The sequence below is a fragment of the Ranitomeya imitator genome, chromosome 4 (genome assembly GCF_032444005.1).
Source record: "Ranitomeya imitator isolate aRanImi1 chromosome 4, aRanImi1.pri, whole genome shotgun sequence".
NCBI lineage: Eukaryota > Metazoa > Chordata > Amphibia > Anura > Dendrobatidae > Ranitomeya > Ranitomeya imitator.
In genome coordinates, this window is record NC_091285.1 from 187,902,895 (window position 1) to 188,047,073 (window position 144,179).

Here is a 144,179-nt window from a genome sequence, read left to right on the forward strand (position 1 = left end):
CAGAAGCAGAGGATAGATCTAATCTATAATGCTTATAGAAGGTATTAGGTGAAGACCAAGTTGCAGCCTTACATATAAGGTCTATTGGCACATTCGCCCTTTCTGCCCAGGAAGTCGACAAGGCTCTTGTAGAGTGTGCTCCTATATGCATTGGAGGATCTCTTCCTCCCGCTTTATACGCCAAGATTATGGCCTCTCTGATCCAGCGAGATAATGTGTTCTTTGTGACTCTGGCACCCTTGGTTTTACCCTGGAAAGACACAAAGAGAGCCCTACTCTTCCTCCAGTCCCTAGTTCTCTTTAAATAGGTCAAGACAGTCCTTTTTTTTTTTTACTCACAAGTCCGGCGTCAGGGCAATGGAACCGCATAGAGGAATCCAATATGGCGGTTCCCCCGGAAATGGTACTCCAACCCCGCGACCCCGGAAGTTCAAGCCTCCCTTTCCAGGACGCCGACGCTACTGCGCATGCGCCCGCGTCTCTGCTGCTCACCGGAAGATGCCGCTGTAAGTGCTGCACCCACCACCATGCCGCCTCTTACCTTGGAGGGACAGGAGGGAAAACCAGACCGGAGAGTCGTCACACCGCCGCTCAGCTCCATTCAGGAGGGCACCACAGGTCCGGCCGGATAAGGTACTTGCCGCACTGTCAGCGCTTACCCAACGGTGTCCCAGCAGTGAGACCGTTGGTAACCTTCAGACTTCATGTCAGCTGCACCAGATGAGGGGGGAGCCTGCAGGATCATTCCCCCGACACTGTCTACCCGCTCTGGGGCCCCTCTCGCTCAGCAGAGTCGGTACAGGCGGTAGCCCAGGCAGGTCTTCCTCTTCTTAATACCATAGAGTCTTCTCTGTGGGTTCCCATCTAGGAACAGGAAACCAACTGAGGAGCGAGGGGGGGCCGCCCCTTTTATCTCTCTGTAGGTTTCCTGTTCCTAGGGGCGGATCCCCTCTCTCTAGTGGGTGCTGTCGTGGCGAATAGAAAAATATTTTTTTTTCCTCAAAAATGATTTTTTAGTCCGCAATTTTTTATTTTCTCAAGGGTAACAGGAGGAATTGGACCCCAATAGTTATTGTCCAGTTTGTCCTGAGTACGCTGGTACCCCATATGTGGGGGTAAACCACTATTTGGGCACACATCGGGGCTTGTAAGAGAAGTATTGACGTTTTGAAATACAGACTTTGATGGAATGGTCTGCGGGCGTCATGTTGCATTTGCAGAGCCCCTGATGTGCCTAAACAGTAGAAACCCCCCCACAAGTGACCCCATTTTGGAAACTAGACCACCCAAGTAACTAATCTAGATGTGTGGTAAGCACTTTGAACCCCCAAGTGCTTCACAGAAGTTTATAACACAGAGCCGTGAAAATCAAAAATCATTTTTTTTCACAACGGGTAACAGGAGAAATTAGACCCCCAGATTTGTTGCGCAAATATTTACTGAGTACGCTGATACCCCATATATTTGGATAAACCACTGTTTGGGCACACGTCGGGGCTCGGAAGGGAGGGAGCACCATCTGACTTTTTGAACGCAAGATTGGCTGGAATCAATGGTGGCGCCATGTCGTTTGGGACCCCCTGATATGCCTGAACAGTGGAAACCCCTCAATTCTAACTCAAACACTAACCCCAACACATCCCTAACCCTAATCCCAACCCTAACCATAACCCTAACCACAAGCCTAACCCTAACACACCGCTAACCCTAATCTTATCCCTAATTCCAACCCCAACCCTAATCCCAACCCTAACTCTAAGGGTAAGTTCACACATGACTTTTTTGCTGCTTATTTTTGCTGCGTTTTTTATGCTAATTTAGGTGCGTTTTTTGGTGCGTATTTGGTGCATTTTTTGGGTAAGTTCACACAGGACTTTTTGGCTGCGTATTTTTGCTGCGTTTCTTAATGCTAATTTTCAGCTGCTTGCTCATCCTCCTATACCAAGACATAGCTTATCTCACTACCAGAAACTCCCTCACAATAGATCACAAACAGAGGACACCTCACAATGGCTCTTCACACCTCTTTACCAGAAACTCCCTCACAGTAGATCACAATCAGGACACCTCACAATGGCTCACAATGGCTCTTCACACCTCTTTATCAGAAACTCCCTCACAGTAGATCACAATCAGGACACCTCACAATGGCTCACAATAGCTTTTCACACCTCACTACCAGAAACTGCCTCACAATACATCACTATCAGGACACCTCACAATAGCTCACTGTCACTATGGACACCTCACCAACCACACCCTAAACTCTTGGCTGTGAGATCACTTCCTGCTGGCCATGATATTCTGCACCAAAAACGCAGCAAATAATGCTACATGCGTTTTTGTTGCGTTTTTGCAGCGTTTTTTCCATCACCCATTCAAGTCAATGGGTGAAAATACGCAGCAAAAACGCAGCAAAAACGCTGAAAGAAGTGACATGCCATATGTCCAAAAAACGCAGCAAAGCAGAAAATACTGATCAAACAAAAACCCAATGTGTGTGCATGAGATATCTGAAATCTCATAGGCTTTGCTGCTACTGTAAAAAGCAGCTGAAAATTTGCATAAAAAACGCAGCAAAAAAGTCCTGTGTGAACTTACCCTAATTCCAACCCCAACCCTAAGGCTATGTGCCCACGTTGCGGATTCGTGTGCGGATTTTTCAGCACCGTTTTTGAAAAATCCGCAGGTAAAACGCACTAACCCTAACCCTAATTCTAACCCTAGTTCTAGCCCTAGTTCTAACCCTAACCCTAATTCTAACCCTAGTTCTAACCCTAACCCTAGTGGAAAAATAAAAATAAATATATTTTCTTTATTTTATAATGTTTCCTACCTATGGGGGTGATAAAGGGGAGGGCTATTTACTATTGTTTTTCATTTTGATCACTGTGGTAGAACTGTGATCACTGTGGTGATCAAAATGAATGAACGAATCTGCCTGCCGGCAGATTCAGCGGGCGCACTACGCATGCCCCTGCCATTTTGGAAGATGGCAGCACCCATCCTTGATGCTGGATGGACACTGGGAGGGACCCCGGAGGTACGGGGGGGGGTGTGTTATTGGACAGCGGGGGGCACCAGACAGGACAAAGGGGAGGAGGGCGTGGAGGACTGGACGGAGGGGTAGGAAACACTGATGGTGGCTGCAGCTCGCCGCTATCAGTCGGTGGTCAGATCGGGGTCTCCAGCCACGGCCGATAATATTGCAGCATCAGCCATGGCTGGGTTGTAATATTTCACCAAGTTTCATTGGTGAAATATTACAAATTGCTCTGATTGGCTGTTTCACTTTCAACAGCCAATCAGAGCGATTGTAGCCACGTGGGGGCAAAGTCACCCCCACAAATATGAACCCTACTTGCCACGACTACAGGGCAAGTGGGAAGAGCGAGGCTAAGTGCCAGATTTGGCACATCTTATAGATGCGCCTTTTCTGGGGTGACTGAGAGCTGATGTTTTTAGTCTGGGAGGGGCCAATATCCATGGCCCCTTCCTAGGCTATTAATATCAGCCCGCAGCTGTCTGCCTAGCCTTTGTTGGTTAATTTTATAGGGGGGCATTACGTCAATTTTTTTCTGGGGTTCCCCTGTAAACTAGCCAGTAAAGTCTAAGCAAACAGCTATGAGCTGATAATAATAGCCTGGGAACCTTTATGGCTATTGGCTCCTTCCCAGAATATAACATCACCCCACAGCCGTCGGCTTTCCCTCTACAGGGTACTAAAATGACGTTGGAGCCCACACAATTTCTTTTTTCTTTAAAATTAACAGTTGCTGTACGGTTACAGCCTATGTATGATCGTTCTGTTAACGCTCCTAGGTTGGCTGGTGACAATGTGTGTGTAGGTTTGTGTTTACCTATCAGCTTAGTAATAAGGGTGTGGGGCTGACACATTTTCATTACTAAGCCTAGAGCTAGGTGTTAATGACAGCTGCAGACACCAAGCCCTACTACTGCATCAGCAAAAAGTGGTGTTGAACCAAGAAATATCGCAAAATCTTTTTTGAAAATATTTTTATTTAGCTCAAAAAAGAATTCATTGCTATACAAAAACGCATGCTGCAAAAACGCTGCAAAAATGCACTCAAAATGTGGCAAAAACGCGAGTTTTTTCAGCAGCGTCTATCCTGCCGAGAGATGCAGAAACTTTGCAGAAATTTCTGCAAGCAAATACCATGCGCACATAGCCTAATAGTGACATTAAAAATATCCAAGATAAAAAAAGTTAAAACTAAAACAAAAACGGGGGGGAGGAGGTCTTTGCATTTAAGGCTCACCTTAGTCCTGGACTGAGGATTTGTGAGACTGAACTGCGTAGACCTGTGTCCTCCCTTTGTCCCTCCCCACCCGTTATTTTATTCTTGATCTTAGATATTTTTAATGTTGCTAATAAAAGTCATATTTTAATATCTTTACCTTTAGTGGATGCTGGAATTTCTTTCCTCGTGCTGTTCTGTCCAGAAATCAGTCTGAAGTCCATGAACTGCTTCATTTATAGAAGTAACATTTTTTTTCCCGCTCTTGGTGAGCCGATCTCCCTTTCACCTCCCCTCACATGATTATTTTGGAGCCCATGTTTTGCAAATTGTCAATTCTACGTTGCTTGATCTTGGATAGGTAACCCCCCAAAAATTTCATATATGCATCTGAAGGTAAAACGAAAGACATTTACCAAAAAGCAAAACAACAGACAGCTGTGTATCTATAAATCAATCTTACGCCTTTGACCGTTAGCCACCGTTGCACTATACTACCCCCTCTTAATTTGTTGTTGTGAAAGAAGAGTAAATTTTAATATTATTTTTTTTTCTTTTAAAAAGCAGTTGTGCGCCTCAGTGTTACGACAAATTTGTAAAAATAAACTGTTAACCCCTTAAGCCCGAGGGTGGTTTGCACGTTAATGACCGGGCCTATTTTTACAATTCTGACCACTGTCCCTTTATGAGGTTATAACTCTGGAACGCTTCAAAGGATCTCGGCGATTCTGACATTGTTTTCTCGTGACATATTGTACTTCATGTTAGTGGTAAAATTTATTCGATATAACTTGCGTTTATTTGAGAAGAAAACAGAAATTTGGCGAAAATTTTGAAAATTTTGCAATTTTCCAACTTTGAATTTTTATACCCTTAAATCACAGAGATGTCATGCAAAATACTTAATAAGTAACATTTCCCACATGTCTACTTTACATCAGCACAATTTTGGAACTAACATTTTTTTTGTTAGGGAGTTATAAGGGTTAAAAGTTGACCAGCAATTTCTCATTTTTACAACACCACTTTTTTTTAGGGACTACATCTCATTTGAAGTCATTTTGAGGGGTCTATATGATAGAAAATACCCAAGTGTGACACCATTCTAAAAACTGCACCCCTCAAGGTGCTCAAAACCACATTCAAGAAGTATATTAACCCTTCAGGTGTTTTACAGGAATTTTTGGAATGTTTAAATAAAAATGAACATTTAACTTTTTTTCACACAAAATTTATTTCAGCTCCAATTTGTTTTATTTTACCAAGGGTAACAGGAGAAAATGGACCCCAAAAGTTGTTGTACAATTTGTCCTGAGTACGTTGATACCCCATATGTGGGGATAAACCACTGTTTGGGCGCATGGCAGAGCTCGGAAGGAAAGGAGCGCCATTTGACTTTTCAATGCAAAATTGACTGGAATTGAGATGGGACGCCATGTTTCGTTTGGAGAGCCCCTGATGTGCCTAAACATTGAAACCCCCCCACAAGTGACACCATTTTGGAAAGTAGACCCCTTGAGGAACTTATCTAGATGTGTGGGGAGCACTTTGACCCAACAAGTGCTTCATAGAAGTTTATAATGCAGAGCCGTAAAAATAAAAAATCACATTTTTTCACAAAAATGATATTTTTGCCCCCAATTTTTTATTTTCCCAAGGGTAAGAGAAGAAATTAGACCACAAAAGTTGTTGTGCAATTTGTCCTGAGTACGCTGATACCCCATATGTGGGTGTAAACCATTGTTTGGGCGCATGGCAGAGCTCGGAAGGGAAGGAGCGCCATTTGACTTTTCAATGCAAAATTGACTGGAATTGAGATGGGACGCCATGTTGCGTTTGGAGAGCCCCTGATGTGCCTAAACATTGAAACCACCCGCAAGTGACACCATTTTGGAAAGTAGACCCCCTAAGGAACTTATCTAGATGTGTTTTGAGAGCTTTGAGCCCCCAAGTGTTTCACTACAGTTTATAACGCAGAGCCGTGAAAATAAAAATTCTTTTTTTTTTCACAAAAATGATTTTTTAGTCCCCAGTTTTGTATTTTCACAAGGGTAACAGGATAAATTGGATCCCAAAAGTTGTTGTCCAGTTTGGCCTGAGTACGCTGATACCCCATATGTGGTGGGAACCACTGTTTGGGCGCATGGCAGAGCTCGGAAGGGAAGGAGCGCCATTTGGAATACAGACTTAGATGGATTGGTCTGCAGGCGTCACGTTGCATTTGCAGAGCCCCTGATGTACCCAAACAGTACAAACCCCCCACAAGTGACCCCATATTGGAAACTAGACCTCCCAAGGAACTTATCTAGATGTGTTGTGAGAACTTTGAACCCCCAAGTGTTTCACTGCAGTTTACAACGCAGAGCCGCGAAAATAAAAAAAATCTTATTTTTCCCACAAAAATGATTTTTAGCCCCCCACATTTTTATTTTCCCAAGGATAACAAGAGAACTTGGACCCCAAAAGTTGTTGTCCAATTTGTCCTGAGTACGCTGATACCCCATATGTTGGGGTAAACCCTTGTTTGGGCGCACCGGAGAGCTCGGAAGGGAAGGAGCACTGTTTTACTTTTTCAACGCAGAATTGGCTGGAATTGAGATAGGACGCCATGTCGCGTTTGGAGAGCCCCTGATGTGCCTGAACAGTGGAAACTCCCCAATTCTACCTGAAACCCTAATCCAACAACACCCCTAACCCTAATCCCAATGGTAACCCTAACCACACCCGTAACCCTGACACACCCCTAATTCTAATCCCAACCCTAATCCCAACCGTAAATATAATCCAAACCCTAACCCTAACTTTAGCCCCAACCCTAACCCTAACTTTAGCCCCAACCCTAACTTTAGCCCCAACCCTAACCCTAACTTTAGCTCCAACCCTAACCCCAACCCTAACCCTAGCCCCAACCCTAGCCCCAACCCTAACCCCAGCCCCAACCCTAGCCCCCACCCTAGCCCTAACCCTAGCCCTGATGGGAAAATGGAAATAAATACATTTTTTTAATTTTATTATTTTTCCCTAACTAAGGGGGTGATGAAGGGGGGTTTGATTTACTTTTATAGCGTTTTTTATATATCGGATTTTTATGATTGGCAGCTGTCACACACTAAAAGACGCTTTTTTTTATAGCAAAAAAGTTTTTGCGTCTCCACATTTTGAGACCTATAATTTTTCCATATTTTGGTCCACAGAGTCATCTGAGGTCTTGTTTTTTGCGGGACGAGATGACGTTTTTATTGGTAACATTTTTGGACATGTGACAGTTTTTGATCACTTTTTATTCCGATTTTTGTGAGGCAGAATGACCAAAAACCAGCTATTCATGAATTTCATTTGGGAGAGGCGTTTATACCGTTCCGCGTTTGGTAAAATTGATAAAGCAGTTTTATTCTTCGGGTCAGTACGATTACAGCAATATCTCATTTATATCATTTTTTTATGTTTTGGCGCTTTTATACGATAAAAGCTATTTTATAGAAAAAATAATTATTTTGGCATCGCTTTATTCTCAGGACTATAACTTTTTTATTTTTTTGCATATTATGCTTTGTGGCAGCTCGTTTTTTGCGGGACAAGATGACGTTTTCAGTGGTACCATGGTTATTTACATCTGTCTTTTTGATCGCGTGTTATTCCACTTTTTGTTCGGCGGTATGATAATAAAGCGTTGTTTTTTGGCTCGTTTTTTTTTTCTTACGGTGTTCACTGAAGGGGTTAACTAGTGGGACAGTTTTATAGGTTGGGTCGTTACGGACGCGGCGATACTAAGTATGTGTACTTTTATTGTTTGTTTTTTTTAGATAAAGAAATGTATTTCTGGGAATAATATTTTTTTTTATTTATTTATTTAGTAAATTTTTTTTTTTTTTTTACACATGTGGAATTTTTTTTTTTTACTTTGTCCCACGGGGGACATCACAGATCGCCGATCTTACAGTTTGCATAGTACTCTGTAAGATCGGCGATCTTACTCACATCGCTGCAGGCTTACCAGCACCTGCAGTCGACCCGGAAGTACTCCCTGCAGGACCCGGATGCAGCCCCGTGGCCATTTTGGATCCAGGGCCTGCAGGGAGAAGACGATCGGTACAAGGTGAGCACATCACCTTGTACCGATCGTCTCAGGGAAGCACGCAGGGAGCCCCCTCCCTGTGCGATGCTTCCCTGTACCGCCGGCACACCGCGATCATGTTTGATCGCGGTGTGCCGGGGTTAATGTGCCGGGAGCGGTCCGTGACCGCTCCCGGCACATAGTGCCGGATGTCAGCTGCGATAGTCAGCTGACACCCGGCCGCGATCAACCGCGCTCCCCCCGTGAGCGCGGCCGATCGCTATGACGTACTATCCCGTCGGTGGGAATTAAGGCCCACCTCGACGGGATAGTACGTCATATGGGATTAAGGGGTTAAAGCCAAATGAAAAAGAACAGTTTAAAAAAATATTACTCTGAAGTTGTCAACTTCAGGGTAAAACTGAAAATGTAACCTTAGCCAGCGTAGCCAACAATTTAACATACAGTAGGCAAAATAAGTATTTGATACACTGACAGTTTTCTATTGCACAAATCAGGGCACAAATAAGGCCTTCATGAAAGAGTCATCAGATGGAAACCTTTCCTGCGTCCTCATCATAAAATTCAGCATCAATATGCAAAAGAACATCTAAACAAGCCTGATACATTTTGGAAATTTGGAAATTTTTTTGTTCAGAAAAGAATCGCCAAACACAAATTTGGCACGAATATGGCACATTACGATTTGTGATCATAAACCCGAGCAAAAAAAAGTGCAGGAAAATATTTACATTGCCACAAAAAGTATTTTCAGCACTTTAGCAATGATAATGGTGGTGTATCATGAGTGTTTGGCACATGTTTGATGAGGGGAGGGGGTTTGCAAAGCTCAGAGGTGCGGTGTTCTTGTAAACAGTCATTTTTTCCCTGACTTTCTGTGTTCACATTGTTGCTAGCCAATCAGTGTGCATGACATACCTGCAATGTCCTGACACAACGGCTTGTCATTGGCTGCTGAAATCACATGTCCCTCTCCATATAAATAGCAGACATCTTGTTTTAGCGCCATTTTGACACTAACAGCGCAGAGAGGCTGCTCCTGACAATGACACTGTTAGCAGCAAGATTTTAGCTAGTTAGCAAGGCAGTTGTATATCAGTCAGATATTGTAGCTAGCTAGTGGCCAGTGTGGCTGTTAAACATACAGTACAGGCCAAAAGTTTGGACACACCTTCTCATTTAAAGATTTTTCTGTATTTTCATGACTATGAAAATTGTACATTCACACTGAAGGCATCAAAACTATGAATTAACACATGTGGAATTATATACTTAACAAAAAAAGTGTGAAACAACTGAAATTATGTCTTATATTCTAGGTTCTTCAAAGTAGCCACCTTTTGCTTTGATGACTGCTTTGCACACTCTTAGCATTCTCTTGATGAGCTTCAAGAGGTAGTCACCGGGAATGGTTTTCAATTCACAGGTGTGCCCCTATCAGGTTTAATAAGTGGGATTTCTTGCCTTATAAATGGGGTTGTGCAGAAGTCTGGTGGATACACAGCTGATAGTCCTACTGAATAGACTGTTAGAATTTGTATTATGGCAAGAAAAAAGCAGCTAAGTGACCAAGCAGAAGAGACTTGTTTGGGCCACAGAACACAAGGAATGGACATTAGACCAGTGGAAATCTGTGCTTTGGTCTGATGAGTCCAAATTTCAGATCTTTGGTTCCAACCACCGTGTCTTTGTGCGACGCAGAAAAGGTGAACGGATGGACTCTACATGCCTGGCTCCCACTGTGAAGCATGGATGAGGAGGTGTGATGGTGTGGGGGTGCTTTGCTTGTGACACTGTTGGGGAGTTATTCAAAATTGAAGGCATACTGAACCAGCATGACTACCACAGCATCTTGCAGCGGCATGCTATTCCATCTGGTTTGCGTTTAGTTGGACCATCATTTATTTTTCAACAGGACAATGACCCCAAACACACCTCCAGGCTGTGTAAGGGCTATTTGACCAACAAGGAGAGTGATGGGGTGCTACGCCAGATGACCTGGCCTCCACTGTCACCAGACCTTGACCCAATCGAGATGATTTGGGGTGAGCTGGACTGCAGAGTGAAGGCAAAAGGGCCAACAAGTGCTAAGCATCTCTGGGAACTCCTTCAAGATTGTTGAAAGACCATTCCTGGTGACTACCTCTTGAAGCTCATCAAGAGAATGCTAAGAGTGTGCAAAGCAGACATCAAAGCAAAAGGTGGCTACTTTGAAGAACCTAGAATATAAGACATAATTTCAGTTGTTTCACACTTTTTTTTGTTAAGTATATAATTCCACATGTGTTAATTCACAGTTTTGATGCCTTCAGTGTGAGTGTACAATTTTCATAGTCATGAAAATACAGAAAAATCTTTAAATGAGGTTTGTAAAACTTTTGGTCTGTACTTTACTTTCCAGCATTTTTTTTTGCCATTACTGAGGTCCACAGAAAGCCATCAGGGCACATTTCACACAAGTGTGTTGTGCTATGCTTCTATTGTGCTCCTTGCATGAGTATAGCAAACTGTCTGCAGATCTAAGGCACATTAAAAAAATATATATAATTTTTCAGTTGAAAAAAGATAGACAGCCTTCTGTATCCCACTTTGCCATTTTGTTGGGTTGAAATTAAGCTGTAGAGGCCTGATCCAGAGGCCACCCAAAAATTCTTGTGTTCCTAATGTCATACAGTAGGGGACATCTGACTTTCAAATTGTTTGTAGCATATCTTTGTCATACAGGCCTCATCCACATTCAAACAATTCTTTCTTCTGTGACTAACACAATGCAGTACGCCAATTTCACCTTGGAATTCTCTGACGCTGAAATTCAGGTGTTTGCAGAGGTGGTGCAGAGTTTAAAATCTATTTCTTTGTTTCTAATACTGTGCTCCTACCACACTATCTGAGCAACATGACAGGGAAAAAGCGAGGCCGTGGCGGAACGGGAATTAGGCTTGGTGTTCAAGGTGTACATGGGGTAGGTGGTAATATTTGTGAAAGAACTAGTGAACCAACGTCACATTCTATGCAAAGACAACTGACAACTACTTTTACAGGATGAGCTACTCCACTACCTTTCTTTGTCAGACGCACAGCGGTACGCCTTGTTGATGAGGTCCAGAAAGAATATGTGCTCGAGTGGATGGCACGTGCAGCTTCAAGTGGCCTCTCCTCCTATTCCTTCACCTCAACATCACACCCAGTACAGTCCAGAGGTGTCACCAAAATTCCCCTTGCTCCCCAACCGTACAACTGACTGTGCGGAACCACAGATGAGTGAGTCTGAAGAGACTGAAACATTTGAGGCTCACATAGACTGTACTGTGCTGTCAGGACAGGAAGAGGAGGGTGACTCCAAGGGCAAGGAATGTGATAACACAGAGGATGATGTGTTAGATCCCATTTCGCGTGAACATAGAGGCAAATCTTGTCCTTTATTAGTGCATCATATAAACAAGCTGACGCGTTTCAGGCAGTACTGCCCTTAGACATGCTATGACTAAGGGCAGTACTGCCTGAAACGCGTCAGCTTGTTTTTATGATGCACTAATAAAAGGACAAGATTTAAATCTATTTTCACCTCCTCCATTCAATATTTGCATGAGCTGGACAAGTGAGCGATTTGCATTTTCACCTGGGAGTCGGCCGGCAGGAACTTTGTGGTATTCCGTGCTCTGCACATGTCTATTGACAATTGGACTCTAATACGTCTGGTTGGGTGAGCTGATGAAATCCTAGTATTTGCAAGTGAACACAGAGGCACACAGTTGGGTAGGTCATCTGAGGAGGAAGACGAGGAGATTATGTTGCGCCGTACGTTGCAGATACAGTGATGCAGCCACAATGAGCAATGCATCCTCAGCCACAACTGTGGCTGTGACCAGCAGCATCCGTGGGTCTGCAGCTCGGAGGGGTGGCAAGGGTTGCCTAGCCTGGGCCTTTTTAGATACTGCAAAGGAGGAGCCATCTCGCAAAATCTGCTAGTTTTGAAAAAAAAAAAAATGAGTTGAGGTAAAAAGTGCAATAATTTGACTACTATATGTATGGACCGTCACATGGGCAATCAACATGCTTTACTGTGGGAATCTCACTGTGCTAAAATGCGCACCAGTGGACCTCAACAACCATCAGCCGCCCCATGAATCGCATCTGCCGCTTCTTCATCCTCCTCTGTTACCGTGGAAACTATTGAGACGCAGGTCTTTGACTGCAGAACCTTGGATTCTATACCCGCTCAAGTCATTCTGACAGAGCCCACCATCAGCTGTAAAGGATGTGGACAAGACTACTGTTTTTGACAGATCTCAGAGAACGAGCACACAACTTTCTCAACCTCCCGTAACATCTCTGCCTGCACCTCTCTCACGGTCCAACAGTTTATCCAGTTCACCATACTCCATCCTCTCTCAGCACTGCAGCCAGCCCACAGTTACGCAGTTGTGGTCACGTAAAAGATTGTTTCCTCCTACGCATAACAAAGCTAAGAGGTTGAACTCCACCATCTCTAATCTGTTGGCCACGGAAATGCTGCATTTCCACCTAGTAGACAGAGTTTCCAAAAGCTGATGGCCTTCGCAGTCCCCCAATACCAACTGCCCAGTCACCATTAGTTTTCTAAGATGTGCCTGCGCTACACCAGCATGTCGCAGACATCACCCGTTCCTTGACTAAATATCTGTCTGCCAGGGTGCATTTCACCACAGACACTAGGACAAGTAAGCATGGCCAAGGGAGTTACATCTCAATGAATGGGGACTGGGTGACTCATGTGGTTGTGGGGGCAGGCACTGCTCCCTAAGTCTTGGAATCCCCAAGGCTTGCAGGACCATCCTCTACGTTTAACACTTCCACCACTGCTTCTGCCTTCTCCATCTCCTTTAGGGCCTCCACCTGCACCCTAAACCTCTGCCTTAATGAGAATTATGTTCTAACAGTGCAGAGAGAATCCCAATTACCTCCATACTGCGCAGCCAGGGCTCACAGCAATCAGGCAGTGTTAAAATTGATATACCTTAGAGATCGCAGTCATACAGCTGAAGAGTTGTGGACAGCTCTCCAGGCTGAGTTTGAGCAATGGCTGTCTCTGCTGAACCTGCATCCAGGGAAGGCCGTGTCTGATAATGACATGAACCTGGCTGCCCTGCGGCTAGGCAAGCTCACACACGTGCCCTTAATAGCTCATGTACTCAACCTGGTGGTACAGCATTTTTTCCACTATTATCCTGGCTTGGGTGAGCTGCTCCAGAAAACACGTAAGCTGTGTGCTCATTTCCGCTATTCACACCCCTCAGGTCATCGAGTTGCATCGATACAGAGGTCTTTGTCCATGCCAGTTAACAGGTTGATATGCGATGTGTTGACACGGTGGAATTCCACTCTGCACATGTTGCAGCAACTGTGGCAACAGCAAAGAGACCTGACGCAGTATGTGATGTCGCATAGCCTGGGACAATGCAGTACGGATTGTGGCGCATATCACCTTTACAGAGTGGGCACAGATTAAGGACCTCTGCACTCTTCTGTACAGTTTCAAAATGGCTACTAAAATGGTTAGACGCAGTCATCAGAATCACTATTCTGGTCATCTACAGTATATGCTGGAGCAGACTTTGAATAGCCTGTGGGAGGAGATGGTGGTCCAAGAAGGAGAGGATGAAGCAGAGGAGGATGCAGAAGGTCCAAGAAACCTCTTCTTGTATTCACGTTGTGGCTCCGGCGCAGGTGTACTTTGTCTGCCCTGTTGAGGGCAGAGCAAAGTACCGCAATGTGCAGGCGTTTGGAAAGGTCAGAGAGACCCGGCGCCTGTGCACTGCAGTACATTGCTCTACCCTCAACAGGGCAGACAAAGTACACCTGCGCCAGAACCACAGTGTGAATACAAGAAGAGGACGTCATCGTAAGAAGATGGGAAGCCCCGGACCGGACTGCGACGCCCATCGGACCAGAACCGGAACGAGACCGCCCCTGGGTGAGTATAATCTAACCTCTTTTTCTCATCTTTCAGGATACATCGGGGGCTTATCTACAGCATTGAAGAATGCTGTAGATAAGACCCTGATGCTGGTGGGCTTAGCTCACCTTCAATTTTGGGGTTGACAGGTTCCCTTTAAGAGAGCTTTTCCCCAAGACAGCAGTGAAGCACACAGTTTGCGTTGCAGCTCTAGACTTTCAACCTCCGACACGTCTATTCGTGAATGTCAAAACATTAGCAATAGCAGGGGGGTGTAAGTGGAAGAAGCAATTTCTGTGAGACCTTTGACACTTTTTTTTTAGACGAGCTCGTGTACCAGCACAACAGAGTCCAAGTCTTACATGTGGTGAACAAATGGTGAGGATGTTGTAGGAGTATCTAGAACTGAATATCAATACAATCAGGCAGGGTTTGGACCCTTTCACATTTTGGTCTTCCAAAATGGATGAGTGGTCTGAGCTCGCCTCACACGCTTGGGAGGTTTTATCATGCCCGGCAGCCAGAGTTCTCTCAGAACGTGTCTTCAGTGCTGCTGGTGGTGTACTGATGGACAAGCGCAGCTGGCTGTCCCCTGAAAGTGTAGACCGCCTAACTTTCATTAAGATGAACAAGTCATGGATCTCCAAGGACTTTTGCACCCCAATCGCAGACTGTACAGACTAAGTGATGTTGCATTTTTTTGTGTGATGCATTAATATCACGTAACGGCAACTGCACTCTGATATCTTTAGTGTGGCTTCTGTGCTTCCTGCTGCTGCTGCTGCTAACACAAATTTGTGCAAATATGAACAGTCATGGTTGGTCTACATCTGCTGGGTCAGCTGTAGTGGAAGACGTGTCAGTACCAATTATACTATTTCTATTCTCATGACAGTTATTTCACTTCGGTGGTGTCAAGCCCTCATTTTTTTGAATGTGAAAACTCCAGGTTGGGTGTCCATCTGCTGGATTGGGCGTAGTGAAAAACCTGTTGGTCCCTATTATACTATTTCTACTGTGGTGAAATTGATGCCACTTTTGTGGTGTCTGCCAGTAATTTTTTGGAAATGTGAACACTCCTGGTTGGGTGTCCATCTGCTGGATTGGGTGTAGTAGAAGACCCGTCGGTCCCTATTATACTATCTATACTGTGGTGAAATTGATGCCACTTTGGTATTCTCTTCCAATAATTTTGGAAATGTGAACACTCCTGGTTGGGTCTCCTTCCTGCGTGTTGCCTGTAGCAGTAGGCCTCCGAGACAATCATCTGGCCTCCACTTCTTTGGACTAAACTACCCGTTACTATCCTTGAATTTTCCTGACAATGGTAGTCTACAAAACTGATGTTTGTGGCACCTGAGTGTGGCTCAGCATGAAAGAAGGTAGAGGTGTTGCATGTGGTATCAGGGCTCCCAGCAAAGGAGGCCTACACCGATCCCTCACCCACCTCGTCTTATTATAACGTTCAATTGAAAGGTGTTAATACTGTCTCAGACCCAGATACCTCATGCCTGGCTGATTGCTGCAGTGTCATACTACCATTTGTAATGTGGGTAAATTGAGGACACGTTCCTGGTGTCCCTCATTTGATGGGTTTTGGCAGCATTTGGGGCCATTATAATGTGTTGTGCATGTGTTTAGTTTTGCCTCCGATTGGCCTGAATGGCATTTAATTATGTTTGGCGAATATTCAACAAATTAATCGGCGTATATTGCAAATTCAGTGATCGTAATCCGAAACGAACAGTGAAATATTCGCTCATCTCTAACAAGGATCAAAGGTATGTGTGGAGAAAAAAGTGCACAGAATTTCAGGAAAAGAACATCTTATCAACCATTAAGATTCTTGGCTGGCTACAAAAAAAATTTAAAAGCTGTGATACTTTCGAATAGGGGTGATACTAGATACTAACCATGCAGGGTTCACAAACTTTCGTATCAGACTATTTTCTTTTTTGTTATTTTTAAAATGTAAAAAATGAATATATATATTTGGGGGGGGGGGGGGGAGAGGGGGCTAAAATAAAAAAAGGAAATTTGCCATCTTTAACTTTAAGCCTTTAAAAAATTATTTCATCTTCTACTTGATTAACTGCTCACAATAACAGTAATTTTGATCAGGGGTGCCCAAACTTTTAAATGCCACTGTATGTACAGCAGCGGCTGTAACCGCTCCCCTGGAACTGACTAACAGCGGTTCCTAATGCTGAGCTGCTGTCAGTCAGTGCTGAGGTGTGTTTACATCTGTAGTTCTCTATACACAGAAGGATGACTGAACACATGCTAGCGCCACCCCCGTGAATGAAATCCAAGCGCTGCCGGGAGGAACAAAGGTTAATATTCTCCCGGCAGAGGGGCTCTAAGTGTAGGGGCCGGGCAGGTTCAGAATGTCATTAACCTGCAGATTAACACAATATTTGCAGGCTAAGGCTAGGTTCAGATTGCGTTAGTGCAATCCGTTTAGCGCCTAGCGCTTTGCTCTAACGCAATGTGATATAAAGGGGTCGCGTTAAACGTCCCCGCTCTCGCAGATCTCCGATCTGTGAGAGCGGGGAACGGACCGCAGGCGCGCCTCGGACGCTGCAAGCAGCGTCCGCGGCACGCCACAAAACACCGGCACATCGCTGGCACGTCCCGAAAATGGCACGCGCTAGTGATGCGCGTCCCCATTGCTGTTAATGGGCGCGCTAACGGACGCGTTGCACGGCGTTAATTTCACCGTGCAACGCTGTCCGTTAGCGCGGTCCCATTAACGCAATGGGAACCTAGCCTAATCGTGTACTTTCATGTGACAGGTTTCTTTTAAAGTAACCATGAAAATACACTCTGACCTGCAGGCACCAAGTTATAGTGCAGGTTGTGCTGAGCAGATTGATATACAGTTTTGTGACAAATCTATTAGTACAATTTGTGTTTTTATAATTTAAAAGTCTTTCTGGGATTTTTGATCCGGTGCGCGGTCCTATAAGTGACTGATAGGTATTTCTGTATGCACACTTATTATTATTATTTATTATTATAGCGCCATTTATTCCATGGCGCTTTACATGTGAGGAGGGGTATACATAATAAAAACAAGTACAATAATCTTAAACAATACAAGTCATAACTGGTACAGGAGGAGAGAGGACCCTGCCTACGAAGGCTCACTTATACGAAGAATGATGTCAGTCACTGATAGGCCTGCCCACTAGACCAAAAATCCCAGAAAGAACAAGAGATTAAATGATAAAACAAAGGTTACGTTTAATTATTTTCACAAAACTATATAACAATTTGCTCAGCTCCCTCTGCTCTAAAACATGATGCCTACAGATTGAACTGCATTTTCATGGTGACAGGTTCCCTTTAAGAAAGGTTCTCTGAATATTTTATAGCTATATGGTCCTTTAAAACAAACTACTCTTGAAACAAAAAAAGGAAATACACAATTTGAAAGAAAAATGTCTTTTAATTTACAACCACAAGGGGTATTTAACAAGGTGGAATGCACAAGAAGACATTGCACATTTCAGCATAGCGTATGTTATCCCATCCTTTAACAATGGCTTCACAGCTTATTGTTCGCAAGAAAAAAAATAAAACAGGTGATCCCTTACAGAACATGAACCTTGACAGGAAAGATGCATGTAACTAGGTCTCCTCTAGGCATCCATGAATGTGTGCATCTATTAGGCATTAACAGGAGGTAGCATAACTACATGGAACAACGTTGTACCAACAAATATAACTTATGGAAACATAAATTAAGTAAGTGTAGACTGTGGACTAGACTGGATGTATACTCTGAACGATGACCTCCAGATTCATCCACCCTCTCACAGAACCTTCACAGCTGCTCCTGCAACAGGTGTCAGCAGGGTAGACAACAGGCACCAGTAGCCTCCTGGTTAACGGGAGAAGGATTCCAATCTGATGCAGTCACCACTTTACTCCAGGGATATTCAGGCAAGAAGCAACCATGGGAAGATATCCAGGGATAGAAGAACTCCAAATGAAACCCAGTCATCAAACCCTTTGCTGCCACAACAACAGCTATCAGTGACGGAGATTTGCATTAATCAATTTATCCAGATTTGCACCTCAAAATGATGAATCGGCAGCTGCAAAACCAACAACTAAAACCCTTACTGGAGAATTAACAAATAAAGCCATTTATGAACAAGCTGGAATTGTATTACAGTATTTCAGTGGTCAAAGATACAACTTAAAGGGGTTCACCAGAATTAGAAAAAAAAAAGTTTTCTCCCAGAAGCCAGTCGAAATAGCCGTTGACTGAACTGAATGAATGTTTGGCTGATACTTGTCACAATTTGTGACATCTGGCTATCGGTTTACTAAAAAGAGGCAAGCAACAGTGTGGAAAATAATCTCACTTTTGCAAATAAAAAACAAAACACAAAACAGTCTAAAACATAAGTAAATGTAATAAAACTAAAGCCAAGTGTTACCTATAGTTCTGATTTACCACATGCAGTTAACTCTTGGTCTTCCTATTCTAAAATCAATGCCTATAAAGGTAATGGAGCTACCAGATCAGGGTAAATACAAGTCAGAGCTTTTCATTTTTAGGGTATGTGTCCACGTTCAGGATTGCATCAGGATTTGGTCAGGATTTTATGAGGGTAAAATCCTGAACAAATCTACACCTGAGGTCACTGGCAGGTCACCTGCGGTGTCCTTGCCTTGTTTCTGCATTGTAAGGACATGCTGCATTCTTAAAAGACGCGCCGCATGTGTTTTCACGGGTCTGCCGCATGCGTCTTTTACTGCATAGTGGAGACAGGATTTCATTAAATCCCCTCCACTATGCTGTAACATCTGGACGCTGCGTTTTTGATGCTGCGGCTCAACGCTGCGTCAAAAACACAGCGTTTCCTGAACGTGGAAACATACCCTTAGTGTACTTTGTCCACAAGGATTGACAGAGCTGAAAGAGTATTATCACTTTATATATATACTGTACATGTCCAATACTCCTCTGGTCAGTTCAACCATTTACAAATATCTCCTGTAAAAACCATAGTTTACCAAATAAAAAACACATAAAAAAAAAAAAAAAAACGCAATAGCCATTCCATAGGAAAACAGTGAAATTTCTTGAGATCAGAAATCTGAATCTAGAAAATGCAGTAAAAAAAAAAAAACTTTTTTTTTTTTTTACGTTTTCAAGACTGGAAGCAGAATGAAGCAACTAGGAACACGCTCTGCAAATTCTACTACTACAGGTCAGTGTTATTTTATTCTAGGCTCTTTTTGAAAAGTTTTACCAGATCCCGTTGATAGCAGATTAAAGAAACTGAAAATTAAAAAAAAAAAAAAAAAAAGAAAATGTTGGAAAAAAACACAGTTCTACATAGGCATCTTCCAATGATGCTGTTGCTTAATCTTAAAAAAAAAAATTATTAAATCCATCTTCCAGGTAAAACAAGCCTTAGCGTACATACACACAGCAAAGTCGCAAGTCCGAGTACGGACTGTAATGCACACTTAAAAACAAAACAAAAACAAAAAGTGATGGAAAACGGAAATTGATTGCAAACAGCATATTCTGATCTCTTCTGGAAAGTTACTTGTGAATAAAGAAACTGTAATTTTGGATTTTTTTGCAATGGTCACAAAGGTTGAATTTCATATAGTAACCGTATTTACATTACTTGCGGCGCTACTGTGCAATCTAAATGTGAAGCTTATGGCTAGGTAGACACCAGCATTTTGAGTGCATGCCATCAAATCTATAACTTCTGTTTTTTGGTTATGTTCACACGAGACAGACGAGGGAATAAAACAAATTATGTGACGCAAAATGAGTTGTAGTTATTTTTGACTCTCTAATCTATGTGGGACAATTTGTCATTGCTTTGTATATAGTAGCATGACCACACAATCATTAATTACAACATGATAATGCAATCAATAAAAAGTGACCGGGTAGGTCTAGCCTAAATCACACAAGTGTCAGCAGGTTTGTATAGCCAATCCACCTTTCAGAAAAATATTAGCTCTGAAGACATAAAGAACCCATTTTTTGGATTGTCTCTGCCACCTAGTGACCGATTACAAAAAACGCACCACTGCAATGACACTGGTAAAGAGGATTACACATTAGGCACTTCTACAAAATGTGGAAGAAAAGCCAAGTAATTTGGTATTCAGGTCCCATTTACTTCACCAATGATAGCCATCATATTTTTCCTATTTTCGAATCCATGAGATTATAATATATCGGTGCAGAAATTGCTGTGACTGCCCCTTGTATATCAATCGGATTTTAAAACATACCGTACACGTTGCTTGTAGTCAAAGCAGCCGCATTTAGATAAATGGAATGGATTTTAGGACGCAAATCAGCAGCTTGCTTGCGGATCATCGGTCATTTAATAGCCTGTTTACACAATAGATCAGTCAGTGTGGATAGGCAGACTTTATCTCAGCAGTGCAAGTCCTATATTCACACAGGATGATGAGCTGCAAAGAACCAGGATTTTTTTTTTTTGGAGAACAAAAGATCATTTCACCTGAGGAACGAGCATATTTACACGTTCCTCAGGTGATTGTCAGCCTGTTTGTACTAAAAAAATTATCATGAAATGTGTGTACCTAGGAATGTTTGTTTATAATATTGCGGCATAAATGGCCCTTTACAGTGGTTTTATTTAAGGCTACTTTCACACTAGCTTCGGCACGGGTCCGTCGCTATGCATCAGGCCGATGTAACGACGCACGTTGTGAAATTTGTGTACGACGTGGGAAGCGGAGGCAGTTTTTCAACGCATCCGCTGCCCAGTCTAAAGTCAGGGTATGAGGGGGGCGGAGTTTCGGCCACGCATGCGCGGTAGAAAATGGCGGACGCGACGGACAAAAAAACGTAGTAGGTAGTATGTAGTAATATGTAGTGGGTGTAATATTATTAGCAGATATCTACAATTAGAAATGTAGTATAGTTCTTCTGATAAGCTGTGTTGCTTACCCCAAAGCAAGTGACAAAGTGAATCAGAAGAACTATACTAAGTTTCTAATTGGAAGTATTTGCTATTATTATTACACCTGGTACATGTTGGGATAGGATATTGGAGATGGGAATACCCCTTGTAATGCAGAGGGTTTGGTTCAGTGTGACAGACAGTGACCACAGGAAAAGCTCACAGCAAATGTGTTTTTAATGTCCACACACACAGTGTACAGCACACGGTATCCTCCAGATCGCAGCCAGGAAACAAAACAGTCTGTGGGAGTCCGGTTGGCAAGGGCGACGGCGCTACCGTATCACGCTGCGGGGTGCCAGGAGTTCGTTCTGCTGGATCTGTGTTAACTCACGCAGGCTGAGCTTCTGCAGAGCCTTCTGCTCCGCAAGTTGCACATTCTGAATGGACATACCCAAACCCTTTCTGCAGAGTTTTTTCTAAACTAGAAAGTGTGGCCATGGGCCGCTTGTAAGTGTAACAATGAACAGTATCGGAATCTAACCCCTTTTTAAAGCACGTCTAGGTACAATGTAAAAATGGTTTGTTAGAATTGTATAATTCTCTATGTCTAGTGCTGTATATATATATATATATATATATATATATATATATATTATTTTAGCTTTTGCGGCACAATGTTTAATGTGCGATTTTAGGGACAGTGCAGTGCTAAATTTAGCCACTAGATGGGGGCACAGAGATCATTGAACTGTATACATTATAGTAGGAATAAGGGAATTAGCTTGTGAATAGTTAAGTTAGGAGGGGCCAATGTGGGATAAGACAGAGAGCTTCCTGTTTTTTAGCTCAGTGTAGCCTGGGAGCTGAACAGCTCAGGAGGGGGGACCAGAGTGCCCTGACAGTCCAGATGGGCTTAATGCCAAGGACAACACAGTGGCCATGTAACGTTGCCAAGGGAGAAGCCCAGCCATCCAGGACCAGCAGCAGTGATAGCATTAAGTGAGAATTGGAGCTGCAGGAAAAGTCCACAGCAGCAGGCTACAGCAGTGTTGGAACAGAGGCTGAAAGAAAGGCCAGGACAGTACAGGGACGCAGGTGGCTCCATTATGTGGCAACTTATCGCATGGGCTGATGCCCTTAGTTCCGGGTCATAACGGTTGAGGGACCCCCTTAGCGCAGTGAGTTTCAACAGGGAGAGCGCTGTGTTACCGCTAAAGGCAGTATGGTCCCGTAGTGTACTGAAGGCCGTAGGAAGAACAGGAGGAGAAGTTACACCAGCACAGAAGGACAGGACGCTCATCATTTTGCAGCTGACTTCGAGGGCTTTAGTTCTTGTGTCTGGTGCGAAACAGACTGCAGGATGCCTGACCGTGACAGAGCTGAAAATGGAGGACACTGTAGAACCGTATGAGACTGTCTGACCCAGATACGTGCTGTGTGACAGAAAGAATAGAACAGGGAAAGAGGAAGGAATGTGCATTTTCACACTGTAAAGAATATGGATGTGCTGCGTACAGAACCAAGTAAAGCTGTTGTTAAAGTTGAGCTTTGTGCGGTACCATCTGTAAGGAGCCTTAGGCAGCCCAGAGTGGACCCTGACAGCGCAGAGACCCAGGTACACAGAAGGATAGACATTATTGTATTGTGAGGAGAGGCCAGGGTGTGATACTGGGATTGCTCTCAGCCATCACTGCCACCTTGGCACACCCTCATAAGATCTGGCCTTTAGGAAACAGACCGGCCCCACTACCTTCTTGCAGTCCATTTAAAAAATAAAAGCCCATAATGGGTTTTCCTGAACAATGCCTTGGCCAAATAGCTTGACCAGGTTCATGCTTACTTTTATTTTGCCTTGTGACTCACAAGGGTCCTGCTGTGACCACAAGGCACTCCAGCAGATCTAATAGGCTTCTGAGCGCATCCTGGGGGACACACAGCAACCCTTGCAAATAAAGGTACAGTCACACTGAACGATATCGCTAGCGATCCGTGACGTTGCAGCGTCCTGGCTAGCGATATCGTTGAGTTTGACAGGCAACAGCGATCAGGATCCTGCTGTGCCATCGTTGGTCGGAGCAGAAAGTCCAGAACTTTATTTCCTCGCTGAACTCCCGCAGACATCGCTGAATCGGCGTGTGTGATGCCGATTCAGCGATGTCTTCACTGGTAACCAGGGTAAATATCGGGTTACTAAGCGCAGGGCCGCGCTTAGTAACCCGATGCTTACCCTGGTTACCAGCGTAAACGTAAAAAAAACAAACACTACATACTTACATTCCGGTGTCAGTCCCCCGGCGCTGTGCTTCTCTGCACTGACTGTGAGCGCCAGCCGGAAAACAGAGCACAGCGGTGACGTCACCGCTGTGCTTTCCGGCTGGCGCTCACAGTCAGTGCAGAGAAGCACAGCGCCGGGGGACAGACACTGGAATGTAAGTATGTAGTGTTTGTTTTTTTTACGTTTACGCTGGTAACCAGGGTAAACATCGGGTTAGTAAGCGTGGCCCTGCGCTTAGTAACCCGATGTTTACCCTGGTTACCAGGGGACTTCGCAGAGTTGGTCGCTGGAGAGCTGTCTGTGTGACAGCTCTCCAGCGACCACACAGCGACGCTGCAGCGATCGGGATCGCTGCAGCGTCGCTAAATGTGACGGTACCTTAACACTAGTTGCGGCCTCACACCCTTTATTATCCGTTTACACAAACCGACTGCACTAAATGATGCACACTGAACAATTGGTAAAAGATCATTCAATGTGCGTAGGCTACCACTGTTTTCGGCAACACAAAGGCCACTTACACAAAAAGAAGTGATGCCAAGAACGACTATTCTTAAGGAAACAAAAATCATTTCACCTCAAGAACAAGCGATTGGCAGCCTGATTACACTGCACGCTCATTCACAATGATTCAGTGTAGATGCATCTTTAGTCTGTGACTTGTAAGTATTATAGAGAAATAAAAATAAAAACCAGATTAACTTTTAAAACCAAAAGTATAATTTGGATGGAAAGCCAAAGTTTACCAATATAAAGTTGCATTACATAAGTAGATTTTATGAAATGGGCTAATAGGGTTATGTGATAAGTAAACATCCTGCAGGTTCAATAATGGCTTACAGTAACTGGAAACTATTCAGTGTCACAGTTAGTTTATCTTCAAATATTGCAGCTTTGCATGAAACAAATCTGCTAAGAATATGAGATTAAAGAAGCTGCCCACTGCAACATGTAGTGGGAAGATCAATATACGGTAATCCTTGCAAATAAGGCTTTTTTTCAAATATCTTAACTATCCAAATGTGAATGTGTGAAGCACAATCGCTGTGCACTCATCCCCATCACGAGACCCCCAACTGCAGCTGTCTCTGATGTCACGTCAACTTCCGGAATAGGAAGATGACTCGGAATCACTGAGGCAGGACCCAGTCTCCGAGTCCCTGTGGGCAGAGCTTCAGCACGTCACCGGTGGCCAACATGATGTGCGCTTGCACTTGTGCTTCCACTCTGCTAATCAAAGCAGTGCAGGACAGAACTTGCGTGATGCCGGGCTTTGACGTTTTGCGAAGATTCCAGTTTTGGAAGTATGACATCACCAGATATCAGAGGCAGCTGCAGCCGGGGATCACGTAATTGGGATAAGCGGACAGCGACAATGCCGCTCACAGGCACATTTGGGAACGCAAGGTATTTGAAGAAAGGTTTAAATCGATCTGCCCACTTACACATTGTAGTGCACAACCTCTTTAACAAAAATTCTCATCTACACGTTGCTTGGGATTTCGGCACAAAAATCTGCACTGCAGGTGTACAGTATGTTTGTTATGGTGCAGAATTATTTGTGGATTTTCCATCTTGCAATGAAATTCGTAAAATCTACAGTAAATTTACAACAGAATCCACAGCAAATACAAATGTAACACAATTGGATTTTACAGCCAATACTCTGTAGAAATGCTGCAAAAAACCTGCAGCAAATCTGCTACATTTGTGCATATCCTAAAAAATAAACATATAAATGCATCTTCACAAAACATCCAAAGAACTCCAAACAAATAACATTAGATGGATGATATATTTCAGGTTCTCCCATTTGAAAGTCTCTGTTATCACTACGTACGCTGTAATCCATGTGTAATGTTGCCAAGTGTTGAAAAGGACAGGAGTAAAAAAAACAAAGCAAAACCAATTAAAATAAAAAACAAAAGAACACCATTATTAATATTTGTGGCTCCCTAACGTTGATTCACAAAACTGTTTCAAAATGTCCACAACTCAAAATCTGTTCCATTCATCTCCGTGTCGTTTGGTGGTAAGCACATGGATCTCTGTAAGCTCCATTGAGGTGTATGGAACAGTCGCAGTAATTACTGTAAGGCCGGGGTCACACTTGTTAGAGCAATGCGAGTCTCTTGCACCAATACCCGGCACTGTCGCCGGCACTCGTACCAGAGCGTGTGGCTGCATAAAAATACATGGAGCCACACACTCCAGTCCCGAGTGCCGGCGGCAGTGCAGAGTTTCTTGAAAGTGTGACCCCCGGCCTTACAGTGTGAATTCACTCAAGCAACCAAGACATACATAGTAGCATTATCTAGTAATTTTGATGGAAATAATTGTAGTCATCAGATCCCATCATACTCTTCATAAATGGTTGCTGGGTCTGTGGAGCATAAGGGGGTAGTGAAAGTAAACCCTCGTTAGGAGCTGTACGTCCTGTATTTGACAGACCATATGATGAGGAGAAGTTTCCAGTGAAAGATGAGTAATTCGAAAGTCCACCTGCAGATGATGAGAAACCAGTAGCTGTGGAGGGAGGGGATTTGGAAAATTTATTACCGCCATATGATTTACGCTTGAGACCAGGCGAAAAGTTGTCCAAGTGTGGCGTTTTCATGGCTTTTAAGCTGGAGAAAGAAATGTGAAATGATTGTGAACAAGACGTCCACCAAGAATACACAGTATAATTACTAATGCCCATATACAGTGGGGCAAAAAAGTATTTAGTCAGTCAGCAATAGTGCAAGTTCCACCACTTAAAAAGATGAGAGGCGTCTGTAATTTACATCATAGGTAGACCTCAACTATGGGAGACAAACTGAGAAAAAAAAATCCAGAAAATCACATTGTCTGTTTTTTTAACATTTTATTTGCATATTATGGTGGAAAATAAGTATTTGGTCAGAAACAAAATTTCATCTCAATACTTTGTAATATATCCTTTGTTGGCAATGACAGAGGTCAAACGTTTTCTGTAAGTCTTCACAAGGTTGCCACACACTGTTGTTGGTATGTTGGCCCATTCCTCCATGCAGATCTCCTCTAGAGCAGCGATGTTTTTGGCTTTTCGCTTGGCAACACGGACTTTCAACTCCCTCCAAAGGTTTTCTATAGGGTTGAGATCTGGAGACTGGCTAGGCCACTCCAGGACCTTGAAATGCTTCTTACGAAGCCACTCCTTCGTTGCCCTGGCGGTGTGCTTTGGATCATTGTCATGTTGAAAGACCCAGCCACGTTTCATCTCCAATGCCCTTGCTGATGGAAGGAGGTTTGCACTCAAAATCTCACGATACATGGCCCCATTCATTCTTTCATGTACCCGGATCAGTCGTCCTGGCCCCTTTGCAGAGAAACAGCCCCAAAGCATGATGTTTCCACCACCATGCTTTACAGTAGGCATGGTGTTTGATGGATGCAACTCAGTATTCTTTTTCCTCCAAACAAGACAAGTTGTGTTTCTACCAAACCGTTCCAGTTTGGTTTCATCAGACCATAGGACATTCTCCCAAAACTCCTCTGGATCATCCAAATGCTCTCTAGCAAACTTCAGACGGGCCCGGACATGTACTGGCTTAAGCAGTGGGACACGTCTGGCACTGCAGGATCTGAGTCCATGGTGGCGTAGTGTGTTACTTATGGTAGGCCTTGTTACATTGGTCCCAGCTCTCTACAGTTCATTCACTAGGTCCCCCCGCGTGGTTCTGGGATTTTTGCTCACCGTTCTTGTGATCATTCTGACCCCACGGGGTGGGATTTTGCGTGGAGCCCCAGATCGAGGGAGATTATTAGTGGTCTTGTATGTCTTCTATTTTCTAATTATTGCTCCCACTGTTGATTTCTTCACTCCAAGCTGGTTGGCTATTGCAGATTCAGTCTTCCCAGCCTGGTGCAGGGCTACAATTTTGTTTCTGGTGTCCTTTGACAGCTCTTTGGTCTTCACCATAGTGGAGTTTGGAGTCAGACTGTTTGAGGGTGTGCACAGGTGTCTTTTTATACTGATAACAAGTTCAAACAGGTGCCATTACTACAGGTAATGAGTGGAGGAAAGAGGAGACTCTTAAAGAAGAAGTTACAGGTCTGTGAGAGCCAGAAATCTTGATTGTTTGTTTCTGACCAAATACTTATTTTCCACCATAATATGCAAATAAAATGTTAAAAAAACAGACAATGTGATTTTCTGGATTTTTTTTTCTCAGTTTGTCTCCCATAGTTGAGGTCTACCTATGATGTAAATTACAGACGCCTCTCATCTTTTTAAGTGGTGGAACTTGCACTATTGCTGACTGACTAAATACTTTTTTGCCCTACTGTATGTATACATGGAACATTTTTGCAAAGTAGCACTTCATTGATATCATACATTATTACAAGCTACATACTTTTGTATTTAGTTTCAATAACTTTTTATTTTCAACAACATAGCAATTGAACAACAGATTCCCTTACAAGGGAGTTCAATAAGCTTAAATCTAAACAAAGAGGAAAAACCATACATATATTAACTCAAATTCGAAAATACAGATATGACGAGACAAGAACATGGGGGGACATAAAAGAGGGAAAATGGGGAAGGAAATGAGATTCTGCACTTTACTTTATGGTAAGCTGCAGTACATTTACAAGTCAGGATTATACTTTGCTCCGTTTTTTGAGTTCCGCCTCCCCGCACCCCACCCAACGTAGGCTCAACCCCAGTGTCATCAGAATCTCTCACAGGATAATGAAGTCTCAAATAGATAAAGTCAAGGTTTGTTCAAGATTCAAGTTCATGTTAAGATCCATCCACGGTTTCCAAATTTGGTAGAAGGCCTCCCACAAATCTTCCCTAGTCGCATGTATACGTTCATATAAGAGGATTGTATTCATTTTATCTCTAACTGATTGGACAGAGAGAAATGGCGACCTCCAGTTGGTAGCTATATGTAGCTTAGCGGCCATAAGCAGCTGGCCTATCAACCTGTGGAATTTGTTAGAAAAGCCTGGGTACTTGGCTCCCAAAAGGAATGTAGCCGGATCAAGTTGTATTGCCCCGCCATACATTTTTTCAATTATTAATCCTACTTCCCGCCACATAGTCGAGGCTATCAGACATTCCCACCAAATATGCTTCATATCTCCCACTGCGCCACATCCTCTAAAGCATTTATCTGGAATGTTGGGGTATATAGTGTGGAGTGGACTTGGTATGTTCTGTGTAGGACTTTAATGGATGTCTCTGCCAGGGAGGCTTGATGACTACCCCTGGAAACTGTGTCACAGCATCGCCTCCAATTTTCCAAAGTTAATTGAATACCCAGGTCTTCCTCCCACTGTTTCATATAATGTAATTTTTCGACTCCATGTGCCGCATTGAGAGATTTGTATAGCAGAGAAATAGTTCCCCTTCCCAGTGGGTCGTCCATACACCTCTGTTCAAAGCCAGTCGCGTGAAAAGGGATTTTATGTTGTAGAAACTGTTCCGCAAAATGGAAAACCTTATAGACACGAAAGGTTTCGTTAATGGATGGATTGTATTTATGGAGGAATTCTTGTCTAGATAAAATTATATTAAAGGGTGAGCAGAGGTGATTTAGAGTGGTAATTCCATTAACTTTCCACCAAGCAAAAGAACGTGGGTCAAGTCCTAGTGGGAACATGGGGTTGCAGAAGAGGGGGGTCAGTGGGGAGGACTTAAATTGGAGATCAAATTTGAACCTTTCCTTCCTCCAAAGCATCATGGAATGTGCTGTGAAAGGTGCTGTAGTGTGTAAGCTTTTTGGTAGTTTTTGTGTGGACCACATAAGGCCAGGCAAGGAAAACGGAAGTAAGAAGGACGATTCCGGGCCAACCCATCTCGGAGCATGGTTGGCAGCGCAGGCATTAGTCAATTGGGCCAACTGAGCCGACTTGTAATACAGTGTGAAGTTGGGCATGGAAAGCCCCCCTAACCTTCTGTGTATGAGCATTGTTTTTTGACGGATTCTGGGTTTTTTTCCCTGCCAAATAAATTTTGAAATCATAGAGTGAATCTCGTGTAAAGTCTTATGGAGCAACGGAATGGGGAGAGAGCGGAATAAGTACAGAAATCTGGGCAGGGAGACCATTTTAATTGCATGCAATCTGCCCAACCAGGTCAACTTCATGGCAGACCATCTAGTTATGTCAGCTCGGAGGTTTTTTATTAACGGGAGATAGTTCCACTTGAATAAGGTCGACTTATGAGAGGCGAGATTGACTCCGAGGTAAGTTATATAATGTTCATTTTTTGTAAATTTAAACTGGGAAATAATATTTGTTTGCATGTCCTTAGTGGTGTTAAGAAATAGAGCTTCGGATTTGTCAACATTAATTTTGAGTCCTGAGATCGACTCAAATCTACGTAGGACTGAAAACAAATTTGGGAGAGTGGTAAGTGGACTGGACAAAGTCAGCAATAAATCATCCGCAAATAAGCTTGTTTTATATAGTGCGCCAAGTCCATATACTTTTGTTTTTAGTGCACTTACTTCCCAGTGGTCCAGTCTCTTCTTTGCAGCTGTTTAAACTCCATCTTGATTCCCAAATTTTACCTTGCTTTTTATTTCTCTGTATTGAACATCACATGGGCAGTAGAGCCCATACCATCCCTGTCTGAGGTGGTAACACTGATTAACTTTCCCTCTATAGTCTCTTAAATTCGCTAATTAACTACATGTGGACAAGCACGGAGGCTGAACTAACAAACTTCATAATACATGTGTGACAGGAACTGCATAATCATCATTAGTAACTGTGATATAAATTTCTACCATGCTGTAAATATATGGTGTAATCATCATACAAAAACGTCTTATGTTCGTTCCTTCAGAAAACATACAGGCATGCAATTCCCAGATGGATCGTCATCTGATTGCTTTACCCATCTAAAGGTAAAAAGTTTCAAATTATTAGCTGAATAATATATGTAGGGCATGAGCTATACAATGAAATCAGTAGCCCAGTTTATGCTCCTCATCAGTCGGTTTGCAGGTAGAACAAGAGCTGAAGTGACAAACTGCTTAAAAGAAGATGTGTCGCCTAAATTTTATTTTACTAGACATTAGAACGTCATTTTTTTAACTGTTCTTGTACATAACTATGGTAGAAACAACTTTGTATTTACAGTATTTAGCGATATAACAGCTACATGGATCACAGGAAACTTTAGTTTGGAGATGGTTGTTAACCCCTTCAAGATGCAGCCCTTTTTCGTTTTTCGCTCCCCTGCTTCCCAGAGCCATAACTTTATTTTTCCGTCAATATAGCTATGTGAGGGCTTGTTTTTTGCAGGACAAGTTGTACTTTTGAACAACATCATTGGTTTTAGCATGTCGTGTACTAGAAACAGGGAAAAAAAATTCCAAGTGCGGTGAAACTGCAAAAAAGTGCAATCCCACACTTCCTTTGATTTTTTGCTAGGTTCACTAAATGCTAAGGCCATGTTCACACCATCCTTTTTTTCATGCGGAATCGCCGCGATTTTCCCGCTGCGGGTCCACAGCTGTTTTCCATGCAGGGTACATTACAATGTACCCTATGGAAAACAGGAACTGCTGTGCCCACATTGCGGAAAAAGCCGCGGTAAAAAAGAAGTACCATGTCACTTCTTTTTGCGGAACTGCAGCGGTTCTGCACCCATTGACCTCCATTGTGAGGTCAAACCCGTAGTAAAACCCGCAGATGAAAAATATATCTGCGGTTTTTACTGCGGTTTGTGGTGCAGAACCGCTGCAGTGTTGCTGCCCCCCGTGCCCCAATCCCACCCCCCCATGCTCCGATGCCACCCCCCCGTGCTCCGACGCCCCCCCCGTGCCCTCATCTCCCCCCCTTATACTTACCCGGCCTCCCGGTGTCCGTCCGGCCGTCTTCTCCCTGGGCGCCGCCATCTTGCAAAATGGCGGGCGCATTCGCAGTGCGCCCGCCGAATCTGCCGGCCGGCAGATTCGTTCCAAAGTGCATTTTGATCACTGAGATATAACCTATCTCAGTGATCAAAATAAAAAAAATAGTAAATGACCTCCCCCCCCCTTTGTCACCCCCATAGGTAGGGACAATAAAAAAAATTAAGAATTTTTTTTTTTCCACACTAAGGTTAGAATAGGGGTAGGGTTAGGGGTAGGGTTAGGGTTATTGGTAGGGTATTTTCAGCCATTTTAACCCTAAAAAACTTCCTAGAAAACACACAGACTCTGCATAGAAAACTGCATAAAAAAAGCATCAAAAAACGCATCAAAAAACGCACCAAAAAAAGGACCTGCGTTTTCTGCCAAGAGCTGCGGTTTTTAGTCCTGAAAAAAAAAGGAGGGAAATCAGGAACGTGTGAACATCGCCTTAAACTGACCTGCCATTATGATTCTCCAGGAAATTACGAGTGCATAGACACCAAACATGAACAATAATCAGATAACAGATGCTGCGCTTGGGCTTTGGCTTTTGGCCAAAGATGCCAAATTTACAGTAATCAACACAAAATGAAAGTATTTCCACCAAATACCAAATGCATGTACAAACAAGCGTGAATATGGTATGACTGAAAGGTGCAACCACAGAAGTCCTTACAAAACTGTCACGGCACCCTAGCTGCAGGAATCCTATGGCCGCATAAACGTGAGTGATATAGCACTTACCCTAGTGAATGTGTGTCTACGACCTGGTTATAGGACTGCTGCGTCCGGCTGTGCAGCTTGGAGCGCGATGGTATAGTGGCGGGGAACACAAGCAGCTGTGCCTCACCAGAGGAGCCCCGGCCGGTGGCGTCCCTGGATACAGCTGAAAAATAAATGGCCGCCAGCACCTGCTCGCATGTGCTCGTGTGTGACGTCACAGAGCTACGGAGCAGTGTTAGCGTTTTTGTTCCTAAAATACTAGATGGAGGCCCGATGCTATCGCATCGGGAGGGTGGTGACGTCCAGATGGGGATAGGCTTTGCAGCACTCAAGATTCTCTCGTCCCCAAGCCCCATATAATGCTGCATAAAGGTTGATTATGGCCCCATAAGATGCTGCATAGAAAATGTGCCCCATACAATCCTGCATAATGGTTGATTATGGCCGAATAAGATGCTCCATAGAAACATGTACCCCATATGCTGTGATAAAAAAAAAAAAAAATGACATACTCCCCTCTTGTGCTGAGCAGGCCCCCGACACTTACGATATTCACCTGTCCCCGTTCCACCGCCGTCTTCCGCGTCCTCTGCAGTTACTGTTCAGGCAGAGGGTGGCGCACACTAAACACGTAATCGCGCCCTCTGACCTGAATGTTATAGCCAGAGGACGCGGAAGACGGAGCGGTGCGCTGCGGTGGAACGGGGACAGGTGAATATCGGAATGCTCACCCTCCCCGTTATGCTCACCTGTGCCGTCCCTGGCAGCTTCTTCCCATGTTCAGCGGTCACATCATACCAGGCAGGCACATATGAAGATGGGCAGAGGCTCTCCATCCCCCAGCAATGGAGGATGCATCTCTGCTCGGTGGCGGTGAGTAGTTTCCTTCCTCACACTGCCTGCGTGGGAAGGTGCGGTCCTGGTCCCTGGGGAGAAGTGCTGCTGGCTGGACGCCAGCGGAAATCATTCAGCGCTATGTCGCAGCCCGTCGATGCGCTCCACCGGCAGGCCCCATAAATTTAGTCCCCGGCTTTTTCAGCCGGACTAGGCTGCAGTTGAAATCCCCGCCAACCACGGGAGCCCCGCCCAGCTCACTTCAGGGACGACTGTTCCTTCACGGTCCCTATCTCCCCACACCAGCAGCAGGTGACCACATGGAGTGTTGCCTCCATGTATCCTCTCCTGGAGCCAGGCCTAATGCCGGACATCTAGCCCTGTCCACCCGGGGACTGAACTCCGTGGATGCACAGAGGCCCCTCTCTATGGCGTCCGAGCAGCCCCCCACCTTCCCACTACTGTGAAAGCGGATGGTTCCTCTCCACCTCCCGAACAAAGGGATGATAGATTGAGGTTTATTTCTCTATCCCTGCACCGTCCACGCTGCAATACCCGACATCCGCGGCGGCTCCATGCCGGGACGCGCACCGATGGTGAGTGGATCCTGCCAGCGATGGGCCCCTGCAGCGGGATATTCACAGGCAGTCTCAGGCTTCCCTGTGGTCCACCTCCTTGAGGTAACGCTCCGGCCGGCTGCAAAAATTTAGCCCCCGGCCGAGGTGTAGGCTGCATCCCGGAAGCGCACTATGGCGCCCTAAGGCGGCTCTGCCCGCTTTTCTGGCGTTTTTCGCCTGGCACGTAAGTGCTCAATTTTCTCGGCCACTGCAACGCCCTCACTTCTACGCTGGCACCGGCTGCAGAAATTTAGGCCCCGACTTGGGCCTATTCATGGAAGTCTCGAGGCTCCACCCACGTCATGTCTGTGGCTCCGCCCCCGAATTGGCGCTTCTCACTCTCTGCGAGATTTTATCTAAAAGGCACACAACCAGTATTCCCTGGTCTTAAAGGCACATGACCAATCCAAAGCTGGTCATAAATAAGGAGCCCTCCGCCGCTGATCCCAATTTATCCCAGTGTAACTAGTTCCCTCAGTGGACTTAGTCACTAACCGCAATCCATGGTTTCTGTGACCAAGAGATTGAATCCTTCAGTGATCCCTCCGTGGCTCTGAGTGCTCGCAGGACCGATATACATGGTCCCTCTCCTACATGGGACCCGTCGGCTAGCAGGGGCCGCGAGTATTCTAGAAACGTACAGGCATCTAGAAAATGGAAGTTTTCATTTCATGATCTCTCTCCAAGGATTTGCTGAGAACAAGACTCTGAACACGGATCGGATATTGCCTTGGACCTGGACTTGCCAGAGCTTCAGTAAAGGATGAACTCGCCTATTTATATCATCAACTAATCTCTGTACATTGACGAGGATGTCGGTCCTGCTCTAGACTACGCAGTGTCCCTCATAAGGAGACTAAACTCCCTCGTAGAGCATTTGCCATCCAGCCCGGATATGCAATTCACTGGACAGAAGCCTCTACGTGGGATGCCATGCCTTGTCTGATTTTAAAGGGCACCGATCTCCCCACACCATCAACAGTCGGGCACACGGGGTGTCGCCTCCATGTCTCCTCTTCTGCATCCAGGCCTAACACCAGACAACCTGTCCTGTCCACCTGGAGACCTGAACTCTGTGGATGTACAGAGGCACCCTTTTCGGGCTTCTGAGCACCCCCCTCTGCATCACCACTATTTAAAAGATGATGCAAGAAGGCGGATGATCCCTCTCCACTTCCCTGTTAAGAGGATGGTGGATCGAGGGTTCCTTATTTTTAACTCTGCACTATGACCTGCTGGATGCTGCCGCGCATTCTGCCACTTGGCAGATTAACCGGGTAGAATGTCCTGTGGTATACCTACCAGTATCCCTGCCCGATGTATCATCAATTGAAAATGCCACGGTCTGTCAGATCGCAAATCTGATTCGTTCCGCTTTGCGGCTCCGGGTCCAGCGCTCTACCCTCCCTAGCCGCCGCATGGATTGCTAGAGCAATGGTCTCCTGGCTGGAGACCTTAACTACTTTGATTCACACGAGTAACCCTTTCCTAAAGACAGTATGACTGGTCAATCAAATCTTTTGAGTGGGAGACTAACAAAGGATTGTACGCTCCCACAGCCCTGACCAGCAGTGGAAGGGTTGTCCAGGACAGTTTAGCTCTAAGGGATCTTGGTTCCAAAAAGAGGAACGAGAAGTAGGACCGATCCTAGACCTCAAACTTCTAACAACCTTTCACAAGGTTCTCCTTCTTCGAATGGAGTTCCTCCGCTCAGCCATTACTTCAACAGAAAAAGGTGGAGTTTCTGGCATTCATCGACATTCGGGATGCTTACCCTCTTCAAAACTTCCTTCACTTCTCCACTGGTGAGCAGCATTTTCAAGTCACGACCTTGTCTTCGGCCGTGCTACCGCACCCAGAGTGTTCGCAAGGCTCATAGTGTTTGTCATGTTCCTCTTGCATCCTAGAGGCGTGGTCGTCCTGCCCTGTTTGGCCGACTGTCTAGCCGCACTTCCAGGATGACGCTAAGTAGTCTTTATCACTTGCGATACCCTCTCACCTGGGCTGGCAGCTAGACTTAGACAAGACAAGTTCTCATTTCCAGCCCAGCAGATATCCTTTTTGAGGATGATCCGCTACACTTCCAGATGGATGGTTATTCTCCCTCCAGACAAGGTCATGGTCCTTCAACAGGGAGCTCGCGCACTTGATCATTCATCCCCTCATTTCATTCGATTTGCTGGGAGGGTTCTGAGGAAAAATGGTGACGATAATGGAAGCAGATTCCTTCGCTCCGCTTGTTTTCAGCAAGTCAAAGACTTTCAGACGATAGTCTCTGAGCTCCTTCTTCATCCAGGGCCTTTATCCCGGTTCAATGGTTACTAGTAACTACCAATGCCAGTCCTCTTCTCCCGATCATTGTTCTGGAGATCCGAACGGTAGTCCTATAGTAGGTCCACCGCCTTCTAGCGGGTCAACCCATCTGAATTCAATTGGACAATGCCACGGTGGTGCCATACGTCAATCATCTAGCAGGTACCCACGTTCAGGCGCCATGGCAGAGGTACCTCACATTCTTTGATGGGCCGAGATCTATCATTCGGTGATCTCGGCAGTACATATATCCCAGGAGTATAACTCTGGGCGGCGAACATATTCAGCCATCAGGGTTTCGCCTCAAGTGAGTGGGAACTTCACCCGGAAGTCTTCCATCAGACCTGCCTTCACTGGAGCTCTCCTGTTGTGGTTCGGATGGCGTCCAGACTGATCGCCTATGTACTCGAGTTCGTGATGCGGCCTCGAGATCCAAGAACCATCGCACTGCATGCTCTGGTTCTTCCGTGGCACCAGTTTCCATAACTCCCCTTCCACTTCTTCCGAAAGCTTTTCAGAAGCAGAAAGGGCCCCCAGTGATCCTCGGAAATCAGCACTGACCACGTCAGTTTTTTTTGCTTGCGGAGCTGGTAGCATTCCGCCTTTCTGCATCATCCTGACGAGTCTTCGGTGCTAACTGCTCAGTCCTTTCAGACTTTTTCCCCTTATTTCCTTCAAGGTAAAGTTGTCCTCAGGCCATCCCTGTCCCTTGTTACTAAGGTGGTATTGTATTACCACTGTTATGAAGGCATAGTTCTTCCCTCACATCTTTCAGCACCAGTCCACAAAATGGAATGAGTTCCCCATATTCCGGACGAAGTGAAGGCTCTGAGTAGGTACGTCTCGGGGATGGCGTCCTTCTGAAGGTTGGACACTGTATCTTGGGCTTCCTGACGGTAAGAGGAAGGCTTCCTGACGTTTACAGTAAGTTTAGCCGTTTCATCGGCCATGTTAGCATGGTGGATTCCTTTCACCATCCAGGACTCCTTCCGTGTTAGATGTCAGCCTATCTCCCTGTGAATCGTGGGTTCTAGGCACCAGGCGTCGACAAGACACGCCTGCGGATTCATCCAGTCCGCATGCATTCTTGAAGCACTATAATTACCACACTTCCACAGATGGGAGTCTGGGCAGGCGGACTTTGCAGGCCGCGATGGCGCACTTGTAAGTAGCGATTACATAGGGCCTGATCTGATGTTGTCCCTACCCAGGGACTGCTTTGGGATGTCCCACGGTCTGTGTCCCCCAATGAGGCGAAGAAAAAGGGATTTTTGTGTACTCACCGTAAAATCCTTTTCTCCGAGCCATTCATTGGGGGACACAGCTCCCACCCTGGTATTAGCTTATGCTTGTTTTATAATCTGTTATGCTATATAATATGACATGCTGTAAGCTCAAATGTTGTAATTGATCTCCTACTGCTTTTACACCGAACTGGTTAGCTGAGAGCCAGCAGGGGGGTGTATACTGCAGGGGAGGAGCCAACTTTCTTTGTATCACTTAGTGTCAGCAGCATACACCCACGGTCTGAGTCCCCCACTGAATGGCTCAGAGAAAAGGATTGCACTGTGAGTACACAAAAATCCCTTTTTTGCAATTTTGCTTTTTCCTCCTCGTCCTCAGAGAATGATAACTTCTACCAAGAAAAACAAAAAATACAAAAAATAAAAAAAAAAAACAATTTCCCAACTGATTAGAATTGTAGATAATGTTTTCTACGCCAGCAGTGGGGAACCTTATTTCTGTCAAGGGCCATTTGGATATTTATAACATCCTTTGGGGCTGTGCAAATCATGCGCTAACTCCGCTCACAAAGTATGTCTTCATGCTAAACACTGGCGTCAGTATGTAATCTTTCATTGCATGCAGCTCAGCATTCAGTAGTGAACACTGCGTGTGCGAGTCGGAAAGCAAGAAATTAATGGGCCCAAGGATGTCAAAACACAACTGCCAGCCAAATCATCGCGGTCTCTTGGAACCTGCCCAAGGGCCGGATAAAAGGTTATCGAGGGCCGTGAATGGCCTGTGGGCCTGAGGTTCCCCACCCCTGGTCTGCACTGAAGTGATTTTGAAATATCTTAAACAAAACTATGCACAATCCTCAACAGAACGGATATGCTGTGGATCCAAAAATCCTTGCTATATGTAAATTTCTGGTCGGAAAATGGTCTGCATGTGTATAATATTAGTAACAATTATTCTCATGATTGGCGGGGAAGCAGTGAACTCCTGAAGACCTAACGACTTTCTGCTTGCTGGGTGTATAATGGGTGCGCACCAGATGATTGACAGTTTGGACCATTGGCATGGCTTAATAGTTGGCCCAAGCTGCGCTCTCCCAGATGCTGCAGAGAAAGCTTCCCTCTGGAGCATCAAAAAAAGCGCAGGGGAACTGAAACTGTTTAAATTCCTAACAGTGAACAGAAGCTCTACCGGAGAAATCTTTACGCGCTGCGCTCCTTGCCTAGGAAGCTGGCCACCTCTGAGACTGGACAGAGAATGATGACCTAGGCAGCAAGCTGTCCTCAAAATGGAGGGATTTGTAATTTTATTGCATACAAAGAGGATTTTTAGCAAGTAGTAAATTATTATTTTGCTTGTTTTTTTCAAGCATGTTACAATTTTGCCCATTCATGAGGAGAAAACCCTTAAAGGGGTTGAGCCATGAACAAAATTAATTTTAATTAATAGATCATGTGTTAAATGTTCCTGTCTCGAGATAGTTCTCTAAATGTACCCTTCTGTGGATGTGTCCGACCAATAGGTAACATGGTCAAATATACCACAGCTCCTAGGCAGGGGAGGATGCAAAAGATTATACAGACATTACAGCATATACTGTAATTGCAGCGGATTCTTTCTGTGAGGTCAAACAAGTTTTTAAGAAGGCAGGGAAAGGTTTTACTTCACAGAAAGAATCAGCTGTGATAAAGTGGTGTAATGTCTATAAACTCTTTTTCTACTTCCTGCCAGTAGATGTGGTAAGATCAGACCATGTTTCCGCACGGTCAGACAGCCATTACACAGTACACAGCAGGGGCACATTTATAAGATTATCTCAGCACAGGAACATTTTATTTTAAACATCCAATTGTGGAAGCTAATTTTTATTCCAAAATCTATTGATCAAAGTGTACTTTGTTCGTGGGGAAAACCCCTTTGATTTACAGAACAGTAACAGAGCCAGCTTCATTAGCAGTTAAAATGGGTTATCCACAGAATAGGTGATAAAATACTCCATTCTGACAGTGGATGAGTTACCCTTTATGCCAAAATGTGGGGGCCTAATGGTCTGACACTCACTAATCAATAAGTTGCCACCTATCATGGGATCACTTGTTTCATCGGCAAACATATTTATGCATATATAGCCTTGATTTGGTCCAAAAGTCTAACACTTTGAGCAGAGAAAAATTGTCTATATGAATGACTTTCTTTTATTGATCAATTATTTTATGCTTGAAAAATTAAATCTGTGATGAAATTGGCTGCTATTTTAGCCATGTCTGGGTCAAGTTGAGTTTAAGGTAGACCACAAGCGAAAATTTGATTGTGGGTGTATAGTACACGATTTTAAATTCCAAAAGCAACCTGCTGTATATAGAGATACAGTGCCCCCCACAAATCATAGTAGTGACATACTTTATTTAACATGGCCATAAATTGTTTACACAACATCTTCTGGGACAAAGTTTTGAGGAGTCAAAAATACTGTCCTTACTGATCAGGATTCTCCCACTGCACTTTAGATTTAATACTTAAGTCTCTTCCGTGAAGATAAACGGAATCTGACAAAAGTCTATAGGTAATGTGATAGGAAGAGTAATGCGATACTGAAATAATACTTACTTGTTCCTGTGTTTAGATCCACTGACGTGAGCCTCATACTGCTCTATAGAATTCAGAACAACATTGCATGTATCACAGCTGTACCAGTTTCCGGCTGAAAGACACAGGAATAGCAAGTATTTATTATGACCTGCTACCCAAAGTTTATGGATAAAAGACAGGATGATACACAAGAGGATGAATCATAACAGCAAGTCTGTCTGCAATGCTGGACTACTGCTGCAGGCTCTGGAAACAATTCTAGGTGCGGTTCCACGATGGCCTATTAACGGGTCTCTTTTTTTTTTTTTTAGACTGGTTGGAAAAGGTAATTTAGTACAAAACCATTTACCACCTAATATATAGGGGACTTCTGTTTCTTTAGCCACAGAATTGCACATAGGAGTTTGAAGGAAGCAATGGTGAAGCATATGCCCTGCCACTTCAGTGCTCAGATGTTTCACGGCTTCCATCTCAGAGTAAAAAGAAACCAAGAGGCTTTATGTCAGCAACTTTGTGCCGTCTAACATTACCAGCAAAATCTATATGACAAAAACAATTTTCAGAAAGAAAAAAACAAAACAAAAACAAAACTTTAAACCAAAGCAGTTTTCATCCAACCTGTTGGCGGTAAATGTTGCACCAACCCTTAATGTATGATCACTAGCTGTTTGTGATGGCACGCTACTTGTGAATATTCTGAAATGCAAGCAGGTACTCACGAGTTACCTCATTTTCAGGTGCAAACCCAAAGCTTGTTCGTTTTCATACTGGGAATTGAAATGCCACATGTTGCAGCCAGGTTAGATTTTTTTTGGTTGCTTTAATTTTCAAAAACTGTGGCAAAAAACTCCGGTTTTGTGTCATTTGTGGGAAAACACAGTAAAAACTGCACCCCAATAGATAAACATTAGAAGGTGGCAAATTTACTAAAATTGAATGAAAGGGGCTGGTGGTTTAAGAGCCTTAAATCGACATCAGAAAAATGTTAGGGTAAAGGTGGTGGCCAAACACCAAGTGGACAGTCACTTCTTACCCCAAATCCCCATACACACATGCACGTTCCGCTGAGCTAAGCATCAAGGCTTCTCAAAGGGAAAAGGATGGAAGCCGCTGACAGACACTAACATGCCCAATCCTTCTTTCTTCTGATATCTGCCTTTAGGAGGGACTCGGAACACTGGCTAGGTTGTCGGCTGGCCCTGCCTAAACTATATTATGACCACCTCAAAGTCTGACACTTTGCTTAGTAAACTTACAAGACACACAATTTGAAAGGTGTCGAAAAAGTAACCTGAGGGTAAACATGTTACCTGTATTTTTGTTGCACTTGCTTGGTCTACTGCAAAACTTTAAATACAAACACTGAAAAACTTTAATTTGGCTGACATTTGTGCCATTACATGCGTTGCTACAGCATATGTAGTATCCAGATGTATTAACGCAGTTTACAACAGTATCTTAATGGGAGCTTCCCATGCCTTACAAGTGGTACCACGTCATATGCAAGAGCATAACAATCGAGTCTCCTTTGTGACCAACAGAAAAAAAAAAGAAAAGAAGTAGAAGAGGAAAGGCAATATTCCCTACATACATCAGCATTGAGCAAAGGCTGGAAATCCTGCTTGCATTACACACCAAGGGTCGGATTAGTCAAGACCAGCTTTTTTCATGCCAGTCTTTATGAAGGGGTGTGCCGGAGTCAGACGATTGTTATTAATGTGGAGGGCACTTCTGTGTGCGCTCGCCACAAATCCCAATCTTTTTCTGCTAGAGTAAGATTTGTGTAGTAGCAAACGCTGCCACCTGTCATGAGTTTGACGAGTAGTAGTCACCACGTCCCATTCACTTTGCCTAAGTTGGGAAATACTGGCGTAAAGATGCCAAAAGTTAGAAAATGTAGGCGCCACTCCAAATTGAGCCTAAATTTTGCAAGTTTTTAAAGCTTCTATGTCAGAATTCTTAAACCCCTCCAACATCTGCCATCAGGTGAAAGCTCCCAACCATGATAGCAGAAATGAGCTGTTTTGTCAGACAGTCATCGAAAGTGTATGCCAACCTTTAGCCTTAATAAGCCTGTATTGTGGAGAACAAAGACTACGAGCTTTGCGGTGAGAGTTCATTCCTTAAACAGGCAGCTTGTAATTGGTCTAAAGTGTTAATAATAGGTCGAAATCTAAAGGTACCTTCACACTGAGCAACTTTAGAACGATAACGATCTGTTCCAGCGTCCTGGATAGCGATATCGTTGTGTTTGACACGCAGCAGCGACCAGGATCCTGCTGTGACATCGTTGGTCGGAGCAGAAAGGCCAGAACTTTATTTCGTCACTGGATCACCCGCTGACATTGCTGAATCGGCGTGTGTGACGCCGATCCAGCGATGTGTTCACTAGTAACCAGGGTAAACATCGGGTTACTAAGCGCAGGGCCGCGCTTAGTAACCCGATATTTAGCCTGGTTACCATTGTAAATGTATAAAAAAAAAAAAAAAATAAAAAAAAAAAAAACACTACATACTTACATTCTGGTGTCTGTTGCGTCCCCCGGCGTCAGCTTCCCTGCACTGTGTCAGCTCCGGCCGGCCGTAAAGCAGAGCACAGCGGTGACGTCACCGCTCTGCTTTACGGCCGGCGCTGACACAGTGCAGGGAAGCTGATGCCGGGGGACGCGACAGACACCAGAATGTAAGTATGTAGTGTTTTTTTTTTTGTTTTTTTTTTACATTTACAATGGTAACCAGGGTAAACATCGGGTTACTAAGCGTGGCCCTGCGCTTAGTAACCCGATGTTTACCCTGGTTACCCGGGGACTTCAGCATCGTTGGTCGCTGGAGAGCTGTCTGTGTGACAGCTCTCCAGCGACCACACAATGACTGAACAGCGACGCTGCAGCGATCGGCATCGTTGTCTATATCGCTGCAGTGTCGCTTAGTGTGACGGTACCTTAAGGAACCAAGCATGCATTTAAAATCTGATACTCCAATATTTACCAAGTGAGAAACACATTTAACATCCCACAAGAACTTTATTATTTAAAGTGCTTAAATTTACATTTTGTTGCTGAGAAGCTAGAGATTACTTCTTTTTACTATATTACCAGTATATTAAAAATAATTTAAAAAAAATAATAGACAAAATGTGCATTTAAAAACATTAACACTTTTTATTTCTTGACGAATTCAGGAAACAATGTTTTATTTTTGAGGAAACAATCACATCTTCCAAGTGATTCAAACCTACATTAACTATTCAGTACAACAACACATTTACATGTACCGGTTACTGACTGGCATTAAAGAAGAAATCAGAGTAAGAACATAAATGTTAGCCCCAAAGAGCATTCCCAAGCTGCCCAACTGTCCGAAATCTGAGTGGGAACCATTACGCCACGTTTGTTCAAAGAAATCCCTTCAAATGCAGAGAAACATAAAATGTACTTGTGGTTTCAGAAAAAGAATAAAAATAGCTAACAGGAGTCATAGGATTTAAAAGATTAGGGATTATCCTAGGTGCAGGGGGCACTCTCTCAATCATTGCCCTCAGTAGTCACATGCCTGTAAGATCACTGAGGACAGTAACTGGCCGCAGCCGTTACCAGCAGGACAGTGGGGTACCACTGAACAATGGCACTGGAACAGGGGTGCTAAGAATATAATTTTTTTTTTGTATTGTTTTATACATTTTCTGACCTGAGCCCAATTTTGAAAAACCCTGAACAACCCATTTAAATAGCCTTTGTAAATATCTTAAAATTATATAAAAAGGAAAATTTATTAAAATTGATGCAAGTTAACAGGCAAGGCAGCAAAAGTAAACCACCTAAAATAACGGCCCGACAACAAATGAATGAAAGCTAAACAAATGTGTGAGTATTCAGGCTACAAGAACAAAAATCAGTAAATGTAACTAAAAGATAAAAACCTAAAATTGGAATTTGTGAGCTGGATGGCGCCATACTTGACTATGCAATTCAATCTCAGACCCCACCGGTCATATAATAGCTTCCCCAGGATAAAATGAACATTGATGTTTTTGCAGCTAATACAATCTCAGGCCATAGTTATATTTTCATATCCTCATAAGCCACAAACAAGAGGAATTATTTCCTTTTGCGCTTGTGTTAATGAATCTTATCCTCATAGTAATACGTCAAAACTAAGAAAAACACCTCAACATCACTGAATTCCTAGTTCCAAGATGGATAATCATCTATTTAGAATAGAGTAGATTGTAACAGTATGAACAGTTTTAGGATTAGTACGCCAACACAAAAAGGTATAACTTACAGGCACACTAGCAGAATCAGGTTGCCATCTGCCAATATATGGTAAAGTGTAGAAGAGACTAGCTGTTCATGCAGTACATTAATGTAGAGGTACTGAGGAGGAGCCAGAAAAAAAAAAAAAGCAGATTTCCATTTATTTTAAGCCCTAATATAAAGCTGGACTAAGCGAAGAAATAAAATTCTTATTGAAACAAAAATCTTTTCTACTACAAAACTGTTAATCATCCAAGAAAAAGACAGTGGGTTTTTCAGAATCAGGCTCAGCATAGGACTCACTTGCTCCAGAGCCTGGCGTTACTGGATTGAGGGGTGCATTTTTCGGAAGCGTATTCCCAGAGCTGCTGTAAACAGTCATGAGCTTGTTTTTAGTCTCCTGCTTCAGGTGTCTCCTGCCCTTGTAATGCTGCTCTGCCATGTGAGGATTATTGAAGGTAGCACTGCAGAGCTGGCAAAACTTTTCAGGGTCAGATTTATCTGTATTTTCTGGAATTACACGTGGCGCAGCAGGCTTGGGAACCCGTGGTACACCTAAACAAACATACAGAAGTAAGAAGAAGAATTATTCAAACAGCTCAAATTTGCATCTTATAAAAGTCACCAAAACTATACCAATACAATATACAGGAAATTGTGGATATAATTGGGAAAGTTCACAGTTCAGCCACGGTAATCATTTCTATCATGGCTAAGATTGGAATACCCCTTCACATTCTTGTTCACAAAGATTTACCGTACTCTAGATTGCCAAAACCAGGGCAAAAAAACTGCAGCGCATGAACAAACTTTAACTCCTTAACGACCAACGATGCGCATTAAAACGGCGGTCGTTAAGGGTACTTATTCCCCTTATTGCCGTTTTAAAATTGCGATGGGGAATACAGGAATAGCGCGATACCCGTGGGTGTCAGTTGTCAATGACAGCTGACACCCTCCATTTTCTGGCCCCAGAAGGTTTTGCGACTGATCGGGGCCAGCTAACCACTTAACGACTTTCTGCCATCGGACGGAATAGTACGTCCGATTGCAGATCCCCTGCTTTGATGCGGGCTCCGGCAGTGAGCCGGCATCAAAGCTGGGACATGTCAGCTGTTTTGTACAGCTGACATGTGCCCGCAACAGCGGCGGGTGGAATCGCAATCCACCTGCTGCTATTACCTAGTTAAATGCCGCTGTCAAACGCTGATAGGCACTCATAGCAATGCAGTAAATCTGCTACATACGATCTGCGCATCGCTCCTATGTAGCAGAGCCAATCAGGCTATGCCAGCTTCTAGCCTCCCATTGAGGAATTGTTTTTCAACACTTAGATAAAAAATAACCTAGACATGTTTGGCGTCTATGAACTCATAATGATCTGGAAAATCATAATGGCAGGTCAGTTTTTGCATTTACTGAACCTAGCAAAAAAAAAACCAAACCAAAGTGTGGGATTGCACTTTTTTTTTTTTACAATTTCACAGCACTTGGAATTTTGTCCCCATTTTCTAGTACATGACATGGTAAAACCAATGTCGTTCAAAAGTACAACTCGTCCTGCAAAAAAGCCCTCACATGGCCTTTTTGACGGAAAAATAAAAGTTATGGCTTTGGGTAGGAGGGGAGCAAAAAGCGAAAACGCAAAACTGAAAATAGCTCCAGAGGTTAAATACCACTGCCAACTGCAACAGGTATTTAAGTTGTTGCATGGGGTCACAAGACCCCCTTAGTAACCATCGGACCCCCACGATGAGAATTGTGGGTCCCAATGGTTACCATGGTACCCTGGAGTTATGTGATGACCCCAGACTACGGTGGCCTGTGAGATCCACCAATAAGCAGAGTCTCAAACGCAGTTTATGATCAAACAAAAATAAAAAAAAACACGCACATATTAGTAGTCTTTATTTTTATATAGCGCTAACATATTTTGCAGCGCTTTACACACATTATCGTCGCTGTCCCATTTAGGGCTCACAATCATTGTTATTGTCGCATCCAGAATGACCCGCTCTATAAAACTAGCACATTATTTACCTGGTTTTACAAACATCTTTTAAAAAAAAAAAATAATAATACGCCAAAAAAGTTGAATTCTTATCATACCGACTCACAAAAAAGTGAATAAAAAGCAAATCAAAAAGTCTTATGTAAAAAAAAAAAAAAAGTATAAATAAAAACGCCAAACAGTCTTGGCAAGAAAAATTATGTTACAGCTCTCAAAATATGACGATGCAAAAACAAATTCATTTTGGTAAAACATTGCTTTTTGTCTGTAAAAAGAGCAAAAGCATAAAAAAATATAAATCTGGTTTCGCTGAAATTGCAATTGCACCGATCCAATGAACAAATGGTTCTTATCACTTTTACTGCATGGTGAACGGAGCAAAATAAAAACAGTAACTGAATTGCTGGTTTTAGGTCATTCTGTAAAATCTGAGTAAAAAGTGGTCGAAAAATATTTTGTACCACCAGATGGTACCTAAAAAAAATTCTGCAACTCGTCCCGAAAAAATGCAGCTCTGCTTGCCAAAAAGTAAAAAAGTTACAGCGCTCAGAATATGGCGACAAAAAAAAATATATATTTTTTTTAAATAAAGCATTTTCAGTGTGTGATCAAAGCAAAACCTAACAACAAAAAAGCTGTAATCACACCGGCCCGAAAAATACAACCGCCTGTTCACTTATACCCCTCAGTGAACTGCGCAAAAATAAAAATAAGAACTATTCTTGTACTGCTGTCTATTTGTTCATTCTACCTCCCAAAAATCGGAATAAGGCTTGGCTCACATGTATCCTGCCTCTCAGCTGATCTGTGCATGCTTAAAAAAAAAAATGGATACCACAGAAGCAGATGCCAAACGGAGAACAATGTGTCTCCATTTGTCTCATGGTGGGTAGTTCTGTTGGGGGATTTCATCTAAATCGCAATTTGTGGGATTTACATGGAAACCCAGACGTACGTTTTCAGCGTAGAAAACAAGAACGTCATCCAGTCTTTTTCTGGAAGCAATTGAAAAATATTATGTACCTGAAATGTTACCAATAAAACCCCTAATTTATTCCCACACAAAACTAGCCCCCACTCAGGTACGTCGTCTGTCACTGAAACTATATGGGGTTCCCACGCTACTGTTAGAACAAAGACTCTGGAAATTGACATGACTCACACACCATCAAATAAAATCCAATGAAATCTGTGCTCCCAAATCCAAATGCCCCCCCCCTCCTTCTGAGCCCCACTATGCCTAAACCACAATGGATTCTTCCCCTCTTCAGCGGTCACGTGGGACCGCTCATTAGAGAAATGAATAAGCGGCTCCACCTCCCATTGGGGTGGAGCAGCCTATTCATTTCTCTAATCAGCGGTAACGGTGACCGCTGATAGAGGAAGAGGCTGCGGCACAGAAGACCGTGGGTCGGCAGGGGGAGCCAGACGTCAGGACCAGGTAAGTATGTAATATTCACCTGTCCGCGTTCCAGCCGCAGGGCGCCGCTCCATCTTCCCGGCGTCTATCTGCGCTCTGACTGTTCAGGTCAGAGGGCGCGATGACGCATATAGTGTGCGCGCCGCCCTCTGCCTGATCAGTCAGAGCGGGGAGACGCCGGGACCGGACGCTGGGAGCTGCAATCAAGAAAGGTGAGTATGGCTTTTTTTTTTTTATTGCAGCAGCAGCAGCGGCACAGATTTATACCGAGCATCTATGGGGCAGTATGAACGGTGCAGAGCACTATATGGGGCAGATATGGAGCAATATGAACAGTGCAGAGCACTATATGGGGCAGATATGGGGCAATATGAACAGTGCAGAGCACTATATGGGGCAGATATGGGGCAATATGAACAGTGCAGAGCACTATATGGGGCAGATATGGGGCAATATGAACGGTGCAGAGCACTATATGGGGCAGATATGGGGCAATATGAACGGTGCAGAGCACTATATGGGGCAGATATGGGGCAATAATGATCTATTTTTATTTTTGAAATTCACCGGTAAATGCTGCATTTCCACCCTAGGCTTATACTCGAGTCAATAAGTTTTCCCAGTTTTTTGTGGCAAAATTAGGGGGGTCGGCTTATACTCGAGTATATACGGTATACAGGTCCATTTTCTCCTATTATTTATTGTGAAAATTACAAATTTGGGGCGAAAACATTTCCGTCAAAAAAAAAAAAAAAGCTGAAACTTTTCAATTTGATGACCTAATATCAAATTCTTTGTAGTACCTGTGGGTTCAAAATGCTCACTATTATCCTGGATGATATCCTTTAGGGGTCTAGTTTCCGAAACTGGGTAACTTGTGGTTTGTTTGTTTTTTTTCACTGTTTAGCCACATCAGAGGCTCTCCAAAAGTGACCTAATGCCCGCAGACCATTCCATTAAAGTCTGCGTTCCAAAACGTCACTCCTGACTTTAAAAAAAAAAACAAACAAACAAAAAAAAACCATTACACTTATCTTCCTGCGTTCCCTCAGTGTCTTGTTCCCATGCCACCTGCTGCTTTATGCTTGTAAGCAGCGCATGGCAGGGACGTCATGTGCTGCTTACAAGCCTAGGACAGCTGCTTGAATACTCACTATTCCCCACGCCGGGACTATGTGCATGGAGGGCAGTGAGCATTCATTGCTCTTTAGTGTCAGCTGCAGGTTTCCTGCACCTGCCGGGCTTTCACGTGTCCCCACTACTTAAGGCAATGAATATTCACTTCTTTCCACTCGCATAGGGGTGGAATGCAGTGAATATTCATTGCATTAAGTATCGGGGACATGTGAAGACCCGGTAGCTGCAGGAAGCTGGCTGCTACAGCTGACACTGTACTCGCTATTAAAGAGCAATGAATACTCACTGCCCTCCATGCACATAGTCCCGGCGTGGGGAGCAGCGAGTATTCTGGCAGCTGTTCTTCAGCTTGTAAGCAGCGCATGATGTCCCTGCCATACGCTGCTTACAAGCATAAAGCATCTGCTGGATTGGAACAAGACGCTGCGAGGGAGCGCGGGAAGGCAAGTGTATTTTTTTTAGGCTGTGCACACGTTGCGTTTTTCCCCCGATAAAAACGCTATAAAACCGCAAATAAAAAATGCATACAATAAGCATCCCATCATTTAGAATGAATTCAGCATGTTTTGTGCACATGATGCATTTTTTCCGCGAAAAAAACGCATCGCGGTAAAAAACGCAGCATGTTCATTAATTTTGCGTTTTTTTTTTTGCGGATTTCCCACTACAAAGTGCATTGGGAAGTGTCCGGAAAAAAACGCGGCAAAAACGCATGCGGTTCTCTTGCAGAAAATGTCCGGTTTTTCTCAGGAATTTTCTGCGAGAAATCCTGAACGTGTGCACATAGCCTTAATGTTTTTCAGATGGGGCCACACATACCATGATGGGGTCAATCATACCAGGATAGGGATGAGGGGTGACCACTCCTACCATGATGGGGATGAGGGGTGACCACTCCTACCAGGATAGGGATGAGGGGTGACCACTCCTACCAGGATAGGGATGAGGGACCATTCCTACCAGAAAAGGGATGAGGGGGTGACCATTCCTACCAGGATAGGGATGAAGGGTGACCACTCCTACCAGGATAGGGATGAGAGGGACCATTCTTACCAGGATAGGGATGAGGGGAACCATTCCTACCAGGTTAGGGATGAGGGGAACCATTCCTATGGGGATAGCGATAAGGGTGCCATATCTACCAGGATAGAGGTAAGGCAGACATGCCCACCAGAATAGAGATGAGGAGGCCATGCACACCAGGATGGGGATGACAGGGGCCATGCATACCAAGATGAGGAGACCCATTCACACCAGGGTAGGGATGAGGGTGCCATGCATACCAGGGTAGGGATGAGGGTGCCATGCATACCAGGGTAGGGATGAGGGTGCCATGCATACCAGGGTAGGGATGAGGGTGCCATGCATACCAGGGTAGGGATGAGGGTGCCATGCATACCAGGGTAGGGATGAGGGTGCCATGCATACCAGGGTAGGGATGAGGGTGCCATGCATACCAGGGTAGGGATGAGGGTGCCATGCATACCAGGGTAGGGATGAGGGTGCCATGCATACCAGGGTAGGGATGAGGGTGCCATGCATACCAGGGTAGGGATGAGGGTGCCATGCATACCAGGGTAGGGATGAGGGTGCCATGCATACCAGGGTAGGGATGAGGAGGTCATGCATACCAGGATAGGGATGAGGGGGCCATGCACACCAGGATGGGGGTGAGAGGGGCCATGCATACCAAGATGAGGGGACCCATTCACACGAGGATTGGGTAGGGATGAGTGTGCCATGCATACCAGGATAGGGGATATTAAGTACAGAATTGACCACATTTTTTGCTTCAATTTTTTTTTCTAATTTCCTCCTCTAAAACCTAGGTGCATCTTATGATCCGGTACATTCCTTGAGGGGTCGTGTTTCCAAAATGGGGTCATTTGTATGGGGTTTCCACTGTTTAGGCACATCAGGGGCTCTCATGTGACATGGCACCTGCTTTCGATTCAAGTCATCTTTGCGTTCAAAAAGTTAAACAGTCGACCTGCCGTGCGCCCAAATAGTATTCCCCCACATATGGGGAATCTGCACAACAAATTTTGTGGTTCATTTACTCCTGTTACCCTTGTAAAAATAAATTTGGAGCCAACCTAAAAAAATATGTTGTGAAAAAAAAAGTTAAACGTTCATTTTTTTTATTTCCACATTTCCACAAGATGTTTATTAATCTTTCCGGTGGCTCACAGAATCTAAATCCTGTGAACCACCGAAAAGATTAATAAACATCTTGAATGTGGTTTTGAGTGCTTTGAGAGGTGCAGTTCGTAGAAAGGTGTCACTTTTGGGTATTTTCTGTCAAATAGACCCATCAAAGTTAATTCAAATGTTATGTGGTCACTAATAAAATGGTTTTGTAAATTTTGATGGAAAAATTAGAAATTACTGATCAACTTTTCACCCTTCTAATTTCCTACCAAAAAAAGTTTAAAAAAATGATACAGATGTAAAGTGGACATGTGGGAAATGTTATTTATTAACTATTTTGTGTAACATAACTGTGATTTAAGGGAATAAGAATTAAAAGTTTGAAAATTGGAAAATTTTCACCAAATTTCAGATAATTTCACATACAGTACAGATCAAAAGTTTGGACACACCTTCCCATTTAAAGATTTTTCTGTATTTTCATGAGTACGAAAATTGTAAATTCACAGTGAAGGCATCAAAAGTATGAATTAAGACATGTGGAATTATATACTTAACAAAAAAGTGTGAAACAACTAAAATTATGTCTAATATTCTAGGTTCTTCAAAGTAGCCACCTTTTGCTTTCATGACTGCTTGGCACTCTCTAGGCTACGTCCACAAACGTAAGGTGGGCCTAGCCTTAATTACAATTGCTTCCTATGAATTCCTACCTTGGGAAACCCCACCCTGTTCCAACATTTTCAAATTCTTCGAATGCGTTTTTCCAATATAGTGAGACATAGCAACCACTGGAGATGAGAAGGTCATGTTGCAGACTGGGCAGCACTTGTTCCTGTCTGTGCTATCGCTGGCGTTTTGCTGATGAGAAAGAAGAAAAAACTAGCTGTAAAGTAATATAAACAGAACTACAGTATTTTTAATATAAAAAAAACTACTAAAATCTAATAAGTAAACGGAAGAAAAACCACAAGTGGTCTGTGGACCCATACACTGAATGGCTCGTTTAATAGTGACACCCGCCCCCTTTCAGGATTGGCGTGTTCCTCAGTAGAACAAGACCCATGACTCAAAGAGTGCAGCATGAAATCAAGTCAGCAGCTTTTCTGCAGATCAATTTTAGGATGATTTCTCATTAAAATGGGAAAATTGAGCGATCTGAAAGTCTGTAAATAAAGCATGGTCATCGGTGCGCAGTGTGGCTCCATACACAATTCATTGCTACTTGGCTCAGCAGAAGCCCAGATTCATCACAATTAGGCTATGTGCCCAAGTTGTAGAAATGCCTCGGAAATGTCCACAGCATTTCCGCAACTCCCTGAAGCGGGTAAAACGCATGCGGAATTCGCATGCGTTTTCCCGCAAAACACAAGCGTTTTTAGCTTGCGTTTTCCAAGCGATTTGAAGCATCGCTTGGAAAAGTGATTGACAGGTTGGTCACACTTGTCAAGCATAGTGCCTGACAAGTGTGACCAACTTTTTACTATTGATGCTGCCTATGCATCAATACCGCGACGTCATCCCAGGTGATTCGCACAATGCATCCCTGGGAACGGAAGCCGCCGCGTGCACCGCTGAGAGCCAGAGGACTCTGGGGGCCATCGGAAGGTAAGTATATCCACATTTTTTAATTCTTTTTTTTTTTTCCTTAAATATGGATCCCAGGGCCTGGAGGAGAGTCTCCTCTCATCCAGATCCTGGGTACCATCCACACATGAAGCTCACACATGCATAAAGTGAGTGTTTCAATGCAATCATATGGCGGCGGAATCGCCGAGATTCCTCAGAAATAATGAGCATGCTGCGGATTTTAACGCTATGCAATTCCGCAGCGGGAAATTCCACAGCATGGGCACAGCAACTGTGGAATCCCATAGGACTGCATGGGAATGAGTTTTTTAGCGTTTCTGCCGCAGCAGAAAACGCAACAGGCTTACTGTCTAAAAGCCTATAGTGGACCGAAGAACACAAAAAAAATTGGATCACTGAGCAGTGGAATAAAAAAACAGTTGCCAGCTCAGATGAACCCAAATTTCTGTTGCACCATGGTGATGGAAGGGTCACATTTGGTAAAACAACATTGATTGATAAGGCTGCGTTCACACATTGTAACCGCATGGTGTTTTTTGCCACAATCTTGGTAAAATATCATTATTTATAAAACTGTGGCAACGGGGGGAAAATAAAAAATGCATAATGGTCGCAGTGTATGAACGCAACCTAAGCTCTCCTTCTCAGGTGTAAACAGTTCAGGTTGGTGAAGGAAGAGTAACAATATGGGGAATACCCTGCTTTCTATGATACCTGTAAATTGATATTTGAATATTAGGGCTTTCCTAAGCATTGTGGTCGACTAAGTTTATTGCTTCATGGTAGAGGTTTATGTTATGGAATTCAGAGAAGGTGCACTCAGCAAGGTAGGTTGCTGCTAGCTGAACAGGAATAAGGCCAACTAAATAGTAGGAGAAACAGCCGCACTCATAGGTGAATGCAACATGTGCAACATTTTTATTACAGTGGTCACCACACGAGAACCTCTACCCAATTCCGTACCTTAATCTCTGTTCAACCCCTTGTTACATACAATTTTTTCTGTATCTTTACTCACAATATCCAGATCCTCTATGCAGACTTCAGATGAGCTGTATGTACGTATGTATGCATGTATGTATGTATGTACAGTGGGGCAAAAAAGTATTTAGTCAGTCAGCAATAGTGCAAGTTCCACCACTTAAAAAGATGAGAGGCGTCTGTAATTTACATCATAGGTAGACCTCAACTATGGGAGCAAACTGAGAAAAAAAAAAATCCAGAAAATCACTGTCTGTTTTTTTAACATTTTATTTGCATATTATGGTGGAAAATAAGTATTTGGTCAGAAACAAACAATCAAGATTTCTGGCTCTCACAGACCTGTAACTTCTTCTTTAAGAGTCTCCTCTTTCCTCCAGTCATTACCTGTAGTAATGGCACCTGTTTAAACTTGTTATCAGTATAAAAAGACACCTGTGCACACCCTCAAACAGTCTGACTCCAAACTCCACTATGGTGAAGACCAAAGAGCTGTCAAAGGACACCAGAAACAAAATTGTAGCCCTGCACCAGGCTGGGAAGACTGAATCTGCAATAGCCAACCAGCTTGGAGTGAAGAAATCAACAGTGGGAGCAATAATTAGAAAATGGAAGACATACAAGACCACTGATAATCTCCCTCGATCTGGGGCTCCACGTAAAATCCTACCCCGTGGGGTCAGAATGATCACAAGAACGGTGAGCAAAAATCCCAGAACCACACGGGGGGACCTAGGGAATGAACTGCAGAGAGCTGGGACCAATGTAACAAGGCCTACCATAAGTAACACACTACGCCACCATGGACTCAGATCCTGCAGTGCCAGACGTGTCCCACTGCTTAAGCCAGTACATGTCCGGGCCCGTCTGAAGTTTGCTAGAGAGCATTTGGATGATCCAGAGGAGCTTTGGGAGAATGTCCTATGGTCTGATGAAACCAAACTGGTACTGTTTGGTAGAAACACAACTTGTCGCGTTTGGAGGAAAAAGAATACTGAGTTGCATCCATCAAACACCATACCTACTGTAAAGCATGGTGGTGGAAACATCATGCTTTGGGGCTGTTTCTCTGCAAAGGGGCCAGGACGACTGATCCGGGTACATGAAAGAATGAATGGGGCCATGTATCGTGAGATTTTGAGTGCAAACCTCCTTCCATCAGCAAGGGCATTGGAGATGAAACGTGGCTGGGTCTTTCAACATGACAATGATCCAAAGCACACCGCCAGGGCAACGAAGGAGTGGCTTCGTAAGAAGCATTTCAAGGTCCTGGAGTGGCCTAGCCAGTCTCCAGATCTCAACCCTATAGAAAACCTTTCGAGGGAGTTGAAAGTCCGTGTTGCCAAGCGAAAAGCCAAAAACATCACTGCTCTAGAGGAGATCTGCATGGAGGAATGGGCCAACATACCAACAACAGTGTGTGGCAACCTTGTGAAGACTTACAGAAAACGTTTGACCTCTGTCATTGCCAACAAAGGATATATTACAAAGTATTGAGATGAAATTTTGTTTCTGACCAAATACTTATTTTCCACCATAATATGCAAATAAAATGTTAAAAAAACAGACAATGTGATTTTCTGGATTTTTTTTTCCTCAGTTTGTCTCCCATAGTTGAGGTCTACCTATGATGTAAATTACAGACGCCTCTCATCTTTTTAAGTGGTGGAACTTGCACTATTGCTGACTGACTAAATACTTTTTTGCCCCACTGTATCTAATGTATTTTATTTCTTAACATGTAATGTAGATTTATTTGCCTATTGTTTTGTCTTCATAACACATTAATTACTGTGTACCTTTTCTTGTAGAATTGCTTGAAAAAGACCCAGGATTGGGTCGAAACATTGCTTGCTTTCTGCTATCTTCAGAATCCTCTATTTTTATTACATTTCTAATGTGGTGACCACTGTAAATAAAATTTAGCAATCATCTACGAGTGCGGAGGTATACGTTATGGCAGAAATAGACTTTTCAGCAGGCCAAATATTCATGCTCCACGGGTCATTTACTCATGGATTGGCTCCAGAAACATAACAGCTAAGGCTTCTTTCACACTAGCGTCGGAATCTCCCCGTCGCAATGCGTCGGGGAGAGATTCCGACGCTAGCGTTTACCGCATTGCACAATGGAGGCAGCGGATGCATTTCTCCGGCGCATCCGCTGCCCCATTGTAAGGTGCGGGAGGTGGGGGCGGAGTTCCATGTAGCGTTTTTTTCTCCCGACGGTCCGCCAAAGCACGACGCATCCGTCGCTCGACGGATGCGACGTGTGGCAATCCGTCGCAAATGCGTCGTCAATACAAGTCTATGGGGAAAAAACGCATCCTGCAAGCACTTTTGCAGGATGCGTATTTTCTGCAAAACGACGCATTGTGACGGATTGCAGAAAACGCTAGTGTGAAATTAGCCTTATTTTCCTTGTGTACCTGCATAATCACCAGATCTAGACCCTAAAGCGGCATGTCTGATCGTGGCATTCATTGAGTACCCTGTTCTACCTCCACCTAATTTGTGGGAAGTTATCCTGTCCACATTTGTCATTTCCTATACAATTTTGTTTTTTGCATGGTTAGAAAATCCTATCTGAGCCTATAAAAAGAAAAATGTCTTTATATGGCCCCATACTTCCTAGAGGTTGTACAGGAGTACAGTCAACGCCGACCTCCTCTTGAACCACCAAGTGTTTACTGGAAGTTTATTAAACTAGACCCTTCAATCTCAAGGATTGTCTTCATGAGGCAATCACTTTGAAGAGATCCCAACCCATTATCCACAGAATAGGTGATGAATATAAATTAGAGGTCCGATATGTAAATAGGTCATTCGTTTTGCATCTGATCTCAGGACAATCCTATTAAAGGGCCACTGTCGCCCCTTCCAGCCGTTATAAACTAAAAGAGCCACCTTGTGCAGCAGTAATGCTGCATTCTAACAAGGTGGCTCTTTTAGTTTTTGGTTCATGTATTCCAAAAATAAAGCGTTTCCAAAGTTATCCAAAATACCTATCTTTGTCCATGGAGGCGGGTCCTCACTCCCCAGCTTGAACCGGTACTCTGCCGTCACTCCAATCTTCAGGGGCTTTCTGCCCCGCCCCCTCCGCGCTGTTTTCGCTTCAAAACCGGCGCCTGCGCTGTCTACTACTGTGTTGTGCAGGCGCAGTAAGCTCTGGCCGTCTGACGTCCCAGCCAGGCTTGCAGTCTGCGCGTGTGCGGCCGCCCTGCCTATGAACCCCTGCCACGCACTGTGCATAATGCATAACAGTGCGGGGCAGGGATTCCCAAGGTGGGTGGCCGCAATGCCCGCACAGGCGCAGTCTGCAAGCCTGGCTGGGACGTCAGACGGCCAGAGCTTACTGCGCCTGCACAACACAGTAGTAGACAGCGCAGGCGCCAGTTTTGAAGCGAAAACAGCGCGGAGGGGGCGGGGCAGAAAGCCCCTGAAGATTGGAGTGACGGCAGAGTACCGCTGGGGAGTGAGGACACGCCTCCATGGACAAAGACAGGTATTTTGGATAAGTTTCAAAACGCTTTATTTTTGGAATACATGAACCAAAAACTAAAAGAGCCACCTTGTTAGAATGCAGCATTACTGCTGCACAAGGTGGCTCTTTTAGTTTATAACGGCTGGAGGGGGTGACAGTGGCCCTTAAAGGATATTGAAGAGACATGGAGGAGGATTCCAATTGCTCTCTTTAACCAATTAAATACCAATTAAAAATGTGATGTCCAAAGGATCTTTTACACATATAGAATTGGTCAGATTTACAATCTAGATAGTTACAGTGCACAATGCGCTTTATAAATGAATTAGTAAAATTTGTCCTTCAAAGCTCAGAGCTATAACCCTGTAACCTACAAATCTTCATCCCTGTTAATAACAGACATTTTACCTCGGTATCGGTATCATCAGCTTTCATCTTTTTTGCTGGGGTAAAATCTTCTCCTTGGTGAATAGACGTATAGCGTCGGTATTTATTTGCATGTTTCTTGCTCTTTTCAGGAATGGAAAAAAAATGGAAAAATTACATTTGCGTAAGCCAACAGCACATATTTTTAACAGGGGGAATGTGAACAGAATGTGTCACCTGGTAATGTGCAAGCTTCTGGGACTCTGATATTAAGACAGCGCTGCATACTTTACAATGCGAGTCAGAGAAAATGTGACTGTTCTGCTGGATAAGGCGATTTACTAGAAAACAAAATCGTGAGAATACATCAGATGTGTCAAGCATGAAAACTGAAGTAGATACACAAAAGGAAAAAAAAAAAAAAAAAAGATTAAGACTTCCCAGACCTGGCAATGAAGTAAAGGAGTTTTCTAGGCAATAAGGCGACTTAGGCTATGTTCACACCTTGCGTCGGGTCCCTGCGGGTTCTCCCGCAGCGGATTTGATAAATCTGCAGGGCAAAACAACTGCGGTTCTCCCTGCAGATTTATCGCGGTTTGTTTCGCGTTTTCCGCTGCGGGTTTCCGCCTATACTATTGATGCTGCATATGCAGCAATATGCAGCATCAATAGTAATGTTAAAAATAATAAAAATTGGTTATACTCACCCTCTGATGTCCGGATCTCCTGGGCGCTGCACCCGGCGGTCCGGTCCCTAAGATGCTGTGGGAGAAGGACCCTTCGTGACGTCACGGTCATGTGACCGCGACGTCACCGCAGGTCCTGGTCGCACAGCAACTCTGACCGGACGGCCGCGTGCAGCGCCCAGGAGCTCCGGACATCAGAGGGTGAGTATAACCAGATTTTTTTTTTTTTAACCCCAAATATGGTTCCCAGGGCCTGGAGGAGAGTCTCCTCTCCTCCACCCCGGGTACCACCCGCACATTATCCGCTTACTTCCCGCAACGTGGGCACAGCCCCATGCGGGAAGTAAGCGGTTCAATGTATTCCTATGGGTGCAGAATCGCAGCGATTCTGCACAAAGAAGTGACATGCTGCGGGTTGTAAACCGCTGCGTTCCCGCGCGGTTTTTCCCGCAGCATGTGCACAGCGGTTTGCGGTTTCCATAGGGTTTACATGTTACTGTAAACGCTATGGAAACTGCTGCGGACCCGCAGCATCAAAATCGCGGCGGTTCCGCGGTAAAAACCGCTAAGTGTGAATATAACCTTAAAGCGCACCTGCCACCAGGTTTTCCCTATATAAAGAAGGGACAGCACCTGTAGTCCCTCACATAACGACATTCTAGAATGCTGTCCCCAGTGCGCTCTGCAGAGCACAAAAAATAGCTTTTATTATACTCACCTATGGAGTGGTGCAGTCTGATAGGAGTTGGTGGTCTTGACTACACCTCATTTCTTCTTATGAGATTGCTGTCCTCCTTTGTCTGGATGACTAATCCTATGCCATCCGCACAGTGTCCCCCATCTCGCTCCTGCCGCAGGTGTACTTTGCTTTGCCCTGCTGAGGGCAGTGCAAAATACTGTAGTAGGCATGGCGGGAGGGGGGGTGTGTGTGGAAAGATCAAAGAGCACCGATGCATGCCGACTACGATACTTTGCACTGCCCTTGGCAAGGCAGAAAGAAGTGCGACTGAACAGGAGCGCGATGGAGGATACTGTGTGGATGACATAGGACGCGTCATCCACATGAAGCAAGAAGGAGGACGGTGACCGCAAGAAGAGAGGAGGCACGAGTCAAGTGCAGTGGCGTCCATTGGATCGAACTGCAGGTGTGCATAACAAACAAGGCTGTGGAGCCGGTAAGCAAACCGTCTAACTCAGACGCCTCAACTTCCCCGACTTAGATTCCACAGCACTACCTCACTACTCAGCATGCACATAAAGTGCAGCACAGATTCATCTCAACTAAAAGCCCAGATCCTTAGGCTCGACGGGTCCGCCAGAAAGACGGGCCCAGTGGACATGTTTTCCACAATCTGCACAGGATCCGTCATTTCAACTTCTTGACGGATCCTGTGCAGATTTGGAAGACGGAAGTGTGAAAGAAGCCTTACTGTACGCTGCTTCTCAGGCGCAGGTACATGTCACATGGATGACATCCAAGTGTAAGGCTCGATATTTTTTCACGCCCGTAAATACAGCCCAAACGGCGTACCGGCTAATTTTTGGGCCCCATAAAAATCTATTGGGGCCCCAAAAACGAGACAAGTATAAAAGAAGCCTTAGGGTTAGGTGTACATTAGGGTTAGGTTTGTGGTTAGAGTTTTGGTTAGGTTTGGGACTAGGTTTGTGGTTAGGGTTGGAGTTAGAATTGGGGTTTCCACTGTTTAGGTACATCAGGGGGTCTCCAAACGCGACATGGCGCTACCATTGATTCCAGCCAATTTTGGGTTCAAAAAGTCAAAACTGTGCACCCTCCCTTCTGAGCCCTGCCATGCGCCCAAACAGTGGCATTCCCTCATGTATAGGGTATCAGCGTACTCAAGAAAAATTGCTCAACAAATTTTGTTGTCCATTTTCTCCTGATACCCTTGTGAAAATTTAAAAAAAAAAATCGTTCGAAAGTAAACTTTTTGTGAAAAAAAATTAAATGTTAATTTTTTCCTTCCACATTGCTTTAGTTCTTGCGAAGCACCTGAAGGGTTAATAAACTTCTTGAATGTGGTTTTGCGCACCTTGAGGGGTGCAATTTTTAGAATGGCATCACTTTTGGGTATTTTCTGTTATATTAACCCCCAAACTCACTTCAAATGTGAGGTGGTCCCTAAAAAAAAAAAGTTGGTTTTGTACATTTTGTTGGAAAAATGAGAAATCGCTGATCACCTTTTAACCCTTTTAACATCCTAGCAAAAAAAAAATAGAATTAGACTTACTGGTAATTCGGTTTCTAGGAACCTTCCACGACAGCATAGGAGGTTGTCTCCACACCCTAATGGGGGAAAGGAAGCACAAGAGGTTAAAAACCCCCTCCCACCTCCAGTGTCTTATAACGAAACCCATAACACTGGTTACCTTAAGGTCCCCGGAATACTCCAAGGAATATCAGAAGGGAATTAGTGCTGTCGTGGAAGGTTCCTAGAAACCGAATTACCAGTAAGTCCAATTCTATTTTCTCTAGTCACCTTCCATGACAGCATAGGAGGAATACCAACTAATATAGCACTAAAGGGAGGGGGGGGGGGGGGAGAACAGACTACGGCCTAGAGTACTTTCTGGCCAAAGACTGGATCCCTATTGGACAATAAGTCCAACCTATAATGCTTTGTAAAGGTATGAAGTGAAGATCATGTTGCAGCTCTTCAGATCTGCTTAGTCGAAGCACCTGCTCTTTCTGCCCAGGAGACCGATGTGGATCTTGTAGAGTGGGCCCTGACTCCAGTCGGGGGGTGTCATGTCCTGGGCCAGATATGTTTCTGATATGGCCCTTTTGATCCAATTTAAGATGGTGCTTTTTGACACCTTCTTTCCTTTAGTGAGACCCAATGGATGTACAAACAGGTTCTGGTCAATTCTCCAAGGACTGTTTTTTTCTAGGTAAAAAAAGGATGGTACATCGAACATCGAGGGTATGGAAATCTTCCTCCTTTGCAATGTTTGGATACTGGCAAAAGGATGGAAGAACGATCTCCTGAGATCTGTGAAAGTCAGACACAACCTTAGGGAGGAAGGATGGGTCGAGGTGAAGTACTATTGAGTCATCACTTATTATTAGGTAAGGTTCTCTTACTGAAAGATTGTAATTCCCCTACACATCTTGCCGTGGTAATGGCGACAAGAAAGGCAGCCTTGTATGCTAAATTTTGAGGGGTGCAGGAAGATAGGGGTTCAAACGGAGAACGTGTAAGGCCTTTGAGGACGATATTTAAGTCCCAAGGAGGGACAATAGTTTTTTTTTCTAGGATGTGATCTGAGAGCTGAAGATATGAATCTTTTTATCCAACGATGGTTGGCCAGATCTTGATCGAACATACAGCTTAGAGAGGAAACCTGAACCATCAGAGTACTAGGCCTCGGGCCAATGTCCAGTCCTTTTTGTAAAAAAATCCAATACCCGTGGGATATCAGGATGTAACAGATCAGGTAAATCTGGGAGACAAAAGGATGTAAACTTTTTCCATACCTTACTATATACAGGTCCTTCTCAAAAAATTAGCATATAGTGTTAAATTTCATTATTTACCATAATGTAATGATTACAATTAAACTTTCATATATTATAGATTCATTATCCACCAACTGAAATTTGTCAGGTCTTTTATTGTTTTAATACTGATGATTTTGGCATACAACTCCTGATAACCCAAAAAACCTGTCTCAATAAATTAGCATATCAAGAAAAGGTTCTCTAAACGACCTATTACCCTAATCTTCTGAATCAACTAATTAACTCTAAACACATGCAAAAGATACCTGAGGCTTTTATAAACTCCCTGCCTGGTTCATTACTCAAAACCCCCATCATGGGTAAAGGTACCGTCATACATAGCGACGCTGCAGCGATACCGACAACGATCCGGATCGCTGCAGCGTCGCTGTTTGGTCGCTGGAGAGCTGTCACACAGACAGCTCTCCAGCGACCAACGATCCCGAGGTCCCCGGTAACCAGGGTAAACATCGGGTAACTAAGCGCAGGGCCGCGCTTAGTAACCCGATGTTTACCCTGGTTACCATCCTAAAAAGTAAAAAAACAAACGCTACATACTTACCTTCCGCTGTCTGTCCTCGGCGCTCTGCTTCTCTGGTATGGCTGTGAGCGCCGGGCAGCCAGAAAGCAGAGCGGTGACGTCACCGCTCTGCTTTCCGGCTGACCGACGCTCACAGCCAGAGCAGGAGGAGTGCAGAGCACAGCGCTGGAGGACAGAGAGCGGTAGGTAAGTATGTAGTGTTTGTTTTTTTACTTTTAGGATGGTAACCAGGGTAAACATCGGGTTACTAAGCGCGGCCCTGCGCTTCGTTACCTGATGTTTACCCTGGTTACCAGCAAAGACATCGCTAAATCGGTGTCACACACGCCGATTCAGCGATGTCTACGGGGAGTCCAGCGACTAAATAAAGTTCTGGACTTTCTTCCCCGACCAGCGATCTCCCAGCAGGGGCCTGATCGCTGCTGCCTGTCACACTGGACGATATCACTAGCGAGGACGCTGCAACGTCACGGATCGCTAGCGATATCGTCTAGTGTGACAGTACCTTAAGACTAGCGACCTGACAGATGTCAAGAAGGCCATCATTGACACCCTCAAGCAAGAGGGTAAGACCCAAAAAGAAATTTCTCAACAAATAGGCTGTTCCCAGAGTGCTGTATCAAGGCACCTCAATGGTAAGTCTGTTGGAAGGAAACAATGTGGCAGAAAACGCTGTACAACGAGAAGAGGAGACCGGACCCTGAGGAAGATTGTGGAGAAGGACCGATTCCAGACCTTGGGAAACCTGAGGAAGCAGTGGACTGAGTCTGGTGTGGAAACATCCAGAGCCACCGTGCACAGGCGTGTGCAGGAAATGGGCTACAGGTGCCGCATTCCCCAGGTAAAGCCAATTTTGAACCATAAACGGCGGCAGAGGCGCCTGACCTGGGCTACAGAGAAGCAGCACTGGACTGTTGCTAAGTGGTCCCAAGTACTTTTTTCTGATGAAAGCAAATTTTGCATGTCATTCGGAAATCAAGGTGCCAGAGTCTGGAGGAAGACTGGGGAGAAGGAAATGCCAAAATGCCTGAAGTCCAGTGTCAAGTACCCACAGTCAGTGATGGTGTGGGGTGCCATGTCAGCTGCTGGTGTTGGTCCACTGTGTTTCATGAAGGGCAGGGTCAATGCAGCTAGCTATCAGGAGATTTTGGAGCACTTCATGCTTCCATCGGCTGAAATGCTTTATGGAGATGAAGATTTCATTTTTCAGCACGACCTGGCACCTGCTCACAGTGCCAAAACCACTGGTAAATGGTTTACTGACCATGGTATTACTGTGCTCAATTGGCCTGCCAACTCTCCTGACCTGAACCCCATAGAGAATCTGTGGGATATTGTGAAGAGAAAGTTGAGAGACGCAAGACCCAACACTCTGGATGAGCTTAAGGCCGCTATTGAAGCATCCTGGGCCTCCATAACATCTCAGCAGTGTCACAGGCTGATTGCCTCCATGCCATGCCGCATTGAAGCAGTCATTTCTGCAAAAGGATTCCCGACCAAGTATTGAGTGCATAACTGAACATTATTATTTGATGGTTTTTTTTGTTTGTTATTAAAAAACACTTTTATTTGATTGGATGGGTGAAATATGCTAATTTATTGAGACAGGTTTTTTGGGTTATCAGGAGTTGTATGCCAAAATCATCAGTATTAAAACAATAAAAGACCTGACAAATTTCAGTTGGTGGATAATGAATCTATAATATATGAAAGTTTGATTGTAATCATTACATTATGGTAAATAATGAAATTTAACACTATATGCTAATTTTTTGAGAAGGACCTGTATAGCATTTGTTACTGGCTTTCCAGATCTCTGTAGGGTAGCAATTACAGTGTCTGAAAGCCCTTTAGCACTTAGCACCTGGGCCTCCGTAACCATGTATCTAGATTCAATTTTTGAGGTTCGGGATGCAAAAAGGGTCCCTGAACAAAAAGGTTGGTCTCCTGAGGTAAGAGAGCTGGACCGTCTATATGTAGCTCCGCAATGAGGTTGAACCAACTTCTCTTTGGCCACACCGGTGCCACCAGGATGGTTGGTACCCGATCTTCCCAGATTTTTTGAAGGGTTTTTGCCAACAACGGTATTGGCGGAAAGGCGTAGGCCAACTGGATGTTCCATTTTTGAGCAAAAACATCTACTGCCATGGCGTTGTCCCTGGGATTCAGGGAAAAAAAAAAAAAAAAGTTCTCGACCTGGGTGTTCAGACATGAAGCAAAAAGGTCGATTTCGGGTAGGCCCCATCTGTCTACTAACAACTTGAAAAACTTCCTGTTCAGACTCCACTGTCCTGGCTGTATGTCCTGATGGCTCAGGAGATCTGCTTGGCAATTGGAGGATCCTTTTAGGCGAACTGCTGACAGGGAAAGAAGGTGTTGTTTGGCCCAATAAAATAATCTCCTTGAAATGCTCCTTAAGTTGTTGAACTTTGAGCTTCCTTGATGTTTGAGGTGGGATACCGTAGTCCTGTTGTCTGAATAAATTCGGACATGACATCCGGACACTAGGCTGGATGCGGCCAGGAGAGCTTCCTCCACTGCTTTCAGCTCCCTGAAGTTGGAGGATCTGCTGCTTGTTCTCTGATCCCAGAGACCCTGTAAAGGAAACAGAAACTATGGCACCCCAGCCCCGTTTGAGGGCATCGGATGTTACAGTAACTAGGGGAATTTGAGTCCAATTCACCCCTCTGTAAAGGTTCCTGGGGTTCAACCACCATGCTAGAGAAGCCTTTACATGACCTGGAGTGTGTACTCTCTTGTTTAGAGATCTGTGATTCCTGTTCCACATCTTGAGGGTGTGGGCTTGGAGAATTCTGGAGTGGGCTTGAGCCCAGGCCACAGACTGGATGGAGGCTGTAATGGAGCCTAGCACTGACATAGCGACTCAAAGAGTAGGGGATTTCTGCTTTCTGAAATCCGTGATCTTAAACATCAGAGTACGGTGATGGTCCTCCGGAAGACATATGTCTCTCTGAATCTAACAGAACCCTCAGAAACTTCCTTGTTCTGGAGGGCTGAAGATGGGATTTCTTCAGATTGGGAAGCCATCCCAATGATTGCAGAATGTCGAGAGTTTTTGACACATGCTTCCTGAGAATATGAGCGGAGGAACCAAACACCAGCAAATCGTCCAGATAAGGAACTATGCAGATTCCTTGATTCCGGATATAAGATACTGCTTCTGCTATTATTTTGGAAATGACTCTTGGCGCTGAAGAGATTCCAAAGGGGAGCACGTTGAATTGAAAGTGATCCACCTGTTGATTTTGCCGCACCGCAAACCTCAGGTACTTTCTGTGCCGTGGATGGATTGGCACATGGAAATAGGCATCTTTGAGATCTATGGTCGCCATGTAGAAGCCCGGGCCTATCAAGGGAATGGCTGATTTTACTGACTCCATCTTGATTCTGCGATAAACAATGTGCAGATTGAGATTTTTTAGTTTTAGATTTATAATTATTCGCGCCTCCCCTGAAGGTTTTTTTTTTTTTAACTAAGAAAAGACGGAAACAGTGGCCTATTCCCCATTGTTCTGGGGGTACTGGGGAGATAGCTTTTGACCTTAGAAGATCCTGAAGGCCTGACATAAGAATTAGTTGAGCCCCAGGAGATGGAAGGGAGGTGACCCTCAGACCCTGAGGGGGAGAGGACACAAACTATCAGGAGACCTTTCCTTGATGATATTGGAGACCCACCGAGAGTTGTAAATGGCCTGCCAATGAAGAAAAAACTTGGCGAGCCTCCCCCCCACAGGGCCGGAGTCATTGCTTATCCTGCTGGGGCTGTTGCTGGGGGAACAGGATGTTTTTACCCTTCCCTTACGCATAACTCCTTTACCTTTCCCCCTAGTTTGGGGGTCCTGAGACTGAGGCTCGAAAAAAATGTCGAGAGGCTTTTGTTCAGGTAGGGCTTTTTATCTTGTCAGTGTCCCTCTCTAATATTTCATCTAGAGCGGGGCCAAAAACGTATTCTCCTTTAAAGGGGATTGAACACAACAACTTTTTAAGTGACATCCCAGTTCCACATTTTGAGCCATAAAGCTCTTCTGGCTGATTGTAACTGAACTAGGGACCTGGAGGCAATCCTAATTGACTCCATAGATGCATCCGCTAGAAACCCAGAAGCCCATTGGAGAATAGGAAGGGAATCCCCCTAGAAGTACCCTGGGATATATGGTTCTCCAGCTCCTCAATCCATCTCTAGAGGGCTTTGGATACACAGGTGGAGGCAATATTGGATTTTAAAGCAAAGGTGGTCGTCACCCAGGATTTTTTCAGGAGACTATTTTGCTATCCATAGGATCCCTCAATTGTGAGGAATCCTCAAAGGGGAGAGCAGTCTTTTAGCCACCCTAGCCACCTGAATATCCACCTTGGGAACCTCCCAGGTAGATTTATCATCTAGTGGAAATCTGTGTTTTAATTCTGAGGGGATGGAAAGGCGCTTTTCCGAAGCTTCCCATTCCTGAGCTATAAGGTCCAGAATGTTTTTATGAACTGGGAAGCCCATGCGTTTCCATGTTTTCAGACCCCCAAACATCTCATCCTGAATGGACTGTGGGACAGACTCCTCCTCCAGCCCCATAGTAGCACGCACCGTGCTTACTAACTCTTCTATATATTCTGAGGAGAACAAATATTTTCTAGCCTCCGAGATTTTGGAGGATGAAGATTCTTCCCATTTCTCGGATGATGAGGGATAAGAATGTTTGGACTCTGAATCAGAGTCCACTAATTCAATTTTCCGTTTTTTTGAGACGGATGGCCCTAGAAGAGACGGAGGTGGTGGAGGAGGGGGTGAAGGCGGCTAAGGAGGACTGCACCTCCTGCTTGACCAATGAACGGATCTCCTCAATAAGAGAGGGCTGTTCTGCCCTGACTATTTTGTCTGTGCATACTTTGCAGAGCTTCTTCTCCCATAACACAGGAAGCTTCTTAAAAGGAACCTGTCACCCCCAAAATCGAGGGTGAGGTAAGCCCACCAGCATCAGGGGCTTATGTACAGCATTCTATAATGCTGTAGATAAGCCCCCGATGTATCCTGAAAGATGAGAAAATAGGTATTAAGCTTACCGTTAATGATGTTTCCAGGAGTCCATCCTGACAGCACCCTGGAGGACGTCCTCCTCCCCTTGCTGGGACAGGAAACACACGAGTTTAAAAGGTCAAGTCCCACCCACAGACCTCAGTGTTGTAACAAGAACCGCCTCAAGGAAATGCAGAAAAAAAAATTGTTTAATGGTAACAAACATATTACATTATAACCAGGAACATATTACATCATATGCTAGGAATAGGTTACAAACATGCTAGAATACCATGCATAATATAATAATACAGGGAGGGAACTACCCGTGCTGTCAGGATGGACTCCTGGAAACATCATTAACGGTAAGCTTAATACCTATTTTCCAGGACGTCCTCCTGACAGCACCCTGGAGAGTACCAAAGCACCTCCTCAGGGTGGGATTACCACTTGGAGAACCTTTCTCCCAAATGCAGTATGCTGACCAGACAAAACATCAAGTTTATAGTGTTTGCAGAAGGTATTGGCACTAGCCCATGTCGCGGCCTTACAAATCTGTTCTAGAGAGGAGCCTGCCCTCTCTGCCCAAGAAGTAGCTATCCCTCTAGTCGAATGTACATGGAGACCCTCCGGAGGAGAGAGTCCTTCAGATTGGTAGGCCTCAGAGATTACCGACGTGATCCACCGTGCAATAGAGGCCTTAGAGGCTTTTTTACCCCTATTCTTGCCCCCAAACAAAATGAATAGGTTTGGGTCAATGCGCCAAGCGTTGGTGGCTGCCAGGTAGTCTAGAACTGCCTGCCTGACATCCAGCGAATGAAGGGCCTTTTCTTTAGCATTAGCAGGGTTATTGCAGAAAGATGGTAACACGATCTCTTGATTTCTATTTTTAGTTGTTCCTACTTTTGGAATAAAAGAGGGGTCGAGTTTAAGAATTATACAATCCTCTCTAATTTGGAGGTATGGGTCCCTAGTACACAGGGCCTGAATTTCCCCCACCCTTTTAGCCGTAGTCACTGCCACAAGAAATGCCGTTCTACGTGTAAGAATGGAAATGGGCATATTATCCACTGACGCATAGAGGTCTTTGCAGAGAAATCTGAGGACCAGGTTAAGGTCCCAAGAAGGTGACATCTGTCTGATAGTGGGGCGCAACCTCTGGGTGGCTCTGATGAATCTAACTATCCACGGGTGTGACGCTAGGGGATAATCAAGGAAAGAACTAAGTGCCGAGATCTGCACCTTTAATGTGCTTGGTTTAAGACCTTTGTCAAACCCAGCCTGCAAGAAATCTAAAATTCTGGGTAAGTCGGGAGTGCCTGCCGTAACCTCAGACCTGCCACCCTCCAGACAGAACCGTCTCCAAATTTTCAAGTAAATTGCTGACGTAAGAGGCTTCCTACTAGACTTCATAGTAGATATTACTTGGCTCGATAGACCCTTTGCCTTCAAGATGGACCCTTCAGGATCCATGCCGAGAGATGGAGCTTCTCTGGGTTTGGGTGGAATACCAGACCATGGTGGATTACGTCCGCTCTGAGAGGGAGCTCTACTGGATTCTCAATTCCTAGTAGAAGGGAAAACCAACTCCTTCTTGGCCAGTATGGAACGATCAATATGACGAGAGCTCGATCCTCCTTGATCTTTCTGAGAACAGCCGGAACTATCGCCAGAGGGGGAAATGCATATGAGAGAGGTTACGTCCAGTCCTGGCTCAGAGCGTCTATCCCTTCCGGAAGATCCCGCGGGTTCAGAGAGAAGAATTTTGAGACCTTTGAATTTCTCCTGCTTGCGAATAGGTCTATACAGGGGGTTCCCCAGCGAAGACCTAAGTCCTGGAAGATGTCCTGGTTGAGTTCCCACTCTGTTGCAGACACCTTTCTTCTGCTGAGATAGTCCGCTATAACATTCTGGGAGCCCTCCAGGTGGACTGCTGAGATAGAAAGGACCGATCTTTCTGCCCAACGAAATATCTTCTCTGTCAGTTCCTGAAGTGCATGGTGTTTCGCACCTCCCTGATGTTTCAGGAAAGAGACTGTCGTCACATTGTCGGACATTATCCTGACATGACGATTCTCCAGGATGTGTCGGTTCCTTCTCAAGGCCTCCCAGACCGCGTATAGTTCCTTGAAGTTGGAGGAGCTGTGGATGACGTCTTCCGGCCATCTCCCCTGAAGGATCCTGTCTTCTAGGTGAGCTCCCCAGCCCCAAGCGCTGGCGTCTGTAGTAACTACTACGTAGGGATCTGCGGACCATAACACTCCTTTTCTTAACTTCTCTGGCTCTGTCCACCAGAGGAGAGACCTTCATACACGATGTGATAGTTCTAAAGTACTGTCCAGAGAAGACCGACTCCTGTCCCATCTGGAAAGAATCAATTTCTGCAGTGGTCTTGAATGGAACTGAGCCCATCTTACGCACGGAATACAGGCCGTCATTAGGCCGAGGACTCGCATGGCCATCCTTGTTGTCACTCTGTCTCCAGCAGGAGCCGAATCTGAGACTGTATTGCAATCAGCTTGCACTCGGGTAAGAGGGATATTCTGTTTATTGAATCCAGACATACTCCCAGAAAAGTCTTCCTGCACTCTGGAGTTAAATCGGATTTTCGCCAATTTATGACCCAACCAAGTTCTTCCATCACCGAAATAGTTCGGTTCCTGTGGTCTGATAGAATTTCTGGCGTTCTTGCCACCAGAAGAAAGTCGTCTAGATAACGGATTATTCTGATCCCCTGATTTCTTAGGAAAGCGACAATCTCCGACACCAGCTTTGTGAAGATACGAGGTGCTGAGGCAAGACCAAATGGAAGGCACTGAAACTGGAAGTGACAGGTCCCGGACGGCAGAACTACCGCAAACCTCAGAAGCCTCTGAGAAGAAAGGTGGACGGGAACCTGATAATAGGCACTCTTTAGATCTAGAGTGCACATCACAGCATTCTGATCTATTAGGAGTATTGCCGAACGGATGGATTCCATACGAAACCTCTTGTACCTGACCCAGGCATTCAGAGGTTTCAGATTTATTATAGTGCGAGATTCGCCGGACGGTTTCATTATGGAAAAAAGGGAGGAGTAATGCCCCAGGCCTATTTCCAGGGATGGTACCGGAATTATGACCTCTGAGGAGAGCATCTCCATTAGGTCTATCAACATGGGAGAGTCTCGCGATACTACCGTAGGACTGATGAATCTGTCTGGTGGGGGGGGGGGGGGGGGGGGGGGAGTAGAGCTCGATATTGTAGCCTTCTGAGATGGTCCGAAGGACCCACTTATTTTGGGTGATCCGGGCCCAATTGTGCGAAAATTGGCGGAGCCGACCCCCTATAAGACTGGCGTCATTGCGATTTAGATTTTGAGGAAGGGCTGAAGAAGAAACCTCTGTTTCTATAGCCCTGGCTACGGGAGCCCCTATAAGATCCTCTATTGGATCTGCCTCCTCTAAACTCAGACTGCCTTCTGAAGGGGAATCCTCTCCGAAAGGACTGGGGCTTCTTAGATTTCTCCTCTGGAAACCCCTTCTTTTTGTCGGAGGCTGACTCCAGAATAGTATCCAGAGAGGGTCCAAAAACCCTTTCACCTGAGAAGGGAATTGAACATAATTTTGATTTAGAGGCATTATCCCCTAACCAGGACCTTAGCCAGACCGCCCTCCTAGCCGCGTTAGATAAGGAACTGCATCTGGCCGAAAATCTGACTCGATATTGAGCTCGATATTGTAGCCTTCTGAGATGGTCCGAAGGACCCACTTATTTTGGGTGATCCGGGCCCAATTGTGCGAAAATTGGCGGAGCCGACCCCCTATAAGACTGGCGTCATTGCGATTTAGATTTTGAGGAAGGGCTGAAGAAGAAACCTCTGTTTCTATAGCCCTGGCTACGGGAGCCCCTATAAGATCCTCTATTGGATCTGCCTCCTCTAAACTCAGACTGCCTTCTGAAGGGGAATCCTCTCCGAAAGGACTGGGGCTTCTTAGATTTCTCCTCTGGAAACCCCTTCTTTTTGTCGGAGGCTGACTCCAGAATAGTATCCAGAGAGGGTCCAAAAACCCTTTCACCTGAGAAGGGAATTGAACATAATTTTGATTTAGAGGCATTATCCCCTAACCAGGACCTTAGCCAGACCGCCCTCCTAGCCGCGTTAGATAAGGAACTGCATCTGGCCGAAAATCTGACTGACTCAGCAGTCATATCAGACAGATAAGCCGTGGCAGATTTCATTATAGGAAGAGAATTTATGATTTCGGATCTCGGGGTCTTATTGGATAGGTGCTCCTCCAATTGACCCATCCATAGGTACATAGACCGAGCTACCGAAGTAGCAGCTATATTAGTTTTTATTAGAGCCGCAGAAGATTCCCAGGCTCTTTTTAACAATATGTCAGCCTTCCTATCCATAGGATCGCGCAGGTTTGATGAGTCCTCAAAAGGTATGGCCGTTTTCTTAGCCACCTTTGCCACAGGAACGTCTATTTTAGGAACTTCGTCCCATAATTTTATGTCTTCAGGCTCATAAAGTAGACGAGCTTTAAAGTCCTTGGATAACACCAGCCGGCGTTCTGCCTCTTTCCATTCTTCCAGAATCATGGCCTTAATGTGCTCGCTAACCGGAAATACTGTCTGCTGACATGACATAAGTCCCCCAAACATCAAGTCCTGCCTGGTCTGTGGTTTAGATGTCTCCTCTATTTGCATGGTGCATCGCACCGCCTGCACCAGATCATTTGTGTCTTCTGCCTGGAAGAGGTATTTTCTTTGATAATCTTGGCTTCCTGACGGAAGCTCTCCCTCTTCCTCTGAGACAAAGTCCTCTGAGTTAGACTGGTCCTCAGAAGTAACCTCCTGTTCTCTTAAATCCTGCTCCCGTCTGGCCCGCTTACGGCTGGGGATAGGACTGGATTTCTGCACCATGGTGGATAAAGAAGCTTGTACTTCTTCACGTATAAGGGATCTCATTTCAGCCAGCAGTGTGGGTTGCTCGTCCCTTACGACCTTAGCTGTGCAGTCCCCGCATAAGGATTTCCCATGGGAGTCCGGGAGCTTCATATTACAAAGGGGACATCTAAAGGATTTCCCAGATGCCTTGCCGGATTTCTTAATCTGAACAGGAGGACCCGCGGGGTTTCCCTTATCCTTAAATAACATAAGAAGGGATAAGCACTGGGTTGAGCCTGCTTCTGCATATAGATAGGGGAACTTGCGCCATGCGCACTTACCCCCTCCTCGGTTGGAGTGCTTGCTTCCATGATAAGGGTAGCAGGTCCCCGCAGCTCTCGGCGCCAGATCAGGAGCGCTTCTGCCGCTGTGCGATTCACTGCACGCTTTCCCCGCACATACAGCGTTACCGGAAGTAGCGGTAACAAAATGCCGACGGACCGGAAGTGACGCGTTCTGACGACTTCCTGCCTGGAGACGTCGTTCTGGATACCATGCTGCCCAGGATGGCCGCACACCGCGTGGATAGCGTCCGCAGCCGAGAGCCTCCCACCGGGAGGAGCGGCTGCCACCAGGAGCCTCGTCCCACTCCTGGTCTTTGGAGCAGAGGGACCCCCCACCGGAGAGTTTCTGCCCTGAACCTCTTGACAGGGGGAAGGGTATTGGCAAGCCGCACGATCCCCCTGAGCTCCGGTAAGTCCTGCGCAGCTTCTCACTCGTGCGTCCTTTCCTTGGAGGGACAGGAAAAACACTGAGGTCTGTGGGTGGGACTTGACCTTTTAAACTCGTGCGTTTCCTGTCCCAGCAAGGGGAGGAGGACGTCCTCCAGGGTGCTGTCAGGAGGACGTCCTGGAAAAAGAAGTTATATTATACTCACCCAGGGGCGGTCCCGGTCTGGTCCGATGGGTGTCGCGGTCCGGCGCCTCCCATCTTCATCAGATGACGTCCTCTTCTGGTCTTCATGCTGCGGCTCCGATGCAGGCGTACTTTGTCTGCCCTGTTAAGGGAAGAGCAAAGTACTGCAGTGCGCAGGCGCCGGGCCTCTCTGACCTTTCCTGGCGCCTGCGCACTGCAGTACTTTGCTCTGCCCTCAACAGGGCAGACAAAGTACGCCTGCGCCGGAGCCACAGAGTGAAGACCAGAAGAGGACGTCATCCTATGAAGATGGGAGGCCCCGGACCGAGATGCCCATCGGATCGGACCGCCCAGGTGAGTATAATATAACCTCTTTTTCTCATCTTTTAGGTTACATCGGGGGCTTCTCTACAGCATTCCAGAATGCTGCAGATAAGCCCCCGATGCCGGTGGGCTTAGCTCACCGTCAATTTTGGAGGTAACAGGTTCCCTTTAATGCAGATAGCAAATTTTGGAGTCTTTTTGGCCGGGGTACTACGGGCAGACTTGACTCCCTACAAAGAGGGAGAGAAGTGTAAGAAGGGACCCTGAATTAGAAAAAAAAATCCCTAGCCAAGGACCCCCACCCCCTTATATCCTACTTACAGGAGCAGGGGCAGCGCTGGGATCTGCAGTTGCAGGACAGGAAGCACCCTCCATACCGGGATCAGTCTTACCTGGAAGGTGTCTTCAGACAGGTATAGATAGGTTTAAACCCTGCCCCCAGCGCGTTTAAAGTTTTTTCCCCCTCTTCCTCCCAGGGTCAGGAGCAGGCTCAGATGATCTTCACATGCTCAGCACGCCGTTCGACCCGATCCCGGAAGTGCCTGTGCTCCACTGGAACGCAGGGCCCGGAAGTGAGGCGCGACTCCCAGCAACGTCGCTTCCGGGACGCCGAACAGCATGAGAAGGAGGAAGAGAGACCGGAGAGCTACAGGAGGCCTCAGGTTGGGGATCACCGGCGTGCTTTACCCCCAATGGGGATGCAGGTGGGCCGGGAAGGTCCCGAGGCGGCTGGCAACGGGAGCAGAACGGAGGAGGGACGAACCCACGATCACTACTGACCGGTTAGAAAAAGCAAAATTAAAAAAGGTATGCCACAGCCACCCCAGCATACGGTAACCTCTCCATGCCCCATGGGGGACAGGAAAGACACTGGAGAACTGGAGGTGGGAGGGATTTTTAACCTCTTGTGCTTCCTGTCCCCTATTAGGGTGTGGAGACAACCTCCTATGCTGTTGTGGAAGGTGACTAGAGAAAAATTTGTTTCCAAAATTGTACTGATGTAAAGTAGACATGTGGGAAATGTTATTTAATAAGCATTTTGTGTGACAACTCTCTGATTTAAGGACATAAAAATTCAAACTTTGAAAATTGCTACATTTTCGTTATATTTCCGTTTTTTCATAAATAAACGCAAGTCATATCGGAGAAATTTTACCACTAACATGAAGTAAAATAGGTCACAAAAAAAACTCTCTCAGAATCAGTGGGATTCATTGAAGCTTCACTTTTCTGCACCCATTCTGTTATAGAAATCAGCAGGGATAAAAAAAAAAAATAAAAAAAAAGCATGAAATCCACACAGGATCAGCAGTAAAACAGCATCAAATCCGCACCTGCGTTTTCTGCCAAGAGATGCAGAATCTGCACAGAAAATTCCAGAGGCTAATACGCAACGTGGAATTTTCTGCTTCAAATCCGTAAACCCTTGACAGGAAAAACACATGCGGAATTAGACGCGGAATTAGACGTGTTTTGCAAGCGATTTTAAGCGGATTTCTAATGCACGTCTATGGGTGCGGAAATGTTGTGATTCCGCAAAAATAATGAACATGCTGCGTTTTTTACCGCGATGAGTTTCCGCCGAGGGAAAAAAAAAAATGCATCATGGGCACAATTGTGGAATGCATTAGAATTGAATGGGATGCTGTTTGTAAGAGTTTTTTATGCGACTCCGCCGCAGAAAATGGTGGCAAAAACACTGAAAAAACGCAAAAAGTGGGCAGATAGCCCTACCTAACGTTCATGCTGTAGTGCTTGTCCCATTACTGCATTACACACAGCTAGGAGAAAGCCCTTGGCCGTAGTAACATGGGGTGTGGAAAGCCTATGGAACCGCAGACATACAGAGGCCAGCGGAGTGTGTGTATCCACAGCACGGGAGCATCCGGCCGCTCCCCTCACAGCCCATAGCTGCGGGTACAGGCCGCACAAGCGCTGGCCGATGATGCCGGGACACTGCGCCTGGCACCCCTCGGCCTACCGCGGTTACACCCACCTTCAAGCAAACAGAGCTAACGTATACGTCACATTCATCTACCTGCATCCTTCCCCACCGGCAGATTCATATCGCCACCGTTCCCGAAGTCCTGTGCCATTTTCCCGCTGGTAGCAAGTGTGATAACCGCGCACCGCACCACACGCAACGTCAAGAAAGAGAACACGCGTTGAGAAGCAAAAAAAAAAAATCTCGCGAAATTTACGCAGACCCACCAAAATCTCGCGAGATTCGAACACCCTCAGCTTGTACTTTGTATGAAAACAAAACTTTATTGACAAGACAGCATTGCTCGTGTTCTGTGGTAGCGCAAGGCTCCCATTAGGAGTGGTAACTGGTAAGAGGTTCTGTCACTGCAGCAATATCTACTGTTAGCACATCTATCCTACATAGCAAAGCGTAATTTATATATTGAGGATGTAAAAATACGCATGTTCTACCTCAGGTACCTGCACTCGTGTTCTATGTTGTGGATTACCTCAGGTACCTGCACTCGTGTTCTATGTTGTGGATTACCTCAGGTTATCTGCACTCGTGTTCTATGTTGTAGATTACCTCAGGTACCTGCACTCGTGTTCTATGCTATAGATTACCTCAGGTTACCTGCACTCGTGTTCTATGCTGTAGATTACCTCAGGTACCTGCACTCGTGTTCTATGTTGTAGATTACCTCAGGTACCTGCACTCGTGTTCTATGTTGTAGATTACCTCAGGTACCTGCACTCGTGTTCTATGCTATAGATTACCTCAGGTACCTGCACTCGTGTTCTATGCTGCGGATTACCTCAGGTACCTGCACTCGTGTTCTATGTTGTAGATTACCTCAGGTACCTGCACTCGTGTTCTATGCTATAGATTACCTCAGGTACCTGCACTCGTGTTCTATGCTGCGGATTACCTCAGGTACCTGCACTCGTGTTCTATGTTGTAGATTACCTCAGGTACCTGCACTCGTGTTCTATGCTATAGATTACCTCAGGTACCTGCACTCGTGTTCTATGTTGTAGATCATAGATCCCCAACTCCAGTCCTCAAGGCCCACCAACAGGTCATGTTTTCAGGATTTCCTTTGCATTGCACAGGTGATGCAATTATTACCTGGGCAAGACTAAGGAAATCCTGAAAACATGACATGTTGGTGGGCCTTGAGGACTGGAGTTGGGGACCTCTGTTGTAGATTACCTCAGGTACCTGCACTCGTGTTATATGCTGCAGATTACCTCAGGTACCTGCACTCGTGTTCTATGTTGTGGATTACCTCAGGTACCTGCACTCGTGTTCTATGCTGCAGATTACCTCAGGTACCTGCACTCGTGTTCTATGTTGTAGATTACCTCAGGTTACCTGCACTCGTGTTATATGCTGCAGATTACCTCAGGTACCTGCACCCGTGTTCTATGCTGTAGATTACCTCAGGTACCTGCACTCGTGTTCTATGCTATAGATTACCTCAGGTACCTGCACTCGTGTTCTATGTTGTAGATTACCTCAGGTACCTGCACTCGTGTTCTATGTTGTAGATTACCTCAGGTTACCTGCACTCGTGTTATATGCTGCAGATTACCTCAGGTACCTGCACCCGTGTTCTATGCTGTAGATTACCTCAGGTACCTGCACTCGTGTTCTATGCTGTAGATTACCTCAGGTGCCTGCACTCGTGTTCTATGTTGTGGATTACCTCAGGTACCTGCACTCGTGTTCTATGCTGTAGATTACCTCAGGTACCTGCACTCGTGTTCTATGTTGTAGATTACCTCAGGTACCTGCACTCGTGTTCTATGTTGTAGATTACCTCAGGTTATCTGCACTCGTGTTCTATGTTGTGGATTACCTCAGGTACCTGCACTCGTGTTCTATGTTGTGGATTACCTCAGGTACCTGCACTCGTGTTCTATGTTGTAGATTACCTCAGGTTATCTGCACTCGTGTTATATGCTGCAGATTACCTCAGGTTATCTGCACTCGTGTTAAACATCCGGGGGCGAACTGCTGGGGGCAAAACATCCGGGGGCAAAACATCCGGGGCGAACTGCTGGGGACGAAATGTGCAGGGGCGAACTGCTGGGTGCAAAACATCCGGGGGCGAACGTTTTAAAAATGTAAATTTTTTTTTTTACAGGAAAGCTATATATCTTGGTACCGTGTTAGCCAGTAGATAGAAAAATATTTTGAATTGTGAGTCCTCAGTGGTTGATACCATCTTTTCAGTTAGCCATTAAAAGGTAACAAATTGCAAGCTTTCGAGACTACACAGGTCTCTTCATCAGGCAAAGACTAAAAGCAATTCTGAAGAATCACATATTTAGGCACAACATAGCACAGAAAAAAAAAGGAAAAAACCATGGATAAGACAGGTGACATGAAGCAGAATTACCATGAGTGATAAACAGTTATGTCCATAAATATTGGACCAGTTCTTAGATAAGGATTGTTCCTTAGTTGATGTAAAAAGACATAAACCCTTGCGACACATTCCATTCCATAAACTGATGACGACCTTTGACCTTAAATGTGTCGCACGGATTTATGTCTTTTTACATCAACTAAGGAACTTGCCCCTCAGACTATGAGGGGTCATCACAACAGAACCAGACCCCAATCAGAGGACAGTAAAACAATCCTTCTCTAAGAACTGGTCCAATATTTATGGACATAACTGTTTATCACTCATGGTAATTCTGCTTCATGTCACCTGTCTTATCCATGGTTTTTCCTTTTTTTTTTCTGTGCTGTGTTGTGCATAAATATGTGATTCTTAGAATTGCTTTTAGTCTTAAGGTACCGTCACACTAGACGATATCGCTAGCGATCCGTGACGTTGCAGCGTCCTCCCTAGCGATATCGTCCAGTGTGACAGGCAGCAGCGATCAGGCCCCTGCTGTGCTGTCGCTGGTCGGGGAAGAAAGTCCAGAACTTTATTTGGTCGCTGGACTCCCCGCAGACATCGCTGAATCGGCGTGTGTGACACCGATTCAGCGATGTCTTCACTGGTAACCAGGGTAAACATCGGGTATCTAAGCGCAGGGCCGCGCTTAGTAACCCTATGTTTACCCTGGTTACCATCCTAAAAGTAAAAAAAACAAACACTACATACTTACCTACAGCCGTCTGTCCTCCAGCGCTGTGCTCTGCACTCCTCCTGTACTGGCTGTGAGCGTCGGTCAGCCGGAAAGCAGAGCGGTGACGTCACCGCTCTGCTTTCCGGCCGCTGTGCTCACACAGACAGTACAGGAGGAGTGCAGAGCACAGCGCTGGAGGACAGACGGCTGTAGGTAAGTATGTACTGTTTGTTTTTTTTACTTTTAGGATGGTAACCAGGGTAAACATCGGGTTACTAAGCGCGGCCCTGCGCTTAGTTACCCGATGTTTACCCTGGTTACCGGCATCGTTGGTCACTGGAGAGCTGTCTGTGTGACAGCTCTCCAGCGACCAAACAGCGACACTGCAGCGATCCGGATCGTTGTCGGTATCGCTGCAGCGGCGCTAAGTGTGACGGTACCTTAGCCTGATGAAGGGACCTGTGTAGTCTCGAAAGCTTGCAATTTGTCACCATCTTTTCAGTTAGCCATTAAAAGGTATCAACCACTGAGGACTCTCAATTCTAAATATTTTTCTAATTTTTTTTATTACCGTATATATTCTAGTATAAGCCGAGATTTTCAGCCCAAATTTTTGGGCTGAAAGTGCCCCTCTCGGCTTATACTCGAGTCAAGGTGGGTGGCAGGGTCTGCGGGGGAGAGGGCGCTGAGGCATACTTACCTGCTTCCAGCGATCCTGACGCTCCCCGCCTGTCCCACGGTCTTCGATGCTGCAGTTCTTCCACTGTTCAGCGGTCACGTGGGACCGCTGATTAGAGAAATGAATATGCGGCTCCACCTCCCATAGGGGTGGAGCCACATAGTCATTTCTCTAATCAGCGGTAACGGTGACCGCTGATAGAGGAAGAAGCTGCGGCACCGAAGACAGCTGTCCGGGAGAAGGAGCCGGACGCCGGGAGCAGGTAAGTATCGCATATTCACCTATCCCCGTTCCACACGCCGGGTGTCGCTCCATCTTCCCGGCGTCGCTCCATCTTCCCGGCGTCTCTTCGCTCTGACTGTGCAGGTCAGAGGGCGCGATGACGCATATAGTGTGCGCGGCGCCCTTTGCCTGATCTGTCAGAGCGGAGAGATGCCGAGACCGGACACCGGGAGCTGCAAGCAAGAAAGGTGAGTATGGCTTTTTTTTTTTTTTTACTGCAGCAGCAGCAGCGGCACAGATTTATGTGGAGCATCTATGGGGAAATATGAACGGTGCAGAGCACTATATGGGGCACAGCTATGGGGAAATATGAACGGTGCAGAGCACTATATGTCAGAGCTATGGGGAAATATGAACGGTGCAGAGCACTATATGGGGCACAGCTATGGGGAAATATGAACGGTGCAGAGCCCTATATGGGGCACAGCTATGGGGAAATATGAACGGTGCAGAGCACTATATGGGGCACAGCTATGGGGAAATATGAACGGTGCAGAGCACTATATGGCACAGCTATGGGGCAATAATGAATGGTGCAGAGCACTATATGGCACAGCTATGGGGAAATATGAACGGTGCAGAGCACTATATGGCACAGCTATGGGGCAATAATGAACGGTGCAGAGCACTATATGGCACAGCTATGGGGAAATATGAACGGTGCAGAGCACTATATGGCACAGCTATGGGGCAATAATGAACAGTGCAGAGCACTATATGGGGCACAGCTATGGGGAAATAATGAACATGCAGAGCACTATATGGCACAGCTATGGGGAAATAATGAACGGTGCAGAGCACTATATGGCACAGCTATGGGGAAATAATGATCTATTTTTATTTTTGAAAGTCACCGGTAAATGCTGCATTTCCACCCTAGGCTTATACTCGAGCCAATAAGTTTTCCCAGTTTTTTGTGGCAAAATTAGGGGGGTCGGCTTATACTCGGGTCGGCTTATACTCGAGTATATACAGTAATTTTATTTTGTTCAAGGTTGCCAGTTTCTGAGATCTACCTTTTTTCCCTTGATAGAACTGTGTGAGAGCCTTTTTTCAGTAATTTTTGAAAAGATTGTCCACTACTTGGACTCCCCCTTCTGATTCCTATTGCCTCACGTGCTGGCACCATTCCAGTGGTGTTGGTACTTGCTTTCCTGGGACTCAAATGAGGTTGCCTGGTGCCCAATCCGCACCGGCGTCACTGTTCCCGCCTTCAAATGCATTGAACATCAATAAGAAGTCAGGGTTACAGGTGCTCTCTGACTTCCTCTTGATATTTGATTTGTCCGAAGGCTGGGACAGCGACGCTAGCGCTGATTGGGCACCAGGATCACATGTCATAACAATCTCACATTAGCCAAGGGAATGCGAATGCCACCACCTCTAGAACGGCACTGCCACGGGAGGTGACTATAGGTGTTTTTATTTTAACGTGGCCAAACATGAAGGATGAGAAGGGGTTGTCGAAGTAGTGCACATAACCGGCCACCTGCAGTCCAGATCTTTCACCAATGGAAACATGAAATCAAAATTCCAGCTAAAGAAGACCTAGGACTGTTGAGCAACTAGAATCCTACATCAGGCAAGAGTGGGACAAAACATTTCTCTCAAACCTCCACTGATTGGTCTCCTCAATTCCCAGACATTTACTGTACATACTATTTTAAACTTTGGTAGACATGGCGATATCCCAACTTTTTTGAGATGTTGCTGCCATCAATTTCTAAAAGTTAATTTGTTCAAATAAAATGGAAAAATGTCTATCTTTTCACCTTATGATCTGTGTTCAGTTCATTAAGTATGCCTAAGAGATTAAGGCCATGTTCACACAGTGCGTTTTTTACTGCGGAACCGCAGCGGTTTTGCCGCTGCGGTTCCGCAGCTGTTTTCCATGCAGGGTACATAACAATGTAACCCTATGGAAAACAGTCACTGCTGTGCACATGATCCGTAATTTCGTTTAAAAAGCCGCGCAGAATAGCTGCGGCAAAAAAGAAGGAGCATGTCACTTCTTTTTCCTGAACCGCAGCGGTTCTGCACCCATAGACCTCCATTGTGAGGTCAAAATCGCAGTAAAACCCGCAGATCAAAAATATATCTGCGGGTTTTACTGCGATTTGATGTGCAGAACCGCTGCAGCAGGAAGTGCGGGGGAGCGGGCGGAAGTGCGTGGGCGGAGTGTGGCTGCCCCCCCGTGCTCTGATGCCCCCCCCCGTGCTCCGATGCCCCCCCCAGTGCTCCGATGCCCCCCACGTGCCCTAATCTCCCCCCCTTATACTTACCCGGCGTCCCGGTGTCCGTCTTCTCCCTGGGCGCCGCCATCTTGCAAAATGGCGGGCGCATGCGCAGTGCGCCCGCCGAATCTGCCGGCCGGCAGATTCGCTCCAAAGTGCATTTTGATCACTGAGATATAACCTATCTCAGTGATCAAAATAAAAAAATAGTAAATGACACCCCCCCCACTTTGTCACCCCCATTGGTAGGGACAATAAAAAAATTAAGAATTTTTTTTTTTTTTTTTCACTAAGGTTAGAATAGGGTTAGGGGTAGGGTTAGGGTATTTTCAGCCATTTTAGCCCTAAAAAGCTTCCTAGGAAACACACAGTCTCTGCATAGAAAACTGCATAAAAAAAGGATAAAAAAACGCATCAAAAAACGCATCAAAAAAGGACAAAAAAAGGACCTGCGTTTTCTGCCAAGAGCTGCAGTTTTTTTTAAAAAAACTGTCCTGAAAAAAAAAAGGATGGAAATCCTGAACGTGTGAACATACCCTTACAAATCATTGCATTCTTGTTTTCTTTACATTTTACACAGGATCACAACTTATCTTGGAACTTGGGTTGTATATAGAAAAGTATAAAGTGGGTATAACACAATCACCATAACGATGGACTGGACCATACCATTGAGGATATGGGACAGTAACATGATCAGGGATGCCACTAGGAACTTCAGGCCCTACACTGGCAAAGTTTTTGGACCTCCTTAAGACTCCACCCCAGCTCCGCCTTCATACCTCGAACCTTCTACAGTTCCACCGCCCCTTTTGGAAAAACTCGACTTTTGCACCACATCCTCAACAAACCGATATTAACAGTTCCCAGCAAACACCTTATCACATACATAGCCAGCAGCTTTTGTTTTGGCCAAAAGATTTTTTAACCCCCATTCTGACATGAGACGTAATAATCCATCCCCTGCCCAGGGCTTATTTGACCAGGAACGTATTATTACATCTGAGAGATCTCCTGCGCACTCGGGGTTGTGCGGGCGATTGCCGTCGGATGTCAGCTGATTCTGAAAGCCAACACCCGACACTAAGTGCCAGGAGCGGTCACTGACTGCTCCCGGCACTTTAACCCCTGAAATGCTGATCACAGTATTCCAAAAGGCGGCAGAGGGCTGACAGCCCCTTTTCCTTTGCATTGGAGACCCCTCGGCGTGACGCGGGATCCCGTTCGTTGCCATGGTGACCCGATGTCATCATGACAACATTCGGGTCACCAGACCTAGAAAACTTGCTGATCATGCCCTGTGCATGATGTGCTACTTTGTCAGTGCAGAGCTGACAGTTTCTATGGTACTAGATGGTCCGATGCCATCTCATCGGGAGGGTGATGACATTCCGATGGGGAAGGCTTTGCAGCACTGAGAATCTCTTGTCCCCAACCCCCATATAATGCTGCTTAAAGGTTGATTATGGCCCCATAAGATGTTCCATAGAAAATGTGCCCTATATAATGTTACATAATGGTTGATTATGGCCCCATAAGATGCTCCATACAAAATATGTCCCATATAATGCTGCATAATGGTTGATTATGGCCCCACAAGATGCTCCATAGAAAATGTGCACCATTTAACACTAGAAGTCCCGGGAATTTCAAGATCCCCCCCTGAAGTCCTGAGAGAGGGTCAAATGACCCTCAGTCCATATTGACACCTTAATTAGCATCCTTTCATTTGTAAATGTGCTTTTGCCTGAGGAATCTGCAGGGGGGATTATCTAAGATAAGAGTGTGTAAACAGAAGAATGCAAGCTATTCCTGAGTGTGGGGGTTGCTGCTCACAAGAAAGAAAGAATATGAGCTGCTCCTGAGTGTCTGCCTCCCCCCCCCCCCCCCCCCCAGCTGCATTGCATTAGCAAATTTGCATGCAGCTTTATGTGCTCTGGGGGAGAAACCTATTTTGTTCACAGGAAAGAAAATGGAGAGAAGGCACACCATTGAAGAGGCATTGGAACTGATTCTGAGCAACACAAAAGGTACCTTCACACATAACGATATTGTTAACGATATCGTTGCTATTTGTGACGTAGCAACGATATCGTTAATGAAATCGTTATGTGTGACAGCGACCAACGATCAGGCCCCTGCTGGGAGATCGTTGGTCGCTGAATAAAGTCCAGAACTTTATTTCGTCGCTGGACTCCCTGGAGACATCGCTGGATCGGCGTGTGTGACACCGATCCAGCGATGTCTTCACTGGTAACCAGGGTAAACATCGGGTAACTAAGCGCAGGGCCGCGCTTAGTAACCCGATGTTTACCCTGGTTACCATGCTAAAAGTAAAAAAAAACAAACACTAGATACTTACCTACAGCCGTCTGTCCTCCAGCGCTGCGCTCTGCACTCCTCCTGTACTGGCTGTGAGCCGGAAAGCAGAGCGGTGACGTCACCGCTCTGCTTTCCGGCTCCCAGACAGTACAGGAGGAGAGCAGAGAAGCAGAGCGCAGCGCTGGAGGACAGACAGCGGTAGGTAAGTATGTAGTGGTTTTTTTTTTTTACTTTTAGCATGGTAACCAGGGTAAACATCGGGTTACTAAGCGCGGCCCTGCGCTTAGTTACCCGATGTTTACCCTGGTTACCGGCATCGTTGGTCGCTGGAGAGCTGTCTGTGTGACAGCGTTCCAGCGACCAAACAGCGACGCTGCAGCGATCCGGATCGTTGTCGGTATCGCTGCAGCGTCGCTTAATGTGAAGGGGCCTAAACTCTTCAGACTCAGATGGAGAAGACATAGTCCTTCAGCCGGCACATGTGGGGTCTGTGCTGACACATGCCATATGCACGGACATACGGGACACATGTTCCCCTATGGCCCCATTCCGCATGAACTGTGTCTGTGTGGAGCACATGCGTGTCCGTCTGCTCTACCCAGAGACATGTCCGTTGTTTTGCGGAAGCACGGACCGCTTTTTGGAGGAAAGTGAAAAGCCTAAAAATAAAGAATTTCATATTCACCTCAGTCCAGCGCTGACAGTTCCTCTCACTTTCGGTGCCGCTCATTAGGCTATGAATATTCACTTCACTGAGCCCAAGAGTGAACCGGAAGTGAGAGGAGAAGAGGCGCTGGAGGGAGGTGAGTATGTGGTGACAGCAGACAGCGCTATCTGTGGATTCACGGATAGCACACGGACATCACCTACGGTGCATGGGGGCCAAAAAGGATCCTGTTCTGCTTGTTTCAAAAACAGACAGAACAGGATGCTAAAAAAGGCAGTGTGAGGTACCTATTTTATTTCCTGACTATCTTTTTTATTTTGAACCAAAACAAAATGCTTATTTGAAATTATTTATCTTGCAGATGAGGAGACTCCGCCTCTACCAAAAAAGAGAGCTCGGTTGGCGAGTGAGCCGACAGAGACCGCAAAAGATGGCACAGTGTGGCATGAAGTACAAGTGGGGAAACATCTCCATTTGACCCCAATAGAACCGTACCCTACAGATGGAAAGCCAAGTGCTAAGGCCAGACGAAGTGTCCAGAGTCGCCTTCAGAGCTTCCTCTGTTTTATCAGTCTTGACATGCTTCGTAGCATTGAAGAATGGACTACTCAACATGCACCTCACACGGAGCAGGTGGATTGGTTCATGGGTCTCCCGGAACTAATGGCATTTATTTCAGTCATTATCTTGCGGGGGGTGACCAAGGTTCCATCACTACGTGACAGCTGGTCAGCAAACCTGGGAAACCCAAGGATCATTGCCACTATGACCCGAAACCGCTTTCAAGACATCATGCAACACCTACGCTTTGATGACATGTTCACGCGCAGTGAGCGAGTGGAGACCGATAAGTTTGCTGCAATCTCCGATGTGTGGAGATCATTTGTCACCAACTGCATCGCATCCTACAACCCTGGTCGACACATCACTATTGATGAACAGCTTTTCCCTTCAAAGACTCGCTGCTGTTTTCTGCAATACATTGCAACAAAAGCAGACAAGTTTGGCATCAAGTTTTGGGTGGCTTGCGACTTGAAATCAAAGTACATCTGTAATGTCCTCCCATATCTTGGCAAGGACCCCAGTCGTCCCAGCGAGGAGAGACTGTCCGAAACTGTAGTGATGAGGCTGATGGAACCATTCATGGACAAGGGCAGAACTGTAACCACGGACAATTTCTTTACATCATTGTCACTTGCACAACCACTGCTTAGTCGGGAAACCACTATCCTCGGCATAGTCAACAAGAGTCGCCGGGAAATTCCTCAATCCGCTAGACAGATGGACCGCACTGAATTCACCACTCAGGTATTTTCAACCACTGGTGCCACACTGACAGTGTATGCACCCAAACGAAAGAAGGCCGTCTACATTCTCAGCAGCATGCACAGCGTGGTTGAGACTGAGGCTACCAACAAAAGGAAGCCAAACACGGTCACACAATACAACCACACAAAGTGCGGTGTGGATGTAATGGACCAAATGGTGCAGGAACACGGAGATGGCCAGTCGCCGTGTTCTACAACATGATTGACATGGCAGCACTCAATGCTCATGTTCTTTATCAGGCATGCACTGGGGTGCAGGAGAGACGGGTGGACTTCCTGGTTGAGCTTGCAAAAGAGTTAGGTGGCCGTCATGTGACTGAAAAGAAGGCACGCAAGGAGAAACTCCTTTGGCAACTTCCTTCCACACCCAGCCCTGGCAAAAGGGTGAAGTGTCAGGTCAACCATCGATGTACGAACAATTGTGCAACTGAGAGATGTGTTGATTGCTACAAATACACGTGTGGCAAATGTACCAGGGACATACCCAGGCAGTGCCAGGTATGTTCCGACATGTTCAGACAGACTGCTGAGTCAGTGCTGAAATGCTAGTCACACAAGGACATGCCACTCACACACACACAGCCACCCACTGCAGCCTATGGAAAATATGTGTGGAATTGTTTTATTCCTTGTATTTTTTTTAACATTTTTATAACAAAAATAAAAAGCATCCTTTGATGCGTGCTCCTTTACTCCCCTACCCCCATGTATTTGTCTTTACCCTTTCCCCCCTCCCCTCTTCCCACTCCTCCACCAACATCCCTCCCTGTTGTATAATTTGATTATATTGTTTTCTTGTTCACTGTTTTATCACATTTGTTTGGCCATGCCGCTTATACACTGCTCATCTTGAAAATGTGACTATTTGTTTGATGTTGGTGTGAAATAACCCTTTAGTGAAAAAAAAATCTTATTGGTTTTTTAAAAAAAATAAAAAGCATCAAAACAAATAACAGTTGTTCTTTTGTATATTTTTCACACTAAAATTTCAGTCCTCTTGTGCGAATTTTTTTCGCGCCAAATTTGCACAAGAATGAACATGCTACGATTTTTTTTTCGCTAGTGTGATTGAGGCCTAAAGGTACAGTTACACGTTACGATCTCGTTGACGATATCGTTTGAAAACGTCACGTGATCACGTCGTTCATGCAATGTCGTTTTCACATCGTTGCGTGTAACGTGAAGATATCGGACGAACACATCGTTGGATCGCTGATCGCAGATTTGAGGTCAGGATCTCAAATCTGACGATCGTCGTCCAATTATGTGTCAGAAGATGTGCAGCATCGTTCAGTGTAACGCTGAGATGAACGATTTTGGTCTAAATTCTATTCCTGCCATTGTGAAAAATCGTTCTGCAAACGTTTGCAATGAGGCTAACGCTATGCCAAAATTTACATCGTTAACAAGATAGTTGCATGTGACGCCTCTTGGACGATGTGAAACTGATTGCACGAACGATGTGATCACGTGACATTTCTAACTATATCGTCGACGAGATCGTAACATGTAATGGTACCTTTGACCGCTGCGGATCCGCAGCAGTTTCCCCTGAGTTTACAGTACAATATAAACTCATGGGAAACAAAAAACGCTGTGCACATGCTGCGGAAAAATCCGCGCGGAAACGCTGCGGATTACATTCCGCAGCGTGTCACTTCTTTTCTGCGGATTTTCACCTGCTCCAATAGGAAACTGCAGATGAAAATCCGCAGAAGAAACCGCAGTAAAAAACGCGATAAATCCGCAGTAAAAACCGCAACGGGTTTTCACATTGGATTTTGGAATTCCGTTGCGGAAAAATCCGCAGTGGAATCCGCAAAGTGTGCACATAGCCTTAAGGTACTGTCACACTAGACGATATCGCTAGCGATCCGTGACGTTGCAGCGTCCTCGCTAGCGATATCGTCCAGTGTGACAGCGACCAACGATCAGGCCCCTGCTGGGAGATCGCTGGTCGGGGAAGAAAGTCCAGAACTTTATTTCGTCGCTGGACTCCCCGTAGACATCGCTGAATCGGCGTGTGTGACACCGATTCAGCGATGTCTTCGCTGGTAACCAGGGTAAACATCGGGTAACTAAGCGCAGGGCCGCGCTTAGTAACCCGATGTTTACCCTGGTTACCATCCTAAAAGTAAAAAAACAAACACTACATACTTACCTACAGCCGTCCGTCCTCCAGCGCTGTGCTCTGCACTCCTCCTGCTCTGGCTGTGAGCGTCGGTCAGCCGGAAAGCAGAGCGGTGACGTCACCGCTCTGCTTTCTGGCTGCCCGGCACTCACAGCCAGACCAGAGAAGCAGAGCGCCGAGGACAGACAGCAGAAGGTAAGTATGTAGCGTTTGTTTTTTTACTTTTTAGCATGGTAACCAGGGTAAACATCGGGTTACTAAGCGCGGCCCTGCGCTTAGTTACCCGATGTTTACCCTGGTTACCGGGGACCTCGGGATCGTTGGTCGCTGGAGAGCGGTCTGTGTGACAGCTCTCCAGCGACCAAACAGCGACGCTGCAGCGATCCGGATCGTTGTCGGTATCGCTGCAGCGTCGCTATGTGTGACGGTACCTTTAGATACAAATGCTTCTGGTCATTACTCACAGCTGTACCTTGCTCTAAAATCTCTATTTAAAATATATAAAAAATGATTAATTGTTTCAGCGCTTTTTTGCACAAATAATAACTAAATACAATATGTATAGTCTTTATATTATCAAATACAATAAACTGAACAGAACTAACTTGAAACTACATGGGTAAACTCGATGGAAAACAGCAAACAACCTCCTGTGGTGCAACAGTAATGGCCTTAATTACAGAACAATAGACAGTGAATAGAGATAAGATAAGCTATAGATAAAATCCTTTAGGTCATTTGACCCTTCTCTGGGTTTCAAAGGTAGAAATATCAAATGACCCGTCTCTGGGACTTCTAGTGATAATGCTGCATAATGATTGATTATGGCCCCATAAGATGCTCCATAGAAATATGTGGCCCATATGCTGCTGCTGCGATAAAAAAAAAAAAAAATGACATACTTACCTCTTGTCCTGAGCAGGCCTCCGGCACCTGCGATATTCACCTGTCCCCGTTCCACCACCGGGCATCTCTCCCGTCTTCCGCTTCCTCTGCAGTGACTGTTCAGGCAGAGGGCGGCGCACACTATCCGCATCATCGCGCCCTCTGACCTGAACGTCACAGCCAGAGGGCACAGAAGACGGAGCGGCGCGCAGAGGTGGAATGGGGACAGGTGAATATCGGAATGCTCACCCTCCCCTGTTATACTCACCTGCTCTCAATGCGGTCCCTGGCAGCATCTCGCTGACAGTCTCCGGGAGTCGGCAGCTTCGTCCTATGTTCAGCGGTCACATCGTACCACTCATTACAGTAATGAATATGCGGCTCCACCCCTATGGGAGTGGAGTCGCGTCCATATTCATAGTCCACATGACTATGTAAAATGTTAATAAACTTGTTGATCCAATGTGAGCAATGTCCTTATACATTATTATTGTCTGTCATTGCAGTTGAAGATGTTATGAGACGCTGGCGCAGCATCTGCGACCAATATAGGCGTGAACGTCAGCAGCGGGCCAGGAGTGGGGATACAGCACTGACCAAGCGCAAATACATATATTTTGACCGACTGGCATTTCTGGCTCCCATTATGGATCTGAGACCGTAAGTACATGCATCACACCACATTACACATATGCTTTTTACGGTCATATGTCTAAATTTTTTATTGTAAAATTCAATTTCCCAACAGAACTCAGCCCAACCTCACTGGGAGGGAGACAGGGTCTTATTCTGAGTCCATTATTGATCCGGTCGGGGAAGGTGAAGAGGTGGCTGGCCCATCTTCTCAGCCTTCCAGCTGCATCACCCAAGCTCCACCTGCACCAGCACCTGCAACAGGACCTGGACCAGCAGCCGCACGAGCACCCTGCAGCCTTGATGAACCAGGCGACAGCAGCAGCCCTACTGTTCCCCTGGAGGCCTCCCCCCAGCCTGCTGTCATATCCCGCCGTGGGCGACGAAGGCGAGACATCCCTGCCTCTGATACAAGGAGGCATGTTGACACGGGGGTGCTGAATTACCTGTCCAGGGCTGCCCTGGATGAGGAGGCATATTCCCGCAGTCTGGCCCGGTGCCTACGTGCCCTACCCCGTGAGGTGAGGCTACGTGTGCGAGGATCAATGCTTATCCTCATTGATTCATGCACCCTCCCCCCAATACCTCATATGAGTTACTTGAGTTCTTGGAGAGGTTGCAGCGGTAACTCCATAACCTGCTCCGAGTTAACCTCAACCCAGAAGTGAATGGGCAATATGGATCTGACGCACTTCCTCCACTGGTGCCTACTCCTCAACCCATTCCTCCCCAAAACCAACCTTAGCCACAACAGGCCCAAATGGCATCCAATAAAACACCTGCCCAATATGGCCACTTGTACAGACCCAGTGTTGGAGGCTGGTCCCAACCTGGCTTTCGACGTCATGGTTATATTGGAGGGTATGAGTCACGTGGTTTCCAGAATCCCCAGGAGTATAATGTAAATTATCCCTATGGACACTTTGCCACTCACCAATCTGATTCTGGCCACAACATACATCATGGCCAAGATTATGCACCCACACAGGGTGAAGGCCAAGTTGGACACCAAAGCCAGCAAGAAAGATAGGCTGGACTCCGCCATCACCTCCATCAACATTCCAAAATGTATAATGTATTTTATCTGATTTTGCTATAGCAAATTACTGTTAATGTTTCATTGTTATGTTTTACAACATTTGAAAAAATGGTATGGCCAAATTTCTATGGCCACAAAAGCCCTATGACAACTTTTTTTTTTTCTTAAAACCAGATTTATCTTTTGGCTTTATAAAAAATGGCAAGTTTTGTCTCTTCTTAAAATAATTAATACAAGATACAAAATGAAAAAAAAAACATCTATAACAAATAAAATGAACACACACAACTTAAATGAAAAAAGTATATTTATATACACAAACATTTTAAACTTACAACATAGATACAGCATGCTCTTGCCAGGGAGTAGCACCCAGAGGTGTCACAAAATAATTAGTATAAATATCATGTACTTTCAGTATGGAAAGCGTTAGATGATAAGGGATCACATGTGGTCTAGGCCTACCTACATTGCCCAACACACCTTCAGCACCATCAGATGAGGAGCATTCATGAAGTCTGGTGAAGTTATGTAGGACCACACATCCTTTGATGACCTCATTTACGTTGGCTTCACTCAGCTGAATGGCTGACTGGAGGACCCGCCATTTGGCACAAAGAATGCCAAAGGCGCACTCCACCAGTCGCCTTTCGCGTGATAAGCTTCGGTGATCCAGGTTTCGACAGGGATATGGCCTCATTACATGCCTGGTTAATTGAAAGGCCTCATCTGCAACAAGGACATAAGGCGCAGAAACTGGATTGGAGCCTGGAAGCTGACGAGGTGGTGGTAGGTCCAACTGGTTATTGCGCAGCCGCCGACCCATAATGGAAGAATTGAAGATTCTAGAGAGTCTCCCGTTCTCCCATAGGCCCCAATGTCTACAATTATAAACTTGTAGTGACTGTTAACCAGAGCTAACAACACTACAGAAAAATATTGTTTATAATTATAGAATTGGAACCCTGAGTTCGGCAGCTTACGCGCACTGATATGTTTCCCATCAAGGGCTCCAATACAATTGGGAAATTGGCAGTGTTCCTCAAATCCCCAGGCCATCCGCAACCAGTCTTCCATCTTGGGCTCAGGCACGACCACCTGATGAAGTCGGGACCAGATTACTGAACAGGTAGACCAGACTATGCCTGAGATTATTATTATTTATTATTATTATACATTTTTATAGCGCCATTTATTCCATGGCGCTTTACATGTGAATACGGGGCAAATATAGACAAATACATTAAACATGAGCAGATAACAAGGCACACGAGTACATAAGGAGGGAGGACCCTGCCCGCGAGGGCTCACAGTCTGCAGGGGGTGGGTGAGGATACACTAGGAGAGGGAAGAGCTGGCTGTGCGGCTGTTCAGTAGGTTGAGGATCACTGCAGGCTGTAGACATCCCAATCAAAAATTCATGATGGAGTGCTGCATAAGATTGACCAGTTGTAAGGAAGCTAAAACTAAAAAAACTTTAAACAAAAAACATTAAAACTGGTTCAAGGTTTAAAACAATTCATATAGAACACATGTACTGTGTGGAACTAACAAGCCAGGCTATCAAAATTTAACACTGGCTATGTGAATTTCACATTAATAACATATTGTTACTACTAAGCGTAGAGATTTGAGATATATTAAGAATAAAATAAGAGAAACTGGTAAGCAGAACTAGCTAAGACATTTAGAGACACATCATCAACATAGAGTACGAGGAGGAGGAATACGTACCGTAATGTAAGGAGAAGACGCTCCTCAGCAGATATACAATTGCGCATCCTGCTGTCCTGAAAGGTGATCCCAGGGCGCACTGTCTCCAACAAAAGATCAAAGGTGGCAAGGCTCATGCGACAATATTGATAAAACTTGTCTGGATGTGTCCGCAGAGATGCATAGAGACAGTGAAAATGGTCTTTAGTGAGCCGTTGCCTCAAAAGCGGATGGACCCACATTCGTCTCCTCCTCCTTGGATCCACTATCACTGGGTATGGCTGGCCAAAGCGGCGTGACAAAACCCAGTTGTATAGAACACGCTCAGTTGGGGTGAACCTAAGTATGTCTGACATGTTGCTAACAAACCACCAATACACCAACACAAGCACAGCAACAAAATGGCCAGATTGGAGGCTTCCACCTGTTGTAGAGGCAATAAATAGGGTTGCTGAAGATGATTTAAATTATTTGCAGGCCTCAAAACCGTTAAATGTCCATTTTGGAAGGTTGCAATTAAAAAAACGCTATACGGATGACATATGGAGGATTACATGCGCAAAATACGCAGCCACACCTTGCCAACGGATGACATATGGATCACTGCTCAGGGAACATTTCTGCATATTACGACCGTAAAAAACGGACCGTATTTTTATACGTTATGTGTGACCCCGGTCTAACAGTAAAATCTGGCGCGTCTTCCCTTCTGAACTTTGCACTGTGCCTGAAAAGTAGCATTCCCATACATAAGGAGTATCGGTGTACTTGGGAGAAATTGCACAACAAATTTTGGGGTCCATTTTTCCTGTTACCCTTGTCAGAATAACAAATTTTGGATCTGAAGTAAATTTTTTGGGGAAAAAAAAGTTAAATGTTCATTTTCTTTTCCACATTCCAAAAATTCCTGTGAAGCACCTGAAGGGTTAATAAACTTCTTGAATGTGGTTTTGAGCACCTTGAGGGGTGCTGCTTTTATAATGGTGTCACTTTTGGGTATCTTCTATCATATAGACCCCTCAAAGTGACTTCAAATGTGATGTGGTCCCTGTAAAAATGAGATATCGCTGGTCAACTTTTAACCCTTAAAGGGACACTCACCTGAATTTGGAGGGAACAATCTTCAGCCATGGAGGCGGGGTTTTGGGGTTTTTGATTCACCCTTTCCTTACCCACTGGCTGCATGCTGGCTGCAATATTGGATTGAAGCTCATTCTCTGTCCACCGTAGTACATGCCTGCACAAGGCAATCTTGCCTTGCGCAGGCATGTACTATGGAGGACAGAGAATGAACTTCAATCCAATATTGCAGCCAGCATGCAGCCAGCGGGTAAGGAAAGGGTGAATCAAATACCCCAAAACCCCGCCTCCATGGCTGAAGATTGTTCCCTCCAAATTCAGGTGACAGTGTCCCTTTAACACTTCCTAACATAAAAAGTTGGTTCCAAAATTGTGCTGATGTAAAGCAGACATGTGGAAAATGTTACTTATTAAGTATTTTGTGTGACGTATCTCTGTGATTTAAGGGATGAAAATTGAAAGTAGGAAAATTGCAAGGTGACGAGGTTAATTCGTTAGCTGCTGCTCTATTTAACTCCACTTAGATCTTTGCTCCATGCCACCTGTCAATGTTCCAGTATTGGTCTGTTCACTCCTGGATCGTTCTTGTGACCTGTCTTCCCATCAGAAGCTAAGTTCCAGCTTGTATTTCTTTGGTTTGCTATTTTTCTGTCCAGCTTGCTATTTAATTTGTTGTCTTGCTTGCTGGAAGCTCTGGGACGCAGAGTGAGCGCCTCTGCACCGTGAGTCGGTGCGGAGGGTCTTTTTGCGCCCTCTGCGTGGTCTTTTTGTAGGTTTTTGTGCTGACCGCAAAGTAACCTTTCCTATCCTCGGTCTGTTCAGTAAGTCGGGCCTCACTTTGCTAAATCTATTTCATCTCTGTGTTTGTATTTTCATCTTTACTCACAGTCATTATATGTGGGGGGCTGCCTTTTCCTTTGGGGAATTTCTCTGAGGCAAGGTAGGCTTTATTTTTCTATCTTCAGGGCTAGCTAGTTTCTTAGGCAGTGCCGAGTTGCATAGGGAGCGTTAGGCGCAATCCACGGCTATTTCTAGTGTGTTTGATAGGTTTAGGGATTGCGGTCAGCAGAGTTCCCACGTCCCAGAGCTCGTCCTTATTATCAGTAACGATCAGGGCATTCCTTGTGCTCTTAACCACCAGGTCCATTATTGTCCTGACCACCAGGTCATAACACGGGCCATCATCTAGTAACATAGTTACCTAGAGCCCCACTTCCAGAGCACATTTCCCACTTTTTCCCTTTCTTTTACACTACACAGCTGAATTCAGATGCGCACCCACCATTAATATATACAGTGCTTTGCAAACGTATTCGGCCCCCTGGAACTTTTCAACCTTTTCCCACATTTGCTTCAAACAAAGATACCAAATGTAAATTTTTGGTGAAGAATCATAACAAGTGGAACACAATTGTGAAGTTGAACGAAATGTATTAGTTATTTTAAATTTTTGTGGAAATTCAAAAACTGAAAAGTGGGGCGTGCAACATTATTCGGCCCCTTTAACTTAACCCCTTTCTGACATCGGACGTACTATCCCGTCGAGGTGGGGTGGGCCCCTATGACCACCGACGGGATAGTACGTCCAGCGCGATCGGCGGCGCTCACGGGGGGAGCACGGCCGGGTGTCAGCTGCCTATCGCAGCTGACATCTGGCACTATGTGCCAGGAGCGGTCACGGACCGCTCCCAGCACATTAACCCCCGGCACACCGTGATCAAACATGATCGCGATGTGCCGGCGGTGCAGGGAAGCATCGCGCAGGGAGGGGGCTCCCTGCGGGCTTCCCTGAGCCCCCCGCAGCAACGCGATGTGATCGCGTTGCTGCGAGGGTCTTACCTCCCTCTCTGTCTGCTCCAGACCCGGATCCAAGATGGCCGCGGATCCGGGTCCTGCAGGGAGGGAGGTGGCTTCACAGAGCCTGCTCAGAGCAGGCACTGTGAAGCCTGCAGTGCTGCATGTCAGATCGGTGATCTGACAGAGTGCTGTGCAAACTGTCAGATCACCGATCTGTGATGTCCCCCCCTGGGACAAAGTAAAAAAGTTAAAAAAAAATTTTTCCAAATGTGTAAAAAAAAATATTCCTAAATAATGAAAAAAAAAATATTCCCATAAATACATTTCTTTATCTAAATTAAAAAAAAACAATAAAAGTACATATATTTAGTATCGCTGCGTCCGTAACGGCCCGACCTATAAAACTGGCCCACTAGTTAACCCCTTCAGTAAACACCGTAAGAAAAAAAACGAGGCAAAAAACCGCTTTATTATCATACCGCCAAACAAAAAGTGGAATAACATGCGATCAAAAAGACATATAAATAACCATGGTACCGCTGAAAACGTCATCTTGTCCCGCAAAAAACGAGCCGCCATACAGCATCATCAGCAATAAAATAAAAAAGTTATAGTCCTGAGAATAAAGCGATGCAAAAATAATTATTTTTTCTATAAAATAGTTTTTATCGTATAAAAGCGCCAAAACATAAAAAAATGATATAAATGAGGTGTCGCTGTAATCGTACTGACCCGAAGAATAAAACTGCTTTATCAATTTTACCAAACGCGGAACGGTATAAACGCCTCCCCCAAAAGAAATTCATGAGTAGCTGGTTTTTGGTCATTCTGCCATACAAAAATCGGAACAAAAAGCGATCAAAAAATGTCACGTGCCCGAAAATGTTACCAATAAAAACGTCCACTCGTCCCGCAAAAAACAAGACCTCACATGACTCTGTGGACCAAAATATGGAAAAATTATAGCTCTCAAAATGTAACGCAAAAAATATTTTTTGCAATAAAAAGCGTCTTTCAGTGTGTGACGGCTGCCAATCATAAAAATCCGCTAAAAAACCCACTATAAAAGTAAATCAAACCCCCCTTCATCACCCCCTTAGTTAGGGAAAAATTAAAAAAATGTATTTATTTCCATTTTCCCATTAGGGTTAGGGCTACAGTTTGGGTTGGGGCTAAAGTTAGGGTTAGGGTTGGGGCTAAAGTTACAGTTAGGGTTTAGATTACATTTACAGTTGGGAATAGGGTTGGGATTAGGGTTAGGGGTGTGTCAGGGTTAGAGGTGTGGTTAGGGTTACTGTTGGGATTAGGGTTAGGGGTGTGTTTGGATTAGGGTTTCAGTTATAATTGGGGGGTTTCCACTGTTTAGGCACATCAGGGGCTCTCCAAACGCGACATGGCGTCCGATCTCAATTCCAGCCAATTCTGCGTTGAAAAAGTAAAACAGTGCTTCTTCCCTTCCGAGCTCTCCCGTGTGCCCAAACAGGGGTTTACCCCAACATATGGGGTATCAGCGTACTCAGGACAAATAGGACAACAACTTTTGGGGTCCAAATTCTCCTGTTACCCTTGGGAAAATACAAAACTGGGGGCTAAAAAATAATTTTTGTGGGGAAAAAAAAGATGTTTTATTTTCACGGCTCTGCGTTATAAACTGTAGTGAAACACTTGGGGGTTCAAAGTTCTCACAACACATCTAGATAAGTTCCATGGGGGGTCTAGTTTCCAATATGGGGTCACTTGGGGGTTTCTACTGTTTAGGTACATTAGGGGTTCTACAAACGCAATGTGACGCCTGCAGACCATTCCATCTAAGTCTGCTTCCAAATGGCACTCCTTCCCTTCTGAGCCCTCCCATGCGCCCAAACGGTGGTTCCCCCCAACATATGGGGTATCAGCGTACTCAGGACAAATTGGACAACAACTTTTGAGGTCGAATCTCTCCTCTTACCCTCGGGAAAATACAAAACTGAGGGCTAAAAAATAATTTTTGGGGGAAAGATTTTTTTTAAAATTTTCACGGCTCTGCGTTACAAACTGTAGTGAAACACTTGGGGGCTCAAAGCTCTCACAACACATCTAGATGAGTTCCTTAGGGGGTCTAGTTTCCAAAATGGTGTCACTTGTGGGGGGTTTCTACTGTTTAGGTACATTAGGGCTCTGCAAATGCAATGTGACACCTGCAGACCATTCCATCTAAGTCTGCATTCCAAATGGAGCTCCTTCCCTTCCGAGCCCTCCCATGCGCCCAAACAGTGGTTTCCCCCCCCCCCCACATATGGGGTATCAGCGCACTCAGGACAAATTGGACAACACATTTTGGGGTCCAATTTCTCCTGTTACCCTCGGGAAAATAGAAAACTGGGGCTAAAAAATAATTTTTGTGGGAAAAAAATTTTTGTTTTATTTTTACGGCTCTCCATTATAAACTTATGTGAGGCCCTTGGTGGGTCAAAGCGCTCACCACACATCTAGATAAGTTCCTTAGGGGGTCTAGTTTCCAAAATGGTGTCACTTGTGGGGGGTTTCTACTGTTTAGGTACATTAGGGGCTCTGCAAACGCAATGTGACACTTGCAGACCATTCCATCTAAGTCTGCATTCAAATGGCACTCCTTCCCTTCTGAGCCCTCCCATGCGCCCAAACAGTGGTTCCCCCCACATATGGTGTATCATCGTACTCAGGACAAATTGGGCAACAAATTTTGGGGTCCAATTTCTCCTGTTACCCTCGGGAAAATACAAAACTGGGGGCTAAAAAAATAATTTTTGTGGGAAAAATTTTTTGTTTTATTTTTACGGCTCTGCATTATAAACTTCTGTGAAGCACTTGGTGGGTCAAAGTGCTCACCACACCTCTAGATAAGTTCCTTAGGGGGTCTACTTTCCAAAATGGTGTCACTTGTGGGGGGTTTCAATGTTTAGGCACATCAGTGGCTCTCCAAACGCAACATGGCGTCCCATCTCAATTCCTGTCAATTTTGCATTGAAAAGTCAAACGGCGCTCCTTCCCTTCCGAGCTCTCCCATCCGCCCAAACAGTGGTTTACCCCCACATATGGGGTATCAGCGTACTCAGGACAAATTGTACAACAACTTTTGGGGTCCAATTTCTTCTCTTACCCTTGGAAAAATAAAAAATTGGGGGCGAAAAGATAATTTTTGTGAAAAAATATGATTTTTTATTTTTACGGTTCTACATTATAAACTTCTGTGAAGCCCTTGGTGGGTCAAAATGCTCACCACACCTCTAGATAAGTTCCATAGGGGGTCTACTTTCCAAAATGGTGTCACTTGTGGGGGTTTCAATGTTTAGGCACATCAGGGGCTCTCCAAACTTTTGCATTGAAAAGTCAAATGGCGCTCCTTCGCTTCCGAGCTCTGCCATGCGCCCAAACAGTGGTTTACCCCCACATGTGGGGTATTGGCGTACTCTGGACAAATTGTACAACAATGTTTGGGGTCCATTTTCTCCTGTTACCCTTGGTAAAATAAAACAAATTGGAGCTGAATTAAATTTTTTGTGAAAAAAATTTAAATGTTCATTTTTATTTAACCCCTTCATGACCCAGCCTATTTTGACCTTAAAGACCTTGCCGTTTTTTGCAATTCTGACCAGTGTCCCTTCATGAGGTAATAACTCAGGAACGCTTCAATGGATCCTAGCGGTTCTGAGATTGTTTTTTCGTGACATATTGGGCTTCATGTTAGTGGTAAATTTAGGTCAATAAATTCTGTGTTTATTTGTGATAAAAACGGAAATTTGGCGAAAATTTTGAAAATTTCGCAATTTTCACATTTTGAATTTTTATTCTGTTAAACCAGAGAGTTATGTGACACAAAATAGTTAATAAATAACATTTCCCACACGTCTACTTTACATCAGCACAATTTTGGAAACAAAATTTTTTTTTGCTAGGAAGTTATAAGGGTTAAAATTTGACCAGCGATTTCTCATTTTTACAACGAAATTTACAAAACCATTTTTTTTAGGGACCACCTCACATTTGAAGTCAGTTTGAGGGGTCTATATGGCTGAAAATACCCAAAAGTGACACCATTCTAAAAACTGCACCCCTCAAGGTGCACAAAACCACATTCAAGAAGTTTATTAACCCTTCAGGTGCTTCACAGCAGCAGAAGCAACATGGAAGGAAAAAATGAACATTTAACTTTTTAGTCACAAAAATGATTTTTCAGCAACAATTTTTTTATTTTCCCAATGGTAAAAGGAGAAACTGAACCACGTACGTTGTTGTCCAATTTGTCCTGAGTACGCCGATACCTCATATGTGGGGGTAAACCACTGTTCGGGCGCACGGCAGGGCTTGGAAGGGAAGGAGCGCCATTTGACTTTTTGAATGAAAAATTGGCTGCACTCTTTAGCGGACACCATGTCACATTTGGAGAGCCCCCGTGTGCCTAAAAATTGGAGCTCCCCCACAAGTGACCCCATTTTGGAAACTAGACGCCCCAAGGAACTTATCTAGATGCATAGTGAGCCCTTTAAACCCCCAGGTGCTTCACAAATTGATCCGTAAAAATGAAAAAGTACTTTTTTTTCACAAAAAAATTCTTTTAGCCTCAATTTTTTCATTTTCACATGGACAACAGGATAAAATGGATCCTAAAATTTGTTTGGCAATTTCTCCTGAGTACACCGATACTTCACATGTGGGGGTAAACCACTGTTTGGGCACATGGTAAGGCTCGGAAGGGAAGGAGCGCCATTTGACTTTTTGAATGAAAAATTATCTCCATCGATAGCGGACACCATGTCGCGTTTGGAGAGACCCTGTGTGCTTAAACATTGGAGCTCCCCCACAAGTGACCCCATTTTGGAAACTGGACCCCCCAAGGAACTTATCTAGATGCCTAGTGAGCACTTTAAACCCTCAGGTGCTTCACAAATTGATCCGTAAAAATGAAAAAGTACTTTTTTTTCACAAAAAATTTATTTTCGCCTCAATTTTTTCATTTTCACATGGGCAATAGGATAAAATGGATCCTAAAATTTGTTGAGCAATTTCTCCCGAGTACGCCGATACCTCATATGTGGGGGTAAACCACTGTTTGGGCACACGGCAGGGCTCGGAAGGGAAGGCGCGCCTTTTAACTTTTTGAATGGAAAATTAGCTCCAATTGTTAGCGGACACCATGTCGCATTTGGAGAGCCCCTGTGTGCCTATGCAATGGAGCTCCCCCACAAGTGACCCCATTTTGGAAACTAGACCCCCCAAGGAACTTATCTAGATGCATACTGAGCACTTTAAACCCCCAGGTGCTTCACAGAAGTTTATAATGCAGAGCCATGAAAATAAAAAATAATTTTTCTTTTCTCAAAAATGATTTTTTAGCCTGGAATTTCCTATTTTGCCAATGGTAATAGGAGAAATTGGACCACAAATGTTGTTGTCCAGTTTGTCCTGAGTATGCAGATACCCCATATGTGGGGGTAAACCACTGTTTGGGCGCACGGCAGGGCTCAGAAGGGAAGGCACGCCATTTGGCTTTTTAAATGGAAAATTAGCTCCAATCATTAGCGGACACCATGTCGCGTTTGGAGAGCCCCTGTGTGCCTAAACATTGGAGATCCCCCACAAATTACCCCATTTTGGAAACTAGACCCCCAAAGGAACTAATCTAGATGTGTAGTGAGCACTTTGAACCCTCAAGTGCTTCACAGAAGTTTATAACGCAGAGCCATGAAAATAAAAAAAAAAAATTATTTTCTCAAAAATGAATTTTAGCCCGCAATTTTTTATTTTCCCAAGGGTAACAGGAGAAATTTGACCCCAAAAGTTGTTGTCCAGTTTCTCCTGAGTACGCTGATACCCCATATGTGGGGGTAAACCACTGTTTAGGCACATGCTGGGGCTCGGAAGTGAAGTAGTGACGTTTTGAAATGCAGACTTTGATGGAATGCTCTGCGGGCGTCACGTTGCGTTTGCAGAGCCCCTGATGTGGCTAAACAGTAGAAACCCCCCACAAGTGACCCCATTTTGGAAACTAGACCCCGAAAGGAACTTATCTAGATGTGAGGTGAGCACTTTGAACCCCCAAGTGCTTCACAGAAGTTCATAACACAGAGCAGTGAAAATAATAAATACGTTTTCTTTCCTCAAAAATAATTTTTTAGCCCAGAATTTTTTATTTTCCCAAGGGTTACAGGAGAAATTGGACCACAAAAGTTGTTGTCCAGTTTCTCCTGAGTACGCTGATACCCCATGTGTGGGGGTAAACCACTGTTTGGGCACACGTGGGGGCTCAGAAGGGAAGTAGTGACTTTTGAAATGCAGACTTTGATGGAATGGTCTGCGGGCGTCACATTGCGTTTGCAGAGCCCCTGGTGTGCCTAAACAGTAGAAACCCCCCACAAGTGACCCCATTTTGGAAACTAGACCCCCAAAGGAACTTATCTAGATGTGTGGTGAGCACTTTCAACCCCCAAGTGCTTTACAGAAGTTTATAACGCAGAGCCGTGAAAATAATAAATACGTTTTCTTTCCTCAAAAATAATTTTTTAGCCCAGAATTTTTTATTTTCCTAAGGGTTACAGGAGAAATTGGACCACAAAAGTTGTTGTCCAGTTTCTCCTGAGTACGCTGATGCCCCATGTGTGGGGGTAAACCACTGTTTGGGCACACGTGGGGGCTCAGAAGGGAAGTAGTGACTTTTGAAATGCAGACTTTGATGGAATGGTCTGCGGGCGTCATGTTGCGTTTGCAGAGCCCCTGGTGTGCCTAAACAGTAGAAACCCCCCACAAGTGACCCCATTTTGGAAACTAGACCCCCCAAGGAACTTATCTAGATATGTGGTGAGCACTTTGAACCCCCAAGTGCTTCACAGACGTTTACAACGCAGAGCCGTGAAAATAAAAAATCATTTTTCTTTCCTCAAAAATGATGTTTTAGCAAGCAATTTTTTATTTTCTCAAGGGTAACAGGAGAAGTTGGACCCCAGTAATTGTTGCGCAGTTTGTCCTGAGTATGCTGGTACCCCATATGTGGGGGTAAACCACTGTTTGGGCACACGTCGGGGTTCGGAAGTGAGGGAGCACCATTTGAATTTTTGAATACAAGATTGGCTGGAATCAATGGTGGCGCCATGTTGCGTTTGGAGACCCCCTGAAGTGCCTAAACAGTGGAAACCCCTCAATTCTACCTCCGACACACCCCTAACCCTTATCCCAACTGTAGCCGTAACCCTAATCACAACCCTAACCCCAACACACCCCTAACCACAACCCTAACCCCAACACACCCCTAACCCTAACCACAACCCTAATTCCAACCCAACTCTAAGGCTATGTGCCAACGTTGCGGATTCGTATGAGATTTTTCAGCATCATTTTTGAAAAATCCGCGGGTAAAAGGCACTGCGTTTTACCTGTGGATTTACCGTGGATTTCCAGTGTTTTTTGTGCGGATTTCACCTGTGGATTCCTATTGAGGAACAGGTGTAAAACGCTGCGGAATCCGCACAAAGAATTGGCATGCTGCGGAAAATACAACGCAGCGTTCCCGCGCGGTATTTTCTGCACCATGGGCACAGCGGATTTGGTTTTCCATATGTTTACATGGTACTGTAAACCTGATGGAACACTGCTGCGAATCCGCAGCGGCCAATCCGCACCGTGTGCACATGGCCTAATTCTAAAGGTATGTGCACACGCTGCGGAAAACGCTGCGGATCCGCAGCAGTTTCCCATGAGTGTACAGTTCAATGTGAACCTATGGGAACCAAAAATCGCTGTACACATGCTGCGGAAAAACTGCACGGAAACGCAGCGGTTTACATTCCGCAGCATGTCACTTCTTTCTGCGGATTCCGCAGCGGTTTTAGAACTGCTCCAATAGAAAATCGCAGTTGTAAAACCGCAGTGAAATGCGCAGAAAAACCGCGGTAAATCCACGATAAATCGGCAGCGGTTTAGCACTGTGGATTTTTCAAATCCGCTGCAGAAAAATCCGCATAGGACCAGAATACGTGTGCACATACCGAAACCCTAACCCTAGCCCTAACCCTACCCCTAACCCTAACCCTAGCCCTAACCCTACCCCTACCCCTAACCCTAGCCCTAACCCTACCCCTACCCCTAACCCTACCCCTAACCCTACCCCTAACCCTACCCCTAACCCTACCCCTAACCCTAACCCTAGTTCTTACCCCAACCTTAGTGAAAAAAAAAAAAATTCTTTATTTTTTTTATTGTCCCTATCTATGGGGGTGACAAAGGGGGGGGTCATTTACTATTTTTTTTATTTTGATCACTGAGATAGGATATATCTCAGTGATCAAAATTCACTCTGGAACGAATCTGCCGGCCGGCAGATTCGGCGGGCGCACTGCACATGCGCCCGCCATTTTGGAAGATGGCGGCGCCCAGGAAAGAAGACGGACGGACCTCGGGCGGCCAGGTAAGTATAAGGGGGGGAGATCAGGGCACGGGGGGGGCGTCGGAGCACGGGGGGGTGGATCGGATCATGGGGGGGGGTGGATCGGAACACGGGAGGGAGGATTGGAGCACGGGGAAGGATTGGAGCACGGGGTGAGGGATCGCTGTGCGGGGGGGGTGGATCGGAGCACGGGGGGGGGGGTCGCTGTGTGCGGGGGGGGGATCGGAGTGCGGGGGGGTTTGATTGCAGCACAGGGGGTGTGATTGGTGCACGGGGAAGCGGACAGGAGGACGGGGGAGCGGAGCACAGGACGGAGGGGAGCGGACCACAGATCGGGGGGGTGGGGGGGCGATCGGAGGGGTGGGGTGGGTGCACATAAGTGTTTCCAGCCATGGCCGATGATATTGCAGCATCGGCCATGGCTGGATTGTAATATTTCACCAGTTTTTTAGGTGAAATATTACAAATCGCTCTGATTGGCAGTTTCACTTTCAACAGCCAATCAGAGCGATCGTAGCCACGAGGGGGTGAAGCCACCCCCCCTGGGCTAAACTACCACTCCCCCTGTCCCTGCAGATCGGGTGAAATGGGAGTTAACCCTTTCACCCGGCCTGCAGGGACGCGATCTTTCCATGACGCATATGCTGCGTCATGGGTCGGAATGGCACCGACTTTCATGACGCAGCGTATGCGTCAAAGGTCGGGAAGGGGTTAAACATTCAAAAATTTCCTGTGAAGCACCATAAGGGTTAATAAACTTCTTGAATATGGTTTTGAGCACCTTGAGGGGTGTAGATTTTAGAATGGTATGACAGAAAAAAAAAAGACTCGCACATCCAAACTAGTGTGAATAGGTGCATACCAGGAGCAGCTACCTCCATACATAAATATACAAAAAAGGTTGCACTCTATCGTGCAAAAGCATGTGAACATTAGGAAAATATTTAAGAGACGCTTTGCACAGAATTTGATATAATCAAATAGTGTGAGCCCATCAACCAATCGTCAAGGTGGTCTCATAAAACTGATGGGTCCCTGATCTCCCTGTCCAAATGCGAACACCCACCGAAGGCCAATGTCTGTATGCCTGGGCGAACGTGGACACCTCTGTTCAGCAAAGCCTACACATGAGTTGACCGGGACCAAGTGTGATGAGATGCAATTAAAAACCACATGGTGATGGGAGGAGTGCGCAGTCAGTCAGCTAACATAGAAATGACAGAAAAAAAGACTCGCACATCCAAACTAGTGTGAATAGGTGCATACCAGGAGCAGCTAACTCAATACATAAATATACAAAAAAGGTTGCACTCTATCGTGCAAAAGCATATCTAATATGAAATATATGAAATATGAATAGCAAAATGGCTTTTGAACATTAGGAAAATATTTAAGAGACGCTTTGCACAGAATTTGATATAATCAAATAGTGTGAGCCCATCAACCAATCGTCAAGGTGGTCTCATAAAACTGATGGGTCCCTGATCTCCCTGTCCAAATGCGAACACCCACCGAAGGCCAATGTCTGTATGCCTGGGCGAACGTGGACACCTCTGTTCAGCAAAGCCTACACATGAGTTGACCGGGACCAAGTGTGATGAGATGCAATTAAAAACCACATGGTGATGGGAGGAGTGCGCAGTCAGTCAGCTAACATAGAAATGACAGAAAAAAAGACTCGCACATCCAAACTAGTGTGAATAGGTGCATACCAGGAGCAGCTACCTCCATACATAAATATACAAAAAAGGTTGCACTCTATCGTGCAAAAGCATGTCTAATATGAAATATATGAAATATGAATAGCAAAATGGCTTTTGAACATTAGGAAAATATTTAAGAGACGCTTTGCACAGAATTTGATATAATCAAATAGTGTGAGCCCATCAACCAATCGTCAAGGTGGTCTCATAAAACTGATGGGTCCCTGATCTCCCTGTCCAAATGCGAACACCCACCGAAGGCCAATGTCTGTATGCCTGGGCGAACGTGGACACCTCTGTTCAGCAAAGCCTACACATGAGTTGACCGGGACCAAGTGTGATGAGATGCAATTAAAAACCACATGGTGATGGGAGGAGTGCGCAGTCAGTCAGCTAACATAGAAATGACAGAAAAAAAGACTCGCACATCCAAACTAGTGTGAATAGGTGCATACCAGGAGCAGCTACCTCCATACATAAATATACAAAAAAGGTTGCACTCTATCGTGGGGTTTCTACTGTTTAGGTACATTAGGGGCTCTGCAAATGCAATGTGACACCTGCAGACCATTCCATCTAAGTCTGCATTCCAAATGGAGCTCCACATTTTGGGGTCCAATTTCTCCTGTTACCCTCGGGAAAATACAAAACTGGGGCTAAAAAATAATTTTTGTGGGAAAAAATTTTTGTTTTATTTTTACGGCTCTCCATTATAAACTTCTGTGAGGCCCTTGGTGGGTCAAAGCGCTCACCACACATCTAGATAAGTTCCTTAGGGGGTCTACTTTCCAAAATGGTGTCACTTGTGGGGGGTTTCTACTGTTTAGGTACATTAGGGGCTCTGCAAACGCAATGTGACACCTGCAGACCATTCCATCTAAGTCTGCATTCAAATGGCACTCCTTCCCTTCCGAGCCCTCCCATGCACCCAAACAGTGGTTCCCCCCACATATGGTGTATCATCGTACTCAGGACAAATTGGGCAACAAATTTTGGGGTCCAATTTCTCCTGTTACCCTCGGGAAAATACAAAACTGGGGGCTAAAAAAATAATTTTTGTGGGAAAAATTTTTTGTTTTATTTTTACGGCTCTGCATTATAAACTTCTGTGAAGCACTTGGTGGGTCAAAGTGCTCACCACACCTCTAGATAAGTTCCTTAGGGGGTCTACTTTCCAAAATGGTGTCACTTGTGGGGGGTTTCAATGTTTAGGCACATCAGTGGCTCTCCAAACGCAACATGGCGTCCCATCTCAATTCCTGTCAATTTTGCATTGAAAAGTCAAACGGCGCTCCTTCCCTTCCGAGCTCTCCCATCCGCCCAAACAGTGGTTTACCCCCACATATGGGGTATCAGCGTACTCAGGACAAATTGTACAACAACTTTTGGGGTCCAATTTCTTCTCTTACCCTTGGAAAAATAAAAAATTGGGGGCGAAAAGATAATTTTTGTGAAAAAATATGATTTTGTATTTTTACGGTTCTACATTATAAACTTCTGTGAAGCCCTTGGTGGGTCAAAATGCTCACCACACCTCTAGATAAGTTCCATAGGGGGTCTACTTTCCAAAATCGTGTCACTTGTGGGGGTTTCAATGTTTAGGCACATCAGGGGCTCTCCAAACTTTTGCATTGAAAAGTCAAATGGCGCTCCTTCGCTTCCGAGCTCTGCCATGCGCCCAAACAGTGGTTTACCCCCACATGTGGGGTATTGGCGTACTCTGGACAAATTGTACAACAATGTTTGGGGTCCATTTTCTCCTGTTACCCTTGGTAAAATAAAACATATTGGAGCTGAATTAAATTTTTTGTGAAAAAAAGTTAAATGTTCATTTTTATTTAAACATTCAAAAATTTCCTGTGAAGCACCAGAAGGGTTAATAAACTTCTTGAATATGGTTTTGAGCACCTTGAGGGGTGTAGTTTTTAGAATGGTGTCACACTTGGGTATTTTCTATCATATAGACCCCTCAAAATGACTTCAAATGAGATGTGGTCCCTAAAAAAAAATGGTGTTGTAGAAATGAGAAATTGCTGGTCAACTTTTCACCCTTATAACTCCCTAAGAAAAAAAAATTTTGGTTCCAAAATTGTGCTGATGTAAAGTAGACATGTGGGAAATGTTACTTATTAAGTATTTTGTGTGACATATCTCTGTGATTTAATTGCATAAAAATTCAAAGTTGGAAAATTGCGAAATTTTCATAATTTTCGCCAAATTTCCGTTTTTTTCACAAATAAACGCAGGTACTATCAAAGAATTTTTACCATTGTCATGAAGTAAAATATGTCACGAGAAAACAATGTCAGAATCACTGGGATCCGTTGAAGCGTTCCAGAGTTATAAGCTCATAAAAGGACAGTGGTCAGAATTGTAAAAATTGGCCCGGTCATTAACGTGCAAACCTCCCTTGGGGGTAAAGGGCTTAAAGGGAAGGTGCCACCAGTTTTCTTGTATTTTGTTTTTTTGTGAAATTAAGCTTAAGGGGAACCTGTCACCTGAATTTGGCGGGACTGGTTTTGGGTCATATGGGCGGAGTTTTGAGGTGTTTGATTCACCCTTTCCTTACGTGTACTACGGAGGACAGAGAATGAACTTCAATCCAATATTGCGGCCAGCATGCAGCCAGCGGGTAAGGAAAGGGTGAATCAAACACCTCAAAACTCCGCCCATATGACCCAAAACCAGTCCCGCCAAATTCAGGTGACAGGTTCCCTTTAAAATAGTAATTAAAATGTATTAATGCAATGTTTGCAAACATTTCTATATGAAAAATATTATATATTTTTCTACAAATATACATATTTACCACTAGGGGAAGCATTTTCCGTTTTAGACCTCAAGCAGCTATAGTAAGATTTAGCAGCTGTGCCCCAGGGATATTAGACAACCCAAAAGGGGAGGGAAAAGGTGATGTCAGCAGTTACTGCCCCAATTTTGCTGCTAACAGTAAGAATGAAGAGCAGCATCACAGGGCAGCACCATTTTGTGTGTGACTGCCCTGTGACCTGCTATCACCAGCAGTTACTGCATCAGAGGCACAACTTGTTTACAGAGGAGCAGAACACAGTGGACTCAGCAGCATTTTTTGTGAATACCATTCTTGCCATCCTGTCATGATCCCAATGGCAGGGAATCACAAAAGGACAAGCACAAAAACAAAACAAGCTCTAGGGTGATGGAACCTGAGCTGACCGCGATCCTGAACCTAAACACACAACTAGCAGTAGCCGGGGAACGTGCCTACGATGATTCCTAGACGTCTCGCGCCAGCCGAAGGATTAGCTTCCCCTATAAGAAGAAACACAGACCTCACTTGCCTCCAGAGAAACCCCCCACAGAAATAGCAGCCCCCCACATGTAATAACGGTGAAATGAGAGGAAAGCACATACGTAGTTATGAAAATAGAATCAGCAAAAATGAGGCCCGCTAAAGCTAGATAGCAGAGGATACAAAAGTGAACTGCGCGGTCAGTGAAAAACCCTTCAAAAAACCATCCTGAAATTACTTGAACTCATGTGCCAACTCATGGAACATGAGGAGTAATTTCAGCCCACTAGAGCAACCAGCAGCAAGGAATCACATCTCTGCAAGCTGGACTAAGACAAAAAATTAAGCAAAACGTGGAACAGGAAAATCAAAACTTAGCTTGTCCTGAAGATAACAGACGCAGGGAGCAGAGGTAAAAAGACACGCTGATTACATTGATAGCCGGCCAGAAAATGACAAAAAAGCCAGGTTAAATAGGAAACTCCCATAACCTGATGGAACAGGTGGACACCAGAGACCGCAGAGAACACAAGTCACCCAGTACCATCAGTAACCACCAGAGGGAGCCCAAAAACAGAACTGACAACAGTACCCCCCTTTGAGGAGGGGTCACCGAACCCTCACGAGAACCACCAGGGCGACCAGGATGAGCCCTATGAAAAGCACGGACCAAATCGGCAGCATGAACATCAGAGGCAATCACCCAAGAACTATCCTCCTGACCATAACCCTTCCACTTGACCAAATACTGGAGTTTCCGTCTGGAAACACGAGAATCCAAGATCTTCTCCACAACATACTCCAATTCACCCTCCACCAGCACCGGAGCAGGAGGCTCAAGCGAAGGAACGACAGGTACCTCATACTTCCGCAACAACGACCGATGGAACACATTATGAATAGCAAACGATGCCGGGAGATCCAAACGAAACGACACAGGGTTAAGAATTTCCAAGATCCTATAGGGACCGATGAACCGAGGCTTGAACTTAGGAGAAGAGATCTTCATAGGAACAAAACGAGAAGACAACCACACCAAGTCCCCAACAAGAAGTCGAGGACCCACGCGGCGACGGCGATTAGCAAACTGCTGAGCCCTCTCCTGGGACAACTTCAAATTGTCCACCACATGACTCCAAATCCGATACAACCTATCCACCACCATGTCCACTCCAGGACAATCAGAAGGCTCCACCTGACCAGAGGAAAAACGAGGATGAAACCCCGAATTACAAAAGAAAGGAGACACCAAGGTAGCAGAACTAGCCCGATTATTAAGGGCAAACTCGGCAAGCGGCAAAAAGGAAACCTAGTCATCTTGATCAGCAGAAACAAAACACCTTAAATAAGTTTCTAAAGTCTGATTAGTTCGTTCCGTCTGGCCATTCGTCTGAGGATGGAATGCAGACGAAAAGGACAAATCAATGCCCATCTTAGCACAGAACGTCTGCCAAAATCTAGACACAAACTGGGATCCCCTGTCAGAAACGATGTTCTCCGGAATGCCATGCAGACGGACCACGTTTTGAAAAAACAGAGGGACCAACTCAGAGGAGGAAGGTAACTTAGGCAAGGGTACCAGATGAACCATCTTAGAAAAGCGGTCACACACAACCCATATGACGGACATTTTTTGAGAGACAGGGAGATCCGAAATAAAGTTCATGGAAATGTGCGTCCAAGGCCTCTTCGGGATAGGCAAAGGTAACAACAATCCACTGGCCCGAGAACAGCAAGGCTTAGCCCGAGCGCAAACTCCACAAGACTGCACGAAAGAACGCACATCCCTCGACAAGGAAGGCCACCAAAAAGACCTGGCCACCAAGTCTCTAGTACCAAATATTCCAGGATGACCTGCCAACACAGAAGAATGGACCTTGGAGATGACTCTACTGGTCCAATTATCCGGAACAAACAGTCTTTCCGGCGGACAACGATCAGGTTTATCCGCCTGAAACTCCTGCAAAGCACGTCGCAAGTCTGGGGAGACAGCCGACAAAATCACCCCATCCCTAAGGATACCAGTGGGCTCAGAATTTCCAGGGGAGTCAGGCACAAAACTCCTAGAAAGAGCATCCGCCTTCACATTCTTTGAACCTGGCAGGTATGAAACCACAAAATTGAAACGGGAGAAAAACAGTGACCAACGAGCCTGTCTAGGATTCAGACGCTTGGCAGACTCAAGGTACATCAGATTTTTGTGATCAGTCAAGACCACCACACGATGTCTAGCACCCTCAAGCCAATGACGCCACTCCTCAAATGCCCACTTCATGGCCAAAAGCTCCCGATTACCAACATCATAATTCCGTTCAGCGGGCGAAAAATTTCTAGAAAAGAACGCACATGGCTTCATCACTGAGCCATCGGAGCTTCTCTGTGACAAAACCGCCCCCGCTCCGATCTCGGAAGCATCGACCTCAACCTGAAAAGGAAGCGACGTATCTGGCTGACGCAACACAGGAGCAGAAGAAAACCGGCGCTTAAGTTCCTGAAAGGCCTCCACAGCCGCAGGAGACCAATCAGTAACATCAGCACCCTTTTTAGTCAAATCCGTCAAAGGCTTAACAACACTAGAAAAATTAGTTATGAAGCAACGATAAAAATTAGCAAAGCCCAAGAACTTCTGTAGACTCTTAAGAGATGTAGGCTGCGTCCAGTCACAAATAGCCTGAACCTTGACGGGATCCATCTCAATAGTAGAAGGGGAAAAAATATACCCCAAAAAAGAAATCTTCTGGACTCCAAAGAGACATTTAGAACCCTTTACAAACAAAGAATTGGCCCGCAGGACCTGAAACACCTTCCTGACCTGCTGAACATGAGACTCCCAGTCATCAGAAAAAACCAAAACATCATCCAAATACACGATAATAAATTTATCCAGATATTCACGGAAAATATCGTGCATAAAAGACTGGAAGACAGAAGGAGCATTAGAAAGTCCAAAAGGCATCACCAAATACTCGAAATGGCCCTCAGGTGTATTAAATGCGGTTTTCCACTCATCACCCTGCCTTATCCGCACAAGATTATACGCACCCCGAAGATCAATCTTAGTGAACCATTTAGCCCCCTTAATGCGAGCGAACAAATCAGTCAACAATGGCAAAGGATACTGATATTTGACTGTAATCTTATTCAAAAGACGATAATCTATGCAAGGCCTCAAGGAACCATCTTTTTTGGCCACAAAAAAAAAAACCTGCTCCCAAAGGGGACGAAGATGGACGGATATGTCCCTTTTCCAAGGACTCCTTAACATAATTCCGCATAGCAGTATGCTCTGGCACTGACAGATTGAACAAACGACCTTTAGGGAATTTACTGCCGGGAATCAAATCTATAGCACAATCGCAATTCCTGTGAGGAGGAAGCGAACTGAGCTTAGGCTCCTCAAAAACCTCCCGATAATCAGACAAAAATACCGGAACCTCAGAAGGAGTAGATGAAGCGATAGAAATCGGAGATGCATCATCATGAACCCCCTGACATCCCCAGCTTAACACATACATTGTTTTCCAGTCCAGGACTGGGTTATGAGTTTGTAACCATGGCAGACCAAGCACTAAGACATCATGTAAATTATACAGTACCAGGAAGCGAATCACCTCCTGATGAACGGGAGTCATACGCATGGTCACTTGTGTCCAGTACTGAGGTTTATTCATAGCCAAAGGTGTAGAGTCAATTCCTTTCAAAGGAATAGGAACTTCCAGAGGCTCCAGACTAAACCCACAGCGATTGGCAAATGACCAATCCATAAGACTCAGAGCAGCGCCTGAATCCACATAGGCATCGACGGAAATGGATGATAATGAACAAATCAGCGTCACAGACAGAATGAACTTAGACTGTAAAGTACCAATGGCAACAGACTTATCAACCTTTTTTGTGCGTTTAGAGCATGCTGATATAACATGAGCTGAATCACCACAATAAAAACACAATCCATTTTTCCGCCTATAATTTTGCCGTTCACTTCTGGACTGAATTCTATCACATTGCATTATCTCAGGTGCCTGTTCAGAAGACACCGCCAAATGGTGCACAGGTTTGCGCTCCCGTAAACGCCGATCAATCTGAATAGCCATAGTCATGGACTCATTCAGACCTGTAGGCGCCGGGAACCCCACCATAACATCTTTAATGGCCTCAGAAAGGCCATCTCTGAATTTTACAGCCAGAGCGCACTCATTCCACTGAGTAAGCACCGACCACTTCCGAAATTTCTGACAATATATTTCTGCTTCATCTTGCCCCTGAGAGAGAGCCAATAAAGCTTTTTCAGCCTGAATCTCTAGGTTAGGTTCCTCATAGAGCAAACCCAATGCCAGAAAAAACGCATCCACATTGAGCAACGCAGGATCCCCTGGTGCCAATGCAAATGCCCAATTCTGAGGGTCACCCCGCAGGAAAGATATAACAATCTTGACCTGCTGAGCAGGGTCTCCAGAGGAGCGAGATTTCAAGGAAAGAAACAACTTGCAATTGTTCCTAAAATTCAGAAAACTAGATCTATCTCCAGAAAAAAACTCTGGGACAGGAATTCTAGGTTCAGACATAGGCGTATGTACAGCAAAATCTTGTATATTTTGAACCTTAGCAGCAAGATTACTCAGGCTGGAAGCCAAACTCTGGACGTCCATGATAAACAGCTGAGGTCAGAGCCATTCAAGGATTAAGAGGAGGAAAGAAGCAGTCAAGCTGCAATTAAGGCTAGGCAGCAAACACTGAGGAGGAGAAAAAAAAAAAAAAAAAAAACTTCCTCAGACTACTTTTCCTCCTACTTCAGCCAAAACGATGACCAATTTTTTCGGGCCGGCTATACTGTCATGATCCCAATGGCAGGGAATCACAAAAGGACAAGCACAAAAACAAAACAAGCTCTAGGGTGATGGAACCTGAGCTGACCGCGATCCTGAACCTAAACACACAACTAGCAGTAGCCGGGGAACGTGCCTACGATGATTCCTAGACGTCTCGCGCCAACCGAAGGATTAACTTCCCCTATAAGAAGAAACACAGACCTCACTTGCCTCCAGAGAAACCCCCCACAGAAATAGCAGCCCCCCACATGTAATAACGGTGAAATGAGAGGAAAGCACATACGTAGTTATGAAAATAGAATCAGCAAAAATGAGGCCCGCTAAAGCTAGATAGCAGAGGATACAAAAGTGAACTGCGCGGTCAGCGAAAAACCCTTCAAAAAACCAACCTGAAATTACTTGAACTCATGTGCCAACTCATGGAACATGAGGAGTAATTTCAGCCCACTAGAGCAACCAGCAGCAAGGAATCACATCTCTGCAAGCTGGACTAAGACAAAAAATTAAGCAAAACGTGGAACAGGAAAATCAAAACTTAGCTTGTCCTGAAGATAACAGACGCAGGGAGCAGAGGTAAAAAGACACGCTGATTACATTGATAGCCGGCCAGGAAATGACAAAAAAGCCAGGTTAAATAGGAAACTCCCATAACCTGATGGAACAGGTGGACACCAGAGACCGCAGAGAACACAAGTCACCCAGTACCATCAGTAACCACCAGAGGGAGCCCAAAAACAGAACTCACAACACCATCCCCCTTCCCCCACCTTAATCCCTGTCCTGTCAGCTGCCCTGCTCTCTCTCTCCAGGTGTCACCTCCCTCTCTGCAGGCTGTGAGTGCAGCTTACCGGAGATCACAGGGACTGTGTATGACGGGGAGAAGCACACAGGGCAGCATGTGAGGAGCAGAGGATGTGTGCCTGCTTGGAGTACAGAGGAGCAGTGAGGGCTTCTGTCCTGCGATAGAGAGCACAGGGCTATAATAAAATGGCAGCTAGTCACACCTACAGCAGTGAGTTGTGCAGCCCACAGAGGCGTGCCCAGCTCACTGCTAATGCTGCTGCAATGTTACAGATAGGGTCCGCGCCGGTCTATTATCTCCTATGTCCATGGGGTGCCATAATCTGACACTGATAGTGCCCTGCTACTGCTGCAAGACCAAGATGTCAGCCCCCAGTGCATTCTTTAAACTCATATAACACATGAAATCTGTTTCACATGCATTTCAAACTTGCTTATAGCAGCATGTTATGCTACATTACAGTGATTTATTAATGACCTACAAATGCGGTATCTTCCCTTTAATACTTTGTTGCGCCATCTTTTGGCAAACAGCTCGAGCTCAGTGAGGTTTGATGGAGATCGTTTGCAAACAGCAGTTTTCAGCTCTTTCCACAGATTCCTCGATTGGATTGAGGTCTGGACTTTGACTTGGCCATTCTAACACCTGGATACGTTTATTTGTGAACCATTCCATTGTAGATTTTGCTTTATGTTTGGGATCAGGTCTTTTGCAGACTCCCAACAGGTTTTCTTCAAGAGTGGTCCTGTATTTGGCTCTGTCCATCTTCCCATCAATTTTAACCATCTTCCCTGTCTCTGCTGAAGAAAAGCAGTCCCAAACCATGTTGCTGCCACCACCATGTTTGACAGTGGGGATGGTGTGTTCAGGGTGATGAGCTGTGTTGCCTTTGCGCCAAACATATCGTTTGGCATTGTTGCCAAAAAGTTCGATTTTGGTTTAATCTGACCAGAGCACCTTCTTCCACGTTTGGTGTGTCTACCAGGTGGCTTGTTGCAAACTTTAAACAACACTTTTTATGGACATCTTTGAGAAATGGCTTTCTTCTTGCCACTCTTCCATAAAGGCCGGATTTGTGCAGTGTACGACTGATTGTTGTCCTATGGACAGACTGTCCCACCTCAGCTGTGGATCTCTGCAGTTCATACAGAGTGATCATGGGCCTCTTGGCTTGAAAGTTTAGAGGGACGGCCGGATCTTGGTAGATCTGCAGTGGTATGATACTCCTTCCACTTCAATATGATTGCTTGCACAGTGCTCCTTGCAATGTTTAAAGTTTTGGAAATCATTTTGTATCCAAATCCGGCTTTAAACTTCTCTACAACAGTATCACAGACCTGCCTGTTGTGTTCCTTGGTCTTCATGATTCTCTCTGTGCTTCAAGCAGAACCCTGAGGCCACGTGCACACGCTGCGGATTACTCTGCGGATTTTTCCGGACTGATTTTGGTAAATCCGCAGGTAACCCACACTGCAGATTTCCTGCGGATTTACCGCGCTTTTTTGCGGATTTTGTGCGGATTCCACCTGCGGTTTTACACATGCGGATTCCTATTATGGAGCAGGTGTGAACCCCAGCGCAATCTGCACAAAATAATTGACATGCTGCGGAATAAACAACGCTACGTTTCTGTGCATTTTTTTCCGCAGCATGTGCACTGCAGATTTTGTTTTTTATAGGTTTACATGGTACTGTAAACTCATGGAAAACTGCTGCGAATCCGCAGCAGCCAATCCGGTGCGGATCCGCAGCGTGTGCACATACCCTTAGACTATCACAGAGCATGTGCATTTATACGGAGACTTGATTACACACAGGTGGATTATGTTTATCATCTTTGGGTATTTAGGACAACATTGGATCATTCAGAGATCCACAATGAACTTCAGGAGTGAGTTTGCTGCACGGAAAGTAAAGGGGCCGAATAATATTGCACGCACCACTATTCAGTTTTTGAATTTCCACAAAACTTTAAAATAACGGAAAAATTTCGTTCAACTTCACAATTGTGTTCCACTTGTTGATTCTTGACCAACAATTTACATTTGGTATCTTTATCTTTGAAGCATGATATGTGGGAAAAGGTTGAAAAGTTCCAGGGAGCCAAATACTTTCGCAAGGCATTGTAATTATGCAATCCACCACTCCAAATATAAATTGTAAACCACCACTGTGCCCCCACCAACTATAAATAGCCATTTTCCTCACCTAATAAATATATAAATTAATTAGCCCCTGTACTTCCCTCAATTCATTACCAGTCACTGCATCCTCAACGCCCCCCACTCTGTGCCTCCCGCTCCCGATTCATTATTTTTACCTGCCCCAATTCATTATCATGTCTTCTCTCTCCCACCCTCACCCTCCAATCATTATCAACTGCTCATCCCCAACATTCAATACATCATTTACTCCCACCACCCTCAAAATTCATCATCATTTGCTCTCCCCATCCCTCACCTTCATTTGCAGTCCCACTTCATCATTTGTAATCCCCATCCGCCCCTTACTTCATTTGTTGTCCCTCTCTTCATCTTTTGCAGTCCCCCTCTCCCTCACTTCATCATTTGCAATCCCCTCCCTTAATCATTTGCAGTCCCTCTCCACCCTCACTAAATCATTTGTTGTCCTCCCCCTCACTTCATCATTTTCTGCCCTCCTCGCTCACTTCATCAGTTGCTGCCCTCTTCCCCCTCACTTCATCATTTTCTGCCCTCCTCCCCCCTCACTTCATCAGTTGCTGCCCTCCTCCTCCTCACTTCATCATTTGCTGCCCTCCTACCCCTCACTTCATCATTTGCTGTCCTCCTCCCCCTCACTTCATAATTTGCTGCCCTCCTCCCCCTCACTTCATCATTTGCTGTCCTCCTCCTCCTCCTCACTTCATCATTTGCTGCCCTCCTACCCCTCACTTCATCATTTGCTGTCCTCCTCCCCCTCACTTCATTTGCTGTCCTCCTCCCCCTCACTTCATCATTTGCTGTCCTCCCCCTCACTTCATCATTTGCTGCCCTCCTCCCCCCTCACTTCATCATTTGCTATCCCCCTCACTTCATAATTTACTGCCCTCCTTCCCCTCACTTCATTTGCTGTCTTCTTTCCCCCATACTACATCATAGGCAGTCCCCCTCCCCCATCACTTCATCATTTGCTCTCCTCCTTTTCCCTCACTTGATCATTTGCCATCTCGCTCACTTGATCATTTGCCATCCCCCCACTTCATCATTTGCCACCCCTCTCACTTCATCATTTGCCACCCCTCTCACTTCATTTGCCATCCCATTCACTTCATTTGCTGTCCTCACCCTCACTGCATCATTTGCTGTCCTCCTCCCTCACTTCATCATTCACAGCCCCCTCCCCCTCATTTCATTTGCAGTCCCACGTTCTCCCCTCACTTCATTTGCAGCCACCCTTCTTCATGTGCTGTCCCCGTCCCCCACTTCATCGTGTGCAGTCCCCCTCCGTTCATCATGTGCAGTCTCCGTTCATCATGTACAGTCCCCCTCCCCCCACTTCATCATATGCAGTCCCCCTACTTCATCATGTACAGTCCCCCCCACTTCATCGTCTGCAGTCCCGTCCTCTCCCTCACTTCATTATTTGCAGCCCCTTCCATCATTTTAAGCCTCCTCCATCATTTGTAGCCCCGCTCCATCATTTGCAGCCCCCTTTAAATCATTTGGCTTCCCCTCCATCATTTGCAGGCTCCCATAATTATTTGCAGCCCATCCTTTATAACTTGCAGACCCCCATTCATCATTTGCAGCCCCTCCTTTAACATTTGTAGCCACCCTCACGCATTTAATTTATTTTCTAAACAAAATGAAAACATTTTTCATACTTACCTCACAGGTGATCCCCTGCAGGCACAGCTCTGTTTCTAGCTCTCTTCTACATGTCGGCACATACAGTACAGACCAAAAGTTTGGACACACCTCATTTAATGATTTTTCAGTATTTTCATGACTATGATGACTATTAAAATTGTACATTCACACTGAAGGCATCAAAACTATGAATTAACACATGTGGAATTATATACTTAACAAAAAAGTGTGAGACAACTGAAAATATGTCTTATATTCTAGGTTCTTCAAAGTAGCCTTTTGCTTTGATGACTGCTTTGCACACTCTTGGCATTCTCTTAATGAGCTTCAAGAGGTAGTCACCGGAAATGGTTTTCACTTCACAGGTGTGCTCTGTCAGGTTTAATAAGTGGGATTTCTTGCCTTATAAATGGGGTTGGAACCATCAGTTGTGTTGAGCAGAAGTCTGGTGGATACACAACTGATAGTCCTACTGAATAGACTGTTAAAATTTGTATTATGGCAAGAAAAAAGCAGCTAAGTAAAGAAAAACGAGTGGCCATCATTACTTTAACCTCTTCCCGACCTGTGACACAGTGTATGCATCATGAAAGTCGTTGCCAATCCGATCTGTGACGCATATGCTGCGTCACAGAATGATGGCGTTCCTGCAGGTCGGGTGAAAGGATTAACTCAAATTTCATCCGACCTGCAGGGACAAGGGGTGTGGTACTTCAGCCCGGGGGGGGGGGGGGGTCGCTTTGCCCCCACGTGGCTACGATCGCTGTTACGATTTGGGACCAGGAAAACGAGATAAGTGAACCCACTGAACCGAAACAGCGAACCTCCCCAGGATGAGTGGACCAGGTAGGAGCAGGCCCAGGGGAGACTACTGCACGGCAGCCGGTACCAAAGCAGGGGGAAAGGAAAGGTCAAGGCAGGGACGACGGGAAAGAAAATAAGAAAGGAGAAGAGGAACGGGTAACGGGAAACTGACAAAACAGACGGAGAATGGGAGACAAACCAGTAGACAGGATGAGGACACGAGACCACGGAAGAGCAGGAGACGAAGGTGGAAGGACTAGGCTGAGGATCAGGTACACCGAGGAAATGGAGGCACAGGAGAACTGGAGCTGAAAGGGAAGCACGGAAACAGGCAATGATTAGACACAGAAACGAAAAACCAGAAACAAAAGACAAGCCGCAAGGAGAACGCAGAGTACGCTAGGAAGCGTGAGAGCCAGAGACATTTGCTAGAAAAACAAATGACAGACAGGCACAGCCAAAAGGAAGAGGCGGCCTTAAATGCAGAGTGGCAGCGTATCTTCCGGGTCATGGTCCTCCAGGACCACAGAGAGCAGCAGAAAGAGCGTCTAGAGGAAAGGGCAGTGTGCGCGTGCGCAGAGAACCCTAGTGCGCGCGCGCCCGACAGGAAGCAGGAGCCGGGAGAGCGAGCAGAGGAGATGGCGCTGGAGGAAGAACAGGAGCGCGCCGGGACACCGTGGAGCGGTAAGTATGAGCGGACAGCAGGGGCCGCGGCGGTGATAACGGCAACCTGACAGTACTCCCCTCCTTATCTCCCCCCTTCCTAAGACCTGAAAGAAATCTAGCCAAAACTCGAGGAGCTTGGATGTTCTCCCGAGGCTCCCAGGATCTCTCCTCTGGACCAAAACCCTTCCAGTCTACCAGAAAAAAGGTCCTCCCCCTCACTCTCTTCATGGCAAGAATGTCCTTGATCTCAAAAACATCATTAGCGGAGATCGGCCGAGAAGAATGAGTAGTAGAGGCATGAAACTGATTGAGGACAAGTGGCTTCAGGAAGGAAACATGGAAGGAATTAGGAATACGTAGCGAGGGGGGCAGCTTTAACTTGTAAGAGACATCATTAATACGGGTCAAGATCTCAAAAGGCCCAATATAACAGGGACCCAATTTACGTGAAGGAATCTTTAAGCGAACAAATTTAGAGGATAACCATACCCTGTCACTGGGTTGATATAATGGAGGGTCTAAACGCCTCTTGTCAGCATGCCTTTTCATTCTGTCACGCGCAAATTCAAGAGCGGTCTTGGTCTCCTGCCAGATCCTGGAGAACTCCCCGAACGAAAGATCAGCCGCCGGCACCCCTGAGACAGGAGGAACCGGTAGAGGTACACCAGGATGTTGCCCGTAGACAATAAAGAAGGGCGACTTGGAAGAAGATTCACTGGGATGGTTGTTGTATGCGAATTCAGCCCAAGGAAGAAGATCGGACCAGTGACTGTGATGTGAATTGGAAAAATGCCGAAGATAAGTTACCAGAGTCTGATTAGTGCGTTCCACTTGACCGTTGGACTGTGGGTGGTAGGCAGAAGAGAAGTCAAGCGAGATGTTCATATATTTACAGAGAGCTCTCCAGAACCGAGATCTAAACTGAACTCCTCTATCCGAAACGATATGTTGAGGGAAGCCATGAATACGAAAAATATGGCGGACAAAAATTTTTGCCAAATCAGGTGCAGAGGGTAAACCAGGAAGGGATATGAAATTAGCCATTTTGGAGAACCTGTCCACAACAACAAGGATGACAGTGCAGCCGGAAGAGCGAGGCAAATCGGTGATAAAATCCATTGCAATGTGTTGCCACGGAGCTGAAGGAACTGGCAGCGGATGAAGAAGTCCAGAGGGCCGTCGTCTAGGTATCTTGTTCTTGGCACAAGACGGACAGGAGGCAACAAAATCTTGAACATCCTGGGAAAGAGTTGGCCACCAGTAGTAGCGGGAGAGAAGCAAGAGCGTCTTCTTAAGACCAACATGACCAGCAAACTTGGAGGCATGGCCCCAACGTAAAACCCGCCTCCTGTTGCGCTCAGAGACAAAGGTCTTGCCTGGAGGCAGCGAAGACAGATTGACGGGAGCTACTACGATGACTTTGGAGGGATCCAGGATATGCAAAGCCTCCTCCTCCTCCGAGTTGATAGGCAAAAAGGATCTGGAGAGAGCGTCGGCCTTAAGATTTTTATTGCCAGGACGAAAATGTAACTCAAAATTAAAACGAGCAAAGAAAAGGGACCATCTAGCTTGCCAGGGATTAAGTCTCTGTGCCGAACGAATATAAGCTAGGTTCTTGTGGTCCGTATAGATCCTGAACGGGTGAACAGCTCCTTCCAATAGGTACCTCCACTCTTGTAAGGCCAACTTTATGGCCAATAACTCCCTGTCACCAATCGAATAGCTTCGCTCAGAAGGGGAGAAAGTCTTGGAAAAGAAACCGAAGGTGACAAATCGCCCAGACGAAGATTCTTGAGAAAGTACTGCCCCAGCTCCTACTGCAGAAGCGTCCACTTCAAGAATAAAAGGTTTATTAACTTCAGGGCGATGAAGTACGGGAGCTGTGGAGAAGGCTTGTTTCAAAGACAGGAAGGCATCTTCAGCTTCAGAGGTCCAGATGTGAGGATCGGATCCCTTGTGAATCAAAGAGATGATGGGTCTGATCAGAGAAGAAAAGTGAGGAATGAATTGTCGGTAGTAATTCGCGAAACCGACGAATCGCTGGATAGCTTTGGTACCAAGAGGACGAGGCCAGTTGAGCACAGCGGACACCTTTTCCGGGTCCATGCATAGACCAGAGTCGGAGATAATGTATCCCAGGAAAGGAAGAGATGACTGCTCAAAGGCGCACTGCTCGATCTTGGCGAATAAACTATTCTCCCTCAGAGGCAGAAGAACAAGACGAACGTCCCTTGTGTGAGTAGACAGGTCAGGAGAATATCGTCCAAATATACCACCACGCAGGAATACAAAAGATCACGGAAAATGTCATTCACAAATTCTTGGAATACTGCGGGGGCATTGCATAAGCCGAAGGGCATGACGAGATACTCGTAGTGACCATCTCTGGTGTTGAAAGCGGTCTTCCACTCATCTCCGGAACGAATTCGGATAAGATTGTAGGCCCCGCGAAGATCCAGCTTAGTAAAAATTCGAGCTCCCCGTAGCCGATCAAAAAGTTCAGGAATGAGAGGAAGTGGATACTTGTTCTTAATAGTAATACAATTAAGACCTAGATAGTCGATGCAGGGTCGGAGAGTTCCGTCCTTCTTTTTAACAAAAAAGAAACCTGCACCCGCGGGTGAAGAAGACTTCCGGATGAAACCCTTGGCCAAATTCTCCTGTACATACTCGGACATGGTTTGAGACTCAAGAGGATTCAGCGGATAAATTCGTCCCCTGGGAGGAGTTGAACCAGGAACGAGGTCGATCGGGCAGTCATATGGACGATGCGGGGGCAAGTTCTCCGCCTCTTTCTTATCGAAGACATCAGCAAAGGAACGATAGGCTGAAGGCAAACCTGCCGGAGGAGAAATAGACACGGACAACCTTAAAGGAAGAACAGGACGTAGACATTTAGTCTGACAGGAATGACCCCATCGGAGGACATCACCAGACCGCCAATCCAAAACTGGCTCGTGTATTCTTAACCATGGAAGACCCAGGAGAAATGTATGAGATAACGATGGCAACACGTAGAAGGCAATCTTCTCCCGATGTAAAGCTCCGATTTGCAGTTCCACTTCTTCGGTGACCAAGGTAACGGTCTCCTGCAAGGGCCGACCGTCAACTGAAGGTAACTGCCGAGGAGACTCCAAGGATCTGACAGCAATTTGAAACCTACTGACCACCTCGAGTTGAATAAAATTTCCTGCTGCTCCAGAATCAACATACGGTATATACTCGAGTATAAGCCGAGATTTTCATCCCAAAATTTTGGGCTGAAAGTGCCCCTCTCGGCTTATACTCGAGTCAAGGTGGGTGGCAGGGTCGGCGGGTGAGGGGGTGAGGGCGCTGAGGTATACTTACCTAGTCCCAGCGATCCTCGCGCTGTCCCTGCCGTCCCACGGTCTTCTGTGCTGCAGCTTCTTCCCCTCTTCAGCAGTCACGTTGGACCGCTCATTACAGAAATGAATAAGCGGCTCCACCTCCCATAGGGGCGGAGCCGCCTATTCATTCCTCTAATCAGCGGTGCCGGTGACCGCTGATAGAGAAAGAAGCTGCGGCACCGAAGACCAGGCAGAGGGACAGCGCGAGGATCGCCAGGACTAGGTAAGTATAGCATATTCACCTGTCCTCGTTCCAGCCGCCGAGCGTCGCTCCATCTTCCCGGCGCCTCCATCTTCCCGGCGTCTGCGCTCTGACTGTTCAGGCAGGGGGCGCGATGACGCATATAGTGTGCGCGGCGCCCTCTGCCTGATCAGTCAGAACAGAGACGCCGGGAAGATGGAGGCGCCGGAACGAGACGCCGGGAGCTGCAATCAAGGGAGGTGAGTATGTGTTTTTTTTTTTATTGCAGCAGCAGCAGCGGCGGCAGAGATTTATGTGGAGCATCTATGGGGCACAGTGAACGGTGCAGAGCACCATATATGGCACATCTATGGGGCACAGTGAACGGTGCAGAGCACCGTATATGGCACATCTATGGGGCACAGTGAACGGTGCAGGGCACCGTATATGGCACATCTATGGGGCACAGTGAACGGTGCAGAGCACCGTATATGGCACATCTATGGGGCACAGTGAACGGTGCAGAGCACCGTATATGGCACATCTATGGGGCACAGTGAACGGTGCAGAGCACCGTATATGGCACATCTATGGGGCACAGTGAACGGTGCAGGGCACCGTATATGGCACATCTATGGGGCACAGTGAACGGTGCAGGGCACCGTATATGGCACATCTATGGGGCACAGTGAACGGTGCAGAGCACCGTATATGGGGCACAGCTATGGGGCACAATGAACGGTGCAGAGCACTGTACATGGGGCACAGCTATGGGGAAATATGAACGGTGCAGAGCACTGTATGGCACAGCTATGGGGAAATAATGATCTATTTTTATTTTTGAAATTCACCGGTAGCTGCTGCATTTCCACCCTAGGCTTATACTCGAGTCAATAAGTTTTCCCAGTTTTTTGTGGCAAAATTAGGGGGGTCGGCTTATACTCGGGTCGGCTTATACTCGAGTATATACGGTAAGCTACCTCAGAAAAATGAGAGGAACCGATATGCAACAGAACCGAAAGAGTAAAGGGTTGAGAGGAATCACTATCACCTAGGTAGGCCTCCCTTACCTGACCTAGGCTGAGGCGTTTCCCGGCCTCACCGGAGAGGAACGTAGAAGATGGGAGGCACTGCCACAGTAGAAGCAGAGACCCTGTGCAAGTCTCTCCTTACGACGCTGTTCCGCCGGCTTGATACGGTCCACTTGCATTGGTTCAGGAGCAGATGCCATAGAAGAAGAGACTTGTAGAGAACGAGGAGGACTGCGAGAAGACGGAACTGGTCGAGGCACTTTCCTCTCCCTGGCAGAATCACGGAGTCGTTCCTGAAAACGCAAATCAATGTGGGTCGCCAGGGAAATAAGATCCTCCAGAGTTGTAGGAGTGTCTCTACCCGCCAACTCGTCCTTAATTCGACCAGACAGACCGCGCCAAAAAGCCCCAACCAAAGCCTCATTGTTCCAGCCCAGCTCGGAGACCAAGGTACGAATTTGAATGGTGTACTGGCCGACAGAAAGGGTACCCTGGCGGAGATTAAAAAGAGACTCGGTAGTAGATGCCAACCGCCCCGGCTCATCGAAGACCTTACGAAAAGTCTCCAGAAAAGAAGAAAGTTGGGAGACGAGAGGATCATCTCGTTCCCAGAGGGGGTTAACCCAGGCCAGAGCCACACCCTCCAAGTGAGACACAATAAAGGCCACCTTAGCTCGGTCAGTGGGGTATTGTTGTGGCAGAAGCTCAAAGTGCAACTGGCATTGGTTTAGGAAACCTCAGCACAATTTGGGGTCTCCACTATATCGCGGCGGCCTAGCCAGGCGAGGAGGGGGGTGTAAAGCCGGAGTCTGGGCAGGGGCTGAGGCGGCAGTTTGAAGGGTGAGCAGACGGTTATCCACAGAAGCCATGTAATTAAGTATGTGCCCCTCGGTATCGCGTTGCTGGGAGAGCTCTTGCTGGAGACCGGCCAGCTGAGTTGCGCTCCCCGGGTCAGAGGGTTGAAGAGCAGATAAACGGGACTCCATAGATTTAAGAAAACCCATAATCCGGGTTTGGTTCTCCCGTAGAAACAAGAGTTCCTTTTGGGTGGAAACAGAGGTACCAGCGGGGTCCATGGCCTGTCTGTACTGTTGCGATTTGGGACCAGGAAAACAAGATAAGTGAACCCACTGAACCGAAACAGCGAACCTCCCCAGGACGAGTGGACCAGGTAGACCGCCCCCTATACAGGGAGCGTTAGGAGCAGGCCCAGGGGAGACTACTGCACGGCAGCCGGTACCAAAGCAGGGGGAAAGGAAAGGTCAAGGCAGGGACGACGGGAAAGAAAACGAGAAAGGAGAAGAGGAACGGGTAACGGGAAACTGACAAAACAGACGGAGAATGGGAGACAAACCAGTAGACAGGATGAGGACACGAGACCACGGAAGAGCAGGAGACGAAGGCGGAAGGACTAGGCTGAGGATCAGGTACACCGAGGAAACGGAGGCACAGGAGAACTGGAGCTGAAAGGGAAGCACGGAAACAGGCAATGATTAGACACAGAGACGAAAAACCAGAAACAAAAGACAAGCCGCAAGGAGAACGCAGAGTACGCTAGGAAGCGTGAGAGCCAGAGACATTTGCTAGAAAAACAAATGACAGACAGGCACAGCCAAAAGGAAGAGGCGGCCTTAAATGCAGAGTGGCAGCGTACCTTCCGGGTCATGGTCCTCCAGGACCACAGAGAGCAGCAGAAAGAGCGTCTAGAGAAAAGGGCAGTGCGCGCGTGCGCAGAGAACCCTAGTGCGCGTGCGCCCGACAGGAAGCAGGAGCCAGGAGAGTGAGCAGAGGAGACGGCGCTGGAAGAAGAACAGGAGTGCGCCGGGACGCTGTGGAGCGGTAAGTATGAGCGGACAGCAGGGGCCGCGGCAGGGGCCGCGGCAGTGATAACGGCGACCTCATAATCGCTCTGATTAGCTGTTGAAAGTGAAATAGCCAATCAGAGCAATTAGTAATATTTCACCTATGTAATATGTCACCCCGACATATGGGGTATCAGCGTACTCAGGACAAACTGGACAACTTTTGGGGTCCAATTTCTCCTGTTAGCCTTGTGAAAATAAAACATTGCAGGCTAAAAAATCATTTTTGAGGAAAGAAAAATGAGTTTTTATTTTCAAGGCTCTGCGTTATAAACTTCTGTGAAGCAATTGGGGGTTCAAAGTGTTCACCACACATCTAGATAAGTTCCTTGGGGGGGTCTAGTTTCCAAAATGGGGTCACTTGTGGGGGGTTTCTACTATTTAGGCACATCAGGGACTCTGCAAACGCAACATGATGCCCGCAAACCATTCTATCAAAGTCTGCATTTCAAAACATCACTACTTCCCTTCCAAGCCATGACGTGTGCTCAAACAGTGGTTTACCCCCACATATGGGGTATAAGCGTACTCAGGACAAACTGGACAACTTTTCGGGTCAATTTTCTCCTGTTACCCTTGTGAAAATAAAAAATTGTGGGCTAAAAAATCATTTTTAAGGAAAGAAAAATTATTTTTTATTTTCACGGCTCTGCGTTATCAACTTCTGTGAAGCACTTGGAGGTTCATAGTGCTCACCACACATCTAGATTAGTTCCTTGGGAGGTCTAGTTTCCAAAATGGGGTCACTTGTGGGGGAGCTCCAATGTTTAGGCACACAGGGGCTCTCCAAATGCGACAAGGTGTCCGCTAACGATTGGAGCTAATTTTTCATTCAAAGAGTCAAATGGCGCTCCTTCGCTTCCAACCTCTGTCATGCGCCCAAACAGTAGTTTACCCCCACATATGAGGTATCGGTGTACTCAGGAGAAATTGCCCAACAAATTTTAGAATCCATTTTATCCTGTTGCCCATGTGAAAATGAAAAAATTAAAGCTAAAAAAATTTTTGTGAAAAAAAGTACTTTTTCATTTTTACGGATCAGTTTGTGAAGCACCTGAGGGTTTAAAGTGCTCACTATGCATCTAGATAAGTTCCTTGGGGGGGTCTAGTTTCCAAAATGGGGACACTTGGGAGAGCTCCAATCTTTAGGCACACAGGGGCTCTCTAAGCGCAACAATGGACATTAGACCAGTGGAAATCTGTGCTTTGGCCTGATGAGTCCAAATTTGAGATCTTTGGTTCCAACCTCCGTGTCTTTGTGCGATGCAGAAAAGGTGAACGGATGGACTCTACATGCCTGGTTCCCACCGTGAAGCATGGAGGAGGTGTGATGGTGTGGGGGTGCTTTGCTGGTGACACTATTGGGGATTTATTAAAAATTGAAGGCATACTAAACCAGCATGGCTACCACAGCATCTTGCAGCGGCATGCTATTCCATCTGGTTTGCGTTTAGTTGGACCATCATTTATTTTTAAACAGGACAGTGACCCCAAACACACATCCAGGCTGTGTATGGGCTATTTGACCAAGAAGGAAAGTGATGGGGTGCTATGCCAGATGGCCTGGCCTCCACAGTCACCAGACCTGAACCCAATCGAGATGATTTGGGGTGAGCTGGACCGCAGAGTGAAGGCAAAAGGGCCAACAAGTGCTAAGCATCTCTGGAAACTCCTTCAAGATTGTTGGAAGACCATTCCTGGTGACTACCTCTTGAAGCTCATCAAGAGTGTGCAAAGCAGTTATCAAAGCAAAAGGTGGCTACTTTGAAGAACCTAGAGTATAAGACATATTTTCAGTTGTTTCACAATTTTTGGTTTAGTATATATTTCCACATGTGTTAATTCATACTTTTGATGCCTTCCGTGTAAATGTACAATTTTCATAGTCATGAAAATACAGAAAAATCTTTAAATGAGAAAGTGTGTCCAAACTTTTGATCTGTACTCTACGTGATGACAATATCGTGTACGAGCCGACATCAGACCAGAAGTCCAGGGAAGTGAGCAGGAGTTGTGCAGCCATCTAGGTTGGACGGCGGTGGAGCTCCGAGAAAGCTCCCAGGCCCCAGTGTTGTCGTGTGTGCTGCAGCGCTCAGCATTTTAGTGCACGATGGGGCAAGGTGAGCAGAAGCACAAGAGGCAGGGCCCCCTCTCTGTACCGCTGCTCACCGGGGCCCATACAGCAGTAAGGACAGTAATGCGCGGATGGCGGCCCTGAACGTGATACGTCACTTCCTCTGTATAGGGCTTTTCAGACATTTAGGAACCATATGGGATCCACTTGCAGCTAGCTCACCCAAGTGTTCACAGGATATGGTTGGACCCCAACAAACCTCTTGCTATAAATGTCTAATTATTCTGGTGGTCATTCAGGGGCTATCATTGCCTAGATCCCACATAGGGCCTTTAAATGGCACAAATGGTACCTTTCAGTGGTGTGGGCAGGATTACAACATTCTGAGCTCTGCTAAATCTGCAAAAGCGAAAACCGTGATTCTATCATAGCTGCTGAACCAGGTAAATTAACATAGTAACATAGTTATTAAGGTTGAAGGAAGACTTTAAGTCCATCTTGTTCAACCCATAGCCTAACCTAACATGCCCTAACATGTTGATCCAGAGGAAGGCAAAAAAAAACCCATGTGGCAACAGTAAGCACCACTTTGGTGGAAAAAAATCCTTCCCGACTCCCACATACGGCAATCAGACAAGTTCCCTGGATCAACGTCCTATCAAGGAAACTAGTATATATAACCTGTAACATCATACGTTTCAAGAAAGGCATCCAGTCCCCTCTTATATTTTAGTAATGAATCACTCATTACAACATCATTCGGCAGAGAGTTCCATAGTCTCACTGCTCTTACAGTAAAGAATCCGTGTCTGTTATTATGCTTAAACCTTTCCTCCAGACGTAGAGGATGACCCCTTGTCCCTATCTCAGGTCTACGAGTAAAAAGGTCATTAGAAAGGTCTCTGTACTGTCCCCTCATATATTTATACATTAAAATAAGATCACCCCTAAGCCTTCGTTTTTCCAACCTAAATAACCCCAAGTGTAATAACCTATCTTGGTATTGCAGACCCCCTAGTCCTCTAATAACCATGGTCGCTCTTCTCTGCACCCACTCTAGTTCAGCTATGTCTTTCTTATACACGGGAGACCAGAACTGTGCACAGTATTCTAAGTGTGGTCGACCTAGTGACTTGTATAGAGGTAAAATTATATTCTCCTCATGAGAATCTATGCCTCTTTTAATGCATCCCATTATTTTATTTGCCTTTGCAGCAGCTGCCTGACACTGGCCACTAAATGTGAGTTTGTCGCCCACCCATACACTCAGGTCTTTTTCATTGACGATTTTCCCCAGTGTTTTACAATTAAGCACATAATTATTCATCTTATTACTTCTACCCAAGTGCATGACCTTACATTTATCCCCATTAAAGCTCATTTGCCATTTATCAGCCCAAGCTTCTAGTTTACATAAATTCTCCTGTAATATAAAATTGTCCTCCTCTGTATTGATAACCCTGCAGAGTTTAGTGTCATCTGCAAATATTGAAATTCTACTCTGTATGCCCCCTACAAGGTCATTAATACATATGTTAAAAAGAAGAGGCCCGGGGGCGTGGTTTGCGGAGGACAGGAGTGGACGTGCTTTGGCATAGGTCCTGAAAATCCCCTATTTTCAGCTACATAAAGCATACTTAATTGTGGAATACCTGGTCATAAAACCTGTGAGATTATGCCTGGACTGGGTTAGAAGAAGAAAAAAGACCATTCATCCAAGAAAATTCCTTTATTGAAACGGAGGGACATCGTGAGGAGATCTAATAGGGGCCTGCTTTCTTCTGAGGTAAAGGTGAATAAGCCTTTACCTCATAATATGGATCCCTGCCAAAACCCGATGGAGTTGCAGCGTCATGGTGCTCACATCGCCCATCGGTCATCAGCTGTAAAGCTCCCTGCACTTACCGAGGCTCCACTATCAGCTGATGGTGTCCTGAGGAGAAGCCAGGTGGACACGAGAGATCGTGAAACAATGATGCAGCAGAAAAAAGAAAATGGTAACGCGGCTGAGATTCCCACCTTTTCAGAGGCTCCAATGCCAGCTGACAAGATGCGCCGAGGGATCGCAGTGTTTTCCGGGGCTGCTTCTCAATGGAGGGGAGAGGTAATTAAAGCGACGAAGACTACCTCTCCTATCCAGACTCCAGTGCAGGCTGCCAGTTATAAGAAGCACAGAGGGACCACCGTGATCACTGCAGCCATGACGCAGCAAACAGGAACAGATGGTGAGTCACTGTCTTCAAAGCTGCATTGCCTCGGCAGTGTTAACTCGGCTCTTCAGATCCCAGGGGTTCTGAGATATGATGCGCTAGTGTTTATACCAAGGGTTAATGGCAGTATAGGAGGATGGGCATTGAATGGAGAGAGGGAGGAAGAGGGGAGTGTCTTACAGTTACAAAATCAGTCAGTGACACCCCTTCATGACCAGGCAGAAGGTGAAGCTTTCAGAGAGCAAATATACAGAGACAGTGAGAGGAAAACCCTCTCAAATGCATCAAACAAAATAAAGGAGAGTAAAGTCCAAAGAAATGGCCTTACTGATCAATCATCAGTAACAATAGGTAAAATACCAGAACTTAAAAGCAAAAAACGACTTCATCAATCAACTAATATATTGAGAAGTAACACCCTTAAGGCTACTTTCACATTTCCGTCGGTACGGTCCCATCGCAATGCGTCGGGCCGACGTACCGACGGACATTGTTAAATTACTGCACGACCTGGGCAGCGGATGCAGTTTTTCAACGCATCCGCTGCCCATTCTGCAGTCCGGGGAGGAGGGGGCGGAGTTTCGGCCGCGCATGCGCGGTCAAAAATGGCGGACGCGTCGCACAAAAAAAGTTGCATTGAACTTTTTTTGTGACGATGGTCCGCCAATTACCGACGCATCCAGTGCACGACGTATGGAACATGTGTCCATACATCGCGATGCATCGGTAATACAAGTCTATGTTGCACAGAATGACGCATTGCAACGTCTTTATAAAGACGGAAGTGTGAAAGTAGCTTGAAGGGCACATGTCTAATTTACAGTCAAATGAGGCCAAGCTTTTATCTGATGGGAAAGATGTGGGTTTCTAATGTAGCTCCTTACTCTGCTAAATTTGTTAAGGAAACAACAAATCTCTTCTCCACAGACAAATTTGTATCTTCTCACAAAGATATAGAAAACAAATCTGATCAATCAGAGGAATCCCTCGTCTCATCGGGACAGTTGGAGAATAGTCACTCTGAGGAGTTTTATAACAATACAGATTCTTTTGGTTATAGAGGTAAATATTTTTCTGATGACATGGTTCCCGATGACATTTTTTCTTCATGTTCATATTCTTCTTCAGAACATACAACCAGTTGTGAAAATTCTGAAATTTTTGAAAAATGTGAACAAAAAACTAAATCAGTCAAGCTAAATCAGAGAAAATTACAAGGGCAATATAATTACAATTCATTGATAAATGATATTCAAGCAACCGATGATAACACAACAGAAAAATTTATGATCAACATACGTAAGGCCCTCCTAGTTTCAGTAGATATTTCAGGAAAAATACTAATATTGACGATAAGTCAAAAATATCGTCTGAAATCGAAATGGAATCTGATGATTCTATACACGTAAACAAAGTCAAAGCTTCCGAGAGTTTCATCAAAGAGCTCTTCAAAGATATGTTATCGCGCATAGCGGATGTCTCACTTTCAAAATCCTATGGGGCTTCTGATGGCTTCTTATGTAACTCAAAAAGAATTGTCTCCTCATTCAAAATTCAAGAGTCCTCATATCCTATCATTCAAAAAGATATTACTTCCTTCAGAAAAAGTCAAACTAATCTTGAAGACTTAAAACGGAAAAACAATGTGAAGATCAGAGGGATTCCAAAAACGGTCCAGTCTTTCTAGTTAAGGGATTACATCTATTCCTTAGTTTCTCATTTAATTCCTAACGCCCATGGGAAAAACTTAATTGAGAAGGTCTTTAGAATTCGCAGGACATCTACTCTTCCATCTGATGTTGCTACTGATGTTATCATCTCTTTTTACCCCAACTGGGTCAGAAATACACTACTCGGTATTTCAAAAGAGCCAAGATTCCTCTCTTCTCCGTTTAGTCATTTAACCTTTTTTAAAGACCTGTCTAAGGAAACCTTGCATAAACGTAAATTATTTCAATCCACTACTCGTGAGCTTCCAAATGTCAGAATACTTTACAATTGGACTCAGTTCTCTACACTACAAATTAAATTTGTATCTAAATTGATTAATATTTCTTCTTCAGCGGAGGAAGCTGATTTCCTGAAACGTGGCGGTATAAAATCCTCCATGGGTTCTCCCGGACTCCTTTCTATGTCCAAATCAAACTTTTATTCCAAGTGAAATAGTTCTACAATCAACATTTTACTGAAAATAGTAACTTTATTATCCAAAGGCCCAGAAAAGCTGTTTTCCACTTATTCCTCAATTGTAGCTTGTAAATGAATTTTGCCCCAACAAAGTCCTAAGGTCACCTTAGGTAATTCCAGACAGGACAGGCCCTTTTAAACATCATACTTACTTTTTTGCTATTAAGAAGCGACAGTTATATTAGGTTTAATATTGAGCTACATTTAATCTGTTTGAGTAAGCTACAGTCTTTTTCTGTTTGAGTAAGCTACAGTAGTATATATATGTATGCCTGTCTTTTCTTTTCCTTTTGTCCTTTCCACCCTGTTTTCCCTTTCCCTTACCCTTTACCCTTCACCTCTGTTAAATGTATAAAATCAATAAAAAAAATTTGAAAGAAAAAAAGAGGGCCCAATACTGACCCCTGTGGTACCCCACTGCTAACTGTGACCCAGTCCGAGTGTTCTCAATTAATTCCCATCCTTTGATTCCTATCCCTGAGCCAGCTCTTAACCCACTTACACATATTTTCCCCTATCCCCATTGTTCTCATTTTATGTATCAACCTTTTGTGTGGCACCGTATCAAAAGCTTTTGAAAAATCCATATACACTACGTCCACTGGGTTCCCTTGGTCCTGTCCGGAACTTGCCTCTTCATAGAAACTGATCAGATTAGTTATTAAGTTATACATCACTGAAATCAGGGTCTCTACCCCTACCTCATACTGCTGTCAGATTATATGACAAAACCTGCTGACAGATTAATTGCGCTGTTTTTGGGGCCATGCAGGAGTCTGCATTAAGGGATAACGTCTGTAAAGCGCTGTGAAATTAATGACACTAAGCAAGTAAAATACATTTTGTATGGATTGAAAGATTTTAATATTAATTTTTATTGCTTGGTGAAAACACAGCATCAAGCTGATGTGACACTGCTCCAATTCACCCAATCGGTATATGTATTTAGACATTGCTTTACAACCCCTACCACTATCTCTTTATGCCACATATACCGTATATATTTATAGCCTGTGTATACAAACATCAAAGGCTGCCTGTCAATTCCAAACGGAGACCAGGTGTACAAGTGCATACTAAGAGTAACCACCACCATACAGTTGTCCTCAAAAGTTTACATACCCCGTCGTATTCTGAATTCAGAACATTGCCTGACTACTCTTTTGTCTCTTCCCTCTGTTTATGACGTATTCTCCTGGCTTCTGACCCTGGACTCTTTGACTATCCTGACTCACGGCTTGGCTGGAAAAAGTGACTAGCGGCACAGTATCTTTTGTTTTTTTTTCCTCTTTTCTAGAGCAATAATGCAATTCAAATTTCATATATTTCGTTTCTGGATTCTATAGCATTACAGAGTGCAACTTTGTTAGATATATACAGATGTGCTCAAAAGTTTACACACCCCTGCTGAATTTTTGCTTTCTTGGCCTTTTTTCAGAGAATATGAATGATAACACCAAAACTTTTTCTCCACTCATGGACAGTGGTTGGGTGAAGCCATTTATTGTCAAACTACTGTGTTTTCTCTTTTTAAATCATAATGACAACCCAAAACATCCAAATGACCCTGATCAAAAGTTTACATACCCTGGTTATTTTGGCCTGATAACATGCACAGAAGTTGACACAAATGGGTTTGAATGGCTACTAAAGGTAACTTCCTCACCTGTGACCTGTTCTGGGATCCGGACAGACTCTTGTATATTTCATCCAGCCACTGACATTTCTGTATTGTGAGTCATGGGGCAAGGAAAATAATTGTCAATGGATCTATGGGAAAAGGTAGTTGAACTGTATAAAACAGGAAAGGGATACAAAAAGATATTCAAGGAATTGATAATGCCAATCAGCAGCGTTCAAACTGTGATTAACAAATGGAAAATCGGGCTCTGTAAAAACAAAACCACGGTCAGGTAGGCCAGCTAAAATGTCATCCACAACTGCCCGGAAAATTGCTCAAGATGCAATGAAAATGCCACAAATAACATCAGCTGAGATATAGGACTCTCTGAAAACTATTGGTGTGGCTGTTTCAAGATGCACAATAAGGAGGCAGTTGAAGAACAATGGGCTGCATGGTTGATTCACCAGAAGAAAGCCATTACTGCGCAAATGTCAAATAGTATCTCGCCTACAATATGCAAAACAGCAAAGAGACAAGCCTCAAAACTTCTGGAACAAGGTAATTTGGAGTGATGAGACCAAAATTGATTTTTTTGGCCACAACCATAAATATTATATTCAACTAGGCCTAGGATGAAAGGAACGTCATTCCTACTGTAAAGCATGGAAGTGGATCGCTGATGTTTTGGGGATGTGTGAGCTACAAAGGCATCGGAAACTTGGTCAAAGTTAAAGGAAAGATGAATGCAGCAGTTTTTTGCAAATACTGGAGGCAAATTTGCAACCATCAGCCAGGAAGCTGCGCATGGGATGTATTGGGACGCTCCACTATGACATCGATCCAAAACATAAGGCCACGTCAACCTGTCATTGGCTACAGCAGAACAAAGTGAAGGTTCTGGACTGGCGATCCCAGTCTCCTGACCTCAATATCATTGAGCCACTCTGGGGCGATCTCAAGTGCGCAGTTCATGCTAGACAGCCTAGGAATTTACAGGAACTGGATTTTTTTTTGCCAAGAAGAGTGGGCAGCTTTACCATCTGAGAAAACAAAGAAACTCATGTACGACTACCACAAAAGAATACAAGCTGTCATTGATGTTAGAGGCGGCAACACACGGTATTAAGAAATGGGGTATGTAAACTTTTGATCAGGGTAATTTGGATGTTTTGGGTTATCATTATGATTTGACCCCTTTCTGCCATCGGACGCACTATTACGTCCATGTGACCTGGGACTTAATCCCCATGGACGGAATAGTACGTCCAATGTGATTCTGGGGAGCATGGCTGATTGTCACAGCTGACACCCAGCACTAAGTGCCAGTAGTGGTCACGGACCGCTCCCGGCACTTTAACCCCCGAAACACTGTGATCAAACAATACCGCAGTGCTCCGGAGCCAGCAGAGGGGCTAACAGCCCCTCTTCCTTTGGATCGGAGACCCCGCAGCATGCGCAGGACATGCGGGTTACCGGAGCTGAGAGACTTCCTGTCATGTGCAGTGCATGTCAGGAAGTCTCTGAGGTCAGTGTGCAGGGACTGCAGCGCTAACAGCTCCTATAGCATGCAGATCTGCATGCTATAGAAGCTCTCAGCCTGCACATAATGATTGTCCGATAGTGGGACACAGTGTAAAAGTAAAAATGAATTAAAATAAATTGTAAAAATATTTTAAATAATATAAAATAAACAATATTTATTCCATCAATAAATATTTGAATTTAAAAAAAATGTAAACAATAAAAGTACACATATTTAGTATTGCCGTGTCCGTAACGACCCGACCTATAAAACTGTCTCACTGGTTAACCCCTTTAGTGAAAACCATTAAAAATTAAAAACAAGGCAAAAATACAATGCTTTATCATTATACTGTCGAACAAAAAGTGGAATAACACGCGATCAAAAAGATGGATATAAATAACCGTGGTACTGCTGAAAACGTTGTCTTGTCCCGCAAAAAACAAGCCCCCATACGGCTCTATCACCAGAAAAATAAAAAAGTTATAGCTCTCAGAATAAAGCGATGCAAAAATAATTATGTATTAGATCAAATATTTTTTTTTGTATAAAAGCACCAAAACATAAAAAAAATGATATAAATGAGGTATCGCTGTCATCATACTGACCCATAGAATAAAACTGCTTTATCAATTTTACCACACATGGAACGGTATAAACGCCCCCCCCAAAAGAAATTCATGAATTGCTGGTTTTTGTTCATTCTGCCTCACAAAAATTGTACTAAAAAGCGATCAAAAATGTCGTGTGCCCGAAAATGGTACCAATAAAAACGTCAACTCGTCCCGCAAAAAACAAGATCTCTCATGACTCTGTCAAAATATGGAAAAATTAGAGCTCTCAAAATGTGGTGATGCAAAAACTAGTTTTTGCAATAAAAAGCGTCTTTTAGTGTGTGACAGCTGCCAAACATAAAAATCCGATATAAAAAGTAAATCAAACCCCCTTTATCACCCCCCTTAGTTAGGAAAAAATAATAAAATAAAAAAATTGTATTTATTTCCATTTTCCCATTAGGGTTATGGTTAGGGCTAAAGTTAGGGTTGGAGCTAAAGTTAGGGTTAAGGTTGGGGTTAAAGTTAGGGTTGGGGATAAAGTTGGGGATAGGGTTTGGATTACGTTTATAGTTGGGATTAGGGTTAGGGTTGGGATTAGGAGAGTGTTAGGGTTGGGATTAAGGTTAGGGGTGTGGTTAGCATTGGGATTAGGGTTCGGGGTGTTTGGGTTAGGGGTCTGGTTAGGGGTGTGTTGGGGTTAGGGTTGTAGTTAGAATTGGGGGGTTTCCACTGTTTTGGAATATCAGGGGCTCTCCAAACGCGACATGGCATCCGATCTCAATTCCAACCAATTCTGCATTGAAAAAGTCAAACAGTGCTCCTTACATTCTGAGCTCTGCCGTGCGCCCAAACAGTAGTTTATCCCCACATATGGGGTATCAGCGTACTCAGGACAAATTGCACAACAACTTTTGTAGTCCAATTTCTCCTATTACCCTTGTGAAAATACAAAATTGGGGGCTAAAAAATCATTTTTTGGGAAAAAAATTATTTTTTATTGTAACGGCTCTGCGTTATAAACTTTAGTGAAACACTTGGGGGTTCAAAGTTCTCACAACACATCTAGATAAGTTCCTTGGGGGGTCTAGTTTCCAAATTGGAGTCACTTGTGGGGAGTTTCTACTGTTTAGGTATATTGGGGACTCTGCAAATGCAACGTGACTCCTGCAGACCATTACATCAAAGTCTGCATTCCAAAATGGTGCTCCTTCCCTTCCGAGCTCTGCCATGTGCCCAAACAGTGGTTTTCCCCCATGTATGGGGTATCGGCGTACTCAGGACAAACTGGACAACAACTTTTGAGGTCCAATTTCTCCTGTTACCATGGAAAAATACAAAATTGGGGACTAAAAAAATGTTATTGTGGAAAAATGATTTTTTATTTCACAGCTCTGCGTTATAAACTGTAGTGAAACACTTGGGGGTTCAAAGTTCTCACAACACATCTAGATAATTTCCTTCGGGGATCTAGTTTCCAAAATGGGGTCACTTGTGGGGGGTTTCTACTGTTTAGGCACATCAGGGGCTCTCTAAAAACGACATGGCGTCTGATCTCAATTCCAGCCAATTCTGCGTTGAAAAGTCAAACGGCGCTCCTTCCCTTCCGAGTTCTGCCATGCGCCCAAACAGTGGTTTACCCCCACATATGGGGTATCAACGTACTCAGGACAAATTGCACAACAACCTTTTGGGTCCAATTTCTCCTGTTACCCTTAGTAAAATAAAACTAATTGGATCTGAAATACATTTTTTTGTGAAAAAAAAGTTAAATGTTCGTTTTTTTTAAACATTCCAAAAATTCCTGTGAAGCACCTGAAGGGTTAATAAACTTCTTGAATGTGGTTTTGAGTACCTTGAGGGGTACAGTTTTTAGAATGGTGTCACTTTTGGGTATTTTATATCATATAGACCCCTCAAAGTGACTACAAGTGTGATCTGGTCCCTAACAAAAAAAATGGGTGTTGTAAAAATGAGAAATCACTGGTCAAATTTGAACCCTTATAACTCCTTAACAAAAAAAAACTGTGGTTCCAAAATTGTGCTGATGTAAAGTATTTAGATTGTGAGCTCCATTGGGGACAGCGATGATAATGTGTGCAAACTGTAAAGCGCTGCGGAATATGTTAGCGCTATATAAAAATAAAGATTATTATTATTATTAATGTAGACATGTGGGAAATGTTACTTATTAAGTATTTTGTGTGACATATCTCTGTCATTTAAGAGCATGAAAATTCAAAGTTTGAAAATTGTGCAATTTTCTAAATTTTCGCGAAATTTCCGTTTTTGTCACAAATAAATGCAAGTCATATCAAAGAAATGTTACCGGTATCATGAAGTACAATATGTCATGAGAAAACATTGTCAGAATCACCAGGATACGTTGAAGCGTTCCAGAGTTATAACCTCATAAAGGGACAGTGGTAGGAATTGTAAAAAATGGCCTGGCCATTAACATGCAAACCACCCTTGGGGGTAAAAGGGTTAAAAAAAAAAGAAGACACTGTAGTTTCACAATAAATGGCTTCAACCAACCACTAACCATGAGTGGAGAAAAAGTTTTGGTGATATCGTTCACATTCTCTGAAAAAAGGCCAAGAAAGCAAAATTCTGCAGGGGTGTGTAAACTTTTGAGCACAACTGTATAAATCTAACAAAGTTGCACTCTGTAATGCTATAGAATGCTGTAATGAAATATATGAAAATTGAATTGCATTATTGCTCTAGAAAATAGGTAAAAAAACAAAGATACTGTGCCGCTAGTCACTTTTTCCAGCCAAGCCGTGAGTCAGGATAGTCAAGGAGTCCAAGGTCAGATACCAGGAAAATACATCATAAACAGAGGGAAGAGACAAAAGAGTAGTCGGGTAATGTTCCAAGGTCAGAATACAAGGAGAATAACGGATCACAGCAGAAGGGGTTATACAGTTGGATGGTAAGGCTAGGTTCACATTGCGTCAAGTACATGGCGTTAAACGGATTCGTTAAACGCATGTACAGAAAAGGAGCCAAAATATGTAAAAATTCGTCGTCACGGTAACGCTAGCGTTAACGCATGTGATCGCGTTTTTTCTTTTTGATGTCCGTTACGAAGTATCCGTTTGGCTCCGTTTGTCACTGTCAATAAAGTTGTTCTTTTTTTTTTCCCTTTTGTCACTGTCGGGTGTGGGCACAGACTCATTCTCCATTTTGAAAGCATTGAGTGAACTTCTGCTAGCAAGATGTTTGTGTCTGAGCTCGTTAGATTTCGCTTGATGCGGTTGCGACTTCGGCAGAGAAAGCGTAGTTCGCAAAGGAGATATTGGATCCACGAAGTGAATTTCTTGCGGAATACATATGGTGCCTTTCACACCCTGTATGTGCAGCTTCGGGATCATCCCTTCAAATTCCAACGCTATCTACGGATGTCCATTGAGACCTTTGATGTTCTGCTCTCACATGTGAAGGATGAGATACATCATCATCGCAGCACTTTTCGTGAAAGCATCTGTGCGGAGCAACGTTTAGTAGTGACTGTGAGGTAATTATACATTTTTTTTATCATTCTATTGACAAAGACTAGATCTCGGTATCGTGTGGCCTAATGTTCATTTAGCAATTGTATATTCTATTGTAACTAGCCTTTTAGATGATCATTAAAATCCTAATTTTTTTTTCTTTTTGAATGTCGACAGATATCTGGCTACCGGAGAATCTTTTGCGTCACTGCATTATCAGTTTAGACTTGGGAAGTCAACAATTTGCCAACTTGTTCGGGAAACTTGTGATGCCATTTGGAACAACTTGCAACCACTTGTGCTACCAACGCCAACATCAGAAATGTGGCTAGCGATTTCCCAACAGTTCGAGGATGTGGCTAATTTCCCCAATTGTATTGGTGCCGTGGACGGCAAGCACATTCGGATTCAGAAACCTGCGCATAGTGGATCCCTCTACTATAACTATAAGAAATACTTTTCTATAGTATTGATGGCGATTGCGGATGCCAGGTACCGTTTTGTTGCTGTGGATATTGGTGCTTATGGCCGGACTAACGATTCCAGAGTCTTCAGAGACTCCAACATGGGCCGATGTTTGTACAGCCAAAGTTTCAACATACCCTCATCACGACCTCTTCCGGGGACCGAAGGCCCAAGTTTGCCCTATGTTTTAGTCGGTGATGAGGCGTTCCAACTAGGACAAAATCTCCTCAAGCCGTACTCAAGCCGTAGTCTAGACTCCACCAGGCGCATTTTTAATTATCGCTTGAGCCGGGCAAGACGTTATGTGGAGTGTGCCTTTGGGATTTTGACATTAAAATGGCGGATTTTACTAACCTGCATGCAACTGCTACCAGAAAATGTGGACCGTGTTGTGAAGGCGTGCATCTGTCTGCATAATTTTGTGGCGAGACATGAACCCCAGGTGGTAGACCCCGATGATTGTGAGTCGAACCTCATTAGCATTGAATCGAATGCAGTTCGGTCTACAGCACAAATAATGAGGATTCGTGATCAATTTGCACATTACTTCACACATGAAGGCCATGTCCCATGGCAAGACAGATACGTGTGAAAATAATTTAAAGTCTTCCTGGTGTCGTGCAAAAAGTTACCTTATGTCATGTAAAAAGTTATGTTGTTTAACCCCTTCATGACCCAGCCTATTTTGACCTTAATGACCTGGCCGTTTTTTGCAATTCTGACCAGTGTCCCTTTATGAGGTAATAACTCAGGAACGCTTCAACGGATCCTAGCGGTTCTGAGATTGTTTTTTCGTGACATATTGGGCTTCATGTTAGTGGTAAATTTAGGTCAATAAATTCTGCGTTTATTTGTGATAAAAACGGAAATTTGGCGAAAATTTTGAAAATTTCGCAATTTTCACATTTTGAATTTTTATTCTGTTAAACCAGAGAGTTATGTGACACAAAATAGTTAATAAATAACATTTCCCACATGTCTACTTTACACCAGCACAATTTTGGAAACAAAATTTTTTTTTGCTAGGAAGTTATAAGAGTTAAAATTTGACCAGCGATTTCTCATTTTTACAACGAAATTTACAAAACCATTTTTTTTAGGGACCACCTCACATTTGAAGTCAGTTTGAGGGGTCTATATGGCTGAAAATACCCAAAAGTGACACCATTCTAAAAAATGCACCCCTCAAGGTGCTCAAAACCACATTCAAGAAGTTTTTTAACCCTTCAGGTGCTTCACAGCAGCAGAAGCAACATGGAAGGAAAAAATGAACATTTAACTTTTTAGTCACAAAAATTATCTTTTAGCAACATTTTTTTTATTTTCCCAATGGTACAAGGAGAAACTGAACCACGAAAGTTGTTGTCCAATTTGTCCTGAGTACGCTGATACCTCATATGTGGGGGTAAACCACTGTTTGGGCGCACGGCAGGGCTTGGAAGGGAAGGAGCGCCATTTGACTTTTTGAATGAAAAATTGGCTCCACTCTTTAGCGGACACCATGTCACGTTTGGAGAGCCCCCGTGTGCCTAAAAATTGGAGCTCCCCCACACGTGACCCCATTTTGGAAACTAGACGCCCCAAGGAACTTATCTAGATGCATAGTGAGAACTTTGAACCCCCGGGGGCTTCACAAATTGATCCGTAAAAATGAAAAAGTACTTTTTTTTCACAAAAAAATTCTTTTAGCCTCAATTTTTTTCATTTTCACATGGGCAACAGGATAAAATGGATCCTAAAATTTGTTGGGCAATTTCTCATGAGTACACCGATACCTCACATGTGGGGGTAAACCACTGTTTGGGCACATGGTAAGGTTCGGAAGGGAAGGAGCGCCATTTGACTTTTTGAATGAAAAATTATCTCCATCGTTAGCGGACACCATGTCGTGTTTGGAGAGCCCCCGTGTGCCTAAACATTGGAGCTCCCCCACAAATGACCCCATTTTGGAAACTAGACCCCCCAAGGAACTTATCTAGATGCATATTGAGCACTTTAAACCCTCAGGTGCTTCACAAATTGATCTGTAAAAATGAAAAAGTACTTTTTTTTTCACAAAAAAATTCTTTTCGCCTCAGTTTTTCATTTTCACATGGGCAATAGGATAAAATGAATCCTAAAATTTGTTGGGCAATTTCTCCCGAGTACGCCGATACCTCATATGTGGGGGTAAACCACTGTTTGGGCACACGGCAGGGCTCGGAAGGGAAGGCGCGCCATTTGACTTTTTGAATGGAAAATTAGCTCCAATTGTTAGCGGACACCATGTCGCGTTTAGAGAGCCCCTGTGTGCCTATGCATTGGAGCTCCCCCACAAGTGACCCCATTTTGGAAACTAGACCCCCCAAGGAACTTATCTAGATGCATATTGAGCACTTTAAACCCCCAGGTGCTTCACAGAAGTTTATAATGCAGAGCCATGAAAATAAAAAATAATTTTTCTTTCCTCAAAAATGATTTTTAGCCTGGAATTTCCTATTTTGCCAAGGGTAATAGGAGAAATTGGACCGCAAATGTTGTTGTCCAGTTTGTCCTGAGTACGCTGATACCCCATATGTGGGGGTAAACCACTGTTTGGGCGCACGGCAGGGCTCGGAAGGGAAGGCACGCCAATTGGCTTTTTAAATGGAAAATTAGCTCCAATCATTAGCGGACACCATGTCACGTTTGGAGAGCCCCTGTGTGCCTAAACATTGGAGATCCCCCACATATGACCCCATTTTGGAAACTAGACCCCCAAAGGAACTAATCTAGATGTGTGGTGAGGACTTTGAACTTCCAAGTGCTTCACAGAAGTTTATAACGCAGAGCCATGAAAATAAAATAAAAATTTTATTTTCTCTAAAATGATTTTTTAGCCTGCAATTTATTATTTTCCCAAGGGTAACAGGAGAAATTTGACCCCAAAAGTTGTTGTACAGTTTCTCCTGAGTACGCTGATACCCCATATGTGGGGGTAAACCACAGTTTGGGCACATGTCGGGGCTCGGAAGTCAAGTAGTGACGTTTTGAAATGCAGACTTTGATGGAATGCTCTGCGGGCGTTACGTTGCGTTTGCAGAGCCCCTGATGTGGCTAAACAGTAGAAACCCCCCACAAGTGACCCCATTTTAGAAACTAGACCCCGAAAGGAACTTATCTAGATGTGAGGTGAGCACTTTGAACCCCCAAGTGCTTCACAGAAGTTTATAACACAGAGCAGTGAAAATAATAAATACGTTTTCTTTCCTCAAAAATAATTTTTTAGCCCAGAATTTTTTATTTTCCCAAGGGTTACAGGAGAAATTGGACCCCAAAAGTTGTTGTCCAGTTTCTCCTGAGTACGCTGATACCCCATATGTGGGGGTAAACCACTGTTTGGGCACACGTCGGGGCTCAGAAGGGAAGTAGTGACTTTTGAAATGCAGACTTTGATGGAATGGTCTGCGGGCGTCACGTTGCGTTTGCAGAGCCCCTGTTGTGCCTAAACAGTAGAAACCCCCCACAAGTGACCCCATTTTGGAAACTAGACCCCCCAAGGAACTTATCTAGATATGTGGTGAGCACTTTGAACCCCCAAGTGCTTCACAGACGTTTACAACGCAGAGCCGTGAAAATAAAAAATCATTTTTCTTTCCTCAAAAATTATGTTTTAGCAAGCAATTTTTTATTTTCTCAAGGGTAACAGGAGAAATTGGACCCCAGTAATTGTTGCCCAGTTTGTCCTGAGTACGCTGATACCCCATATGTGGGGGTAAACCACTGTTTGGGCACATGTCGGGGCTCGGAAGTCAAGTAGTGACGTTTTGAAATGCAGACTTTGATGGAATGGTCTGCGGGCGTCACGTTGCGTTTGCAGAGCCCCTGGTGTGCCTAAACAGTAGAAACCCCCCACAAGTGACCCCATTTTGGAAACTAGACCCCCCAAGGAACTTATCTAGATATGTGGTGAGCACTTTGAACCCCCAAGTGCTTCACAGACGTTTACAACGCAGAGCCGTGAAAATAAAAAATCATTTTTCTTTCCTCAAAAATGATGTTTTAGCAAGCAATTTTTTATTTTCTCAAGGGTAACAGGAGAAATTGGACCCCAGTAATTGTTGCCCAGTTTGTCCTGAGTACACTGATACCCCATATGTGGGGGTAAACCACTGTTTGGGCACACGTCGGGGCTCGGAAGGGAAGGAGCACCATTTGACTTTTTGAATAAAAGATTGGCTGGAATCAATGGTGGCGCCATGTTGCGTTTGGAGACCCCCTGATGTGCCTAAACAGTGAAAACCCCTCAATTCTAACGCCAACACACCCCTAACCCTTATCCCAACTGTAGCCGTAACCCTATCCACAACCCTAACCGCAACACACCCCTAACCACAACCCTAACCCCAACACACCCCTAACCCTAACCACAACCCTAATTCCAACCCAACCCTAACCCTAAGGCTATGTACCCATGTTGCGGATTCGTGTGAGATTTTTCCGCACCATTTTTGAAAAATCCGCGGGTAAAAGGCACTGCGTTTTACC

At 45.0% G+C, this 144,179-nt stretch overlaps 3 protein-coding genes across 3 annotated transcripts; 2 read left to right on the forward strand and 1 right to left on the reverse strand.

Moving 5' to 3' along the window:
- Positions 1-24,167: 24,167 nt before the first annotated feature.
- ZNF346 (zinc finger protein 346) lies at positions 24,168-75,137 on the reverse strand. Its single transcript, XM_069764177.1, has 7 exons — positions 74,989-75,137; positions 57,301-57,404; positions 57,106-57,207; positions 51,357-51,504; positions 44,228-44,479; positions 39,687-39,780; positions 24,168-26,097 (listed from the first exon to the last, which is right to left on the reverse strand). The coding sequence occupies exons 1-7, from the start codon at positions 75,044-75,046 to the stop codon at positions 25,785-25,787; spliced, it is 1,071 nt and encodes a 356-aa protein (XP_069620278.1). The 5' UTR covers positions 75,047-75,137; the 3' UTR covers positions 24,168-25,784.
- Positions 75,138-75,223: 86 nt separating this feature from the next.
- Positions 75,224-90,493, forward strand: LOC138675716 (uncharacterized). The gene is made up of 3 exons (XM_069764178.1): positions 75,224-75,283; positions 89,040-89,193; positions 89,282-90,493. The coding sequence occupies exons 2-3, from the start codon at positions 89,051-89,053 to the stop codon at positions 89,832-89,834; spliced, it is 696 nt and encodes a 231-aa protein (XP_069620279.1). The 5' UTR covers positions 75,224-75,283; positions 89,040-89,050; the 3' UTR covers positions 89,835-90,493.
- Positions 90,494-138,959: 48,466 nt separating this feature from the next.
- Positions 138,960-140,265, forward strand: LOC138674474 (uncharacterized). The gene is made up of 2 exons (XM_069762312.1): positions 138,960-139,231; positions 139,386-140,265. The coding sequence occupies exons 1-2, from the start codon at positions 138,966-138,968 to the stop codon at positions 140,263-140,265; spliced, it is 1,146 nt and encodes a 381-aa protein (XP_069618413.1). The 5' UTR covers positions 138,960-138,965.
- Positions 140,266-144,179: the final 3,914 nt, after the last annotated feature.

Bases quoted from the DNA above. Each gene is read 5' to 3' on its own strand.
- LOC138674474 (XM_069762312.1), top strand. From the start codon at position 138,966: ATGCGGTTGCGACTTCGGCAGAGAAAGCGTAGTTCGCAAAGGAGATAT. The intron at 139,232-139,385 runs GTAATTATACAT...GAATGTCGACAG, and splicing joins CGTTTAGTAGTGACTGTGAG to ATATCTGGCTACCGGAGAAT.
- ZNF346 (XM_069764177.1), bottom strand. From the start codon at position 75,046: ATGGCACAGGACTTCGGGAACGGTGGCGATATGAATCTGCCGGTGGGG. The intron at 57,405-74,988 runs GTAGATGAATGT...TTTGTTTTCTAG, and splicing joins GCCGGTGGGGAAGGATGCAG to TAAATCGCCTTATCCAGCAG. The intron at 44,480-51,356 runs GTAGGAATTCAT...ATGTTTGTTTAG, and splicing joins ACAGGGTGGGGTTTCCCAAG to GTGTACCACGGGTTCCCAAG.
- LOC138675716 (XM_069764178.1), top strand. From the start codon at position 89,051: ATGAGACGCTGGCGCAGCATCTGCGACCAATATAGGCGTGAACGTCAG. The intron at 89,194-89,281 runs GTAAGTACATGC...ATTTCCCAACAG, and splicing joins CCCATTATGGATCTGAGACC to AACTCAGCCCAACCTCACTG.